At 38.0% G+C, this 105928-nt stretch overlaps 3 protein-coding genes across 3 annotated transcripts; 1 reads left to right on the top strand and 2 right to left on the bottom strand.

Moving 5' to 3' along the window:
- Positions 1 to 525: 525 nt before the first annotated feature.
- grin3ba (glutamate receptor, ionotropic, N-methyl-D-aspartate 3Ba) lies at positions 526 to 54370 on the bottom strand. The gene is made up of 10 exons (XM_082171989.1): positions 53663 to 54370; positions 32892 to 33529; positions 22070 to 23162; positions 21340 to 21485; positions 19284 to 19399; positions 15697 to 15848; positions 11782 to 11946; positions 10392 to 10462; positions 2204 to 9654; positions 526 to 799 (listed from the first exon to the last, which is right to left on the bottom strand). Exons 1-9 carry the CDS (start codon positions 54113 to 54115, stop codon positions 9123 to 9125), a joined length of 3366 nt encoding a protein of 1121 aa, XP_082028115.1. The 5' UTR covers positions 54116 to 54370; the 3' UTR covers positions 526 to 799; positions 2204 to 9122.
- A 22917-nt stretch (positions 54371 to 77287) lies between these two features.
- On the top strand, positions 77288 to 79597 carry cldn11a (claudin 11a). The gene is made up of 3 exons (XM_082172028.1): positions 77288 to 77773; positions 78323 to 78487; positions 78901 to 79597. Exons 1-3 carry the CDS (start codon positions 77548 to 77550, stop codon positions 79155 to 79157), a joined length of 648 nt encoding a protein of 215 aa, XP_082028154.1. The 5' UTR covers positions 77288 to 77547; the 3' UTR covers positions 79158 to 79597.
- Positions 79598 to 81081: 1484 nt separating this feature from the next.
- Positions 81082 to 102963, bottom strand: slc7a14a (solute carrier family 7 member 14a). The gene is made up of 8 exons (XM_082171992.1): positions 102595 to 102963; positions 94890 to 95395; positions 92958 to 93194; positions 90693 to 90910; positions 90422 to 90568; positions 88926 to 89134; positions 86918 to 87795; positions 81082 to 85297 (listed from the first exon to the last, which is right to left on the bottom strand). Exons 2-8 carry the CDS (start codon positions 95191 to 95193, stop codon positions 84921 to 84923), a joined length of 2370 nt encoding a protein of 789 aa, XP_082028118.1. The 5' UTR covers positions 95194 to 95395; positions 102595 to 102963; the 3' UTR covers positions 81082 to 84920.
- Between the last annotated feature and the right edge of the window lie 2965 nt (positions 102964 to 105928).

Below are 105928 nucleotides of genomic sequence, written 5' to 3'. Positions count from 1 at the left end.
TCATTCACAAGCTCCTATTTTGACTAAACCTAAACAGTTTTTGTCACATTACTGCAAAACAGCACTGAAGACCCCTTGTGGCAGAAGCTTGCCATCACAGCTAGTCTCACCCGGAATCCTTTTGTCACCTTAGATTTCTTCCTTTTGATAAATGTAGAAGTGATGCAATTATATTTAAATTGTTTTCTGGAGGCAACAATTCAGTCAATGTGATTGAGAAACCGAAACAAACATTCCATTATGTGTTCATACATTGCTTCTAACAGCAGAGGAGATAAGTTGTAAAGCGGAAAACAGTAAGGGCCATAATTATGTGACGCTAAATTGTATGCCATTGTGTGAATGTTACACGTTTGAATTAAGAATGCTACTGTAATTTATCTACAATTAACTTTTTATCACTTCACTTCAACGAATCAATCAATCAAAAGTCACAATATTTCATTTAATAGGTCTACATCAAAAGCTCTTTTCTCTTCTTTTATGGTCAGTGAAGCTGCACTGAGAAGTGAAGACAATGTGAAATAGTAGTTTATTTTAATTTATTATTATTGTAAGACTAAATGCAGCTGTTAGTCACATGCAAAAGCATTCACAGCATTCTTTTGTGTGACCTTTATGTCTCTTTTTTGTGACGTTGAATCACTGGGCTATAGCTGATAAGATGACAAGCGCTGTTTCCGCTAGGTTGAGTTGAAGTTGAAGTTGGTGTGTTTTCACTCAGACGTCTGCCAGGTACGCAGAGATCCGTGCACTGTGGGGTTGTCCAGCTAGAACGACACGAAGAGCTGGATGTCATCTGTGTAGCAATAGAAGAAAAATCCCTGTTTCTGGGTGACAGAAGAACCTAGTGCTGATGTGTACATTCAGACGCGTATTCGTAGACAATGTCCTGAGATACTTTAGCAGTTAGCTGATTACAGAGCTTGCAAAGAAGCACTGTTTTCCGACAAGGCCATAGCCTATTAAATGTTACCGAAATCTGTTAGGTCTATCTAACAATAGTATTCGAGAAATTGCAGAAATGTAATAAAGTAATCAAATGCAAAATAAAAACCTGCATAGTCCCCTCTGTATGAAATAGCTAATAAGTGAAGGATTTTCTCTTTGTTGTTTGATAAACATTAAGGACAGCAGCAGCAGGTTATTAGGTTTGCAACATGTGAATTTAATCTAACCCTAACCCTACCAGTCTACTAACACTCTACTAACACTCTAATAATGAGAGTTAGTAGGTAGGCTACAGCTTTACTTATAGTCAACAGTTTGTGTTAAAGGGACCATCAAAATAAAGTGAAAATGAATAGCCATAATACACTGTGACGGTTGCGTCTCGCCAGAAGAGGGCACCCTCAGCTGAATCATCCATCCAACTATTTTTCAAACAGCTTGTCGAATGTGGCTACAGCGTAATAGCATAGGCTACCGGTATAAATTCCTTTTTAATTGATTATTAAATTGTTTAATTAAGGTTTACACATAGTTTCCATGATAGCGTTTGCTTAGTTTGCTAAGTTTCAAGTGATTATTAAACCGTAAGCACAAACTATGCAAAAGCGGCCTAAGCTCTATGTTCTTTGGATATTGTTATGTAGGACTAAGTAGGCTACAAGCTGCACATATATAACAGGTATGGATATATTTTTATGATAAAAAAAAAATAATAAAAAAAAAAACGATTATATAGTCTAGTTAAAGGGCAATTTTAGTGTTGCTAACTGGAAGTTCAGGATGAAAGTGACCAGTGTAATTTAAATGCACAACCTGTGTTTTTAAATTATTTTTTGTTCTGTTTAGGTTTTTAGACATGTTGAATAATTTAAACTGATGTATAAGCTCAGTCCTATTATAGGGTTGTGACCAGATGTTCTCTTTTCACTGACCCACTACAGAGATTGGCAAGTGATAATAGCAGTAAAAATAGATACCACAGTAAAGATCATCAAAACCCAATGCTCATCTCTCTTCAGCTGGACCAAATTTTCATATACTGTATCCAAACTTATAGAAACACAGGGAATTCAACTTAAAGTATGGCAATAATGTGATCACTTTATAATGTAACTGAACATTGGTGTCACTCCAAATTAATTTAAACTCAGTTATGAGGTATACAACACAATTCATGACATTCCATACAGTATTTTCTTCTTTCTTTTTGAACTACCCAAACCTTAAACATTTTATACCTCAAAAGTCTCACCTCTAAAGTCTTGCGGCAGCCATGGATGGAGTGGCTTTACTAGGGCTGAAGATGATAGTAAGTGGACAGTGGTCTCTCAATAAGGTAAAATGGCATCCATAAAGGTAAATATGCAATTTCCTGACTCCAAAAATAATTCCTAGCGCTTCTCGTTCTAACTGTGCATAGTTTTGCTTAGACTTGCTTAAAGTTCGAGGTGCGAACGCTATCGGTCTCTCCTGACCGTCAGACATCACATGGGAAAGCACAGCTCCTACCCCGTAGGGTGAAGCATCTCAAGCTAAGCGAACTGGGAGTCTTTGATCATAGTGGGTGAGTGCACTTGGTGTCAGCAACTGAGCTTTGGCCTCCTGGAAAGATTCCTCGCACTCCAGAGACCAGTTCCATTTAATGTCCTTATGCAACATTGCATTTAATGGATGAAGAATTGTAGCCAGGTTTGGAACAAATCTTGCATAATAATTTACCAGTCCCAGGAACGATCCAAGCTGGCTAACATTAACTGGAGCTGGCGCCTCTGCAATAGCATGCAGCTTGTCTGGGGACTTGTGGAGCCCTGCTGCATCAATCACATGTCCCAGATATTCCAGTGAGCTCTTGAAAAACTCAATTTTTTCTGGTTTCACAAAGGCCAGACTTCTCCAGTCGACTCAGTACCGTCTCCAGATTTGTCAGGTGATGACCATCATCTTTTCCTGTGACCAGGATATCGTCCAGGAAACAATGGACGTATGGTAGCCCCCGAAGTACTTGCTCCATTACTCTTTGGAATATGGATGGTGCCGATGTGATTCCAAAAGGTAATCTATTATACGAAAACATGCCCTTATGATTAGTTATTGTGAGGCATTTGTGGGAGTTCTCATTAACTGGCACTTGCAGGTAAGCGTGTGAGAGAGTTCTAGCTTGCTAAACCGCCGCTCTCCGGCCAGTGAAGCAAATAAGTCCACAATCCATGGTAACAGATAATGTTCAACGCAAAGGGCTGGGTTTACGGTTATTTAGAAATCTCTGAAAATTCGAATGCTTTGTTTGTTCATCTTCACACGCACTTTGATGACACCCTCTAGAAAAATCACTTCGCCCGTGTATGTCTTAAGTACAATACTTGTGTGACGGAATAGAATATGGCTCAATTTAGCTCTGTACATTTCACTTGAAATGAGAGAGACCGCTGCTCCCGTATCCACTTCCACGTCTATCGGCAGGCCTTCAATTTTAGGTTTCACTTTTATCACTGATGATATTGACCTTGTTGATTTTTGCATTTTACTCACTCGTGAAGTATCATCAAGTACTGCTGTCACTTTATGCAGTGTAAACTCAGAATCAGTATCTGAGGTTGTGTCATGATCACTTCTTTCCGCATTAACATCCACCTTATGAATTCGTCTTTTCTTCATCTGCTGTTTTGGGTCCTTTGTCACCCATTTTCTTACTTCTACACATCCGTGAAATGTGACCTGTCCTGCCACAATTGTGACACTATTGTTCCTTTTAGCAACACTCACTTTCTATGTGGTTGGACTTCCCACACCGGTAACATTTCTCTCTGGATGATGCTGATGACAGGGACATTGCATTAACTTGCTGTGAGTTACTCAGGTGCTGTGACTCCCTAGACACAGCTTCCATTGACATCGCTATGTCCACAGCCTTTTGGTACGTGAGAGCCGTTTCTGTCAATAACTTCCTTTGTATCGACTCGCTACTCAAACCGCACACAAATCTGTCCCCAGCGCGTCACTCAAATTATCGCCAAACTCACAGTGCTCCACTAATCTCTTTAACACAGCCACATATTGAGCGATACTTTCACCCTCAGCTTGATATCGTTTGTGAAATCGGAATCTCTCTGCGATCACAATTGGCTTGGGGGTAAAACGTGTTTGCAGTGTGCTCACAATTTCGTCATACTTCATAGTCCCAGGCTTAACTGGCGCAATGAGACTGCGTAAGAGTCCGTACGTTGCTGCCCCCACCACACTGAGAAATACTGAGACTCTTTTCTCCTCACTGATGTCATTAGCCTCCACAAAATGCTCAAATTGTTCTACATACGTGGAGCTTTGTTCCCTCGCATGTCCGATGATTATAATAATAATAATAATTTGTTACATTTATATAGCGCTTTTCTGGGTACTCAAAGCGCTTTACATAGAAGGGGGGAATCTCCTCAACCACCACCAATGTGCAGCATCCACTTGGATGATGCGACGGCAGCCATATTGCGCCAGAACGCCCACTACACACCAGCTTACTGGTGGAGAGGAGACAGAGTGATGAAGCCAATCAGTACATATGGGGATGATTAGGAGGCCATGATGGACAGAGGCCAATGGACTAATTTGGCCAGGATGCTGGGGTTACACCCCTACTCTTTTTCCGAAGGACCTGGGATTTTTAATGACCACAGTGAGTCAGGACCTCGGTTTAACATCTCATCCGAAGGATGATTGCATCCATTCTGTGCACTTTATCTCCAGCTTGATAATGGCAGTGGGAACTTTCGCCAATTTATATTATGTCTGCATCAATATGCTAGTATAATACTGAATATATATATTTTCTTGTAGGAACTGACGCAACACTGTGAGTATAGGGAAAACAACTTGTTCTTCGTTTTATTACTTTTTAGCATCAGCCAAACAACATGCAACCTGGAGCGCTCTCCAGTGGCAACAGGCAAGAATGAATTAACCCCAAAACATCACAAAAACCACATATATTTTAAATTCTATATTTACATTCACAAGTTAAATTATTTAATAATCACACCCACTTGCATACTTAAAGCAACCGTTTTGAAGTGACCTGGCAATGTTTTTCTTATTATTATTAAGAGCGGTATATTGAGATTTGAGCTAGCAACTACAGTGTTTTACAGACAGATTTTTCTCCTGAAAGCATTGGTGTCAGGCTGTGTGAGGTTTGAATCATCGACATATGGCAGCTCTCTCTTTCAGGTCATGTTGTGTAAACTGTAGCACCAGGGTGGCACTACAGCTAAGGGCTAAAGCATGATGCTCATGAGAATGACAAGCAATGATTGCACAGCCAAAATGCTTCTGAATTAAATGTTGTCAAACTTTACTAATTTTGGGTCACTGAGAATGAAGATTATGCTTAAAATTGTTGATTTGCTCTAGTTTTCAAGATATGGTATTGGGTCAGTATATACTTGGGAATGGGAGTGAATAATAATGGGAAGGGTTCTCAATTTAAACCAGAAATAACTCAAATATATATCTGACTGGATCTATGAATAAATCTATGACTGGGTTTGGACAGAATCAGAGTCAGAAAGAGCTTTATTGCCAAGTATGTTTGGTAAGGAATTTGTTTTGGTGACAGAACAAGCTTCCAGTACACGGATAATCAAATTAAAATAAAGATATATGTGAACAGTATATATATTTATATACAAACAGATTATAATAGAATTAACAGGGAATGGAACAAGAAGAGGTAGGGCATTGTCATATAAATATAAGTGATATTGATCTTTGCACAGTGGGGAGAACATTTAACTGTTCATGAGGTAGATTGCCTGGGGGAAGAAACTTTTCTTGTGCCTGGCTGTTCTGGTGCTCGCTGCTCTGTAGCGCCGGTGCCAAAAGATCAATGAAAAGGTGGCTCGGATGTGAGGGATCCAGGGTGATTTTCTGAGCCCTTTTTCTCACTCTGGATGTATACAGTTATTGGAGAGTGGGCAGAGGAGCACCAACAATCCTCTTAGCAGTCTGAACCGTCCTCTGTAGTCTTCTGATGTCTGATTTTGTAGCTGAGCCAAACCAGACAGTTATTGAAGTGCAGAGGACAGACTGAATGATGGCTGTGTAGAACTGCATCAACAGCGCCTGTGGCAAGTTGATCTTCCTCAGCTGGTGAAGGAAGTACAACCTCTGCTGGGCCTTTTTCACAATGGAGTCAATGTGATTGTCCCACTTCAGGTCCTTATAAAGCACAGGGGGCAGGCAGGTGGAACACCGTCTGGGCCTGGTGCTTTCCTTGTCTTCTGTATTCCCCTCTGCTTCGTTGGTCCATCTTTTTATAGTCTTTATTACAGGCTTGGCAGATTAAAATGTCTGCCTGTAAGTCAGGAGAAGATGAACCAGACAGTTATCAGACAGTACTTGCTTTTTAGGCAAAACAATGAATGATGCAATCCTCGTCACATTATATGAATTGCATCATGTGATTCCTAGAAGTCATGGATGATGCAATCATAACAAAGATTACATCACTCTGCTGAACAAATTGCCCTATATCAGATTTAGAACTCATACATCAAGGGTACAAAACTCAATTCCTAGAGGGCTACAGCCCTACCGAGTTTAGTTCCAACTTCCAACCATACCTGTAGTTTTAAATAAGCCTGATGGACTTGATGAGCTGGATCAGGTATTTAATTAGGTTTGAAGCCAGCGGTGGACAAAGCAACTTCCTTACTTGAGTGAAAGTACAGATACTACTGGTCAAATATTACTCTGTTACAAGTAAAAGTTGTAAAGACCAATTTTTACTTATGTACTTTTACTTAAGTACCCGTTTTTAAAAGTACTTAGGCAATGTCAATGTAAATATATAAATATGTAATGTAAATATAATTAATTGAGTACTCAAAAAGTCTCAAAAGAATTGTTTTTAGTAAAGTACAGATTCCACACAATAATTAAACATGTTAGTAATTAACTACTGATTCTGAAGTGTTTTGATTGGTAAAGATGGCTATTCCTCGTTTTGCCTTCTAATATCAGAGTTATTTTTCATTGATTAAAACAAAGAATTTAACCTCAAACAAACTGAGCTCCAATACTGGTAAAGACAGTTACATGTTAACACTATTTTATCAAACACTTAATGCTCAGCCAAGCATGCTCTCTCTCTGTGAAATAAAAACAACTCAATATAACGACGCCATTTCAGTCTCCCAGTGGAAACAGGCTGATCGTCTGACAGTCTTCCTTAGACAGTCCCCTGACAGTCTCCCTCAGACAGTTTGCTCTAAAAACTTACTTTGAAGTTCGCTCTGAAAATGAATGTGAGAACACTATCATCTCGTAATAGTGGAATAATTTGACTGCTACTACCAGGGCTGCGTTTACCGAAAGCGTCATGAGCCTAAGCTGATCGTGGAACAATTGCCACTAATTGTCTCTATGATAAATTTAGGCTTAAGAAGATGCTTTTGGGAAACGCAGCCCAGGCTGTTAATCTAGTTTAACATTGTTTAGTAATCATTGATTTTAAGCAATTGCTATTGAATCAACCAAAGCGACATTCACATATCTCTGGCAGAAATAATAACCACCCAAAATAGTTAGCGCAGACTTTACCACAACGTTGAGGGACTTTCAACAAAACAACTGCTAAAAGTGAAACTTTCACTCATAAATGATTACTTGAAAATGTGTTTATTAATAATAGTAAATGCAATAACTCTTTCAGACTTTATAACATTTAGATTATATATCGGAGGCCAGTAACATTTGATGGTCAAACATCTCAAACAGAATCATACTTTATCACCATTAAAACACACAAGCAAACAATATATTTATTCAAACATTATAAGTGGAAAAAATACACCACAGCAAGACAAGTAGTGGCTTAATCAAAATTGGAAGTTTGGTCCATGGCAGATTATTTTGGCCAAGAACCGCCCACTCAGACAGGAAGTGGCTGCCTGATTGACATGTAAACTGACCAACCACGTTTGTTTTATATGTGCCCTTTAGGGCTTGGATTATCTGAAATGGATAATATCATAATAATATAATAAAAGACAAAAAAATTTATGGGGCTCTGCTCATGGCATGCAGAGGGGAAAAGACCCCAAGACATTATGGCCATGAGTTATTAATTAGTTTGCTTGTTTTAGTTAAATCATAGCTACGTTTTACTAATTCATTTGCCTGTTTTCATGAAATGAGAGAACACATTTTTACAACATGGCCACAATTTAACTAAAAAGAGGGAACTTATTAGTACAAGTGTAGCAACGAATGAACGAAAACTAAATAAAACATCATAATTTGTGGGAACGAATTGTTAATTCATGGCCATACTTCCGTATGTCATATGTGGTGCTCCATAAAATGAAATCGAATAGGTCCACTAATTCTGACCATCGATGTTTTCATCAATGGTGGCATAAAATGTAATTGTAATCTGAATTTCTGTCTGAAGTTCTATCATGGACATAATTCAGAAAACAAAGCTGAATGTAGTTCTGCTCATGGATATATAGTTAACTTGCTACTAATTTGCTCAAGCCAAACCCTGATGTTATTAACCTTGCAAAATTTGTCAAATCCAGGGATTAGTTCTTCCTCATTGTATCAACTCTTAACATTAACAGGTCGGACTGTAAAAAATTAAAATAAAATCTATGTGCCTTTATCAGAACTAGAGATGTTATTGTTGTGTGCAATAAGCATCAGCCGGTCACTGAGCAGACTGTGGGTGGTCCATGGGCCTGCCGTCCGAGGCTGAGACTAGATCCATTGGTGCTTATCCCACTAAATAATCCCATTGAATTATTTACAAAAAGAATCTATTTTCATGCTGGACGTCTGTGGGTGCAAATATTCACCATGGCCAGCAAATATTTAATGTTGCATTAAATGTCTGTTCTCTGTCCAGTTGTCTGGCTTTAAACACACACACACACACGCACGCACGCACGCACGCACACACACACGCAAATGCTTTCTCTCTGAAGCTGGAAGTCAGCCAAACTACAGGATTACAAGCTGAATCTCCATCACAGTGTGCTTCATCCATCACTACAGCACTCCAGCAGTCATTGAGAAAGGAGAAGGGAGAACATTGCACAGCACGACTTCTCAGATGAGAGGATGTCCCTTATCCCCTCATATCCACTGCCTTTGTGAGTGTCCGGACACAGCGTACATCACCTCCCCCTGTTGACGTCTTTGGTCAGGGTGTTGGTGGTGGGATTAGATGCCGAGCTTGTTTGGGATTGATCGAGCCGTTGTCTGACCAGGGTCCGCTGGAGCTCGGCTCGCCTGGCAAGGGCGGCCCTGAGTTGGCCGCGAAACTCCTCGATCCTCCCTTGCAGCTCCCGCAGCTCCTCTTCCCACGGCGTTGACTGTCCCGAGCAGGCCTGGGGTGAGAGCACCAGGCTAAGACTGAGATTAGGTCCGCCATTGGAACACAACTGGGTAGGCGGGCTTCCCACCAACCCCCTCCGGCCCCTTTCTGGCCCAGGGGGTGGAGCTTGGAGCTGGTAGCTGTTGAGAGTCTCCAAGTTAAAGTGGACATGCTTGTTATGTTCTTTGGCCTCTCGACCAGCCTTGACACTCTGATTGTTCCACTTGGTTGTAGAAGTGGAAGGGGAAGTGGAGGAGGTGGAGGGCGGAGGAGAAGAAGTGGAAGGAGGCAGGCGGTGGATATTACAGTTCTCTGACAAGCACAAGGTGGGACTGAGAGGAAAACACAGCGGCAAACAGTTTTACAAGATGCAGGGACACAGCTCATCACAAACAGACCCCACAATCAATCAAAACACGGAGCCTCTTCAATATCCCGTTAATGAAACAGTATCCACTCGCTTTTACTGGAGAGGCCAGTATAGATTTTTGTCCTTTGTTTTCTAATTTCTTTTTTATGGGTATTTTTTTAAACATAAATAACACTAATTGCACACATTAGTTCAAAGCTCAAAGGCAATACTATTTTCTTAAACACAATATGCAAATGATAATGTACAGTCAACTGGTCATTACTGCAAAATAAAATGTGATTAGGTAACCTATTATGACTGCCTAACTGTACATTATTCAACTTATTAAATGGCTACTTACCAAATAAATAAATATATAAATGGTCATGAAACATTGATTTGAATACAATTATTTTATAATGTAATTAGAAAAAGTCCATTGAATGATCTGAGAGACATAAAACTAGCAAAGCTACATATGCTGGAAATTGGTTGCCTGGAGCAATGAACAATTATACAGTTAAGTGGTCATTATACAAAAATATTTGACCTCTAACTAGCCAATTAGAATTAGCCCATTCCAGAATTCCAACGAGCCATATAATAAATTGCTGTAATTTCACAAGTTCTGGTGTAAATTTCAATGAGGAGAATTACTACATTTAATTGCGCTTTTAAGAAAGTGTGGTAATTTGTTACGCAATAATCATAACTTACCATCTGTCACTGCTCTCAACCTCTGATTTCCTCTCATCATCACAACCCATATTTAATGCACGATGGATTTTCTGTATAAATAACAAAAAGGCCACTGAACAATACTCAATTAAGTATACAGACCCTTTCCCAAAAATTTGAATATCATGAAAAGTTTATTTATTTCCATAATTCCATTCAAAACGTTAAACTTCCATAGATTATAGATTCAGGGCCCACAACTTAAACAATTTCAAGTATTTAGTTGTTTATTTGTACATAATTTGGGCTTCCTGCTCATAAAACCCATGAAAACAGGATTTCAAAAAATTTGAATATTACATGAAATCACACAGTAATTACACAGTGATACCATGGTCATTGAACCAGGTTTTGGTTCTTTTGGCAGTGTGGGCAGGTGCAAATCCTGCTGGAAAATGAAGTCAGCATCTCCATAAAGTTTGTCTGCTGAAGGAAGCATGAAGTGCTCTGAAAATGTCCTGGTAGACGGCTGCGTTGAGTGGACAGCACAGTGGACCAACACCAGCCGATGACATGGCTCCCCAAACCAACACAGACTGTGGAAACTTCACACTGGACTTCAAGCATCTTGGATTGTGTGCCTCTCCATTCTTCCTCCAGACTCTGGGACCTTGGTTTCCAAATGAGATGCAAAATTTGCTCTCATCAGAAAAGAGGACTTTGGTCCACTGTGTTTTATTAAATCCAGAGTCAACGCAGCCGTCTACCAGGACATTTTCAGAGCACTTCATGCTTCCTTCATTTTCCAGCAGGATTTGCACCTGCCCACACTGCCAAAAGAACCAAAACCTGGTTCAATGACCATGGTATTACTGTGTAATTACTGTGTGATTTCATGTAATATTCAAATTTTTTGAAATTCCGTTTTCGTGGGTTTTATGAGCTGGAAGCCCAAATTATGTACAAATAAACAACTAAATACTTGAAATCGTTGAAGTTGTGGGCCCTGAATCTATAATCTATGGAAGTTTAACGTTTTGAATGGAATTATGGAAATAAATCAACTTTTCCATGATATTCTAATTTTATTTGGAAAGGGTCTGTACAGTATACTGTATATAATCAAATACAATATGCCTACTACATAGGCTACAGACTTGTGCTTTCAGCTTCCTAACACTAGAGGGAGCAGATGCCCTGTTTTTATTAAAGGAACATGCCTTGTAACTTGGATAAGAGCATTTATATATATATATATATATATATATATACACAGTATCAAAGTTATTTTTTAGTAATTCATAAATTATGTGTAAGTAAAGGCACTACTTTTGGTGCATTCAAGTCCTCCTGGGAAGTTCGTATTCAGCAAGGTTTTTAAACTCTACATGTAGAAAATGAGTTGTAGCATATGGTGGCACACACTCACCTGACTGGTGTGGAGCCAGTATTTGAATCTCTGCTGGCGACGGAGGTGAGGCAGAATGAATCTGAAGAAAGTGTGTTCCCCCAGCAGAGTGAGTAAAGCACCTGCAACCCCCACACACAACAGCACAAAGAGCCCCGAGAAATGCTGGATACCCATCTGCAGAGTCTGCGCACACATACACAACAAGAAATAAAAACACACAAGCACAGAAGAAAGGATCACAGTATATTGCAGTTCTGGTAATGACTGCACATTTCCCCCAGAGCTTTTATTATTTTTTGAAAATAAAATCCACAAGTAACATCAGCAAAAAGAATAGCAGAAAGTCCACCTGCAATCAAGGGATTCTGTAAAACTAGTGATTTTATATGTATATGTAGTTTCTGCTGAAATTCATTTTCTTTTTTTTTGCGAGTAAAAAATTCATATGTAATTCATACGGTATGAATCACCAATATTTAATTAACTTACCATAATTTACCAGTGCTCTTTTTTTAATTAAATGTGAATCCTATCGGTTTGCTCTCTACGGGTATATTATATACCTCCCTGTTCCTGTCCCATCATTATTTTCCCCCTCGGGTGTTGGAAGCCCCAACATACACAAAGGAATCCATCATTCCCCTGCAATGGCTTTGATCAGGATGGAGGAGTCCTGCTGACTAGAGAACTAATCACAATTTTATAAAATATTGTCGTTATAATTGAAATTAAAGTCATGCGGATTTGGTGTAGATTAAAAGGGGAAAATATTCCACTTCCTGTCCCTCATATGTGTGGAGCATGCATGCAAAATGAGACACTCATTGGTCATCTAACATTGCACACACAGAGAGACTGCAGTCCCATGTTTAGTTCATCACAGTCCTGCCACCTCTGTTGTGAGTGTGTTCATTCTCTGCACATAACAAGATTGGCTCCAGCCCTTTATCATGATGTCAGTTCCCAAGAGAGTGTTACAGAATGGGATAGTGGCTAAATGCACAGCATACATGCATACGTGCCAGTGCCACTGACCAGATGAAGTGCTCACTGCACTTCATGTTGGCTGCTCTGATTTCATTAAAATAATGCGGTAACGGTATACAACAAGATTCTATTTTATCTTTTAAGATGTTGCCATCCTCTGCTGTGCATCTTCTCTAAGACTGTTGTGGCTAGTGCTCTCTTCTTTGGTGTGGTGTGCTGGGGGGTGGGCGCACACACATCTGATAGGAACAGACTAAAATAAACTGATTAAAAAGGCAAGCTCCATCATTGGCATCACACAGGGCTGGGTTGAGCAAGTGGAGGAGGTGAGGATGTTGAGAAAAATAAACAATATCATGAACAATGATATGCACCCACTACATGCCTTAGAGGTGTTTCGGCAGAGCACATTCAGTGGCAGGGTGATTCCACCAAAATGTTAAACTGAAGTCATTCCTGCCTGCTGCTATTAGGCTCTTTAATGTGCAATAACTAATAACTGATTCTGATGTCTGATTTATATTTATTTATTTATTTTTATATTTTATTTACCTATGTCCAAAGTATTGTGTATTTATTATGTATTTGTTTGTGTATTTGTTTTTAGTATTATCATTAGGATATAGTATGTTTTAGTTAATATGTTATAGGGTATAGTATGTTTTAGTGAAAGTTTTGTTTTATGAATGTTGTTAAGTAGATAGATTGATGATGTCTGTGTGTGAGGACTGAATGTGGGTGCTACTATTGTAACAAATCTAATTTCTATTTATCTATCTATCTATCTATCTATCTATCTATCTATCTATCTATCTATCTATCTATCTATCTATCTGTCTATCTGTCTGTCTCTATCTTTTAAGATTAGTTATGGATTTAAATGTTAATACTCAAAAGAGTTCTAATAACAGAAATAATACATTTTAAAAGAATATATTTACGTGTGAACAATGTAAAACGAAAATGTATAATTGTCTAAATTTATATTAAATGCTATTAGATCAACTTTAGAGTATTTTTTACCCACTTAAGTAGGACTCGAGTACATCTTTATATGTAATTTCATTATTACTTCTATTGTCTGGTTAAAGTGTACTGCTGAACATAGCGACAAGCATTTATGGTAAACTAAAATATACTTTAACTTAATTTCTATTGAAACGTCATGTATGTAAATATATTTGTAATTACAAACTGTAATGATGAATCTGTAATTTAGTACATTTAAAATATATTAGCCTTAAATGTAATATTGGATAGCACGCTACAAATAAAATTATAATCAAGTAGCCTCTATTCTACTCTACTGCTATAGTACAGTATTAGTCAACACATCAAAATATTGTACTTTAAAACATGACAAAAGATTATTACAACATAATGATTTAAAATATACTTTAAAGTAAAATGAATTTGACATTATTAGGAAGTGCACTTCTTAAAGATGAGACTACAACACTTTCATGACTATGTTTCTTAAGCAAACTTAAATGGTCTTTTATTTATTAATATATTATTATAGTAATATTATTACTAATATATTAGTATATCTATTTTTTAAAGATATACACTTCAATTGCACATTCAATACAATTAAGTGCACTTATTTTTCACAAGGGGATAACTAATCCATTAACTCTTTCCCTGCCATTGATGGAATTTTCCATAATTTATGAAACAATTCTTCCCCACCATGGTGTATAATGAGATTTTCTCAGTTTTTTGTTCAAAGTGTTGCTTTTTATTTTATTTTATTTTTTTTACCCACATTCAAGTGTTGATAAATAAAGAATGCATGAATAAAATTTTTTCTTTTTTTTCTTTTTAAAGCAGAGGCTCTTTTCTTTCTATTGATATATTACATCTTCAGATATTTATACAACAAAATATTCTGGGGGCCATGTAAATTTAATGAAAATTATCAAAAATGCTGGCGGTGGCTGGCAAATTATTTTTTTATGCTTTAATGCTTTAAAAAAAAAGAATTATACCGATAATCCTGCTAATATTAAAAAGTAACAATACTCCCACATAAAGCTTTGAAGTTACTCTTTTAGACAAAAATATTTATTTGTGTTTGGCTTTATACACTGTTGGCCCAAATACAGAAGTAGTGTTTCAAATATGAACAACAAATATTATTTAGGTACAAATACTGGCATTTTTTTAATTCATAATTTAATTATTCATTTATTTTGAGAACATGCCAGATGCAGCACTTAATGTTGGATTGTTGCTTTAAATTCCCCATCGCTTTCATCCCCGCATCTTCGTATCTGGCATTACGTTGAGGAAATAAAATGCTGCTTTTTGCATTTGAAACTGCTTCTATAAAACGCTCTAGAATAAACATTCAAAGAGGACGACTGATTGCGAGGACCCCACAGTCGATCCTTTACGCTTGTTTGCAGAATTTATTGCACAGCAAAGTAGTGGTTTTACAACATTGTGTCTGTGGCGACAGGACAGCTTGGCTCCAGTGCAAGAGAGAGGGAGAGCGTGAGATGAGTTCCAGCTGGCACAGGGGCCGAAAACAAATGTCATTGCTTGTGCTCATGAAGTTCCCCATTCATAACCACAGCTAGGTAATGAAGCCAGACTGTACAAGACAATGTCTTACAGGAGTGCTACAACTCCTGGGAGGTTATTGACTGAGACTCCATTGATGGAGTGCGCTGGCTTCTGCTACTCAGAGCCTCAGGTGTGTGGGGCGGTACGGCTGACGTGGAGCCCTTGGGAATGAAAATGGATTGTGGTGGCCCGGCGTCGCTCTGACAGAACGGCTATAAAACTGCAGGAGACAGTAATTCCAAACAAAAGGATTTTTCAAGAGCCTGTCGAATTCATAGAGGAACTTGGTCAAGGGCAGAAGGGCTTGAAACAAGAACAGACACGCACACATATACTGTACCGCACACTCTCAGCCTTTCTTTTTTGATGGCTCACCTCTGTCACAGCAAAAACCCTCTTCCCACAGGGAACCACTTTATACCACTTGTCGTGCAGCATGTCCATGTAACCGTCAGACTTGTAGCGGCTGACGTATTCAGACACGTTTCGGGTGAGAGGGGAGTTCTGGGGTAGCCCAATCCCGTAACCTGAGAGGACAAAGAATATCAAAACAACAATTTACACATACAGCTCAGCTCAGCTTAGCAGGATTTTGTTAAAGAGAACACATTCACATTCTAGAGTGAACTGATACCTCTATTACTCATTGTCAGAGAGGCTTGAGAAGGAACAATCATGATATTTTAGTCATCACATAAAAATAAGTGTACTTCTTTAAAGCATGACATGAAAGTATACTATAAGTAAGCTTACTGTAAGTGGCCTTTTATTTCATTAATATGTTTTTTAAGTATACATTTAAGTTTTTTAAGTACATGGAGCAGCTAAATCTTGAACTTTCGGGGAAACACCTGTTTTTTTTTTTAAGCCAAACAGAGGAGAGTCTGCTGGCAAAAAGAGAATGCGACAGAGCTCGTAATAAAACGAGAATCAATATTGGCTTGACTTTTCGGAGAAGGCGAGAACTGAGGGATTTGAAATGTTGTAAAGTGATGCAGAGATGGCGTTTATTACTCAAAGGTGAGTAAGGTATTTTGCCATATGCAGCTCTCTAACAGAGTTCATTGTAAAACATTTTATATTGTGTCTTTCATTATGGTTGTTGTAGCGCTGTGCTGGAATTTATTTTCAAGGAAGTACTGTATCTATTAATGGGTATAGCTACAGTAACGTCTTCAGGTAGTCAGCTTAAGATCCTTTCTATCTAAACTGGTTATATCTCTCAAGCCTAGTAGTGAATGTTTTCTGAGCAGTAGGATAACCATATTCATCCGCACAGTCATGTAAAGCCAAAGCACAGCCAAAACAATGTTCTTCCGCAAAATGCATGCAGTTTTGTTTTTAGAGGACCAAAAGTTACATTGTGTACCTTTAAGTGCACAAATTGTTTACAAGGCGATGCGTAATGCATTAAATAACATTAACAAAGTGAACCTTATTGTAAAACATTAATTTCTTGATCCTATTAATATTAAAAAAGTGACAAGGTACTCTTGAAGGTACTCTTTAGACAAACATGTTTTGATAATCTAGACAAATAAATAACTTTATACATACAGCACAGCCAGTCCAATGATCATTGTGGGGTTTTGTTAAAGAGACCATCCACATTCTAGTGTGAATTGATAATTCTATTATTGATATGTCAGAAAACCTTGAGAAGGAACAATCATGAATCTTTGGCAACCCGTGCCAATGTACCATCTGTCATTGCGGCGTCTCTGCAGCCAGGCAGCCGGAGAGATACGAGCGCAACTCTGACATCCACAAATTTCATCAAAGCCCTCACCTCACCGGCAACCCACACATCACTCCTGGCAACTTGCAAGCAATCCCCCCCCAATCTCCTTTCAGCACGTGGCACTACATCCCTTGAATTCTGATAAACGTCTGTCCTCTCCTACTGTGTTTCACTGCTGTATTTTGTTACTCAGCCCTCTACAACCAATAAATGTGTGCTGTTGAACTCTTTGAAGAGGGGGCACCGGCGGGCTGCTGGAATATTCTTAATGGAGTGGATCCAGGCAGTCATAAAGTGTGCAGTGCACAAACTAATACAATAAGGGATTTTCCACTAGTGTTAAAAGGACATGGTCCACTCTGAAGAGACGGTTCTACTGAAGGGTGTTCATTCAATTTGAGCAAAGCCTGTGTATTGAACTGATGCCTGTAGGGGACCTCAAAAGTACCATCATTCAGTACCAAATAATGACAAGAATTGGAAACCAAATGAAATAAAACTATATGAAGAAAAAAAAAATCTATAAATATAATTATATACAGACAGAGAGACATACAGATAATTAAATGTTAGATTTTACAGATGTTAAAATAAATATTTTAAAATACAGAAATTCAATTTAAACTAATTACAAATTATATATAATTGTATCTGTCTATATCCATATATACAATTTATATTAATATTAAAGACAGACAGACAGATAGACATAGATAGACAGACATAGACAAACAGATAGATAGATAGATAGATGGACAGACAGAGAGACAAACAGACAGACAGACAGACAGACAGACATATAGATAGATAGATAGATAGATAGACAGACAGACAGATGATAGACAGAGAGACAGACAGACATAGATAGATAGATAGATAGACAGACAGACAGATGATAGACAGAGAGACAGACAGACATAGATAGATAGATAGATAGATAGATAGACAGACAGACAGACATAGGATATATAGAGAGACAGACAGACAGACAGACAGAGATAGATAGATAGATAGATAGATAGATAGATAGATAGATAGATAGATAGATAGATAGATAGATAGATAGATAAATAGATAGATAGAGAGATAGATAGATGGACAGACAGACAGACAGACAGACAGACAGAGATAGATAGATAGATAGATAGATAGATAGATAGATAGATAGATAGATAGATAGACAGACAGACAGACAGACAAACAGACAGACAGACAGAGATAGACAGACAGACAGACAGTAGATAGATAGATAGATAGATAGATAGATAGATAGATAGATAGATAGATAGATAGATAGATAGATAGATAGATAGATAGATAGATAGACAGACAAACAGACAGACAGACAGAGATAGATAGATAGATAGATAGATAGATAGATAGATAGACAGACAGACAGACAGACAGACAGACAGACAGACAGAGATACAGAGATAGATAGATAGATAGATAGATAGATAGATAGATAGATAGATAGATAGATAGATAGATAGACAGACAGACAGACAGACAGACAGACAGACAGACAGAGATACAGAGATAGATAGATAGATAGATAGATAGATAGACAGACAGACAGACAGACAGACAGACAGTGGAATTTCACAATTCACAAAGATGCAGCAAAAACTAATTTGCAATTGAACACTCTTCTTTATTGTGACAACCTTGGATACCTGACTCCAGTCTTTCACCTACATGGTTTGATTATGCACCACACTGTTTACAGGGTTTACAGACCCTGACGGAGCTGTCCATTTCGGGCCAGAAGACGTGATAGTGATGGTTTAGTCTTGATCATCCATCTAATAAAAAGCTGACTTTGAGGCGTGAGGAAAGCTTTTGGCAGATAGCAGCGAAAATTCCTATGCATGCAGCAGGAGATAACTTCCGGATGAGAGGTGCGGACATGCCTGGGTGACTGCCATGAAACCCATCTACACCCTGTAATAGCTTTCGCTTATGAAATGACATGTGTCAAACTTGACTTGCTTCAATTTGGAGGGTAATTACAACAGCCTTGAGGTGAATTCATGGATGGGTCTTAATGTGGGATGGAATTCTAATGTATCTGTAAAAAGTGTTAGAAACACCTTGTGCCTTTTTAAAGAAGAACTTCACAGGCTTTTGTATTGCAAGCTAATATAATTCAATGTGACATGGCCAAAGGTGCTAGCCTTCTCAATGACAGCAATTTGCTCAGTGGCACAATAGTCCTTACCTTCAATAGCAAATGGTTTTCCTACAGTCAGGAGTTTGCAGTCTGCATCTATTGACACCTCATAGTCCAGCAAAGCCTTATCCATGATGAAGGCATCTAGCTGAGGGGGATCTGTCCTTCAACATACAGAGGAGGATAGTCAGAGCCAAACAAAACACACCGCCAGCCAAACTTATGCAAATTAATTACTGTTGACTTTAAATGACTTTAAAAGTTGATTACAACAAGCCCGGACCAAACCCTGTAGCTATAAACTGCTTAAATCTTCAGGATTTAGTTAGATTTACTGAGTAGAAAGTGCTATTTTGCATACTGTGTGTGTATATTTTTTCAAACAATTTTTGAGTAGTACATTGCAAAAGATTTTCTCCACAAAGAGGTTTATAGTGGAACTTATCAATATGGGTGGCGAAATAAATACAAGCTGCTTTCACTAATAACACTGCCTAATAAAGCCAACTGCTTAACAAAGCCAATTACAAAAACCCAGCATGGATTACATTACATCACCCTAAAATGAAAGAATATATGAAGACCTCTGATGCAAAAGCCTCTAAAAGCCACCGCTGTCAAAAATGAGATAATAATATTGAGTGAATGCTCTCCGCCCATAGTATACGTTCATCAAATACTTTCACTTCAAACTCACTAAATCCCAGCCTCAGCCCATTCAGAAATGCCGGTACTTGGGTAGAAACCTATACATAGGAGCCTCAGCCTGATAAAAATGTTCATATTAAACAAATCTTTAGACGGACTTAGAGGCTTTTGCATCCAAAGTCTTCATATATATATTATAATAACTCCACAATCTGTCTCATGTAGCTATAGTCAAAGACATTTTTTGCATTTTAGATACGTCAGGGAATTCAAGTATGGTGAACTCTGACCTGAGGATGTGGATATTTCCATTTTTTTAATGCAGTATTTGTTATTTATTATTTATTAAAAACAAAAGCCCTGAAAAGTGTGATGTAATTTATGGTTTGCTGTTTATGTCTTAAGAAATGCTGAATTGTCAATGAATAGTGTGAGGCAATGCTTGCATATCAGCTGACCTCCATTTTACCTCAAGTGCGACAGAAAATAAAGTGCAGGAAAATTTTGCAGGATCAAACTAAGACTCTTACACAACGTCTTTTAAAGAAAAGAAAAAATCTATCCGGATGCTTGTCCTAAAAAAGGATGGCTCCCAACTATGGCAGCGATCTCAACTCTAAAATGCTGACCATGTAAGGTGTCTCCTGTGAATCGAACAGAAGGATTTCTGACATGGAAGAAAACTGGCATCAATCATAAAGACAGAAAGTACAAAGTAAATGCTGCACTATGTGGGAGCCTGAATCTGAGGATGAATCGCTGTGTGCGTGTGTTTGTGCACGCCTGTAAGCATACGCTCGTCTCTGAAGAGAACCTTTAGCCTCATTCAGCAAGTTTGGATTTGACTTGAGAGTGACTGCCTCTCTTCTCTCCTTGGAGTCTGTTCTTTCAAGGATGAATGGAAAGCGAGAAAACAGACAGAAAGCCTGGAGAGCTGACACTTGTTGCTATCAACTCCGTCGGTTTAAATCAAGTGAGCTGGATGGTGTGCATAATTCCTCATGAAAAAGAAATGATTTTAACTCTGCGTCATACAAAGCAGACCCACAGGAGTGTCAAGAGCTTTTGAGGTTGTAAGTACTGACATGTTGCCCTCTTATTGCAGTGTCTCCATCAGCACTGTGCCATTTCTGAGCTCAACTCCCTTCAGGCTTTTTCCAAGATGCCCATCTCCTTTGAAAGCCTTATTTGTTTTGCTCAACACCACTTGATTGTATTGCCTTAACAGAATATAAATGTGTCTATGTGAGTGCGAGTCTTTATCATGATAGCTTTCTAAATACACTTTATTGCAAGTGTTTTTCATTCAAGGCTGCACAGAAATTCAGCTTGATTATTTCACAACCACTCTCTTGTTTTCTCTTACTGTTACCTTTTCATTGGACTTTCCACCACTGGTATGCCCAAGTTATGTTATGCTATGTTTTGTCTCTTCTCTCCTGGTTCAAACACTTACTTGAGTGTAGATACTCCATCCGGAGTGGTGGGCTTGTTGAAGCGCCTCATGTACTCGTACATCTCAGGAAAGCTCTTTTTCACATAGTCCTCAGCACTGCTTTCTCGAACTGTGCCGAAGCGAAACCCCAGAGACGGGTGATGGAGCTTGAAAAAAGCAATGTGAACTGACTGAGTGAAAAAGGGTTGAAAACATAATCCCATCATTTCCAAAAATAGTACTAAAATGCACCGTGGTATTACTATAGTTTTTTCGACATGTGCATGTACAATTGTAAAAAAAACTGTTTTTCAATTGACATTCACCATATTATGTTAAAAGTATCAAGATCTCTAATTTTAAGGGATACACATTAAGACATACTACAGCACAGTTTTAGTCAATCAACAAAAGATATGTGTGTACTGTTCAAATGTTCTGTTAATCAAAACATCTTCATGGTTTCATCAACAACGTTAAGCAGAACAACTGTTTTCAACATCGATAATAATAAGAAATGCTTCTTGCACATAAAATCTGCATATTATAATGATTTCTGAAGGATCATGTGACTATGAAGACTGGAGTAATGATGTTGAAAATTCAGCTTTGCCATCAAAGGAATAAATTATTTTGTTAAATATTTTAAAATAGAAAACAATGATTAAAAATTATAGTAATATTTCACAATATTACATCAAATATGTTTGTATATTTCTTTAGTAATTCAAGATGAAATGCAGTGTTTTACCTTGACATCATGAATCCCTGACACCTCCTCAAAGGTCTTCTCCCCCACCATGACAGCTGCTAGGTTGGCCGTGTAACTGGACAGAACCAGCAGGCAAAATATGGCCCAAAGATTCATGAGGAAGCGGCCCGTCCAGCACTTTGGAGTTTTACTGGCAACGGTCCGGCCGAACAGAATGGCGTAGCAGAGGTTCAGGGCAGACGAGTAAGAGAAGACCCTAATGCGGTTGCGTCCATGCGGGGTCATGCCAAACGGACTGTTCCACTCATATAGGGTGATGAAAAGAGCTGTGATGTGCAGTGCCACAAAGATACCCACCCACATGGACCAGTGAAGCGGCCACATGAAAGCACCGATGGGTGCAGCTGTGTCCTTGCTGCGCACCAGGATCCCTAGACTGGTGGAGAAGAAGGGGCTGGTGAAGTCTATCACTCGGCTTCGAGCTGAGTTGATGCTAAAGCTGGCGAAGGCCATGTCAGCCACGCCACTGAGCAGGTCGCCCACCAGACCAGTCCATCTACCCCCTTTCCACGCCCCGTACTTCCCATCGCCTACGATGTAGAGGTCAAACTCGAAGTGCATGTCCTCGGCTAACTTCTCTAGCAGATCAATGCAGTATCCATAGCAGCATTTCCGCATGTCAGTTGGCAGTGAACTGCTGTTGGTTTGCTCCAGCTCTCTGAACAGCTGGTTGAGGACTTCAGAGCTGTTGGTTTGAGGGTCAAGGCACAGCTGACCTGCTGGACATTGGCCCTCCTCGTCCACCTCCCGTGTGAACACAAACGGGTGCTCGACCAAGGTCACGACCCGCAATCTGCTCCCTGCCACTGGGAGTCCTGCCTGCCAGCGTCCGCCGAGCCTAATCCCTGGGCCGCCCTCCCGGTGGTGCTGGCTCATGCCTGGCCACAAGCTCTGTTCCTCTAATTCCAGACGGCCCGACTGCCAGCTTGCCACGGTCACCCAACTTGGCTGGCCCAGAGGGTCCCGCTGTAGGCTCCATATGTGAAAGCGCTGGGAGGTAAGGACCCTGGAGAGTGAGCGCTGTACTCGCACCGGGCCTGTCAGCCCCATGAACGAAGTGTTCGACAAGAACCTGAGCACAGCAGGGACACGAGAATTGTGAGGGGAATATATATGCATCCAGCAAAAGCAAAGACAGTGATGAGATGGCAGAGCAATTTTTTTTGCTGAATCTCTAGCTAACCGAATCCTACACAAGAGCCAAAGGAGCTAACTAGTGAAAACTGGTAAAATGAATAAATATACAGTACAGAAGTGATACTACATAAGAAATAAAGAAGATTTTTTTATAGTTATTTTATGTCTTTTTATATAATGGCATTGATTGATATTAATTGATTTAAGTACCAGCTTTGTTGACTGCATTACAGTTTTATGTTACATTTTAAGAGATTTTAACCTTTGATAATTAACCCTATAAAGCCTACTGTATCGTATTTAAAGAGCAAAAATACCTCTAAATTATGAACAATCAAAACTTTGATGAAAAACCCATTGTACACAATCTACTACATGCCTTCTGTCATCTGATTGTTTACTTGTGTACTTTTTTAATAAGTAAAACACATTTTAGTATGTAAAAAAAAAAAAAAGGCAGCTTCAGGTTGTGGATGATGTGTCTTTTTGCAGTGAAATCTTTACTGATTTTTATAAAGTAGATATAAGAATAATTATTGTTAGTAATATTTCAAGATTAATACTTACTGTACTGAAGCAACTTAAGTTTACTTGAATATTCATACATCTTTTTACATTTACATTTATTCATTTAGCTGACGCTTTTTATCCAAAGCGACTTACAATTGCTATATATGTCAGAGGTCGCACGCCTCTGGAGCAACTAGGGGTTAAGTGTCTTGCTCAGGGACACATTGGTGTCTCACAGTGGATTCGAACCCGGGTCTCTCACACCAAAGGCATGTGTCTTATCCACTGCGCCACTACCACCCCAATCTTTTTTTATTTAGAAAAATTGTGTTAAAATGTATCAAATAATACATCAGGATTTTGAACAACATATATTTGTACATATCTCAATCATCATTACATTGCATTGCATTATATGTTTTTGCCCCCACAATAAAAACTACAGAGCTTTGATCATAAAACTGCATTTAAATATCATCTTACTAAGACATATTATTGTGAGATATACTGTAGAGTGACAAATGATGTTTATATGTATTTTATGTAAGTAGCCTGATATATTTTAATAAATATCTCATTGATTTATACAATCTATCAAAATTTTATCTTACTTTTTGGCCATATAAATATCAGCAAATGCACCAAATTGGATTATTTTTTTCCTCCTCAAGCATGAGCTCCATATTCTCCTATGTGCAATAAAACATGATAGCCAACAAAAAGCACATTTGCAAACTTTTTTTACATTTTTTGTAGTATTCAATAAACTGATCCATTTAAATAAAAAAAAGATTTTTCTAACTATTATTTCATACTGTATGTCCATATTTACAGGGTTTAGGTCCACTATAAGTAAAATATTATCAGTGTTCCAAACTCATCGCCTTTTACAAAATTCTCCATTTTGAAAACACAAGACCACCTAAGTGTTTAAATGTCAGCCTTGTGTGAAAATGCCATTTGCTCAGTCGATCGCGTGTTTGAAACAGCAGTGTGAGCTGCACAGGAACTCAGCGCACGCTCACCGCCCAGGGAATCTCACTATCGCTGCATGTTTTGCTGAATGACCACACAGAACAGCCTCCAATAATAAAAAAAACGCTTACAAAAGACATAAGGTGATGCCGTTTTTGTGCACAAAGTCCATTCATCACTTTATATAAGCGACAGAATCCATAGAATCCATGAAGCAACTGTGTGAGCATCAATAAATAATGATCTTGCTTAAAAAAAAAGAATAATAATTATAAATAAATAAATAAATAAATATATATATATATATATATATATATATATATATATATATATATATATATATATATATATATATATATATATAATTTGACATATGGTAATTTTTACAGTGAAAACGCAATTTTGGAATAATATTTAAATGATTATATATATTATCAGCCTATTTTACGTTAAGGGTAAGATGACTTTATTCCCTATAAAACACAAAAGGAGATCAAAATGTCCATACAATGATGAAAACATTCTGTCATTATGTTTGTGTGTGTCTGTGTGTGTGTGTGTCCCAGTTAACCCTACATTATGGGAACAAAATGTCCCCACAAAGATGGCAATATCTGAAATCCTTGTGGGACATTCTATGGTCCCCATGAGGAAAACAGCTTATAAATCATACTAAGTGATGTGTTTTGAAAATGCAGAAAGTTTTCAGTGATGGGTAGGGTTAGGCATAGGGTTAGTGTAAGGGGATAAAATATACAGCTTGTACAGTATAAAAATCCTTATGTCTATGGAAAGTTCCCATGAAACATAAAACGTGTGCGTGTGTCTGTATTAAATAAGGATTTTAACCCAGGTCCCCTTGAATACTAAACGAAAATTACACCTCTAGATGATCATGTCTAACTGTCATAAAAAGAAGTGCCACAGCTGTCACATAGTGCGCTGAAAAAATTTGCCGCATGGTGCGTCTGCCAAGATTTAAATAATTATTCCTTATTCAAGGGCTACTGATTGGCACAATGATTATCCTTTTAAAATTACATACCAAAATGTTTAATCTTTAATTCTCAAACAATATGTTTCACAGCATGCAGAAGAAAAGAATAAGAACAGACGGAAATATAGATCACTCTTGAAGCCTACTGAAGTTCAAGGCTTTCTTCAAAGACAAAAGGACAGGATTATGACCTGAGAAACCTGAATAAATCACACTAAATCTTTTGAACCAATATATGACCTTTTACAGACAATGCATTTACTACTACAATGTAGTAAACACACAAATATGTAAATAGAGCATGGTTTATAGGTGAATAACCCACCATGCAGCTCTGGATATTCTACTATTGTGATGTTCTGCATATATCACATAATTGTGATTTCTTACACAGCCGAGCCACGCTGCTTTTATGGCAGAATATACGCCATGAATTAGTTCAATGATCGATTTTCATCAATAAATCAGCTGGGGATGTAGAGTAGTCAAAGGTTTGCTGGGCAATGTCTGAGTCACAGAGGGAAGATGAAAAACCCAGAGTGAAAAAGGCTTGTGATGTGTGGCTAAATGAGGCCATAAATGATATGCACTCTGTGTGACCATAACTGCACACTTCCATTAAAACAGGGGAGAACAGAGAAAATAAAAGGGGAAAAAAATTATTGCCTGCATCATTAATTTCACCTGATAGCCCTAGTTTGACCCGCGGAGAACACTTGATCTGGTGTGAAAGCAGAAGTTAAAAGACAGGGTATAATAGGTTAGCCACTGCAAAAGCTTATTTCCTAACTGAGATTTCTATCCGTGTGACTATTATTAAACTTTCAGAAAGCATTAGCACCTCGGAGAACAAATAATCCCTGTGTGTTGTGTTGTTTTCAGATTCTGTGCTTCTGTGCTATACACTCATTTCTCAGAGCAAATACATTTCATTACATGGGGAGGGGGGGGATTCTCACTCTGTGAGGTGAATATTAAAGATTACATCACTGCGTTCAATCGAGTTCTAAATCTCAAGGGTCCTCTGTCTTTTTTCCCCTTAATTTAAAAAAAAAGTTTTTCAACTGAGCAAGAATCATATAACAGCGGCACTTTAATCTTACATCTGAGGGTGCTTTTGCTCTTTTTTTTGTACCACAAAAAAAAAAAAAAAAAAAAAATTGTAGAAGTGAGCAGATAGATAAGGCTTCTTCCAGCCTTCAGTGATAAGAGTTCTCAAGCAGTGTAAATAGGGACTATATCACAATACAAACAAAACTCTACAGTTTGTTATATATAGCCTACCAGATTGTTTTTTCTACTTTGGTTCTATATTCACAAGTAAATGGATTAATGGTCCTGATTTCCAAACATTAAATTGTATTTTTAAACATATATACATTTTCCAAATGTATAAATACAAAACCATTTAACATGCTGTAAGGGTGGATTTCCTGCAGGAGTTCAGGCTGCAAGACTGCCGAATGACAAAAGAAACGTTGTCAGCAAGATGGTAGAAAACTGTAAATTTCTTGTCTATTACCACCCACTGCTACTTATACCAACGACAGAAATAAGCGCAGTTACAATAGCTAAACATGTGGGAGAGCGTTGCAATAGAGAGTGACAATATTGTATTGCAATAGTTAGCACTTCAAAGTTAATAGCAAATCGAAACTAGTTAGCACATAAAATGTTACCAGAGAGAGAGAGAGAGAGAAGAGGGGAGAGAAACACCCAAAGCCAAGAAGGGCCAGAGAATCAAAAAAGCCAGAGTAAAAAGAGACAGAGGAACAGTTACAATCTTCTTTTATACTTTCCCTGACCATGTGACTAAAACCCAAATGTGAGACATTCAAGCTGACCAATCAGATTGTACTAAAGGTGCAATCTGGTGCAAGGTGCAATCCCCCATTTTACTAAAGGTGTGACAATTCATCGACCCCCAAAGTACACATATTGGCCTACAGGCCTTGATCACTATCAGCCCCTCTGTGCCTTTAGGAACTCGAAAATGGTCCTTGTGGTAGAAAGAGGGGGTGGAAACAGTAAAGCAAATGTCTTTGTTCATTTCAAATATCTTGGATTATTTTCAATCCTACAATGCCTAATAATAAGTGTTTAATCAAGGCATAATTAATACAATTAACATAATCCTTTGAATATGTGTTCTCATTTAAATACATAAATTTTGACTATCATTTCATTCAACTGATCTTATCAGTTTAATATTTGCATTGCCTACAGATTTTTAATCTTAAAAAAAAAAGAATAATAATAATAATATATATATATATATATATATATATATATATATATATATATATATATACATATATAGCTACAAGTATGGAGATATACTTATACATATCTAACGTACAGAAATGCCAAATGCCAACTTTAAAAAAAAAAAATTATAAAATATTTTTAATAATAGTAAACACAGTGTGAATGATTCCATTTAGATTCTTTTATTACTTTTTTACATTAAGAAATTTCACCATTTATTTGTGAGAAATAGTACCGATGCAATATATAATAATATAGAAAATAATAATAAAAAAAAACACTGCAATTCCTCCCAGATTATTATCTTGAGCGAGGAACTGTAAATATTTTCATCCCTCTAGATCTACAATCTCTGTGTTCTGTGTTAGCCTCCCACAGCCTCCTCCACTAACACAATGATAACGCATCAAGCTGAGATGCAGTGGAGGACTGCTCTGTGACCTCTTAACATTGAACTGGACACTGGCATTGAAGATGAAGAAAGAGCCTGGCAATCTAAATGCAGAAAGGATTGTTTCCTTCTTATTGAGGAAAGTGAGTGAAGAGGATATGGAATTGTCACAGAAGGCTTCCACATTGCTGAGAATGTATAATTCTGTAACTGCTAACTTGACGGTGTATGTAAATGCACACAGGGATATGGTTTTGATTAAGGAGGTATAAATGTATTGAAAATGCCCCTGAGTTCGTTAATTGCATTTTAAAGTCTCCGGTGGTTCAATCAGAAAAATAACTTACGACCATACTGCAGTCGAGACAGAATATTCCTGTAACTTTATACTAGTGGCTGGAATACTAATACAGCCTTTTTCCTTGGAGAGAATTTACTACCTTATAATTCCCCTAATGTAAAATATGCTTAATATGTCTGCACACTAATCACTAAAGGTGAAGTTAAAGCTTAATTGAAATGACTGCACTGCGTGATCAGATAACAAATGAATTCCTGATTACGTATCTGCCAGGATAGACACTTGTGTTGGTGAAGTTACTTTAAAACTCTAGCTGGATGAGCTACAGGCTGCTCATAATCTACACCAGTTAAACTACAAATAAGCAATACTTTTGACAGAATAGTTAGCTAGACTACAATATACTGATAAAAATTAAATAATGTACTGTGTTAAAAAAATAATTAGGTTAAAATTATAGTCTTTAAAGATGATACGAGATTAAAAAGCTTTATACTTGGTATCACATGACAATTATGGTAAACACAATTTCTAGATCCCCTATAGGAAATTGAGGTCAAAGGCTAGGGGTCCAAAAGCCGCACGTCACATGCAGATTCCACATTAATCATAAATGTGAAACATGGTAAATACGGTTTACTTGTGTAAAAAAAACGTGTTAGGGCTGCACATGACACTATGACACTTAATTGAATCTTTAAGGCACATACATTTCCACAATCTCCAGTTTTATTGTAAATAACTGGGCTTGAAGACCATGGGTTCATATAAGCCACACACGAGTCACATAGAAATGGCAGACTAATCAGAAATTTGAAACATGGTAAATGGGGGGTAGCTGTGGAAAATGTAGCCTATTAGTTATAATGTGACAAACAACAGAAATGTAGCATTGCTAAACGTTAATGTTTATGTCATATTATAACTAATAGGCAACATTTTCCACAGGTACCCCCCATTAATCATGTTTTTTGTCCTACATTTAAATTTACTTGTTGGAACAATAGCTTGTTACTGGAAATGCTACTGTTTATGAACAGTTTTGCTACTTAATATTCAACAATATTATTGATCTGACTGTACTGCCGCGGTTGTATGAGAACTGAACTGGACGATGGTCTTTTTTTTTTTGCAGAACTGCTTTATAGATGAAATTAACTAATTTAATAATTAATGATTTTCTACCACGGAACTGAATTAACACTGAACTGACTTCAGCTGAACAACAGCCGAAATGCATCATTTTCCTGTTATCACTGTAAACGTGCTTCTGTATTCTGTATCTGTATTGTATAAAGCGCTATATAAATAAAGGTGACAAGACTAGACTGTTACACTTATGAAAATGAAAATGTAGTTAAATACAGTTTTTTACGGCTCTTAAAAACAAGGCTCATTTTGTCAAAACATTACACACAATTCACCCATCCACAAACACAATTTTGGGCACATATATGGTTCATACAATTTGATTCTGTTTAAAACACTTACACTGCTGTGCTCAATCTTAAACACTTGTTATATTTCTATTCTTCTAATGATATAGTTTGGATTTGATTTTTAGAGACATTGTTATAGTAAAGGATATGATATATTGACCAAACACACCACACAAGACCAGTACTGCACATTGATGAAAATATTTATTTCTCTCCATATTGTAAAATCAGTCAAAACACCCATGCATTTCCAAAGGTTGCATTTTGCAAAGAAAATCAGAACATATTCTCAATAGAATATAGTAGTACATAAACATAAATCTCTTTGTCTAGGTGCACATCACAGGCTATGTGCTCTCTCACAAGACAGCGAGGGAAGAATCTTCTTAAAGGGTTAGTTCACCCAAAATGTTTAATTCTGTCAGTAATTACTCACCCTCATGTTGTACCAACCCCATAAGACTTTCGTTCATCTTCAGAACACAAATTAAGATATTTTTGATTAAATCTGAGAGCTTTCGCTGAGAGCGATGAGAATACTTTTCGTGCGCAAAAAAAAACAAAAATAACGACTTTATTCAACTATTAATTTTCTTCTGTGTGGGCCTCAGAGTGAGTTCACGTAGTGTAACAGCGCAGTGCTTCTGTGTTGTACATCAAACGCATCACACACACATGACCAGCGTCGGCCAATAGTGAGCCTACGTGCTGACGTACAACTCAGAAGCGCTGCGCTGTTACACTACGTGAACTCACTCTGAGGCCCAGACAGAAGAAAATGAATAGTTTAATACATTTTATTATTATTTATTATTATTACCCATTATTTTTGTTTGTTTTTTGCGCACAAAAAGTATTCTCGTCGCTTGATAAACTTATGGTTGAGCCACTGTAGTCACTTGGACTATTTTAAACATTGTCTTTACTAACCCTTTTCTGGGCCGGAAAGTTTCGATCCCATAGAAGCCTATGGAGGGAGGAGTGATCCAGCTCTCAGATTTAATAAAAAATATCTTAATTTGTGTTCCAAAGATGAACGAAAGTCTTACGGGGTTGGAACAACATGAGGGTGAGTAAATACTGGCAGAATTTTCATTTTTGGGTGAACTAACCCTTTAAATGGTGAATCCATCCTTGCACAGACCCTGCATCCATTAGGTCACAGGCCTCCTTCATGGCTTGAATGAGGGATATCCTGACATAGGGCTGGAGATCGTAAACCTTCCTCAATGGGGTTAAACGATATAAATACTGTTCGTTTTCTCACACAAACCGCTCGTTTCGTGTCTTAGGCCATCAATGTGTACTTACGATGGGGAATTGTTTAATTTGGACGATGGGGAATTGTTTTAATTTGGACTCAGTGCATGCTCTTTGAGACAGTGACCATCGACCTGCATTATATGACTGACAGACAAGAACGGTTTGACCTAAAAATATCAAAATTGAAACTACTGCGGAAAAAAAGACACCTACATCTTGGATGCCCTTGAGGTAAGCTAAAACATACCAAAATTTAATTTCAAAGTGAACTATCCCTTTAAGGAAGGGAGAGTATGGTGCGAGGTATTGGAGTTAAATTTGTGGATGCTCATGAAACCAGTTTTGGACCAGAGCAGATCGGTGAAAAGATATATTGTCCCAGATGACAATGCATCTCCTCTGCTCTGCATCTATTTGGTCTTCTGCTGTGACAATGTTGTGTAGTCTGTCTAAAAATGTGAGTATGTGGGCCGTGTTCTAAGGACCTAAGTTGGCAGGTTGGTGGAAGACCCCATTCTGCCTGATTGCAGAAAACATTGGGGGACATTTAAAATATCTCTGTGGGCAATGATGTTTCTCTCTCTTCTTACTTTTGTCAGGTTAAACTCAGCCTCATCTGTGAAGATAAGTTCACATGGGATTGGATCAGCATCAATTACCAAATCTCTCTGGAAAAAAAGACAATATTTTGTAGTTCAGTATGGGCCTCCTATAAATTTACATGTTAAAAGGTTCTGTGAATACTGAAGTGTACATTACTCACCTGCACATATTCACGCCGCAGATCTTTTACTCTTTCAGAATTTCTTTCAAATGGCACTCAGTAGAGTTGTTTCATCTGTATGTGATGTTTTTGAGGATTCACCACAGTGTTGATAGAGAGACCGGATTGTTATTATTGAAAACTGTGTGGTCATCGAGGATGTTTTATTTGAATTTCTCTGAGACCTATCGCATTATTGCTCTCTCAATGTCAACCTATGGTTTACAACGTGGTCAACCAAGGTTGTTCGAATCGCATCTGATTAGTGTGGTCCTCGTCTTCTTTGTTCACGTCATCCACCAGGTATACCTCTTCCTCTCCCTACCCCTCTTCCTTCACGGGCTCCACCTCCCATCCTCACTCTCCATCTTCCTCTTACTGCAATGTTGCTTTCCATTTTTGTTGAAGACTGGTAAACTCACCCATTGCCTTTCTATAGAGCTTTCACCTAATTGCTGAGTTTACAATTAAGCACCTACGTATTTGATCAATTGGTTCATAGGTGTGGTATTTAGGAAAGCAGTGCCTTGAAATGGCAAAGAAGTGACATGTTAGATTTCTGTGTCTAATGTAGAGAGTGTGTTCAGTGTTTTCCAAAAAAGTGTGAGGCTGAGAATAGTTTTGGTTGTGCAGATCTGGGCTGAGGTTTTGCTCCTTGAGTGTCAGGTTTCTCTAACTGTGTGTTATTTTTTATTTGAGTGTGTAAACAATAATAAGAATCTATTTGCTACTTAGCTGGAAAAAGTTACACGTTTACCTGGCAAGGTACTGTCCAGAAGAGGGTAGCTCATGTTTATTGGGCTTGTCAAAGCAGTTGACCATGTTCTGGATGAGTGCCAGGTCCGGTCTCACCATGGTCGCCGCATACACAGCCCTGCCAATGAGCTGCAGGGTATCCCTAATGTAGAAGTTCAGGGGCTTGCGATTCACCTCCCCATAAGCCAGAAGACCCAGGGGGGAGCCAATGGAGTGTAGAGAATCAAGACTAAGCGGATATCCCATGATCCAGTGCATGGGGGGCAATGCAACGCTCAACTGGTTGGCACTGCGCAGCACTGTGGCCGTACATTCAGGGTCGGAGCTGAAAAGCACCACGGAAGACGCCGGAGCAGAAGGAGTCCTGCTGAGGAGCTGTGAGAGGAGCTCCATCACCTTGTCTTCGCTTGTATTTTCCTCGAGTCTGGACAGGTTGAGGGTCTCCCAGAGATGCCAGTGGGCTCCATCCAAGCCTAGGTGACCCCACTGTTCAAGCTCTTCCAGCATTACTGTGTTCCCACCTCCCGGACAAAGAACTGCCGCTCCACCCTGCCAGCCTCCCTTCAGCAACACCGCTAACAGCAGCTCCGACAATGCAGAAGGCGGAGTACGTGTCATCATCTGCAAATGGAAGCGGTTCTGAAACCAGAGAACATACACAGTTACTGTAGTTCTACGGCTGCATGATTCATCGAAAATAAAACCGTGACATGCGATTATCAAACCACAAAGGCTGTGATATAATGAAATAACTGTTTGTTTTTATGGTTTCACATGCTGCCACATACATATTACTTTTTCCACTCAATTGTGTCGTAATAACGAGATGTTTTATAGTTTGAACAATATATTTTCTCATAATAACGAGATATGTTGTTAAAACAATATATTTTCTCGTAATAAGATTCTATGTCGTTAAAAACAAGATATTTTTCTCCTTAAAACGACATATTTTCTCGTAATGACAAGATGCATGTCATTAAAACTTTGGTTTTTTTCCATAATACGAGATAAAATGATGTTAAAATGATATCACTGGAATACACTCTATTATTGTTTAATTTGTACAGTCTTTACTCATAATTGATGTTTTATGAAATGCATAACCTTGTCTAATTCTAATGCTGTGCAGTGTGATATGTTGTTTGTATTCCATTCTTGCATGTATTTAATAAACAAAGATGGTCAGACTCTGAAGGAGGGCTTTAAATAATGAAATATGTGTCGCAATAACATGACAACATTTGTATTTGTTTCATCATACCCATTACCCGACTAATTATTATAAACTGTGGTTGATGTGAGGTGTCTGTGATGAACTGTACATCAATAAATCACAACAATCATGCGCTATGGGCTACAGCTGAAGTTTGTACGTTTCTATACCATTTAAAGCTTCCAACTTTTTGAACGTGGACTGTGATAAAGGCCTATTTCTCAAGTTGTCACATCACGTACAAAATATGTGGTTTTAACAATTTAATATCTCGTTATAATGGGTAAAACATTATCGTTTTTATGATATATGTTTTTATCATATGTTATTATGAGGAAATGTATAGTTTTAATGACACATTATCTCGTTATTACGGAAAAACATAATTTTAATGTCAACATCTCGTGATTAAAAGAAAATTAATACCCATTTATTATTAATAATCATTATTATTTTTATTCATATGATATATAAATCACAAAATGTTTGGCCAAATTGTACATTCCTAAAAACAAACACAGCAAACCTGAAGCATAAAAAAAAAATAAAAAAAACCATTTTAAAATCACAAATTCACAATTGCAACTTTTATTATGGAAAAGAAAAAAAATCCCCCCCCCAAAAAGTTGTGTACCCCTAGTTCACACACAGTCTTCACACTGACTCATCAAAACAAAAAGCAAACCCCACCATAAAATACATATATCTTCAGGCTGCAAATGTGTATTGTATTCCCTAATGACTATACGTTTGAATAAGAGGGAAGTCTGGAGAGAGTGTTAGATCTCCTGTGACTTCCAACTCCTAAAGCTGCCTTATAGGCAAATAGAGGAATATATTACTTACTCTGAACTTATGATGACCTCATACTCAAGAACCCTGAAAACAACACTCATTTAGATGCAATCTTGGACGCAAACATTTGAATCACTCGAATGAAAAATAGACACTAAAACAGTGAGGAAGAGCCGTCAGCTCTCATCCGAAATAGCTCCTGGCCATCTCTAGACAGCCTCTCTGCTGTTTTTGATGTGGACTGACAGGGAAGCGTGCATGAATGTGCTGTGAGAGTGAAAGATGGGATGGTTGGGTGTTCTGAGAGGATGAGGGACTGTTTGAACCTGGTGGGGGGCTGCGAGCGAGCAGCACGGGGCCGCGGCGCTGAAGAGGAGTCCCCACGCAAAGTTAAAACCTGTGTGACTGGAATAACATTACCGCCCGCGGATCTGACACGCGTTCCTGTGACTTTCACTGCTACTTAGGGCACACATAAATTAGTACGCACACTGACGACTCCATGCGGTGATGCCAAACAGAATGAATTTGAAGACAAAATATAAAAAACACACCGTTCATTTGGTGTCGAAGTTCTGCTCTGCTGAAAGAAAAGAATAGGACTTCAAAAAATAGAAACGGACCAAGGGGGTCCCGGGATTGTGCTGCGTACATATGGGAGCTTAGATAAGAAGAGAGAACGGGGCTGGCTTATCTTTTATTTACCAGTATATCCAGGTGATGCCAGGTGAATAGCAAACAAACAAACACCTACTATGTGAAGGCAAACCTTCAGCCTTGAAGCCTCTCATTGCTCAATCGATCTGAAAACAGCCGCTCCTCCAAACAATACCTGTGCTCGGTAGGACATTAGCCTTCTCACTTCTAAATGGATCCACAAGCTGACAGCCTCTGAACAGCATGAGCAGTTTGATTTGTTCTCTCGGTCTCGGAAGTTTAGCGAGAAAACGTCTATTTCCATTTCCACTTTTCCCACACCTTGCGAGCAATTTTCACAATCTGTCTTAACATCAGGGAGAAATAAATGGGTGCTATTTTTTAACTGACAGCTCATAAATGGCCCAAATGTTGTAGAGTAACATTTCAGTAATATCCAATATGGCAGCATACAGGTTTTGCAGACTAATACAAACAGTAGTTTGGCCATCAAATTATCGTTCAGGTGTAGAGAAGGACGTGCTGAATCTATCTCACTCTCACACAGCAATGGCACCTGATCCATAAACAAACCATAATTGAGCTGAGAAATTGGAATTACTGTCTATCTTCCTGAAACAGACGCTAAACTCTTGTAAAACCCAATGATTTCTGCTCCGATAGCTGATAAGCTTGTGCGGTACCTAATTTTGAAATTATGTTTCATAGCTTCTGCATTCAATTATGAAAAAAAGAGATACGATTCAGCAATACCACTGCATACAATGATTTGCAAAACCACATATTTTTCATAAATGACTAGTCAGTAGGTTGTCTGAATCACTAGCTGATTATAACTGATTATATTAAATTAATAGATACTCAAAAATAATACAAAAATGTCACAATTTACTCATCCTCATGTCGATCTAAACATGTATGACTTTTTTGTTCTGCTGCTAAACATTACAAATATATATTTTGAAGAATGTTGGTAACCAAACAGTTTTGGTGATTATTGACTTCCATTGTATAGACAAAAAACAACAACAAAAAACCCCTCAAAATATCTCCGTTTATGTTCCACAGTATATGATGACAGAATTATATTTTTTTGGGTGATACATCTCTTTAAGAAAGGGCGTATCCTATTTTGGGTCATTTCCACCACATGGGTTAATAGAGCAACTGACACATGGTAATAATCCTGAGCTGCCTGTGACATGAAAAGGCAGAAGAAAAACCCATAGAAAAAAAGTCCATTTCACACTATTGGTGCCCTGGTAAAATATCTAGCATACAGAATAAAAGGCACATTTTGAATGGTATTAACAGTGAAAGAAGTTTTAAAAAACCAGATGGTCTTTGCCAACTAACAGCAGGGGCTAACGGTTCCATGCTAACCAGCCCAATCTCCATACCCTTGGGTCTTGCCTACAGAAACAGCTAAGGGAGCACAACAGAATGAGACAGATCAGGTGTCAAGACGCATTTCCAAACCAAAACTATTTTTAACTTGACATGCCACATCAAAAACACAACATTCACGGTGCAAAATGTGATGCAACAGCCTAAGATTTCTGTCTGCAACTCTGCATGTGTACACAGAACAACATTTCAAAATAGTGGAGACTGCACATCACGGTAAATGGTACTCAAAATTCCAGATATTCAAGAGACAATTAGGTTAAATATAATAGGTTAATATATAATATATAATAAATGTCAAAAACATGAGTCAACACAAAAATGGCGAGTTGGAATTCTGCAAAACAGTAGAACATTGGTCACATAAGGCGATCTGAAGCCTCCATAGTAATTGTCTTGACATTTAAAAGTGGACTTGTTACAAGAAGCAGTGTTTTGATACCATGCTTTAAAGTGAATGAATTCAAAGACCAACTTTCCGAGGCATGATGTTTGAAATGCTAACGTCATGCAAAAAAAAAAACCTCTAGATCTTTTTAACCTCACTAATTCAGAAATTGGTTTGTGGGCGACTAGTCAACCATCCTGACTCATCCCTACTCTGTAATCAACTTTAGTTCCACAGCGCTGTGCCAAAGTGCTTTAAAGTCGTAAAGAAAACTGCTTATCTAGATGTCAAATTCTGCCACACAATGTTTTGATGAGAGAAATATTATGGCAGAGAGAAATGCGAGGAAAGGTACATCAATACTGCTTGTTCTCTATAAGAGTGACAGAATCTTAATAAAAAAAATTATTAAAAAAAACACTGTTGGAACAGGTAAAGATTTACTAACGTGTGAATAATTTAAAAACACTTACAGTCTTGAAAGAAAAAGAAAAAAAAAAGAAAAAAAGCTTAATTTCCCGAATGGGGGTTAGCCCTATGTTTCCACAGCCCTATGTTCCCACATTTCTAAGAATTTTTTTTTTTACTGAAAATTTTGAAAATTAGGCCCTATGTTCCCACAGCCCTATGTTCCCACAACCATATGTTCCCACAACCATATGTTCCCACAGCCCTATGTTCCCACAGTCCTATGTTCTCTCATTTAACTATGTCCCCTATGAAGGGTAGGTTTTAGTGCTTGTGCTGGTACAGGGATAGCCCAATTACATCCCAGACAAGTCTCCCTCCTGTGAGGGGTAGATTGAGGTATGTTAACTAATTAAGCCCTAGTCCCCTATGAAGGGTAAGTTTTAGTGCTAGGGCTGTGGGGAACATAAGGCTGTGGGGAACATAAGGTTGTGGGAACATAGGGCTGTGGGAACATAGACATGCTCCCACCGAATGAAGACGAGGCTCTCTTTATGGTTCTGACTGACATCTGAAGTGGATCATGTGGGGATAAAGAAGTGATTTATGCTATGTATCATTATACATACAAATTGTTTGGGCTATTATGACCCGAGGAGTGATTCATGCTCATGTATCTAGACTATTTATGCAAATCAGTCTAAAAAAAGGATTTAGCATAATTAAAAAAGGAGAGCAACTTATATGTGATGAAGAGAGTAGCTATCATGCTTCATAAAGAGTTCGTGTGGCTTGAAAGTGATGCTTAAATAGGCACAGTTTGCCATACTGAGTGGCGTCCCCTCTGTGTTTAGTTAGCCACATCATTAGGCATAAGCGGTGTCTTGGCAAATGTGTGACATCCCAAGGCTCAAACTGTACCCGAGGCTCACTTCAGCAGTAGATAAGCGGAGAGATGGCAGCTCTTCATAATCTCTGCATTATCATCAAAGTGCTTCATGTCTTGTTTTACATTTTTGATCTGTTATGATAATTAAAAACATGAAGGAAAATAATAACTTCTGATGCACAGTGTCCACTACTAAAACTAATCTTTAACCCATCAGGGTGTGATGTAATATCCAAGCCAACATGGACCTTTGACCCTTACCCATAATTCTGCCCTCGCTATACGTTTTCGGCTGCATCCGAATACGCATACTTCCCTACTATATAGTTGGTGAAAAAACAGTATGTGAAGAGTATGTCCGAATTCACAGTATTCATAAAGCAGTAAGGAAAAAAGCACTTGGATGACCTACTATTTCCAGCGAGATTCTGAAGTGTCCATCCAATGGAAACCTTATTATTCCATGAGGCCACGGGAGAGGATTTGTAGATGCAGTGAAGCGATGCAACTGACGCTGGTAGGCCACATGTCAATGATAATGACAATGACAAATGTAGTATTTCCAGATTACATTCATACTAAACACATTCATATATCTACTTATTTAACGGTCAGGAAGTACTTATTAAAAAGAAGTACTCAGAGTGTAAGCAATTTCGGACACAGACTTTGTGTTTTTTATTTATGACATGATACATTCAACATGGCTGATGGTGGTGAAGCACAAAGTACCACTACAATATCTACTATTGTTCATCGGAAATTTATATGAGAATATCCTTTCAGCTCTACTGTGACAATTTCTATGGTGACTATTTAAAATGAAATAGATCTAAGAAAGATCTAATGAAAAAGAAAAAAATATTAGAAATGATTTATTTATGCTATATAAAGCATAGAAAAATAAATATTTTATATAATTTAATAATACATTAATAATTTATGCATCATAAGGTTAATCTATTGCTTTAGGGATTAGGCATGATTAGGGGTAATCAACTGAATGGTATAAGTATTATGTGTCAAAGGCTGTGACTAAAATGGCACTTTAATTTTCTTATCTTAACTCTGCATATGTGGCACAGGAATCAAAACTTTGTATAGTGTAATGATGAAAGGGAAACATAAGCCAAGAAACCCAAAGCTCAGCTCTTTTAGCAGCTGCCAGTGTGAGCATTTTGCCACAAACTGATTGTTTTTTCTCTCCAAGAGAGGAAAGTGTTTTTTGTTTGTTTGTTACTGCTGCTTGTTAAATTTTTTTGTTGTTGTTGCGTATATCACTACATCACTGTCTGTGTGCACCGTTGCGCACAGTTTGCATCTGAAGTATAATGGCATTTCTGTGTTATTAAATGTTAGCTGCCTAGACTCTGACCTGTTATTAGTCTTGATAACATTTCAAAATCTTGTTTGCTCCACAGTGACCCTAATATGACACTGCAAAAATGTCCCATTCCGTGAGTGAAAGGAAAGCCCATAAATTTATAACTCCATAGGATAGAAAACAACAATGTAATGAGGCTTTGAAATCAAAATATTTTTTTTACACTTTATAATAGGAGCGATCACTCACATTAGGCCTGGTGAATAGTGCAAGGCGCACTCCTACTGGGCGATAAAGTAATATTTGAAAATGAAAGCCATTTGGGGAAATGCGAGTTTATGAATGAGGTGATTTACCAAATGATCCTGTCCAAATTCACCAGAACAGAATCTTAAACATCCAGCAGCACATGGCAAAGCAATGAATCCTCGGCGAATGTACGAAAGCTGTCAGACAGAAAAACACGAAGTTTAACCAATACTTTGGACATTAGTTTTATGTACTGGCTACAAAGTCTGGCAAAATATGCGTGGTTCCTGCTTGGGAATTAGAAATATCATTTTAGATATTCCAACAGTGAACTTTAAAATGTTTTAGGGATAAACTTTAGCAGCGGCTTTTGTGCGAAGAAAGTTACAGTTAATTGCGGAGACAGTCCTCGAGCCGAGGAGCTGTGATTTAGTGCTGTGCTTAAGGCCATAATGTTGACAAAGCAGGATTGCACTCTCAGTAACACTCAAAAGTCTGGGTCATCCTCACAAGGTTTGGTCACAGTTGCATTTAAGGAAGTATGTTGTGCTGCATCACTGCACCAAACTATGTGAAATAATCATTATATTAATAATATTTATTCTACCATTGTTTGGACAAACAGTTTGTTTATAATTTAAAGCCATGCCAGCTACCACGGCTATATTATATTTATATAACTAAATCTGGTCTCACTTTATTATAAATCTTTTCATAAGAATCAGCTGAAAATAAAGGCTTAGACTAAGCCAGGATTAGGCCTTAATTTAAGACATTTAAGTAGATTTTTTAAACGTGCCTTAATAAAAACATTACTGGTGTGCATCTTGAAAGAACAAAGAAAAGAAAAGAAAAGAAAAACAACGCCATATTTTAAGATATGTCAGTGCAAGTTGCTTTCAGTTAAAACAGCTCAAACATGCATTTTAGTCTGGGACTAGGCTTAAGCCTCGTCTGTGAAACTGGGAAAATACATCACATTAAATCAAAATATGCTTCAGCGATAAAGGACTCTGGCAAGAGGGGCATAAAGGAGGATCTTCAACCATTAACTCAATGGGTTAGTCTGCCTATTCGACAGCGATATTTGGACAAACAGAAACTGACATGTTAGACTGCACAGACTACAATGTTTACACTTTTTAGGCCTACTTAATTGTGTCTGCACAATTAACAATAGTTTTAAAAAAAAAATTTTTTTAATACACATATACTGTAGGCCTAAATTGTGCACTGTTACACCCCTAACACTGATTACATCGTATAAACAATCAGACCAGACTGGAAAATCATATTTATGGGTCCTTGGCATGAAAAAGGTTGAAAAGTTCACTGAACTTTAAAAGCGACTCATGGAATGAATGTGCATTACTTCAGTACAGAAGACACAGTCAGGCTTTGAAATCAACACCCGCCAAATGCGGGTAAAAATCAACTGTGGCGTGTAACGCTGTCAAATCACTAGCCAATTTGGTGGGTTACTTATTATGTCTACTCACTTTGCTGGGGAAGTTCGTGTAAGCCAAATCTGTGCAGATTTAGCGCAAATACTCAACTCGTGAGTCATCATGATATATTAAATACAGCGTATTGCGCGGAATCTGCGCATATCTGGCTTACTTGAACATGCACGCCACTATGCAACAAATAACGGCATGCTTGTTCATTTGCATTGAAGCAATAGCAAGATTTAAAAGAATTTGGTTAACAGAAAAGACATTGTTATTTTCCAACATTTTTTATGTTCTTTTTTCTGTATTGATCTGTCAACCTAAAATACATTTTTGGTGATGAGGATAAAAGAGGGAGGAGATGGTTGGATGACAAGATTTTGTTTGAATAAAAAAAAAGAAAGAAATGTATGAAATCCAAATGTTATAATATATATATATATATGTGTGTGTGTGTGTGTGTGTGTGTGTGTGTGTGTGTGTGTGTGTGTGTGTGTGTGTTGTGACGTAGTTATTCTGGTTTATTTCTTTGATCTTTTGGCTAGTATAATTTCTGAATGGCCGGTAACAAACATTAAATGTTTGTTACCGGCCATTCAGAAGTTATTAGCCAAATAAGCCGGTGACTGAAAAAGCTAATTTCAAACCCTGGACACAGTACACAGTGCAAAGATAACTCTAGCTCTACCGCTACCTGCCTTTAGTCCCAAATGATAAACCTTCTCTGGAATTCATTGCCTTCGGCCTCAGAGTAATATATCCATCAAACCACCTATATCCTAGAAAAACACTATCTTTATGCTGAATTTTAGATCATCTCCATATTCAGACATCCTGCTCCAGAGTTTTATACACTTCCCAAAGCCATCAACTAGAGGCCTTCATCTCGCCTCAGCCTGATAAATTTCTACCCACCAATAGTCTCTGTTTTTTGGCATCCCGACCTCCTGGGAGGATTCAGGCATGCCGTGTTCAGACATTGATTGAAAAATGTTTTTCTTTCTGAGCAGAGACCATGTAAATGTCAACCAAAACTTGAAAAAGGATGACTGATCCAAGCATGAAATCATCATTATCTGCAAAGCACAGACCGATAGTCTTTGGATTAGGGAAATTCAGTGATGACAACAGAGAGGTTCTGCTGCTCTTTCCAAAACTGAGGCGTTGTAACATGAGCTTAAAAGCAGCCAATGTAAAGCTATGGTTTTAATATTGAAAGGCACTCATAGAAGAAACAATATTTTGTTAAATCTTCTCAGTTTATCACAGGCCATTATTATAATGGGATTTTCATCCATTAGTATAAAGTCAGTTTATATCTTTTATATCAGTTTCTAGGTGACACCATCAACTTACATGAAGCAACATTTCATAGGTCAGGCTTAAAAGGGTTACTTAAAGCATTAATTTACCCTTGAGTTAATTAAAATGTTATCAAATATTAATGGATAATTAATCATAAATGGATTAATGTCATTAATTCTGGGACATATTACACGTCATGCATCATATATCAGGATCTTTTCTGAAGACCACAGTGGAGCACGCTTACAGCCAGCCTGGCTTTGAATCAGATAGCGTGTTTGAGTGAAGATATTTTTGCATTAAGCCTGAAAAGATTATTCTTTACTTGTGATGTCCTTTGCACGTTTCAAACGCTATCAGTCAACATTCTGAGAGCAGCTTTGCATACGAAGCGTCTAGATGAGACCGGGCAGAGCGGGATGCATATGCCAGGCTGTATAGAGAGAGGATTTCAGTGCATTTCAGGCTGACTGTGGATGGCAGCTCTCGCTGCCTACTGCTTCCCTTGCTAATTGAGCAAATCGCAGCGTACGCCTCACGGAACTAATGCTAATGAACTTCTTAGCGATCCGAAAGTTTAAAACGGCTCTGTACATTTATGTACATCACAGTTAAAAGGATTTTTGAACAGAGAAGAATTCAGGATTCAGAGCAAAATATTGGTTTATACAAATCGCTTCCATGCATACTTTTAGTGGAGATTTACTGTAACTGAGGAGCTCGTTTGTTATTGCCTTTTAGCTCTCTTATTTTGGTAGAGGTGTCAGAGGCCGTTTGGCATCTAATCTGTGTCCGTTTCGATCTGGGGATGAGGTCTCCTCTGGCCATCAGTGCACTAATAGCATTCAAATTCTTGTTACAATTAAACAGAAAACTTAATGTTAACCTTTTCTTATCAGGCTGACTTAACAAAAGTCAATTAAGTAGGAACTTTTTGGATGAGCAGTCGGGACATATAATTAGATTTTCATTATACTTTTATTTTGACTTTAGATAATTATTTAGATAATTTGCTCTAAGGTATCTAATTATGATATTCATATATTAAATTTATAATTTTATCAGTGCTCTCTAAATTTAAACTTTTAGTGTCACTATATAATTAAGATAAGAACTAAAAAAGGTGAAATATTTTGTGTATTGGGTAGCTTATTACCAGTATTAGGGGTGTAACGGTACATAAACATGACGGTTCGGTACGTACCTCGGTTTTGAAGACACGGTTCAGTACGGGTTCGGTTACAGCAGGGGGAACATAAAATTGTTTTTGTTTTGTAAATTGTTTTACTGGGTTATTTTTTTTTTATTAAACAAATGTGTCTCTGTTTCTAATTAAATTAAAATATAATTAAAATTTTCTTAAGGATAAAAAAAATCTATCTCTAACAGCTAATGCTGGGAGCCCTTACTTACACATTTAAAAATGTTCAATTAACAACAGAGCCCAAACATATTTTTAGATATAATAATCAACACTCAAATAAAATAAAATCATGTAAATTGCACACAAGGCAGGTAAATATAATGAATAGGCTAATATAGTGCATATACGAAATGTTACTCTCTAGAGTTCATTTCTCTAGCGAACTAACATGCTGTCGACAGTAAATACCTGAGGTAAAATGTAATGCTACGTGAGATATTATTCTTAAGCTGTTTTATTGATATATTTTTGCAGGTGAAACACTAGTTGAGAGATTACATGTAAACATATCAATCGATCATCTGTCTCTTTCTCTTCTTTATACTGGTAGTAAACAGCGTTGCATTACTGCATGTGCCCCCTACTGGTGTGGATCGCCTGTGAAGCCAATGAGCATTTTATATCACAGGAACTTTGTCACAAATTTCCATCGATTTGGATTACATTGCACAAATAAAATTGATTATTTTTAGGATCATTTTATGTTGCGTTTTTTTTTTTTTTTTTGTCACAGCATATTGATAAAATGCCTTTTTTGTCCCACGACAAACAAAATAAATGTTCTTGTTTAATATTATGTAATTCTTTGAAATTAGTTTGCACCAGAAGTCTCACTGAAACTAATGAAATGTCATAATTTAAATGAGGTAAACGAGTCAACTGCATAAAATAAATTAGACTTACATATAATATATAATTTATCATAAATGCAACCGAATCAGCTGATTAATTCCATGCATTCAGTATTAAATTAGAGTTCATAAACATTTGCAGATCTGTAAAGTTGCTGTTTTGTAAATAATTTATGTTTTAGATTATGTCAATACATCAACATGGTACATGTCTATGCAAACGTAAATGTATGTCTGGTAGAACCACACTTGAATACTTGTGAGATCATGTTGGATTATCCCATTATATGTAGATATACCGTATTAGGGCTGCACAACAACGGTTAAACTAATAATAACAATTTGCTCAAATTATAATCACGATTATTCTCATTGAATAATCACATATTCAGTGGTGGCATATATACTTAATTTAACCTAACCCTAACGACAGCTCATTACACTGTCAATCCATATGGTTTTGGTGAGCGCTTTGTAATGTGTTGTATGACATTTTCATTTGAGCAGAATATCGCAATGGTATGGAGCCCCTAAAGGGATATGGTGATGGTAAAAATTTGGGATGGGAGAAAAAATATTTTTCAAATCTTTTGCGTTCCCAGACAGCAAGATCCGGCCCACATCTGGTACGTGTGGATTCTATGTGGACCAGATGTGGACCGGATCTGGGCCGACACTATGTTGCGGTTTGGGTTCCCTCTCAAAGGTATTACAATATTTGCGTTCCCTTGCAAAATTGTTGTGAGCTCGGACAAACACTTGTTTAATGTACCGCTTTACCAACTTTACTGAACTCCTAAGCACTCACTTGACCGCATTTCTTTGTATTTGAGTCCAAGTTCAAACACTATGAAACGATCCATTGTTAACGTACGGCGCTGTGCGATATATATAAGTGATATACAGTATATAAGTGAAAAGAAAAATAAGACATATTATATGCAAGTTACTTTTCCTTACTATCTACGAGCTATTCAAAAATAGCTTGATGGATTTTCAGTGGAATAAAATATGATGTCTAGTGAATGAAGAGTTAAAGACTGTGATACATGTTTGGCATAAAACTAAATCTATTTCTAACTGTAAAAGGACTTTTCTTCAGCAATATTTTAACCTGTCAATGCTTTGCTTTATCCACATACAGGGCATCTAAACCCTCATAAAATCATGATCAGTGAATGATTCATTATTAATAGCAACCGATGTTCCAGTGTTTCATTATGCCTATGGATTCAAAGGTGAAGCTGTAAATAAACACGGGCAGTTGACACCTGCTCCCTTTAGTCCTTTGTGTCATCTATATGAGGGGAAAATAATCTTATAGGAGATGTCAAGGCAATGCAGGTCATGTTTTCCGATTCCCTTGAAATGAAAAAAAAAAAAAGATGAAAGTTAACAAGAATTCTGATAGCCAAGCAATGTGCATTTAGGGGGCTGGACAACCTTGCAAGAAGGTGCAGGGAGGCACAAAAGGTAATTCAGCACAATGTCTGCAATCATCAGCAACACACAGCCAACAGTAAGTGAGTCTGACAGAGCTGAATAAACACTTCCACACGGCTGTCTCTGTGTATCCCCGGTTAACACTGAGAGTATCTTTAGAGACAAGCTCCATATTGCACTGCAACTGCAAAAACATTCAAAGCTAGAGGACGACCCAGCTTCAGGCACTTTACAAGACTGGGGAACAAGTTATCCAACTGAGGGTGGAAATTAATGAATCTGTAGGTTAAAGATTCAAAGCAAAACTGTGGCTGTTATTGTTTTTCTTTCACTGGTTCTCAACTGGCATTAAAAACAATAAAAGCTTGAACAAATGTTATGAATCTTAAAATTGCTCATAAAATAAGTTGAACTAAAAGTGCTGTTGTTGTTTTAAAGAATAGTCTGGGTTCAATACAAATTAACCTCAATCATCAGCACTAGTGCTATAATGTGGATTAACAATTAATTGCCTTAAAAAATTGACTTTTTGCTTCTTTAAAAAAATAGAAAATATGGGTTACAGTGAGAAACTTGATTGAGACCAACCCATACAGCCATAATATGTAAACATTATGCGCGTAAACATGATTTTAGTGTGACACAAATTTTCACTAAACTAACCAAAAAATATTTTTTTTCTTCCAGATTTGTTTATTGGTTTTAAGTTAAGTCTTAACAGCAGAGATTATCATTACTACCCATTTCTGTTCTGATATAACTTATGTTCAAGTTATATCAAATTTTTTCTTTGTTGCCATGAAAATGTAATGCCTATATTCTTAAAACCATATAAAAAGAACAACTTTACCGCTCAAATAATACAAATTTGACAGGAAAAAAACAATGTTATTTTATAAATTGATAAGCTTTATTTATAAATTCTTCAGAAATAAGCCCTGTTCACTTCCATAGAAATGAACAGGGCCAATCTCCACTTTTTTAAAGGGACAAGTCAAAATAATTTTTAGTGGTAGACATCATGGCACAAATGCTAATGATTGAGCTTAACTTGTTCTACACCCGGAATTCCTTTAAAGCCCGGGACACACCAAGCCAACGTCAAAGAACTGTGTTGTCGCCCCTCGTCGGCTGCGTTTCACCCAAATCCTGCGCTTGAACACACCAAAAGGATTAAAGGAGACTGTCAACTAGCATGTGCGTTCTGCACCTGTGTGTAAGTCAATATCTGTCTTTATCAGCAGGTCAGTCAATTTTCATCATTCAAAAAGGGAAACCGAAACTAGGACTGCAGATATACAAACTGTAAATAAAGCAGCGCTTGCTTACCATTTTGAATATCAATCACACTGATCTCTTTCTTCATTCCATGTTATTATGAAAATATTTGTGCACTCGAAATGCTCAGGTAAGATGACAAAATTATAACAGCCTTCTGTCTGTACGGTCTTGACTTCTTTGCTTGCTTTCATCACTTTTGCTTTTATTCTCGTGCACTGACTCGTTCACTAAGCTGAACAGGCAATCAGAGTTCTTTCTCTCCCCTATGGCCTAACGCTGATTCGGCCCCAAAAAAACCCAGACGCCGTCCGACAAGAGCCAATGGTGAGGAACACACCGAAACTAAGCCAATCAATGTTCAAAAACTAACCAACGGCAGACCTTTGGCTTGGTGTGTCCCAGCCTAAAGTGCAGGGCTGTGTTTTATAAACTGATGCAAGTAAAAAAAAAAAAAAAAGGCCAAATCTCTTCCACAGAAAGTGAAAATCCTCACTTACAGCTTAACTGAAGCGGAGGCATTTTTGTGCAGATGGGCAGGAGACTTTGCTCTGATCAGAAGTGCATGCATAGTTATTAATAAGCATAATAGTAGAGCTGCGTTTTGCGTGCCTCATGATGGGAATGGTTGTCACATCTTCTGCCTTGTTATCCAGCCCAAGTCTTTTTTCTATCCCTTCAAAAAAGGGGAAGATAATTGAAACATAATCATGAGAGAGTTGGGTGAAAGAGATAAGACAAAACTAATGGAAATAAAAAGAAGGAGGAGACGAGATGGAAAATGACTTACAGAGAGACTTTGACACACAGAAAGGGAACTTTGCATCAAAAGTACCCATAGTGCTAAACTGTAATACCCGCTTATGCAAATCTCTCCCCTATTCAGAATAGATGCCGTTTGCAGGTTCCCATGCCAAAACGAACAGACGCTGCTGTTTTTCTCTGTGTGTTTTCTTAACCGGCTCTGTCATCAAAGCAATCATCAGAGAGGCTATGAGATTGCAGATTGAGATATAGACCCTAACCAGAGCCAAGCTACAGAGTGAATCCTTCAAAGGAAAATTGATTTAAAATGTCTGTTAACTGATAAAAAGATCAACAGACTGTTCATTGTTTTTCTATGAGCAGTAGAGTACGCTATGAAATAGGACAATGAAAACAGCAACAATATTCATTCCATGACAAAACAAGAATTAGCCACTCTGGAGAGGAATCTTTGGCATTCGATGCAGCCTGGTCAGCACTGTGCCCACCGTAATGCTGCCAACAGCCAAAGTAAAGACAATGAATCATTTCTGCCATGAGATCTGAACGCCAGTGAGATTTGTTCAGTGAGACACAGTATTCAGAAGTGGGGTGAAAACTCAATCACGCTATATTGAGAGATCAGGCACCACTTCAAAGCTCACCTCGGGCAGAAAGAGGGTTGAATTTTCAAAGACACATTTTAGAGTGGAAATAAGTTATAAGGTCGGGGTAGTGTCATATGTACCTCGGGGTGCAATCGTGCCACTTATTGGAAACAGACCTTCAGATTCAATTAAACTCTCATATTCTTTGCAGGCACATCAAAATGGATAAAAAACCCAGAGCATCCAAAAAAACATCCCTCAGCTTACTTGCTCAATTAGTTTTGATGGGTCAGAGCATTCTCGGCTTACAGTATATGGGCATTAACCCAAATCCAGGCGGTATTAAACCACATACGCGGCTTGTTAAATCGTATGAATGTGCTTGGGTGCTGTAACATTAAGTGCCTGGCAACACTGAGCCATCTCGGCCCCGTGAGCGCAGCTTGCAGAATTCTTCCTCACCTGGCTGATGCACCACGGTCTTCCCGCATCCTTACTGTCACAGACCTCAGCGGCCCATCTGTGCTTATCTCAACCCTGCACATGTGGGAGATTACAGACCATCTCCTTCAGGTATTTCACACTTTATTTACACCCTCTGCCTCCATAATGGAGCGATCCAGGCTGCAGACAATCACAGCAGCAATGCACCGATGATCAGCATTGTACCGGCTGGGAATAGGTGGTGACTTGCGTGCATGTGTGCATGGCATTGTATCAACAGAGGGAGTGTAGACCACCTCTATGACTAATAAGTGCTTGCTCTCCAGGTGCTTTTGGAAATATGTATTTTGTGCAGTGCACAAAAATGGGTAATGTTGTAAGGTTTACTTCAGCTATGCATTTTACACACTACACTGCGCATGCAAATAACAGACAAGAAGGTTTTGTGCTCATTTTCCTTAAAATTCCATTTTAACACAATATGATGGCACTCCATTTTACAATGCGAGTTCTGATAATGCATCTACTGTTGCATCTATTTCTTTGACTAAGGGACCAGTTCACACAGTGTTTTTGCATTCCACTGTGAAGTTTTTCCATTGTTTTTCTTTGTAAACGTGCTAGACAGGTGTGTTTGACCATTGTGCTCCTGTCTCTTGCAGCGTCTTGCACATGGCACTGCGTTCTAAAAATGTGGTGCTCAAGATAAAAAAGGTCAACTTTTACACTGCTCTTCATCTCGCTTGTCAAAAAACACTGATCAAAACATTGATTTATACAGTAACAAAACAAGTGACTCTCTTAATGGGCGAGTAATTGAATTATTCGCTCAACTGATTAATTCAGGAATGAAACAAGTGACTGGCTACATCCGAAATCACATACTCCCTACTATATACAGTAGTAAGCAAAAAACAGTATGTGACAAAAGTAGTATGTAAAAATTCACAGTGTAAAATAATAGGCAAAAAGTACCCGGATGACTTCCTTCTTCCGGCGAGACTCTGAAGTGTGCATTCGATGGACACTTTACTATCCCATGAGGCCACAGAAGAGGATTTATGGATGGCGGTGAAGAGACGCAACTGACGCTGGTAGGTTACATGATAATTTGTTTATTTATTTGATAAACAGATTATCATGTGACCTACCAGCGTCAGTTGCGTCTCTTCACCGCCATCCATAAATCCTCTTCTGTGGCTTCATGTTGTATGAATGAGGTAGAATGTAGTACGTCCAGATTACATTTATACTACACACATTCATACTATATAGAACATTCTTTCTAAGCGGTCATGAAGTAATTACTTATTCAAAATAAGTACCAACTGTACTCAAGAAAGTATGCGATTTCGGACACAGCTAATGTATTTTTGAGCAAGTCATTGAATTGTTCACTCAAGCTATTTGTTTACAACACTGATTCATTCGGTAGAGCCACTACTGTCTGGTGCTCTGAGACACACAACAACAGATTCTGCTGGTGCTTCTTTTCACACTATTTTCACTAGCGGAGCAAAAATACACAGCTGACAATGTTGTGTCTAACATGCATTTGTAAGTCACTTAACAACATGATCTTTTTTTATTGAACTGTTGTAAAAATATAGTGCTGTCTGAATATCTGAATATTCTGTAATCTGATGACCGTTATCATGGTCCTCTAACTTAGTGGTTCTCAACCCTGGTTTGAGAGGAAGACATTCAAAATGTGCACTGGTGAGAATCACTGCTGTGGTTTCAATTTTCCAAAGGTTACTATTTTCAGTGATTACTGCAAGACTGCAATGGCAAAAGGTCATGCTATAAAGTAATGAGGAGGGAATCTTCAAGATAACTGTAGCTTTTTCACAAATTAATGTCTTAATTTAGGTGTACATGAATAAGGTCATTCTGAGTCCACTGTGAATGTTACGACCTGGATTTTAGCTCAAAATTAACATTTGGACAGTCTCAACGGCTCTCTTGAATTAAGGATTCATTAAGCCTAATAACCTTCCAGTGGTTGTCCACTGGTAAGCTAACAAAGAGGCATAATTGAGAAAGGCCTTTGGATTAGAATGTGATTTCATTCAAAGGGACAAAATTAGTTTTGCATGTGCTAATTCCTTTTGTGCTCAGGAATATTTGCAATAGAAGGGAGACAAGTTAATGAGCACTCAAGCATAGATGAGCAGAAGAATTTTCCAGAACGAAACAGGCCCGGAATATTTGGTCAGCAAACAAAATAATTTAAGACACGCTAAGAATATGGTAATCTACTCTGCGTTTGATTTGCTGTGGGGCGAATATAGTCATGGAAATGAAAGAAACTATTTCATTTGAATCAATCAAATTGCAAATTCAGGCTAGTGCTCGGTAAAAGACACCAGTGGATGGCTATTTCGTTCTAGAGAGCCAAAAGGGGAAGATATTCAGCAAGGATAGTGAAAATTACTTTTGAAAAGCGTTCAGACAGCATAATATCCTAGGGGTGGTGTCCTAAAATATATGAACATCCTTGTCCCCATACTGGCCAGGGAAATTTATAGGATTAGATCTATATTTTAATTTGTTAAAGTAATTTGGAAAGTTAACGACTCCACAGTGATGGCATGAGCCAAGCCTAGCTCTGTAAAGAAAAAGATGGGCACTAATGATTTCACACTTCCTGAGGGCTGTGTCAAAATGGAGCAATCACAAACATTTTGCTAATAATTTTCATTAATCACAGAAATGGCCTTGTTTATGATTTCGCTCTCTGGCTAAGAATAACACAATATATGAAGCAGCTTTTACGAGCAGCCAGGTTGTAAATGTACAAAGCACAAAAGCCTTTTGACTGACACTTTATAAGATGTAGGATAAATCATGATGTTATGAATGAGCATCTTAAAAGATGAGTCTCACTGTTGACCCGCTGTTCACGCCTCTTTATGCAAAATCAGGGGTGCCTTTGTTCCTTTGTGTCCATATGCTGGCAGAGTTTGACGGGAGGAAAATCTTTTGAGGTTTCCCTGCCAGGAGAAACCGCTGCAACTGGCTGCACTGCTGGAGACAGAAACAACTGGTGCGACTGGCATCCGCTCTGGTTGCTGCTTAGAATACTAACGAGAGCCAGCACGCCTCAACCCTGAGCCCTAAACAGTGTTAGGATTGTTCCACTGGAATATATCAGGATCTCTGTGTCCAGCCCCTGGACAAAAGCACCTAAAATATATGCCACAGCTCTAACTCTTAAATGTTTTTTTCAGAATGTAAAATCTGTTTGAGAATAGAGTTTTCTTCCCACCACCCTCCTTAGGTGACAGTATAAGTTGTACGACTGTGTGTAACAATATAGAGGGATTAGGACAACAACAACAAAAACTGGCAAATAATATAATTTGTGGTCAAATTAAGGAATGTCACATAACAGAACTGGTATCATCTGGTATCTGTCAGTAGGATTTCCTCCATCTTCATCTACTTTCCAAAAGCATTGCACAAAATGTGCCAAATGTAGGTCTGTACTGTCCCAACTGTGAGAGTGACAAACACACAAATAGTACATATGCTTTTATGTATTTCTATATTTGTTTCCAATTCTATTTGCTCTTTATATGTTAACCATTTTTAATCGAAATGTTTAAAAGGAAATGGGGTGGGAGGTGGGAGGAATTTGAAGCAATAAATTCGATTCTTAAATGCACAAAATTGTTTTCAATTGGTGTTACAACCTACCCCGGTGACTACAGCACATGTATTTGACATTAATTCATACAGTTTAAGGACACATTGTAGATCTGTACCTATGTAACAGACTAATTTTGGAACATTATATCAAAGTTTGACAGTGCAAAAAAAAAAAAAAAAAAATGTAAAAAAATAGTTACAGACGCGGAAACAAAACACTTCGCGGTTCTCACGCGCTTTTGGATTATGCAGGTTTCGTTCAATAACAACGAGTGACAGTTGTAACAGGAAGAATAAATGATGAAACAATCGAAAAAATGCACATTCGAGACCGAAAACAAGTCCGACTTACACAAGTCAGACAGACGCCAAAACATCGGAACAGTTTGGCCACATCTTCCTCAAAATCTAAGCAGCGCTTTGGATAAAAGTAAAGAAAAATGAGTTTGCTGCTCACCTGTGTCTTAAGAGGTTCACCCTGTTCAATGATGCTGATGAAAGGTATTTCCAAAAACGAGGACATGAACTCCACTTGTATGAGCTCCTCGTGGCTCTGAGGGAACGCAAGCACAGCCGAGACTCCCTGAACAACGATATCCTGACACACGCACCTGAACATTGACTCCGGGTCTCCATTTAGCGGTTCTCGGGACAGTACTTCCAAGCTCAAATTGTACGGCAAGAAGTTGTTCCCACTTTGCCGGAGGTGGACCAGGGCGCGGTTGAGGGCGCCCTGTATCCTGGACTGCTGGCGGGTCGGCAGGAGCGCACCCAAGCGCACTGTGTGCCCAATGCGTGCCAGGATGTGACAGGGCTGGGGATGCAGATGACAAGGGTAAATAAACATCTGGAGAGCGACCTGGAGCCCGACATGAAGGTATGCCAAGAATCTGGAGAGCACTAAATTCATCCTGCTCCTTTCGCAACTGGATTGAGGTTTCGTCACAAGATGGCATCGCTCTATTCTTGTCCAATTATTCTTGTCCTTAATGGTTTTACGAGTACGCGGATGCAGCCTCGGTTAAAATGCAAGTAGTGCAACCATTCCGTCTACTCCAAGTGTTGAATGCGAGGAGGTGGTGTGCGCGCCGTTGAGGGAGGAGGTGCTGTGCCACTGGAGATCTTCAGCATCACCGAGCTCGGAGGGAGATCAGTTGTGGCCACGCCAGGTTTGGTAGAAGATCAAATTATGACGAATTAAGCTTCCTCAAAGGTCACTTATGCAACATTATTAAAATGTCTTCAAATCTTAACTTCATGGAAAAGTAAAGGGGAACTCAGTAATGTTTGCTTATTAAAAAAGTTAATCACATAATTAAATGATCATTTTTTTTTGAAATGTCATTAAAATTACATTTAAGAGCACTTTTTCCAGAATTTTTGATTTTATTGTACATGGAGAGGGTCGCCCCCTTTTGGTCGCCGCCATGTTGACATCACATGACCAGTTGTGTCATGTAATTAAGCAAGTTACTGCTATTAAAAATGACAGGAATAATAATACATTTGCTGTACTTTATATTGTGCTTTCAGTCAGTGCTTTTTACAGTGAATGAAGCATGAACACAATGGTCACAGTCACCACAGCAAAATGCCATCAGCACACCAGCACTAACTATCAACACTGTTCAAAACTGTTCAGATTAAATTCAGGAATGTCCATTATATTGATAATAAGAGAACAGATTATATTTAGTAAAGAACCTGCATGCATCCAAACTGACAGAAATCAGTTTAAAGTCCAAAACCACTGGTTATTGGGAGGATTAAGAGCCCGCTAAATGTAAAGCTAAAGCAAAAACTGAGAGAGTGCACCTTTAAATTGAGATTGCAGGTGCAAAACTCTACCCTCCAGAAGCTGACAAGCAAATTTTTCACAGTTAATGATTTCAGTAAAGTCTTAAAAAAGAGATGAAGAAGAGGCAGTAATTGCATAGTGAATTCAGACAGTTTGGCATAGTTCAAGGACAATACCCCATTCATGAATTATTTAATTAAATAATAATTGCATGGCAACACAGATGCTCTGTTCGGTATAATTAATTTACAGTGGCCTTTGTTTGCTATTGAACAGTAATCCAAATATATTAACTTGTCACTCTGAGCACAAAACTGAAATGCAGTGTAATAGATTTTTTTTTTTTTTTTCATATTTACAGAGCATTTTAATTTAGTACTATAGTACCGTAGACATTTTCCCACAATAGGTGGTTAATATGTTCATTAAAATATTATTTTCTCCATTAGTTAATTAATTAACCAGAAAATATAGGCCTATATCTGCCATAAGCTACTCATTACACAATGCTTCCTTAACAGTATTGTCTAAATAAATGTATGCACATATGCAGTCAACCGAGGAAGGAATGAACATGTACCCCTTTCACCTCTGTAAATATACACAAGAAATATGAACAATGGAAGTTTATGTTAGAAGAAAATAGTTATTTTCAATAGCATTGTCATTTTATCACTATGATCCGATCCTACATAATTTCAGTGCATTTTTCTTTCATGCATCTATAGTTCATTTCCTGTCTGACAAGAAACATATTAGTACTGCAATGCATGAAACTGTTTTTAAGCAATTACTTTAGCATTTTGGAAAGCTTTGCACCCTCAAATCCATTTGCTGGTAATAATAGCTTGGATGTTAAAGACTAATTGAGGATTAGAGACCACTGACTGAGTAAAAAGCATATGAACCATGTCAAAATTCGGCAGCATGTCCTTGTGTAGCAAAACTTCTGGCATTTTATGTGTGCTACAGACATCGCATAAAATTATGGTTTACTCTATATGGCCCATATTACAGTATATGTAATCTCTTTCAGAAACAAACAATATATATTATTTGATCTCTTTTCCTATTCTAAACCACATCTCAATGAACAATGTCTGAACAATGTCACCGCACAATATATATAATTGAATCTCTTTTCCTGTTCTAAGCCACATCTCAATGAACAATGTCTGAACAATGCCACCAAAAACCATTTGCCTTTCTGCTTAATAGGCGTATACTATGATGTCCGTCTGATGTCTGACACTAACATGTAACCAGTGATGCTTGCTTGATTGTTTTTTCAGCTCCAGTGCATACAGATCAACATTTCAGGATATTTCAGAGATGCAGGTGATTTTTAGGGTAAATCAAAATCATTTTACAAGACACCTACACCGTACGCAACTGTCCTGTCCTGACCCATGGATGGCTCCACTTGATTTTCAGCAGAGGTATGCGGTTGTCTTTTACTCACCTTAAAGCAGACTCGCGCGGTGTGGATAAATATTCATATACTGTATGTCCTTCTGATTTTCTTAGAGACGGCTTGTACAGTCTTAGAAGAAAAGGTTTTATATAGAGCCTTAAAGGGTTCTATCAGGTGCTTCATATATAGAGCTTTTTAGGGGTTCCCATGGGATCCAATAATTTGTTTTAAATCTTTTTTTTCCCCATTAAATTGTATGAATTAAACAGCTCGTAAACATACTTTATCTCTAGAATTTTTTTTTATAATCCTTTAAACATAAAAGTATTATGCAAATACTATAAGACAGTTCAAATCATTTAAGACAGTTCTCCCTTACGGAACCTTTTGGCAAAAAGGTTCTTTAAAGAAGAGTCTCTGGAGCCTTCCAATAGTCAATTGTCTTCAACTTGGTTTAATATATAAATTAATGGATTACACTTTAATCAGGAAACCAATTAAAACACATGTTTATCTCAGAGGGATTACACCCACCTTATGTGAGCGCCAATATAGATAATCCTCCTCAGTCTCTCCCTATGACTTCACTCTGTTATTGTGACATACGCATACATTAGGCATTCCTGAATTTGCACTGTTTGAGATGCAACAGTTGAGTCAATGAGTTCTGAAATTGAATTTTGAGAGGTACCTCAGAAAAAGCCTCTGAGCAGAAGCTCTGCAATTACTGCATGGATAAATGTAGCATCAGTGCTGTTTCTGTCGAACTGCATGTCGCAGCACTCCATAATCTGCCATAATGTTCTACAGAACAACTCGTACAGGAGAGCAGAGCTTTTAAATATCACTGTGCGGCGCCGGCATCTACATTCTAAGCACATCCTACTTGACTAATTTCAGCTCCATATTTTGTGTCCACTAGACAGTTCAGCAGCATGCCGGATGCGGTGAAATATCGGAACACTCTGCGCGAGAGGGAAGGAGCTAAAATGGATAATTATATTAAAATCTGAAGTGCTATATACTCATATGTTACAAGAGAATTTGCTGGAGGCAAAGCAGTTGACTTTCCTTACTGTGCTAAATTGAAGATCATTCTTGCTTTTGGAAAGCTTGGCACATCTTTCAAATCAAACGAATGTCTGTGTGAAAACGAGAACACTGTAAACCTTATCACTCCACTGACTTGTGTTGGAGATGAAGAGTAATTTAGACTTCAAATTAGGGTCGTGATGCATAAATAGTGAGTGCAAGCTGGATCACATCAGGAGGGTATCTATATAAAAACTCATTTAATTTGGTCAAAGACTCCATAACCCCTCTCTGTTTTATCAGACTGAGCAAACATGGTTCTGATAAAAACTAATGAGTTTCATGCAGTTAATTAACTTAACAACACATTATTAAGGTGGTAAAGTATTGTAATTACACATTTGCTAGTCTCTAAGAAGTTGAATGAGTTTGTGAAAACTCAACAAGAAGTGCAAATTTTAAATATAATTTGATCAGAAAGCATTGCAGATCTAACTTTGGTTTAATAGGGAAAATATCTAGTTTCTGGCTGTTCTTTTTTCTGAAACACAAGTTGTGTCATTGCATTAAAGTTTAATGAGGGATAAGGTTCTCTATTGCAAGTTATATTTCCCTACATGCACTATGTAAATCTGTACAGCTCACCCTGCCGCTGGGTAGGTTAGTATTGCTGAGCTGGATTTATTTTTACCATGGTTCAGACATACTTATCATATCCACAGAGACAAGCCCTCACTGCTTGTGTGTAGGCTATGTGCATGTCATAGTTTATAGCCACCATCAATTGAAATAACTTACTCGCTTCCCCTCTTTTTCCCTGCAAGAGTGTGGGGAGCTGGATGAAAGGCTTTATTGATTTAAGTAGTGTTAGGGCAAGGACAACGTTAGCGCAGAAAACCTGGTTTACCCCATCAAAGATTAGTGAATTATCACAGGGATACTATTTAGTCATGTGTACAGGCGCTGTGTAGCTAAGGGCTGTCTTCATTTGCTGATTGTGTTCTCAATCTGGGTTTGGCAGGTCATTGCTGTTTGTGTTCTAAGGTTACAATTATACCGTTTTTTTATTTTTTTATTACGAGGAAGTAACCCAGCTAATGGAGTCGTTAACTCGGTTCCAAAACCCATTGAGTTGTTCCTTTTTAAACAGAAGCCTTCATTGTAAAGAACCTCCATTAGTGACTGATTTGAAAAGCCCTGCTTCGAATGCCACGCAACTATCCCACTGTACCAGAAACACAACTCAAAACTGATTTCAATAGAGTTTGACAGTAACATTATAGGAACATTAATACATTTTAATTACACTGAACTATTATTTTTTACATAAAAGCACCATTAAAGCTGCCGTCGGCAACATTTTTTTGATCATATTCAGTGTAATCGACACTATAATCCGACAGAACAACATAAATAAGGTGGTTTTAGAAAAAAACCTGAGCTTCTAACTCCACCTGGAGCGTGTTATTTGTTTTGCAAAAATCCAGCGCTCCCGCTTCATCAGGTCCAATCAGCGCAGGGGGGTGTGAGATCTGACTGTCAATCACAGGTCGTGCACACGCCACAGATCCCCCCTCACTCGCGCACGTTAATATCACATGCACACGCCACGCCTGAAGTTCGCCTGGAGATTGCATGAAGCGTGATGGCGGAGAGAAAATCTACTAACAAGCTTCCAATTCCTCGGTTATTGCTATCTATGGATAGATTAGCCAGGGCAGCCTACCTCCGAGTCCATGGTGTTGATAGATGCTGAAGAGACGGACGCGTTCACAGAAAATCAGGTACACACGCACAGTGACGCACTGACGAGCACGACCTCGATGGGAGGGTGCTCGCTGGTAGTGGGGAGGGGCATGAGAGTTGTAAACATTCAAAATTTTGGCTAATCGACCCAATCTGCCAGACTTGCCGATGGCAGCTTTAAGTGGCCCACATGACTTACACTACCATTCAAAAGTTTGAGGTCAGTGAGATTTTTTTCTTCTTCTTAAAGGAATTAATACTTTTAATCAGCAAACATGCATTCAATTGATAAAAGTTACTGAAAAGTCATTTATAATGTTACAAAAGATTTCTATTTTAAATAAATGTTGTTCTTTAAAAACTTTCTATTTGAAGATATGAGTTGGCGGTTGATAGTACAATCACATTTATGTAAATTGCCAGTTAAGTTGAAAACCCGCCACAGGGTGTCTGGTAAGAGACCGGTCAGTAGATGTCCGATATTTGGGAATAACCCGTTTATTTGTCACCACATCAACTCAGATAATAAAGCAGTTGTCCTTAATTAGGGTGTGGTTTTTCTATAAAAACAGAAAATGTAGGCAAGTATAAACATACATGATAATAACATTAAGTGTTTTAAAACAGATACATGATGAATATGAACAAAATACAGAAATGAGATTAATAATGAAATAAAAACAAACTTGCTGTCATGTAATACATTAAATTAAACTGTAAACAGTTTTATCTGTGTCACATAGTTTGTCAGCGGTGCTCTGTCTGGGCTTGTTACACGCACACCTATTAAAGGGTTAGTTCACCCAAAAATGAAAATTCTGTCAGTAATTACTCACCCTCATGTTGTTCCAACCCCGTAAGACCTTCGTTCATCTTCGGAACACAAATTAAGATATTTTTGATTAAATCTGAGAGCTGGCTCACCTCTCCATAGGCTTCTAAGACACTATAACTTGCTGGCCCAGAAAATGCATTAAAGAGATCGATAATATAGTCCAAGTGACTACAGTGGCTCAATCTTAAGTTTATAAAGCGACGAGAATACTTTTTGTGCGCAAAAAACAAACAAAAATAACGACTTTATTCCACTATTCATTTCCTTCTCTCTGGGCCTCGAGTTTTTTCACGTAGTGTAACTGCGTAGCGCTTCTGTGTTGCATGTCACACGCATCACACACATGACCAGCGTCGGCCAATAGTGAGCCTACGTGTGACGTACAACACAGACGTGTTGCGCTAAAACACTACGTGAACTAACTCGAGGCCCAGAGAGAAGGAAATGAATAGTGGAATAAAGTCGTTATTATTTTATTTATTTTCGCACAAAAAGTATTCTCATCGCTTTATAAACTTAAGATTGAGCCACTGTAGTCACTTGGACTATATTAACGATCTCTTTAATGCATTTTCTGGGCCAGCAAGATATAGTGTCTTAGAAGCCTATGGAGGAGTGAGCCAGCTCTCAGATTTAATAAAAAATATCTTAATTTGTGTTCCGAAGATGAACGAAGGTCTTACGGGGTTGGAACAACATGAGGGTGAGTAATTATTGACAGAATTTTCATTTTTGGGTGAACTAACCCTTTAAGTTGTTTACAACTTCAGAATACCTCATCCGAAGACTTTTACAACTGAAATGCACCAAACACAGATGAAATATACATAAATGACATCAATCTAAACAACTAAGCATAAAGATAATATCCTACATACAGCGCAACATCATTCCAAAGACGTGACAACTCCTATAATTACCCTTAACGAGCTAATGCACAAATTCCCTCTGCACACAATAGGATAGCGCTACAACCAACCAGAGTGTTTTCCCACCAGCGGAGCTAGTTGACTCCAAGTCCTCCAGACTCGCGGCCAAAGCCGATTCGAAAGACCGCTGTTCGCCAGCAGCAGCAGCCATTCTTTGTTTTCAAGTAGCAGGGAACCGTCACAACTCAGTCGTCATTATGTTAAGCCCGCCCACCGACTCTATACACGATTTGTTTGGCCTGACTAGAGTTTGGTTTTTCCAGCTCGAAAGTCAACGGAGAGTTGCTAGACTACCCTGGCTGCAAAATCAATTTTGCTATTGCTAGGGTGCGTCTAGATTTCTAGGCTACGCTCAGACAGAATCAACTCTCAACTTCACACTGAGCGCTGTGGGCGGGGTGTTCGCATGCACGTAAATCAGCGAACACTGATTGGCTGCTGTGCTGGATGCTGTGCATCGATCAATCTCGGCAAAAGAAAAAGATTTAAGTCAGAAGGCATATTATTCTAACAAGTAATGACCTTTTTAACAGCCGCCCCCAGATTCTGGGGAGAGAATCTGTGCAATTATGAAAAGGCCTCTAAGTAACAGATTGGTGTACAGTTTTACATTATTCAGGAATGCTAGGCAATTGTATAATACATGCTATTGGGCGTGTGTATGTCTTTGCACCCACCTTAATATTAGCCGTCCTCACTCTGCCATCAGCCCCAGGGAAGACTTCTGACATTCGTCCCACCGGCCAAAGGGCTCGAGGCAACTGTGGGTCGACTGTCATCACTGTGGTGCCAACTTGAACGTTGGATGTGTCACCTCGCCACTTCTGATGGCTTTGAAGGCCAGGAAGGTAAAACCTCAGAAAGTGTCTCCAGAAGTGGTCTACAAGAACTTGACTCTGGTGCCATCGCCGCCTGCTTACAAGCTCTGACTCTGGGTATACCACTGGAGGTAGGGAGGAATCTGGCCGTCCCATAAAGAGAGAGTTTGGAGTGATGGGGTCTGGATCAGCAATGTCAGAGGAAGTATAACCCAAGGGTTTAGAGTTCAGAATTCCCTCAATCTCCACCAACGTTGTTTCTAGCACTTCGAAGGTAACTGACTGGGCTCCAATAGTGACTGTCAGTGCTTGCTTGAGAGAAAGGATTTCTCTTTTCCAGCAACCTCCGAAGTAAGGAGGATCTGGAATTCGATCTGGTGTCTGGCAAGCTGTCCCTGAAGTTCAGGGGCAAGAGCTGCAAATGTTTATCTGAGTTCCCTTCCTCCTCCCTTGAAATTGTTGCCCTGATCTGATATGAGTTCAAATGGGGTTCCACGTCTGGCAGTAAAGCGTCTGAGGGCCATGAGGAAGGAATCAGCATCAAGGTTATGTAGTATATCAATGTACACTGCTCGAGTGGTTAGGCACTTAAAAATAGCTGCGTTTCCACTGTCGGGGCAGGGCTGGGCGTGCTAGTCTGTGTGGATGTGCAAACCGGCGAAAACTTGACCTGAGATCATGAGGTAATTTTCCTAATAATCTGGAGACATGAGAGCCACACTGCAATTCAAAGGTGCCCTTCCTTCTGAGTTGCCCCAGCATGCCAACGAACGAGTGACTGAACTTTAAGTGCAAATAGTCTGAAGGCTTTTATGTCCCCACTGCTGATATTAAACAAAAGACTGAATTTGAATGTAGCTCACTTTAACTAACTTTTCATGAGTGAAGTAGCAATGTCTGATTTCTGAATGGATAATTTGTTTGAGTTGAATATGTTTTTAATGATTCCTAATACTAGTCTGGGCTGCATTTCCCAAAATTGGTGGCAATTGTTCTACGATCAACTTAGGCTTACGATGTTTTTGGGAATCACAGCCCTGAATGATTTGTCCATGACTTAGACTGATTACTCAATTACTCATTTACTCAATGATCTCAATGATCTCAATGATCCTGTCACAGTTGTTAACAGCTCACCAGACATACAAATTGTCAGTATGTTCGGCACATATAGTTATTGTATCACTTCAGAAGAGCTTAACGTATAACATTCGAGTCACATAGATGAGCGGTTTTCAATAGGTTAGGCGCGCCTCCCCTGGGGGGTGCCAAAGAGCCACAGGGAAGGCGCGACACGCGAAGAAAAAATAACTCTGTATGCAGCTCTATTGATATCGGTAATTGTGCGTGTGTATATTAGCTTTAAAATGCATCGTTTCCTTGTCCCAAGTCAACAAAAAACAGCATTAAGGGAGGAGACAGGACCCAGCAAAAAACATAGAAAAATATGATCCTAAGTTCTTAAAGTTAGGTTTCACCAGGTCGGGGTCCAAGGTTGCACCTCTGCCGCAGTGTGTGGTCTGCAAGAAGGTGCTGGCAAATGATAGCATGAGACCATGCAAACTTCGGCGTCACATTGAAACTAAGCACACGAATTTAGTGAACAAGCCAGTTGAGTTTTTTGAGAGGAAGCGTGATTTGCAGTCACAAAAAAGCATAATACAGTCATTTGGCACTATTTACATGAAAGCGACAGAAGCATCTTATCGTGTCGCGCTACGTATGACGTAGGCAGGCAAACCCCATAACATCGGCGAAACATTGCTACTCCCTGCAGCTAGAGATATGTGTTCAGTGATGCTGGGAGAAGCAGCTGCTGCTAAACTTGACGTGATCCCTATCTCTGACAATACCATCCAGCAACGAATATCAGACATGGCTTGTGATGTAAAAGAGCAGGTCCTGGACTGTGTTCGTGAAAGCCCCTTTCACGCCATTCAGCTGGATGAGTCCACTGACGTCACACACTGTGCTCAATTGATGGTGTACATTCGGTTTATCAAAGAGCTCAGTGTGCAGGAAGATTTTTTGTTTTGCGTTCCTCTACCCGCCCGCTAAACAGCTGACGAACTTTTCAAGGCCTTGAATAACTTTCACCAGGCTAATTGCCTTGACGTTGTGGGATATGCACTGATGGGGCAAGAGCAATGACTGGCCATCACAGCAGTCTCGTAAAACATATGCTGGCAGTTGCCCCGGCGGCTGTCTGGAAGCACTGCACTATCCATCGCCAGGCTTTAGCAACAAAAAGGATGCCCCAAGAATTGCGTGCCATTCTTGATGAGGCTGTCAAAATTGTGAACCTAATTAAATCACGTGTCTTAAACGCCCGTCTGTTCTCAATCCTCTGCAATGAGATGGCCGCTCTCTTCCAGCAGCTGCTCCTGCACTCCGAGGTCAGGTGGCTCTCTCGGGGCAAAGTCCTCACCAGGCTGTGCGATTTGCGCAAAGAAGTCCTCCTCTTCCTCACCGGGATTAACTCCTCACTGGCAAAACATCTGGCTGATATGAACTGACTTGCTATGTTGGCCTACCTCTCCGACATCTTCGATAGGATCAACTCCCTCAACATCTCTCTCCAGGGCAAAGAGTGCCACGTCTTTTCGGCACACGACCAAGTGTCTGGGTTCCGGAAAAAGCTGGACTTGCGGTGTGCTCGTGTTGAATGAGGTTCGGTGGAAATGTTCCCAACCCTGGAGGATGTTGCGGAGAAGACAGGGCTGCCTCTTAACTCTGTCAAACCGGTCATCACTGCGCATTTGAATGGGTTACGTGACCAGTTTTGCGAGTATTTTGGAGAGGATGCAATGGGAAATCAGTGGGTGAGAAATCCGTTCTCTATCCCCGCCACACCCCATGATGGACTGAGCCTGCAGGAGGAGGATATTCACGTAGTGTAACAGCGCAGCGCGTCTTGGTTGTACGTCACCACGTTGGCTCACTATTGGCCAACGCTGGTCATGTGATGCGTGTGACGTACAACCAAGACGCGCTGCGCTGTTACACTACGTGAATTCATTCAGGCCCACACAGACGAAAATGAATAGTTGAATAAAAGTCATTATTTTGGTTGTTTTTTGCGCACAAAAAGTATTCTCGTCGCTTGATAAACTTGTGGTTGAGCCACTGTAGTCACTCTGACTATTTTAACAATGTCTTTAATAACTTTTCTGGGCCAGCAAGTTTTGATCCCTTAGAAGCCAATGGAGAAGTGATCCAGCTCTCAGATTTCATCAAAAAATATCTTAATTTGTGTCCCGAAGATGAACGAAAGCCTTACGGGGTTGGAACAACATGAGGGTGAGTAATTACTGACAGAATTTTCATTTTTGGGTGAACTATCCCTTTAAGGCCCAGACACACTGCGCTGATTTCAGCTGTCGGGTGTCGTCGGCGGTAGCTTTGGCGCCGATTACACATGTTAAGCATGTTTTGTTGACTTGTGGTTAGGCCTACTGATGTTCAGTGATTTTAAAAGTAGCCTCAATTAGGTCTGCATGAAGTTGGAAATGATTTGCTGTTGCAAAGAATCGTTTATGAATGCACTTTTTAAAAAGTTGTCTTCAGTGTCTTCAAATACAATATTAAAAATATTTACATTTTATCAGTTGTTATTGAAACTCATCTTTGCCTGGAACACACAAAAGATGGCATTTACTGCAGAGGCGTGTGTGGGTTAGGGCAGGCGGACGGGATTTTGGGGAAGGGGGGGCTCGGCTGTCCTTACCTACTCTAAGGTGAGGCTCACTTTCACCCAATTTGAAAACCCCTGACATAAACTAAATTATGCTTTTGCCCATTCTTCATTACAGTTTTATGGTACGTTCGCATATTCTTTGTAATTGCATGGAAAAGAACAACCAATACATTATTCAAAGTGTATCAAATATTGCATTAAGCAGGAAAGTCATATGGGTTTTGGGGCTACATGAGGGTGAATAAATGATGACAGAATTTTCATTTTTGTGGCGAACTATCCCTTTCAAATCCTGCTTTTCATTGACGCATATCTGAGAGCCTGCCCTTTAGATTCAGAGGTAATTGAGGTCGGTGGTAGTGCGCATGAAAACAGAAGCTCTGCGGCACATGAATCTTGGAATTTTGCAGAACATTCTCAGTCGTATCATCTTCTTTCCATCTAATAGGGCATTCCTCAGTGATCTCATCAAATTGAGAAGCAGAGCATATGTGGCTTTTGAGATGATTAGCCCGCCAAGCATTTCATTAACCCGACCTAAGTGATTAAAAGGGGCAGATGCATTGATCCCCTTTGTGGTTCATGTATTATTACTTGGAAACCATCTTCATGCAAGAACTCTCTCTCCTTCATGTGAGGATTTGCAGTCACTGACCTTTGCAGATCTGGAGGTGTTGAGAACGGCCAGAGCGTTCATGCAGAACACTGGCACGAGACGAGAGACACGGTCTAGTCATGCCTGCTGCTCTGTTTCCCCAACCTTTCATACCCCCATATCTCACGTCCTTGGTTCTTGTGAGATCACAGAGAGGTGAGGTGCTTCGTTTTAATAAATCGCATAGAGAAAAAAAGGAATCTGCTCTGTGCCACATTATGGAGCCTTATGCAAGCATAAACCAAAAGCAGAACAATAATTTGCTTTGACAGAACATGACATACAGTCTGTAAGCCTTTTTCATATGTTACTGAGAAGCTAATGAGTGGTATAAGAGGACTGAAAAGAGCACATAATAATAGATGCTGTCTGCTTTAATGCTTTTCAGGTGTGTTCAGCATCTAGCTTTCACAGAGAGGCTGGAGTCTACTGTAGCTGTCAATATAAAGATAGCCGGAGAGCTATAGATTTTATGACAAGCATCAGTCTCCTAGTCTTGAATAATAGTGGGACCGGAAAGCTTAAATTCTTTGGAAATATTTTCAAATGTTACATTATCTGATTCTAAGAACATGCTGAATCCCAGAGGAGAGTGCCGACTGTTTCTTTCCATACATGACTGCTTCATAAACATATAGGCTGTGAAAAAAAAGTATAATATAACTACCAATACTCTATCAATATATGTATAAATACATTTACATTTTATTACTCCCATTTGAAATTATGTGCCTGTGTTTAAAATTATTTCACTATTATGATTATTATTATTATTATTATTATTATTATTATTACATATCATTTATATTGCTCGCATTGTATTCAAATGTACCTATGTGTTTAAAATACCAACAACAACAATAATAATAATACATGTAAATTTTACTTATCATATTCAAATTGATTACAAATTGATACATGACCATATAATGTAAACTATCCTACTATAAACGGTAATGGACAACTCCACAAAATATGAATCAAGCAATGCTATCTCATGCTTTTAGGTCAGCAAATTTAATAAAGTTGGACTGCTACAGCTGATTACATTTCTTATTAATGATGATTAAGCTTCAGATACATCACAAGGCTGGTATATCTGCCTCCGTATTGCTCCATCTTGATTTTCTTCTCCCACTAATGCTTTCTGAAATCAAATTAGGAACAACCTGATTAATCTCGCCCATTATTTCTGTTTCATAAATTCATGCACTTGATAAAATCTGGAGTTGTCCCAAGAACCCATGCTGCTTCATTAATGAAAGTACAAAAATATAAAAATAGTTTTGGTAAAGTATTTCAGGAGCCTGAAGAATTAAATGAGTACAATGTGGTCACAGGGCCAAATTGAATGAATGAATACTTTATTTCAACCTGAACCTGCCAAAATGTTACAAATGAACAGATTCACCAATTTACCAAAGTAATTTCAATAATGGATTCTGCTCTAAAAAAGGAATCAATCATGTATTTTGCAACCTCCACTTTTTATGATGGCGCTGGACTGGAAGTGGGGCTCATAAAGATTTTGTTGGATCTCATCGAGTCATTTTTAAACACATAAACATCTTGAGAGCCCATCACCTCTCTTTCTCTATGCCCTGAGACCAGAGCAAGAACTCTGCAGAAAGCACTGGGCTGTTTTTCTATCACCACTCTTCTCCCCAAAGCCCAAGTTCAAGTAGTACATTAAACAAGTCCTTCAAATTTTCACGAGTCAAATGTTTCCGTGTATTTTACTGCCCCAAGATGATCCATTTGTCTATTACATCCTTAAATATCATCAGTCTCTGCTGCACTATCACTAAATCATCTGAACTGCTTATTCAAAGGGAAATTCAAATGACTTGAATCAGGCTGGTGAATAACTTCCTCACCCAAATCTGGCATCATAGCCAAGTTTAACTGATGGCATGGAATCAGACACATAATGAACCCCGACCTTCATCCCGACCTTTCAGAAGCAAGATCAACAGACCTGAAATGTTTTAGAAAGACGGACTCTACTTTAACACCTTGTATTAAAGGAAAAGCTCAAAGATAAATCATTTTGTAATCATTTTCTTCTCAAGAATGTCAAATCTTGACATTATTTCTAAGGAATAAACAATTACAGTAAATGGGTGGGCCTTTTAAGCTTCAAAAAGGATGCAAAAACACAATTGCATGAAAAAAGCAACTAAGCCATTCTTCAAAATAGGGCCTACTTTTATGTTGCACTGAAGAAAGTATATTTATATTTAAAATGTTTTTGAAAGTCTACTATGCTCACCATGGCTGAATTTATTTGATCAAAAATACAGTAAAACAGTAATATTGTGAAATATTATTATTATTTAAAACAACTATTGGTTACACTTTATATTAGGTGTCCTTAACTACTATGTACCTACATAATAAAAATAAAAAAAAAGTACAATGTAGTTGTATTGCAAAACACTCTTGCTGCTATTGAGGTGGAATACGGGTAAGGTCTGGTGGTATGGGTAGGTTTAAAGGGATACTTCACAGTTTTTTCATATTAAACTATGTTATTCCCTTAACTAAGACGAGTTGATACATACCTCTCTCGTCTCAGTGCGTGCACTCAATCGCTCTGGCGTGCGGCGACACTTTGATAGCACAGCTTAGCCCAGTTCATTCATTAGGACCCAAACAGAGATGAAGTTAGAAGCGACCAAACACCTCCACGTTTTCCCTATTTAAATACAGTTACACGAGTAGTTACACGACCAAGTATGGTGACACAAAATAAAACGTGGCGCTTTTCTAAGCGGCTAAAAAGGATAACTATAATGTATGGCGGAATAGCACTTGGGAGCACTTCGACTCGGCACAGTAAAAAGTCACTCTTGAAAAATCCTCTCCCCCTCTCCCTCTCACTTCTGTCATTAGAACCAATGTGACTTTTTACTGTGCCGAGTCGAAGTGCTCCCAAGTGCTATTCCGCCATACATTATAGTTATCCTTTTTACCCGCTTAGAAAAGCGCCACGTTTTATTTTGTGTCACCATACTTGGTCATGTAACTACTCGTGTAACTGTATTTAAATAGTATTCAAATTCTATTTGAAATATTAATTAATTATACAGTATATTGAATACAAATATTAATTTAAAAAATAATAATCTTACTGATCCCAAACTTTTGCACATAAAGTGTATTTTTTTTTTTTTTTTTTTTTTCACATAAAGTGTATTTTAAAAACACATTTACCAAAAGTAAATTTGTAGAAATAAAAAAATCTAAAAGTTCAATTGGAAAATATATTTCATAAAGCTGTTTACAAAATATATTTAATATAACTTTTTGCAGTATGATGGCAGAATGTTCATTTTTAAGTGAAATACTCCTGTAATGAAGGACAAAAGAGGGAAGTCAAGAAGAAAGACAGTGGAAAGGATTTTTGACGTGCCTTACACATGCTTGCTAAACAAGTGCACAGGTTACAAGCATGCACAGACTTCCTAAAATAAGCACCTTAAAGTATGAATACATTTCGATGTTCCCTTTGATGTCACTGCATCTTTGGGGTAAACATTGTTTGCATATACCTCAGCAGGGTTGTTTCAGTAGGAATCCTTTTTTTTCCAAGCAGAGTGTTTGTTATGCTTGGCATTGCCCACACCACGCCACAGTCTCCCAATCCTTTGGTGATTAGGCTGTTGATACGGGCTGCTTAATGACTTCCTGCGTTTGTGTGAGACCTGAGAGGTGTAGATTTAAGCTCCTGACAGTGGTGAGGGATGGATGAAGAGATCGAGAGGAGCAATTCCTCAGCAGAGTGCTGCGTCAGGGGATTGCACTGCCAAGGACGGTCAAATGCTCAATAATAATACCAAGTCGTTGATGTATAATGTCAAACTTACAATGTAAATCCAAAGGTTTGGTAACCTTTTTAATGGGTTTGGCTCATTTATGTCTTTACGAAAAAGATTAATTTTTATAGAAGATGGATCTCAGGAGATAAATAGAAATACTTCATATAAATTCAATGAAACTTTTTTAGCAAGACAAACATATATATTTTAGCAAGACTAATATATATATATATATACAAATGCACATATAAAATAACTGTTATAATTTAATATATTTGAACATGTATTTCTGTGATGAGAAAGATGAATTTTCAACAGCCTTTACTTCAGTCTTTAGTGATTCTTTTGCTGCTCAAGAAACATTTCTTATTATTATTAATGTTGAATAAAATTTTGATTTTTTATATTTGAAGTCAATGTATATATATGTAAATACAATGTACAATGTAACAATGTAAATACTCATAGGGTTCCTGTCACATTTTGGATGGGCTCAAACTGTCACAGAAAACAAATATTATTTTATATGTTCAGAAAGTGTGTATTTACCCCAGTTGGAATATTGTTTTGTTTTTTTACTATGTATTGTTATCTCAATACATTCTTAATGAACTCTCATGGACAGCTCTGGCAGCGTGGCACAATGTATGCAGCAGAATGACAGAATGTACCATTACAATGAGCGTTCTGAATTGTTTTTAATTTCAAGAAGAAAAACATCCTTTTGTGTACTTATAACAATATACACTTGCATTACAAGTGAAACAATTGTTATCAGTAGAGAGAAAAATACACATGTTGGCAGCGTTTTCAGGCAAGACAAGTTAATTAATAATACAGAGCAGCAGCGGAAGGAGGCAGGCGGTGTAATTTGGGTTTAATCTCTAATGTGAGGAAATGACATTCAAAGTTATTCTTACCTCAGTGTTTCCGTCCGCCTTCAACAGGAAGCTCAGGACTTACTGATATTAAGTCTTTCTTTTCTAAATGACTTAGAGCCTTGTGTTATTATTATCAAATATTGATGGACCATATTAAAACAAGAATGTTGCTTAAAATAATAAAATCTCTTAACAACCCTTCGGTTACAGGAAGCAGGAAGAGGAACTCCATAAGAGCAACATAGACGTCAGAGCAGCATGAAAGATTTTCCAGACGTATTGATATGCTTGAGGAAAGATGTAACTTTCTTTTTTCTTTGATCCGAGAATAACTTCAGTGTTGACAAGCGGGTAATGGTTTTAGGTTTGACTATGACAAAATGAACTCACGTCTTGCTTTCATATCGTGCCATAGGCTTTGGCTTCGTATGAGTTCCCATAGCAAGGATTACTGTCTCAGTGGTTGACAGTAAAATATTTCAACCAGACTTACTGTATTGTCGACTACGGATACAAACCTGATACTAGGGAGCTATCGCAGAGAACCTGATGCAATTGTTTTGCGCCTGTCAAAGTGAACAGAAAACCAAACCTTCACGGTAAAAGCCTGGTAGGATCTTCTCTGATTACAATGCCTCTGTAGAAGACGTGAGAACAATGAATTGCAAACAAAACGTTTTCCTACAAATAAAAAATTATGACAATTTCCTTATCCACTCCCTGCTGGCAGAGATGTATAATATACATGCGAATGTTAAGCAGAAGAGGATATAGACCCTGGAATAACTGTTTAGTTATCCATGGCAGATTCACAGCGGTTTGTTGTCTCGTGTGCTGAGCGAAACAAATCGCTTCATAATATGCAGTGGAGGATGACAGCGGTAAATCTTAGGCTTTGAGAGAATGATGAACACACATATGAATGCTCACAGACTCCACGGTGGAAGCTGCAAAGTGCATCCTGAGGGTCTGCCTCTAAACGCCCACTGTGCCCTCCATTAGCAATGAATCGTAGTTAGTGTTCATTAGGGCTCAGATGCCTCTTCACGGGTTGGTGGGAGCCACTAGTGTTGCTCATCGATCATGATGTGTTTGGGAGCTGGCTGCTACTGAGTCCTACCCTCTGCCCACTGTGAGTTGTAAATGTGAATCTGGGAAAATCAATATGCCAAATTATTTCTTTACTAATCCTGGGTGCCAAGTAAAGAGAAACAAAAAGGTGACATGTTGTTATAAGGACAGATCTAAACAAAACATTTTGTTTTAGACCAGACAGGAGTGAAGGAGAAATCTTTGCAAAGGGTTGTCAATAGAGAAAGATTCAACCAGACGTGTAGTTACAACATCTAACAGCAGGGGCAGCCAAATTGTACCCCTTTCATTACAACCAACTACTATGCAAGTGATTTCCCAAACCTGTTCAGTGCAAATCCCGCTCTGCAGCCAGTTTCATTTAGAGTTAGGGTGTGGGTAGGGTTAGGGTTTAGTATTTGTATAGCATTTTGTAGGCATCATCACAATGATTGACATGACCAATGAAATCTTTAGAAACTGTGGGGTGGAGTTTGCACTTAACTGATTTAGGGGAAAACAATATCACACCCTCAGTCTCCAAGTAGGTATGGGTGCAGAAAGTGGGTCCAAAGTGGGGCGTGAACTCCAAAAGTGGGAAGGACCTCCAAAAGGGGGCGGGGTATCCACATGCAAAGACTTGTGCCACTGGTTCTGGCTTTTTCATAGACTTACATTTCAAAATATAAATTCGTAAATTACACCGTATCTTTTTTTTTTCAAATAAAAAGTTATTTTTACATGTGGGAAAGTTGTACTTTATTGATTTGTTCTAATCGACGGGGGCATCCCGGGGCTCGAGATTTACAGGGTATAAGATGGTAGTGACACTGGGTGCAACTAAAAGGGTCCCATTGTCTGGTGAGATTCGGTTGGGGAGTTACAGACGGGCCGGCTCAGCAATCTCATTCCATATGATCTTATTAACGGCTTATCTCCTGAACTGCCATTTTCTTTAGCAAATCCCACCCTGCAGTCAATTTCATTGGTTAATGTTATGGTGTAGGGTAGGTTTAGGGGTTAGCACTTGTTGTAGCATTGTGTAGGAAATGAGCACTGGGATTGAGATGACCAATGAAATCTTGAGAATCGGGCTGGGCTAAAGGAGTTTACTAGTTAGGAACAGTAGCTTCAGCGGCTTACCTAACGTGGACACATTGAGTGCATTTTTATACATGAAGCTTAAACAGTTCACCTTTTTGCAAGCAGATTTTGTTCACATATATAACTTAGTTGTGTAATATTGTTTTTATTTACAGTAAACAATAGTAAAGTAGATAACTTACTTTTCACGCCATCTGTAAAATCCTCTGCAAACTCTGAAGACCATATTCCTGGTTCTTTGCTCATTTTGAGTTAGACTTGACCAAATTTTGTAATTTGTTAAACCAACATTCGCACTGAAAGGATGTATCATTGAATTGTTGACATGGCTATTGGATCAGTCAAATTTGCTAATGCACCATTTAGAGCGATTTGAGAACCAATTCAACAGGTTCACTGAAAATCTAAAAGAATGACATCAGACATCGCTATCGTGTTTCTTCAGTTTTCTTCTTAATTTCTTCCTTAATAAATGAGGAACGGTTGTGTTTTTTAAGTAGTTGAGTAAAAGCAAGACATTATTATGCTTGTGTTTAGCCTAGTGAAGTTAAAGTTTCCCCAAATGAAAACTCTCATGAAACAAAGATCAGTGGGTTGGTGGTGACTCGACTGGATTAATCCAATTTGCGAATGAATCGTTCAGTGGTATTTGTGAACCGATTAACAGGTTCACCGCAAACAAATCTGCTCAGGAATCTGATCTGATCTTAAGAATGAATTGTTCACAAATCAAACGACACAAACATTTTGTTTTTAAATGAAATGAATGAAGTGAATTTAAGTATTATGCTTTGAAATGTAGAGAAATTTCCCAAAAGTTTAAATACTGTAGCTATTGTAACATTAAAAAATGGTTACACTTTGGTTTAAGGTGTTCATGTTACAGTGTAATTTAAGTACTGTGTAATAATAATTAACTACATGTACTTACTTTAGGGTTAAGATTGGGGTTTGGTTTAGGGTTAGCTGCATGTAATTATGCATAATTTACTTAATTATATGTAACGTGTAAGGACACTGTAAAATAAAGTGTTACCAAATTAATTAATAAATACACAAACCTATGGAATGTGTGTGCCAAAAGAGTCAGATAAAATTTATGAAAAAGATTCAGATAACCTTCAGGAGGGAAGAGGTCAGACACAATAAGCAAATGCTAGTGCACCATCACTCAAAAAAAGAGAATACATTTGAATATAATGAGAGGCAGAGCATGAAATTACACATTTATTTATAGGAGGACTCCTAGTGTCTAAATGCCATTTCATTTGAATAGAGGCTAAACTAATGTGTTCCACGACGTAATATAAGATGAATTACCAGTAGCATACAGTAGATCAACGTTATGAGCGATGATGATTGTTTAATAAATCTCCTCAATGACTGGTTATGCTGCTTTTGATATTGACACTTTATGGTTGACATTTTCTAGCGCACTTAAATGCTCTTGATGAAGATGGTGAACTTAAACACTGCATCAGAGGTAAAACCCATGTCATTGTCAAGTCAATAACAACAGTTTTGATGGCCCCTAAAATCAATCAAGACTGAAGTGAAGCCTATCCCTATATCTGGCAGAGGAATATTCACAAGCTGTTGATGTCTCTCAGCTGCTCACAACCCTGCTCTCCTTATAAAGGCATGATATGAGGGATGTAATTCAGTGATAGAGATAAAAGCCTTAATGATTTGATCACGTCTCCTCCTCGGGTGATATAAAGATGTCCGGGTCACCCTAAGTGCTTACACAGCACAACTCACTTATGCAATACATTTTGATCATCTTGCACTGTCAGACCGCAGTCTCAGGACCCATTTCATTAGCTTAATTTTCATATTCCAGTGCTGCCATGTTCCTGAAGCAAATGATGAATTGCCTGAGATCTTTGTGAGGTGATTCCTACAGCCCCTCGAGGATCGACTGAATGACAGATATAGCGGAACAAGAGTGTTTCTGACAGTTTATTACATCCGCAAGCAGGGGTCTAATAAGGTAAACAAAAGAAGTCCTACATATTCAGTGAACTGCCATGAATGCAGGAAATACCAGATGTTATCCACTTAATTCATTCCTGATTAGACAAAGAGTGGGAGGACTTCCTGAAATGAATGTAAAACTGCTATTGTTATTCAGGTTATGCAACGTCTCCACAACAATGAGGCTGATCTGGCAGGAATGAAGTGTAAACTAAAGATTAGATTAGAACACGCTCAGAATATTTGGAAGAGGTCAACATAAACAAGCAGAGGTCAAGGTCTGATTGTCATTTAAGCATTTATCAGACTTTTAAAAGACACTTTTATTTATATATACAAGGAAATTGTTTTCAATTTATCATGTTATTTTTCATATCTGTATGCTTGATCAGTGGATTTTGGTTAATTTGCTGTTGTAGGCTGGCTCTGGAACTTTGAAATAACTAATAGCTAATTTGACCTGGAACTACTTCATAGTTGTGCATTTACTGAAAAATTTTTAAAAAATACTTTTAATACTAGTTATTATTAATAATAACTGCCTGGAGGTGTTATAGGCCTCCTTGGCGTTTGACGTCAGACGAGTCCCCCTAGTGGATGAGTGAGAGACATACTAATTTCTCACCTTATGCAGACATACCAGTTGTCATGGTATAATCCGTTATTTGATGTTGGATGATTGTTAAGTGGACTTTTTTTAAGTATCAGCATGGCATATCACATTCTTTACAAAGAAGAAGCCCCAAGAGAATGTACTGCACATCACCAAATGTCACATATAAAAGATTCAAGAATTTTTCCAGCAGCGCTAGTGTGGAATTTTATTTATAAATTACAGATCAAGAACCAGGCACGTTTCAAATACCTGCATCATGTTTCTTTTCTTTAACAAAAGCCCTTAGGCTTCAGAAAAACTAATTAAATTAGGGTGGTTCTACAAAGGGGAAACTATATTCTCTCTTTGTAGCAACCAAGGCACCAAGGTCATACATAGCATCATAACTTCATTCTTTTGGATTTATCTGCAGCTTTCAACTGTCAACATCCAAGCGGGCAGTGATATCCGAGTCAGCTCTTTGATTTGTGCTCCACCTGGAAAACAGGTCCACAAGTCAACTGGATAACTCGCCCTCCACAGACTGCATCCTTCGTCACACGAATACTACTGTACTTCAAGGTTCAGTATTTGGACCCATATTTTTGACCATCTACACCAGAACACAGAACACTATCCGATATTATTCTGATATATCTATATCTATGTTTCTTCATCTGGAATCTCAGACAGAATATCTGCATGCCTCTCTGATGTACTGTATGAGTCTTTGGATGATTTACACAAGACTGAGCTCTGATTCCTTTATAGCCAGGATGTCCTTTACGTCAGAGGTCACACAGTCAATGCAGCTATTTCAAAGCTCACCTACATTGACCACATTACAACAGCTGCCAGGTCCTACCACTTTATGCTCCATGATATAAGGAAATGACGCCAACTGTAAACATTTCATGGCTACATTAACCAATAGCTATAGATCAATATTTCAAGTTGCTAACATAAAAATATATATATTCATCTTTTACATTTTAAATAGATCGATTTACATGTTAGATACACATATAGGCTAAATGTGTGTGGACATTTTTTATGTCAGTGTATCCCCCCTTTAAAGTAGCTATATTTTAGAGACACACAGAAAAACAGTCAAAACAGCGGATTGAAAAAGCATCTGTTTTTTATTCTTGTGAAAATGTTTTGTAAATGCATTTTTGATGAAATTCATATACCACAATTTAAAATATACATTTGTTATATATTTATTAGGCCTATCAATATATTTTCTTGATACATTTTTTGTATATTTGAAAATAAATGTAAAACTGTTTAGCCATATGGGGTTAGGTATTCTCAAGTATCTTGGCAATTAACGTGATTTCTGCATTTTATTATTGAGCCACAAGGTTGCTAAATTATAATTTTGTTCCTCTAATTACTAAATGATGCACATGAATTGAGAATCCAACCGCCAGAGGGCAGCATATAACAAAAATCCAGCGATGATTGACTCAATCATAGGTGCTGCACTGTTATCAAAGCCACTTGAGCAAATATTACTCTGAGTCTGAGATGTAGGTAGTTACCGTACTTGGCGAACTTATGAGTGATTTCGTCAATTTTACACATTATATAAGCCTAAGCATTATTTAACATTAGGCTACAGACTATAGACATGAAAGGAGAAAAGAGGAGAGTGAAAAACAAGTGATAAGGAGTAACCTTGGGATGTGTCTCATGTGATTGGCTGAAAGTTCTTTTGTGTCTTTAGTTCCACTATAAAAGCTCTGCTAACGGTACTCTCATTGTAGTTGCTTGGAATAGTCTACTTTGCTCCATAGGGATCTACAACTCATCATGATTTTTACGCAATGGATTAACAAATCTGGATTTTACCACATATAAATTCCGAGAAAGTATCCTGTCTGGCTTTAGAATTATCTGATTATCATCTATTTCAAGAGGACTTTTTCTTCTGTTGGACACATTTTTGCGCACACTGAACACTATGGCAAATACTTGCGTACAGTTCACGGGTTTTGTGATGAGTTTTCTTGGTTGGATTGGGCTTATCATCGCCACTGCCACTAACGAATGGGTAGTTACTTGTAACTATAACATGAACACCTGTAAGAAGATGGATGAACTGGAGGCCAAAGGTTTGTGGGCAGACTGTGTGATCTCAACTGCCCTGTATCACTGCATCACACTCACGCAGATTCTCGACTTACCAGGTGCGTCTGAAATAATTCATTAATAACAGTAATTACAACAGAAATTTTCTAGCTTCTTTTTGGATTATTTCTTTTTGGATTATTCTTTTTTTTTCTGGTCGGAGTAAAGACCATTTGAAAACCAAAACCAAAGAGAACCATTACAATTCAGTTTCCAATATTTAATACATAAGCAGCATACTATTTACGTTATTAAATTAAATTAAATATAGCTTATCAAATATGAAATTAATATGTAATAGGCCTACGTAGCCTAATGTAACCTATTAAAATGATCAAATAGCCTATTTTATTTTTTATTTTATTTTTAAATATAAAATTATATTTTCATATAGTAGCCAATGTAGCTATTAAAACTTTAGTATTTTTGCATTAGCCTATCTATAAATTATATAAATATTTTACATAGCCTATACAAAACAACTTTTTTTTCCTCCGCTATTTTTTTATAAATATATTTTATAATATAAATCATTAAATTACAATATGATTCATTGAATTTTGTTATCATGAATTCGAGAATTTAATTATTCTGTTCTTTTTTTTAAGCGTACATCCAGACGTCTCGAGCGCTAATGGTCACAGCATCGATTCTCGGATTGCCTGCTGTATTGCTCGTGCTCATGTCCATGTCCTGTATTAACCTCGGAAGTGAACCAGAAAGCGCCAAGAACAAACGATCAGTGTTCGGTGGAATCCTAATACTGCTGACTGGTAAGCCTGTATTTGTATTTCTTAAATTAAGGTCATATTAAAAAAAAAAAAGAAAAAAAGTACACGCAGATATAGGCCTACTGTTCCCAATGCATTATTTCTAGTAATTAGACTTAGAAATAGATTGCTCACTCTTCCTCCCAGAGGACCCATTTTATCACCAACTCTAATCATTGGATGAGTTCAATCTGTAATCAACTGTAAGAGTCAGTTGTTTAAGCCTTAGAGTGTATCTTATAGCTCTCACAGACATCAACATAGTGTTGCCCAGATCCGGCCCACATCTGGTACGCATGGAATCCACGTGTACCAGATGTGGCCCGGGATCTGTGCCATTATTGTCTTAATGCAAAATATAACCAGAATAATAAAATAATATTTATTTTGCTAACAGTGTGTCTTTTCTTCCTCAGCTTTTTGTGGCATCGTCTCCACTGTGTGGTTTCCCATCGGGGCCCATCACGAGAGAGGTTTGATGTCCTTTGGCTTCTCCCTGTATTCAGGCTGGGTGGGAACTGCACTTTGTTTGCTAGGAGGCTGTATGATCACCTGCTGTTCAGTGGACACCCCTTCCACATACACTGACAACAACAGATTCTACTACTCCAAACAGAGCCCCGCCCATCCTGGCCCCCCCTCCACTAACCACGCCAAAAGTGCTCACGTGTGAGCTCCGGGATTCCTACTCTCTTTCTTCCCTTTCTCCACTGTTTCTTGTTTCAACTATGTCTGTCTACAGTGGTGACTCTTTGGATAGTTATCGTACAGCTGAACTCTAACCCTTTGAGGGTTAGTCGACCAGAAGTAACTGCACTGAAGGATTTACTGTTCAAAGGGTCTTCAGTACAATGTGCCATTTTAAGTCCTATGTTTATAGTGGGATACTAACAGTATTACCAATGTTGTTTTTATTCTAAATCTTTCAGTTTATTTCAGTCTGTTTGTACAGCAATCTTTTCATTTTGATTTATTTCAGAATAGCCTAGCCAAATTGCACCAAAATTGGACCAAAGCAGTAACCATTTAGCAATATTATTTATTGTAATACTTGTATGCAGTTTTTATGTTTTTTGTTTTTTTTTGTAATAAACAATGTTTTCCATGTGAAAATGTCTGTGAAAGTGTTTTTTGATTATAGGTTATGTCAATTTTATAAATAAAACCCTGCTGGTAAAATGAACCAAATTGCTTTCCGCAGGACTGTATATTGTCAAACACATGGCGTCTGCTGTCAGATGCCCAGGCAGGTGCAGTGCATCATCCTTAAATCTCTCATTCATTCTCACTTAAAGCACTCGAGACACACATACAGTTCAGGAGCCCAAGACATGTACGTGTATCGATTTCTCTTTCTCCAACGAGAAGCTCGTCCCATTACGACTGATGAGCAACCATGACTGGCAGATTAAAGGTTAATGGTCGCAATCAGCCATAAAGGAAGATTTATACTCTGGTTGCGATGAGTCTCCGTTTTTGTTTTCTGGTTGGGGTCCTTGAACTGAATGTTTCCTGTTACACATGTAGGCATACAGTCGAAAATGGCTGAATACTGAGGATACAAGCAACATGTGAATGTTTTTGTACATTATGTGAAAAAAAATGAATCAAATTGAGCAAATTTTATCACTACAGTATGATTTATGAATGGTGCATTTTAGATGTCAAATATTGCTTCTTATTTGTAGGTTTTAACCGTTCAGTCTTTGGTAAGAGGTAGTTTGGGGTGGAGGAAATTCAATGGAAAATTGCATTGGTCTCTACAGTATTTTTCTCTTCCAAATATGGCTGCAAATGAAGACCTAAAAGCAGAGGGAGAGACAGAAAAAGCAGAAATTGACCTGAACTAGCAAGAAACAGGTAGTTGAAATGTCATGATGTTAATCCAGCCTTCATTCCTATGATTATAACTTGGAGAAAAAAAGGTTTAGCATTTCCTTTTTAAAGGGTTATGAAACAAATTTTTTTTATTAATGTTTCAAATTAAAATTATGCTGCACATGATAGAAATTATTTGAAAATGAAAGTACATAATTTAGGAATTTTTGGCCTATTTTAGTAATCCTGTGTCATGAATAAATGAGTCCCCCGGCATAAATGGGTCGGCCTAATGATTCCATTGGCTGAAAGGCCTTAGCTTGCCACATTGAGTGTGTTAGAAAACCTACACACTTGGCTCATGGAATGTTGTTTGTTTAACTATGTGAATATGACTGCAATTACCGAAGCTATAGACTGTGAAATTAAATGTCTCATTCTTTAAATGCTTAGCATTCTAGCTTAGCATACATCTAGCCTGTTAGCCTGCTAGCTTAATAAATCTATCTTATTTGATCATTTGTTAAGAACATGCAAATAATAAAATGTGAAGCTACACTTTTAATATATTTAATTTAAAATATATTTAATAAAATCAACTGTTGTACAATACAGCAGGCTACAGTAGTGCTAAAATCAGAGAACCGATAGCATACAAGATACAATTACAAAAAGTGCCAACCCATTTGTGAGAGGGGACCTGATTGTTCATGACACCGGATTTGTAATTTGAAGTCAGCATCAGCAGGATGTGACATTTTCATGAACTGCAGTGCTCATATATGTCAGTGGTGTCTTTCCATGGCCAATTTTGAGCAATTTAAAAAATTGCCGAGACCTGATAGTACTGAAACAGGGCGTTTCATGACCCTTTAATGTTCTTTGTATAATTCAGGAAAGTATCTCTATTTGAACAAACATGACAACTTCATTTACTAGTCAAAATTATTTCAAGTAATCATTTTCTAATGTGGAAATACAGCAACCCTGATGCACTAGTTATAGCTTGTCTGTTTTTTTCCTAGGAAAACTAATACTACTGAGCATAAAAATGACAAAATTGTATATTTGTTACCTGATACTCCAGTACAAATTGTTACTGATTATGAGACTGACCTTGAACTGACCAGAAAAATCAGCAGTTTCCAGAATGTTCTGAAAACACAGAATGGCGTCTTACAGGAAATGTCTGATTATTTGTGCAGTGAGTTGATATCACCTTTTGCATAAGGATTATCTTCAACGCAAGTAGTGTGAGTATTAAAGCAACTACTGGGTATTGCATAAGCTTAAAAGTGCATCATATTTTTAAAATATGTGTTTAAAATATAACCATTTACCACACAGCATCACATATTTACAGTCTTCCTCTCATCCAGGATTAGCACCAGGATATTTTGCATCAGGAAAAGGGGAGGCTTCCTCCCAAACAGATGATGACAAACAATATAAGGACATCACATTTAAATTTGATTCAGGCTGATGAGAGATGACACAAATGATGTCCTATGAGTGCCTCATAGGAATAACACTTATGAAGACACTCCCACAAAAGGAGTGTGCTTCTGGTTGTGTCGATGTCTGCACCATACAGACAGAAGGGTCTGAACTGTATGAATTGAACATAACAACATGTTTTGAGATCTCCAAACCATATTGTACCACATCGACCACCATTGCAGCAATGATAATGGAACAGTACGTCCTGATCTGTTCATCTCATTCCTCTGCATAGCCAGCGGCCCCCATCCCAGTATGACCATGTTTGTTTTGTGCTCAGGTACGACCCTCGGATCGCTGTTATTCTAGGCTCTCCGCTCCACCCCACAGGAAAGAGAGCGGGCCTGCAATGCAATGCTTACACAAGCCACCCATGTGAGGATTTTTATTACTTCTGATTTGGGGTTGTGTGAGACAGCCTTAAAGCGAAAGGAAAACCAAGAGTCACGCTTATCTGATCTGCAATAAATGACTTTCATTGTTGCATGGAAGCAATATTAACATCTCATTACACAGTGCAACGGGAGAGCAAAACCACAAGTAGAAGAAACAATAAATAGATTCTTTAAAAAAATCATTGAAACCAGAATACATCCACTTCATACCAAAATATACAGAAGAAACAAAGATCAGATTTGCAAGGGAAGCCAATCTCCACATTTCCTGAACAAATACCAAACAAACTATGATAGCAGGAAAGATAGATCACAAAGTACAAACACTGTACCTTTTCTCAGAGACGAATAACAAATAGTAGCTATCTTTAAAAGCAACAGTGGAAACATTTTTGATTTTTTTTTTCCAGATAGATTTTTAATAAAATATTTCTATATGTAGATTCTACTCTTACTCAAAGGGGTAGTTCATCCGCAAATGAAAATTCTGTCATCATTTACTCATCCTCATGTCGCTCCAAACATGTATGAATTCTGCTTAACACAAAATAAGATATTTTTATGATTTTTTTTCAATGGGGTCCAAAACAATATTTCAAAAAAATATCTTACAGGCTAGGAGGTAAATAAATGATGACAAAATTTTCATTTTTAATTAACTATTTCTTTAAAACCTTGCCCTTCTTAAGCCTATTCTTATGTTATAACATTAAATTAAATATATTAAATCAAAACCCAAACGTCTCCAGTTATGTTTTTTAGTCTAGAAAGAGGCAATTAAAAATATATGCTTTCGCCACTTTTCTTCAGAAGTTCGTCTGAACCGTAAGAGAACCCACAAAACACCACCGGCGGTGGCTACACTACCCTGACAGAGAACCTGAAGGTATGAAATGCCTGTAAAAAAATACTTATCTTCGATATCTCACATCTCCACACTGTTATATGGTGTTCTACTCTACAGAAGTAAAATTGTGTCTTTTGTCTGATACAGTAAACGAAGGATGCAGACTTTGGCTTGCTTTGTAAACAGAGGCCACTCAGGACGAGGAGGGTTCGAGGGGTGTACGGTGGGCAGGCTGCTACCTTCGTCTCTCAGAATGCTACATTTGAGAGTTACATCAAGTCTTTCGACGGTCACCACACATGCAAATACTCACAAACATAGTTTTACTCTGGGCCCGTACATCTGAACATGCTATACATTCAGCAAAATGCCACGGCGACAAGAATCACATCATAAACCAAATGCAAGGAACAAAACCAACCCAGGCCCCAAAATGAAGCTCTATACGCTGTGAGAGCTAATGGGACTGCAAATCATTTATGGCAACTCAATCCATAGTTGTTTTTTTTAACGTTTCTAAATATTTGTCACAAACACAAGAGGGGAGACACATTTAAAGCAATATGGCATGATGTGCTCAATGTGTCTTCCACATGTATGGATTTGAGGCCTGGCTTGGTTGTTTTTTTGTTTTCGGCTGGCAGAGCTGTAGCACAGATAGAGTTGGTCTGGACAGATTGGTTAAATGCCACATGAATTATGAGAGGAGGGAACAGCAGAAGAGCACATCCAGATAAAAAATTCACAATGCTCTCCACCACATGCAAATTCCCCTTCCTTACCCTCTGTTTTCCTAAATCACGTCTCCTTTTTTTTTTTCAACGGACACACTGACCAGCCGAGAGACACAAATCGTACTGTGGTCACACCGTGGGTATTTACACAGAGCGGCCTGCTTGCAAGGATGAAGCGGAGTCACTGGCACATAGGATGAATGGATGGTCGGTTGTGACACGTGACAGCTGAGAGGCACCTTCAGCGGGAAAACAAACCCATGGATATGTCGACATCAACAGAAATGACAAACAAACAAGCATGGACATCTTGATGGCCATATTTAAAGCACACACTGACAGATGAAGGCACTATTGCAAGCAAAGTCCAATTACTATTCGTGAAAACCTACGGTCCAAACCTCACTTGGGCTAGATGTTTGAGCTGAAGAGAATGAGGCCTTTGATTCTGTGGGGCCTAACTATTTATCATATCATTCCTCATCGTATCATCTATCTTTGCTTCTCAAACTAACCTTTTTGAATGCGATAATAAAATTGATTAAGAAAAACAGCTGCTTACTGAATAGCTAAAGTGTGCAAATTGCTTTAAGTGTTTTAAGGGCTTCGCATGGGAATTCTTCAGCTGGTTTTATATCGACCCCATATAAAGACAGTGTCGAGGCTAATAGAGTGGAAGTGATCTGTGAACGGACATCGTCCTGACAGCTGAAAGGTGCTTGTATTGGGAAAAACGGTGGGACTGTGATAACAGGGCAGTAATAAACTACATGCCAGATAATAAATTTCATGCTAGTTACTGTAATTTGGTCGGAGGGACTGTTGCTTTCAAGAGAAACATTAGATTATACATATTTAAGTGCTGAAGAGTTCAGTAAAATGATTATAATGAGAATTAATTTAAAACTGTAAAATAATTTAAAAACAAAAAAGAAAGAAATGTTAGGTGCTATATGGTTAAAAAAAGAAAGATCAAAAGCCTTCTAAATGTTAAATCCCATCCTAAATCCATTCATTATCCAATCAGTGGTAAAAAAGCAAATGAAGGAATAGAAGTCAAATAAAAACTCATTGCAAAGACATAACAATCTAGCCCAAGGGTTCTGCAGTTGTTGGCAGACGAGTACATTCAGATTACATTCTCATTCCAAAGGATCGTCCAAATCGTCGTCGACCACCAGCGCCTCAAAGCCCGGACTAGGTTTGCCAGCTTTGCTTTTGGCCCTGCTGTGTGAGGAGGAAGAGGAGGTCCTGTGGTTGTCCACCCTGTCCAGGCCGTCAGGCTGAGGCTCGCTCTGCTCCTGGTGTTGCTGTTTCTGGTGCCCACCTCTGCCCTCATGGGAGCCCAAGCTTTGGTATGGCCCTCCATCTCCAGAAGGGTATAGATCATCATCCACGGCAAAGTTGTCGTCCACGCCCACGTCATAGCGCTGGTATGTGCTAGCATGGGCTTCCTCCTCTCGCGCCGTGATCTCTAGGGTGCTGTTCCACATGCCATAGCCAAAGTAGATCAAAACACCTGCAGAGACGAACACACAGAGACAACACAAACAGTGCACACGCGTACATAAGCTAATGCACAAATGTAATTGATCAGTGTTTTCCCTCACTTCATTGACAAAAGAAACATAAAAAAACACAGCAAATGATTGAAAGTGGAGACATTAGAGCATGTGGGTCAATCCTGTCATGCAATAGTTTAGAACTGTACATTTTATTGTAAAATCAATATGATTGTCATTTAAGGAAGAATTTCTTTTTAAAAAAGGGTTTACTATACTTTCAGAAATATGCTTGAAATTAAACTTTTTAAACAAATTTACAATTTAATTTTAAATAAAAATAAAATATATTTAGAACACAAAAACAATACACTGATCACCATTAAAACCATATTTAAAGGAACCGTATGTAAGATTGTGGCCAAAACTGGTACTGCAATCACTTTCAAATTACAGTAGAGCGGTGTATCCCCTCCCCCTCCCCCTCCCCCTGACTCGAGGTTGCCAGTTAGGCTGCAGGATCCAGCAGGAACGTAGGCTGCTACAAGGAGCTTCCAATGGCAAGTGACGAGTCCTACACAGTGAGTTTTTTTTTCGGACTTTGTCACGACGTATTTCGGATTCATAACGATGTCTTTTAGGTTTCGTAACGTTAGACATTTTTTATCCGACACATTTGTAGCCGCAGCTGTGGTAACTAGAGCAGAGCTGGCAACCCGGATGCCGAAACACTACTGACTTTGTGATTGGTAGATAGGTGGAGGGTGGAGCTTCAGGCCAAAACACAACATGACAACATCAACATCAGTTGAGGGCTGCAACTTCACTTTTAAATGACAATATCCTGGCTGGACTACTGTTGTCAGTGATATAAGTATTTGAAATGAACATGATTTCTTAACGTCTAGTGACATATCAGGGCCATTTTATGATTAATTGAAATACATTTCTTACATACGAACCGTGTAAATCTTTAAATCTTTAAATAAAAAAAAATTTAAATAAATTAGGTAGGCTAAAGGAAAAAAAATATAAGAATCACTTGCAATATTTTTCATTAATTTGCCAATTTATTATATTATTTAGAAATCTATCAAATTCAGTCCATGGTCTTTCAAACTACACTACTGTTCAAAAGTATGGGATTTAAAAAAAAGATTTTTTTGAAAGAAGTTATTATGCTCACCAAAAGGCTGCATTTATTTGTTTAAAAAACACAGTAAAAACTGTAATGTGAAATATTATTACAATTTAAAATAAATGTTTTGTATTTTAATATATCTTAAAATGTAATTTGTTCCTGTGATCTTTCAGAAATTATTTGAATGCTAATTTAGTGCTTAAAAATCATTTCCTATTATTATCAATGTTGAAAATAGTTGTGCAGATTACCGGTAATATTTATGTGGAAACCAAGATAATTTTTTTCAGGATTCTGAAATTATTTGAAAAATAAATCTTCTGAAACATTATAAATGTCTTTACAGTCACTTTTGATGAAGCTGAATAAAGCTTCGGTTACTGACCCCAAACCTTTGAATGGTATATATGAAACCGCCCTGCATATCAGGAATGACCCATGTAAATAAGATGCTGCCTGTATCAACATGCCCATTTAAAATAATATTGAAACTCACCCACGAAGCACCATACGCCAAAACGGATCCATGTGATGGTGGAGAGCTTGAGCATGAGGTAAACGTTTACAAGCATGGCAGAGGCCGGGACGAAGGGAACGCAGGGAGCCATGTAGGGCAGGCGCTTGGGGTTCTCCGGCTGCTGAATGATGATGAAGATCAAGAGCGTGATGACCAGCAGCAGCAGCACCAGCAGCAGCACGGCCCACCACTGGCCATCAGCGATCTGACCTGACCCGAAGATGATGAGGGAGCAGAAGCAGAAGATGAGGATGAAGAGCAGAATGACGCAGCGAGTGACGACCCGGCCGGTGGCCACAGTGGGCCGGTCCATCTTGCCCGGCAGGCCGAGCCGAATGCGCATGGTGTAATAGCGAGGCCCCAGCAGCTTCTTCAGCTTCAGAAGGTACACGCTGTCCGTCTCATCTGACTCAATGCCTGAGGACATGTCCACGGTGCCGTAGTTGGGGTGACTGGCAGTGTAGGTGGACTTGTCAGGCTTACCAATCAGCATCTCGTTGTCTCCCAGAGACGGCAGGTTCTTGGCTCCGCAGGTGTTTTGGGCAGCTCCTCCATAATCATCACCCTCACTGACCGGCGAGCAGGCTTCCTTCTCGCACTCGGCCAGCACTCCCTCCTTACGTTTGGAGTTCTGCTCGGAGAGGAAGTTGACGAATCCGTGGATGTCTCCTTCAGGCTGGTAACGCAGCAGAAGCACACACACCGACACTAGCGTGTAGGCTAGCAGAGTGCCGATGGACATCATCTCGATCAGGTCCCTCAGACTGACGAGCAAAGCCAAGAGAGCAGAGAGGAACCCCGACACCACACAGGCCACTGCGGGAGTCTCTGTGTACGTGCTCACATTAGCCAGGAACCTGAAACATACAGATTGTGCACATGACAGCTTCAGTCCTCCAATCACAAAAGGGCAGAGCTATATACAGGAGCAAATGGGGTCCTGACACCTAAAAAGACGAGATGCACTAAAACGAAAGTTTTATATCTTGGTAGATATGTGTGGCTAGAAAATTACTGTCTGATTAAACATTCTGGAAAAGTGCATTTATAGAGTGCCGTTCGTATAAGAAACAAATAATTGTATTCAGCAAGGATGCACTAAATGGATTTAAAAAGAGAGTAAATACATTTATTATGTTACAAAACAATTCTATTTCAAATAAATGTTGTTCTTTTGAACTTTCTATTCATCAATGAATCCTGAAAAAGCAGAACTGTTTTCAACATTGAAAATAATTTGAAATATTTCTTGAGCACCAAATCAGACTGGAGTAATGGCTGCTAAAAATGTAGCTTTGCCATTACAGTAGTAAATTAAATTTGACTGTTTTTACTGAATTTATGATCAAATGATTGCAGCCATGGCGGGCATAACAGACTTATTTCAAAATCATTAAAAAAATCTTTTCAACCCAAAACTTTCGAATTGTAGTGGCAGCATTATGTGATGCACAGTTGAAATTCATTTACAGGTATTCCACTAAAAAAGGTTTTCTGCTCAAAAGATCACATCTGCAGTGAGATTAAAACGTGGATGTATTTGTAGTCTTTTAGAATTTTTAAATACTTTTTCATGCTTTTTAAAGGGGACCCTCCCTTTGAAATCGGATCATGAGTGTTGACATGAGATGCATTTGAGACGCTTTGAGAGATCTTACTTCCAAGTGTAAATGCCAGTGACTCTTGTCTGACAACTTTTGAACACCTGTGACGGGTGTACTGACGTTAATACCATGTGTAAACAGGGTGAAACATCCAAACATTCATTTTTATCAAAGTCTTACCACATATCCATTATACTGGCTTTGATTTTAAATGTCAGGGCATTTCTTTTGAAACTGCATGACAGGAGCCTATTTCTCCAGCAGAGAGTGATATTTAAAGGCCATTTTAATCATTTGCAATAATGGAGACATACTCATTAAAGATCATCGTGAATCATTACTTGACCCAGCAGTTAGTCTTTTGTTATTTAGTTTTATAGTACCTGAAGAGCAAACCATCTCCTGCCATGGCATAGATGACTCTCGGCAGAGGGAAAAGAGAGCCCAACAAACTGACTGTCAGTCCTGCAATGGAGCCGATGGCCACTATGTATTTGGCAGTTTGGAAGCCATGTAGAGAAAACATTTCCATCAGAGGAGCGTCCGTGTCAATTTCAGTGTAAGGGACCATCAGGGTGAGGATCACACTCACCTGTGAGAGAGGAAGAAACAAGAGTGTGATTCATTGACCTTACAATTAAACAGTTTTTTTTTTTTTTGCTGCTGTGCTTTAAGAAATGCACCCATCATAAATGTGTCATTCAAACTGTTAGGATCAGACTGAAATGATCAGGAACACTGTTAAAAATTCTTCCAATTTTTGGAACCTTTGGAAGGATATGCAAAGGAGCGACAGCCAGACACAGTACAGGTTTGACAGACTTATCTGAATAAAAAGTTTTATAGAACTAGGATTAATAGAATTTATCCTAAACTTTCTGAACACCTAATGGCATCATTGGAGTGTTTATGTTTTCAAATTTTTTTGCACATTTTGCAAATGTACAGAACAAGTTGTTTTTGCCATTTACTTTTAATAAATGTCTATTTTTCCTGGGTAGAAAGCACTGGGTTCTTAAAGTTACAATCTGTTTTCATAGTACAATGGACTCTTTTGTATCAAAAGATCAAGGATTGTTCGATTAATCATGATACATTATGATACATTTAATGCATTTCAGAAAAAGCAACAGAAACACACATACATATGCACACAAACACAGACACAGACAGAGAACCAAAGGGCCTGGGGCTAAAATTAGCCTCTGCGACAACTAAATGAGATCTGGAGGGGTGAACGCTGCTAATTAACAAGTTTGCTTCTCATCAGACAGTCCTGTAGGTGTGAAAATGAAGAGCCATTTTAGTAAAGGCAATTTTGTTTCAGCTAAAACCAAAACAGACGTTAGAAAAATAGAAATAAAATTGATAGAATATTGTTCTGAGATACAGCAAAAAGGTCTGTCGGTGTGTTAACACCCATTGCGTTTCTATGACAACCTCCTACAGACAGACAGCATAGCAGGGTGATAAAGCTGGAGAGCTTTTAATATATTCAGACATGCTGCATGAAGAGAATAATCAATGACTGTCTGTGAACACAAAGAAAGGAACAAAGTTATGCTACAGTAGATGATCTTTCGACATGCATCATTTATATTCTTAAATTGAGAAGTTTAAGTATAAATAAATAGACTGTGAATGATATACCAAACTTAATAAAACCTTTATCACCTGACTCAAGTCAGCATCACACTCAAGTATTAACGATGAAAATGAACAAACTTGAGTGTTAACTGGACAATCAAAGCAGCCAAAGGATAGAAACGTGTACAATTTTCAGGTTTAAATTATATTTTCAACGTGGTCTCAGATATTGTGTGTTACGTGTGAACCCAAAATGAGTGTGCAAATGGTTAATGCTACATTATATACTCACAGAGACATAGGCAGTGAGGCAGGTGACCAGAGAGGCAGTGATGGCATAGGGGATGGATGTGTTGGGACTCTTGGCTTCTTCTCCCGTGGTGGCTATGATGTCAAACCCAATAAAGGCATAGAAGCAAGTGGCTGCACCCTGCATGACCTGTTGGACAGAATGGTTGATTATAGCTACAAGACAATGCAATTTTCTCTTTATTGTTTATGCTGAGAGTCACTAACTGCACAAACGGATTGAACTTCAATAATTGATTTGAAATGTACTTTACCCCTGACCAGCCGTAAGGCAGGAATCGTCCCTCGTCCCAGTTGCTTACACTGACGAAGAACAGGCCTGCGATCATTATGAACACCCACACCACCAGATTGATGACATTCAGCACGTTGTTGAACCCGACGGAATTCTTCACACCCAGAGCAACTATTACTGTGACCAGGATAGCTATGACCAGGGCCAAGAAGTCTGGATACGACTGCTCCCCTTTACCTGAGAGGTCATAAAGGAGGAATTCACATCACATGGATTTTGAAACATAACAAAAAAGGAATGTGTTGAGCCAATTTTTATGCTGGCATTACAAAATATTGTACAAAAGGTTCAACAAGCTTAAAAAGCATTGAAGTTTTATGGTTATTCAGGCAAGTAGTTTGAATACTAGATACTAGAATGAATAGATAGATAGATAGATAGATAGATAGATAGATAGATAGATAGATAGATAGATAGATAGATAGATAGATAGATAGATAGATAGATAGATAGATAGATAGATAGATAGATGTCTCTCAGATGACAGTATTGAGTTGACAAGCATCGACAGACAGTCCTCTGTTGACCCCTCAATGCAGTCATGAATAAATCATGCATTTCTAAAAATATTCAACATACTAACAAGGCCTTAAGCGGAAATGACTATGAACCATAATGTGTGCAGAGAGACACAGATGGAGGGATATTAGACTCTTAGAGAAAGGGGTTGGTTAAAGAAAAAGAAGAGATTTTACTGCTGTTGGCCGAGTAAGATTATGTATTTTGGCACAAATAGCATGTTTTGTCTGGGTCACACACAATAGTCTATATGTAATGTCTGTCTGCAAACCAAACACGCTGAGCAGAAAGCAAATATCATCCTTTCTAGATTTCCCAAATACCCATATTTCATTCCTCCATCTGTAGTCTGAGGATTGATGGTAGATGGTGTGTCTTTTTGAGAACTCAACAAAGTTGTTGTAGGTTAGGGGTTTTGATGCCAAGGACCCCAAAATGTCCCCTTGTGAGGGACCCCCTTCCGAAAATATTAAGGCAGCTTTCAATTTTGATGTATAAAGAAAGACCCATTATACAATGTGAGGAAAAAGTATTTGATATAAAAATAACAATAAATAATTCGTTTTTATTACTGTACTGAAACCAACTATTAAAAATATATTGCAATATTATGTGTAAAACAATAATCAGGTGTAGCGTTAGTTCTGGCAGGTCACGTCAGTCAAGCTCGCATCAGCTGACTCTCAGCTGATCCACGTCTAGGACGTCATAAACCTATATGAATACGATCCCTATCACAGCATCTCTATAAGATCCATTCAGAATTATCAGCAGCTTTATCGTGTTAATCAGGAGCTGATTACCCTCCATCCTTCTCCTCTCATCCAGTCAGGACTTGGCCTTCTGATATTACTCTTCGAATCAGACTCATTTTTCTTGAATCATGTTGAACACAACACTAATATCTGCAAATACATTTATGTTGGTTCTGTTTGTTTTACCATAAGGGGGGTTATTGCTGCTCTCCAAGAGTTCTTGCCCAAAACAGAACCATACCGCCAATCCAAACTGTATGCTGCTAATTGAAAATCATATTTGACGATAGTAGTCCTGACAGAATAAACATTTTCTAAAAGGTACTATTCATTAAAGTGCATAATCAAGTTATTGCATAATCAGCAATCAAGATACATAGAAAAAGTATTTTTCACATGAATATTTAGTTAAACGAGAAAACGTCAAGATCTCGAATTTGCTTCAAATCATATCTGCTTTGAAAAAAAATGTATATCCTAATTTTAATAGCAAATGCCCAACCTATAAAAGTGCTTATTTTTCCTCTTCAGAAGTGTAATTGGAGCAGTTGTTTCACAGTGCAACACAGAAGCTGAGAGAGAGAGGTTGCTCTGTTTTTTTTTACAAGCTTTCTTAACATTGTCATTGTCACCAGACTATTGACTGCCAATGTGCCTTTTCTTTTCTGCAGCACCATTAACTCCAATCTACTGATAAATTGAGCCTACTGTAACTTCTTTTGTAATTACTGTGGGAGTGTGTCAAGGCTATTAGTGTGTCAGTTCAGTTCAGTTCAAACTGCAACATTCAGTGACATAAAATCAACCGGATTTAATAATAGTAGGCTCTCATGTTTTTTATGTGAAATAAAGGTTTCCTTGTTGCAGTATTGAGATTAATGCGGGTCCCAGACATTGATGAATATTTTCTAAACATAAACATAACAGTGTCTAAAGTTCATGTCACTCACCCAGGCCGTTGAGTGTTCCTATATGTTTGATCATGAAGCCACTGATGCTGTGATTGGCCAGCGAGTCAAACATGCTGCTGAGGGCACTGGCTCCTGCTGCTGTACCAATCAGATACTCCAAAATCAGATTCCAGCCAATGAAAAAAGCCACAAATTCGCCCACCGTCACATAGCTATAAGTATAGGCCGATCCTGTGGTTTTAGGCACACGCACACCAAATTCAGCATAGCACACCCCTGTGGAGAGATAACAATGATTACTGTAACACCTGTACTCCCGAAGGTTATCAATAAAAGCATGAAAGTCTCTAACTGGTTGCTGAGATGGAATCATTGATTTTTTGAGCTGGAGTGTCAGATCAATTCTCAAATGTCAAACACATAGAATCCCAGAGGGAAAGATAACAGGAGTAAAATCACTCTTTACAGGCTGGATCCCTGTAAACCCCACTATAGTGGAAAAAAGATAAGGATTATCTGTTTTTCCATTCAGAACCAATATGTACTTTCTAATATCAGTGCTATAGAGAAGTACATAACCCGTGAAGCTGACATAATGTAATGTATTTCTGTAAACCTGATCAAATATAGGACGGCACTTGAATTTATTTACTGAGAAATCATTGGATGGAGAAAAGTGACTGTTTCATACCAGAATGGAGCCAGTGTTGTTGTTGTTTTTCTTTGTAACAGATGAATCAATCACAATAAAACCAGAAACATGCATTAGCAAAGTAAATAGGGTTCATTTCAATTTCATATTGACTTAATGTGACTTAATGACAGGCTAAAGATTTTATTGTGATTCTAATAGGATTTGTGTTCATTTGTCCCCCCAAATACATAAAGTGAAGGAATACACTGCCGTTCACAAGTTTGGGGTCTGTAAGATTTTTTTTTGAGAAATGAATACATTTATTCAGCAAAGATGCATTAAATTGATCAACAGTGAATATTTTATAATGTTACAAAATATTTATATTTCAAATAAAAGAGCAGTTTCCACAAAATATTAAACAGCACAACTGTGTTCAATATTGATAATAATTTGAAATGTTTCTTGAGCAGCAAATCATCATATTAGAATGATTTCTGAAGGATCATGTGACACTGAATGTCTGACTGGAGTAATGATGCTGAAAATTCAGCTTTACCATCACAGGATACGTTTTAAAATATATTAAAATAGAAAACAGTTATTTTAAATTGTAATAATATTTCACAATATTACTGTTTTTACTTTATTTTTGATCAAATAAATGCAGCCTTGGTGAAATTATGATACTTATTTCAAAATATAAAAAAAATCTTAGAGACCCCAAACCTTTAAACAGGAGTGCATATCATCTGTGGCACATATGGAAGTTAAGAATTTACTTTAAATAAATTTGACTTTAAATTTAGGTTAGATTTTTGTAAACGTTTTGAATGAAAGACAAAGACGATAAAAAGCAAAGATTTTGTCATGGCCTGTTTAGCTAACATTTACCAAGGGTGTCAATATAAGTGGTTTCAATATTAAACTCTGTTTCTGTTTCCATGGGTAGAAGGGTCAGCTGCATACAGGAAAAAAATATTCCTTTCATTTTCCACTTCCCTTTCATTTTTGGGTTCTTTATGTTGGTCTCCACAGGGAAAATTAAATGGATTTTCCCCCCAACTCTATTTTGGTTGCTGCATGCAGTGCACAGCTCCAACCTGTAAACCTAATGAGCCAATTCACCATGAGTCATCACCACACGTCAGGAGGCATAAAGTTATACATGTGTTCACTCAGCTTAAGCCTGACTCAGGATCAGTGAATAAAAAAATGATGTTACCCATAGTACAATAACACTACCTAGACCACGTATGAATATGACAGACCTTTTTTTCAGTGTTTTTCTCTTTTGTGTCAGATTGACTGGAACAGGAAGTCGGGGCGGCACTCACCTGACAGGATGGAGGCCACGGCAGCGATGATGAAAGACACAATGACCCCAGGACCCGCCATTTCCTTAGCCACCAGTCCAGAAACCACGTACATGCCCGTGCCTACACAGCTTCCCACTCCCAGAGACACAAGGTCCACGGTGGAGAGAACGCGGGCGAGTTTGGTGCCGTGAGCCCCCGTGCCACCTGAGCTCTCCAGCATGGACTCCACCGGCTTCGTGCGCAGAACGCGGGACTGGAAGGCAAACCAGGTGGCCCCCCACTGAATCCGCCGTGGGTCCAGTTTGGCAAAGAGCCCACTCATCCTGGAGCCTGGTTATGGATCAAACGGCTTCAAGATATGGGGCTGACGCTCTGAGGAGGATGGAGGGTCTAAAGAAGCTTTGGGAGATGGCCTTGCAGTATAGGGGGTCACACAGAAACCAGCTGAGATGTTCACTGTCTTTCAGAGGAGCATCATTACTAGATGTTTCCACATGACCAGTGAGGGTGAAGGTGAAGCAACGCTGTGAACAAAATGAGATGACAATAGTGTGATCAATCATTATTCTTGACAGTCATGCTTACCTATGCTTTCCTTATACTGTAATAAAAGTTTTTTTTCAAACTTTCTGTTCATCAAAGATATCTGGAAAAAACATATATCCCAGTTACAACAAAAGTATTGAGCAGCACAACTGTTTTTAACATTGATAATAATCAGAAATCTTTCTTGAGCAGCAAATCAGGATATCTGAAGGATTTCTGAAGGATCATGTGACACTGACGACTGGAGTAATGATGCTGAAAATTCAGCTTTACCATCACAGGAATAAATATACAATTTAAAATATATTAAATTAGAAAACACTTTAAATTGTATAAATATTTCACAATTTAAAAATGTTTTACTATATTTTTGATCAAATAAATGCAGCCTGGGTGAGAATAAGGTACTACTTTCAGAAATATATAAAAATCGTAAAAATCCCACATTTTTTAATGGTTAAGTAGCTATATATTAAATACAAAATATTAATATTTAATAATAAAACATATAGATATTTTATCATATCTGTACATGCATTATTAAATAATAACATTCATATAATTTTAAAATAAATATTAATACAGATAAATATTCATATAATATATATTTTTCACTAGCTGTGAAATATTGTGCTATGTTATACATTTCTTATATGAAAAACGTATATTACAACTACCTACAAAATTATGCATTTTGCACCTGCCTGATTTTTTATTTCTAACACAAAACCATTGGGTATCATCTTGTGAATTCTCCCAAAGAGATGCATTTGCTGTTGTTCAAGTGTGTTTCATTCGCATTTTGAAGCAAATCTAAGGCTGTTGACTGATAAAACATTTGTCGTGGTAAAGGCCTCTTCATGCTAGCCTAAAGGAAATGTGCTGCCATATTCACAAGAGTTACATTTATACCGCCTGATTAAATACTAATGCAAGAGGCAAGAGCCCCTTCTTCCCATCAGCTATTCACTGATGTTTGTTAAAGAAAGGCCTGTTAGCTTAGTTTAACAGATGAATGAATGCTTTCTACAACGTAAAACATGTAGTACAATATTTCGCTGCCATTGTGGGTCACAAAAAAAGCAGATAAGAACTCAGTAACGGGTATATCTGTCTGGCTAAATGACACTTTCTCAGCGAAATCATCAACCAAATCATTTATATGCTAACAATATGTCTCAGTCGAATCAAGGCAGTTCTTAGATTTGAAAATTAGCATATTATTATCAGATTTTCACAACTGTTTATGGCATCTGTGTCCATCATTCAAACAAGAGACCTTCTTTATAAATGCACTTTCATGAGTGCCTGCTAGCTGTAGTGATATTTCATGAGTCATTCATTTTCAGTCCATCCTGATAAAGCAGTTCAAAAAGATTAAATAAATATGGAAAATAAGTGTTTGTGGGTGGCACTAAATGTAATGGCGTTTTGTTAGAGTTTGTTGATTTGACATCTTGAGGGCCTCTTGATAGGAAGAAGCTGGAGATAGCATCAAGACCCATGTTGAACACCAATAAAATGTGCTGATGAGCCCTGGTGTGCAGCCAAATAGGAACAAACAAAGAACAAAACCCAGCCTGTTCATTCCTGCTTTCATCGGTTTCATTTCCTATCTGACATTCTTTCTCCTCTGATCTTTTCTCTTTCAACCCTTTTTCGTTTTACCAACACATTTTTAACACCTCATTTTATAGTCTTTTCCTCCTCTCTTTCACCACTAGCCCAGTTCCTTCCAATTTAACTCATCAATCCTGTCACTTTGAAGGATTTTGATGGTTTCTCTCAGCTGTAATGATACTCTCTCTCCTTCATCGCATGTCTAACTGTGTGCAGGAAGACAGTGAGAGATCGCAGTGAAGTCTGTCCATCACAGTGACTCAAGCACATCACTCCTGACCAGGATAATGATTCGCCACAGGTTTACAAACCGCACAACAGGCCACAAAGACTGGGTCTGTCTGCTCTACCGATCTTAGCTTATAAATTACTTAAATGTATGATGGATGGATTGAGGTTTCAAGTTAAAACTAAGGAGATGTCCTGCAAAATGTAAAAGTAACGGCTATTTAAGGTTCACATGTCAGTCCACATTGTGCAGTTAAACAGTAACATTACACTGATGCTGTTTGTCCCTTTAGGGAGCTAGAAGAGTATTCAAACCTTGCCAATGACCTTATGACACACACATGTATAAACAGTGGCCTGCAATCCAACACAGAGCATTGATATTATTCAAAGAGACAAGATAATGCCATAAAGATCCTACTGTACACAGCTCTCCTTCCACATGTATTTTATGCATTAACGGTAACATAAAAAATGCATGCGAGCAGAAAAGCATAGCACAAGGCACAATACTTTTGCCAAAATACATATGGTTTGTATTTATATGTATAATATACTGGCATATAAATTCATATATTTATCATATATTCATATATATATGACTGGCATTTAAATAAAATGTAAATTCTTAAGAACTAAGAATGAGTTTCTAACATTCCCCCATTCTAAGATGATACTTACAATGTATGTGCTTAATTTGGGCTTATGTCCACCTAAAATGAGTAATAAAAAAAATTGTTTTGGACAAATCATTGTTAAATGATAACTCACAAGTTTTGTGAGTCACGACTACATGCATGTTCCATGTGTGTAGTGCATTGGCCTTACAAAGTATTACATACTCTGATGAACAGAAAGTAAAAAAAAAAATCTTTTGTAACAACAAATGTCTTTTACTGTCACTTTTGATCAATTTACTGTATCCTTGCTGAATAAAAGTATTAATTTATTTTCAAAAATATTTTTTTTAATTGTAGTGTATATGACAAGAAAAGCATATTCAAAGTTGGCTGTGACAATCATGCTACACAGTATAAGCAATTATATGAAAAGAGCCAGAAAACACAAACCAAACAGGTGGAGCCCCAGGTGGAGGTCAAGTTCCCCTAAATCAGTCATGGCTGTCATTTAGGAATCAGGATAATTGGGTAATTGTGCGGTGTGATTGGTAAGGGTTAGGGTTAGGGGAAGTGATGGAAAGTGTTTGGCCATCTGCAGGCAATGGAAGAAGAATTGATTTCCATTGTGAGATCATTGTGTGGGAAAAGAGAGTGGGCGTTTTCTACAGCTTTTGTCGAGGAGGTCTGATTGATTGAACCGTTGCCAATGTGCATCTGAACAGCACTATCTGATACAAACCTGCCCACTTGTTCTTATTCATATCTGAGGAATAAAAAAAGCAGCATAGAAATGCTTCTAATCACTGCTCTAACTGTACAACCTTATATGTAATAAAATCTTTACTTTTTTGTTCAGTTTCCAATTGATGTTAAATCATCTGATAGTACTTGCAGTTACATTTCATTTGAAAACACATACGCCATCACTAAACCCTCAATAAAACTTTGGGACCTGGTCTATCCACATCCTGATAAAAAATTCAGGACATTTTTATTTAGCTCCAATACACCGTCACCGTCTAGTCATAAGAAATACAACATGCGCTCTGTTATTGGGTGAAACGTATTTTATATAGAGCTGTTTTCAGTGCTAATGTCAAAATATAGCTTTCATGCTATAGAGATTTTGATGTAGCCAATTCAGACAACATAAAGCCAATAACCTTCAAACTTTAAATCTTACAATTTCAGGCAATCTTGGCAAGCTTTCCTTTCTCGAGTTTTAAATCAGGGATATTATAACAATGACAGATAGAGACTGCTATTGAACCCACAATTCCAGATGAGAACCTGACACCCCAACTACTCACCTGCTTTCACGCTACATAATTCTCTTGTTAATAACAGGGTGAATTTACAAGTCTCACCTTGTTTGACACGGCTGTTGCCTGTATTCAGAATGAGAGATGGAAATCTTCCATCCCACTTTTCTGCTGCGTTATACTTTAACCTTAGAGTACAATATACAGCAAAACACAGCAGAGCTACGGCTGCAGCAGATGGTGTGTAGAAATGGTAGGCAGAACTGCATTGCTCAAATTACATAGAGGGATTCAGACTACATGTATTTCTTAATTGCACAGCCCTGCCAATATAAACCCTGGCACAGTGAAAGACAGAGAGATTGTTCAACAGGCTGTCCTCAAAAGAGTTGATTTACTGTTTTAAAATTCCAGGATTAGGATACCAGTCCTTGTTGGTGAGATTACAGACACTAAATGTAACTGAATTATGCATATCGTGCATATTCAGGTGGAAGCATGCATAATATATAATGTTTTCAATTCATATTATCAGTCAAACATTTCGAAAAGCTTAACTGAAAATAATTTACTGCAGCACTGTTTAGAGTCTAAAACGGGGATCAGCATCAAATGAAAGATAATAAATAGATAAATAGATAAATAATAAATAAATAATTATATACTGGCATTCAAAAGTTTTTGGATCAGTAAAAACAGTAATATTGTGAAATATTACAATTTAAAATAACTGTTTTCTATTTTAACTTATTCCTGTGAATTTTCAGCATCATTACTCCAGTATTCAGTGTCACATGATCCTTCAGCAATCATTCTAACATGATGATTTGCTGCTCAAGAAACTTTTCTGTTTGAAAAAGAATGTTAAAAACAGTTTAATATGTTTGTGTAAACCATGTCTTAACTGTCACTTTTGTTCAATTTAATGCATCCTTACTGAATAAAAAATATAAATTAAACAAAATCTTACTGACCTTAAACTGAGCACCCAAAAATCTAAATACTCTCATTCACCTTCACCCAAAAAACAAATACGCACAAACAAGACTAAATGTAGAAACTCCAAACTTTGATAACACCTGTCTTCACCCACACACAGTCAGAGCTTTCCTCAGGGCAGTATAGTGCAGCTCCTCCCTTCTTCTTGCTTTCCCTTCTCTCCTCTCCTCCCCCTCCTCCTCTAGGGCACTGCACTGTTACATAAACTGGCTGCTGAGCGGAGTGAATCTGCCTGGCACGAACACTAACACCATTTCAGGCCATCAGATTTATTGCCATCTCTCCCTCAGTAAAACACACATCTCTAAGTATCAGCGCACAGTCAGAACCAAATTAAACCAAATATTTAAATACAGCACTCCATACAAAACTACTGTTTTTGCTGCATGATGTCGCTAACTGTTTGACATAGCAACAATATGGTATTAATCAGTCAGAAGGTGTAAATGAATGACAAACACTCCTATAAGACACTGGGTGATGCGTACAATAACAAAATCTAAAACATACAAACATTACCACTTTACTTTTGTACAGAACAAAATGGTTCCTAAATTGTTGCCAGGCAGTTTACTCTACAAATACTGCACTTTAAAGAATGCATTTGGGTTTTTATAAAGAAATGAGTATTTATTTATGTGTAGTCTCCCGCAGCTGTCCAGACTGCATTATGTCTTATGCCAAATGCAGTTCTGCGGGTGGTTCTAATTGACGGAAAACCTGTAATTGTATTACAGCATGTGCGCAAACAGTACGAGTGACATCACAATAGTGGCATGAGCTTAATGGGAGCAAGCACGGCCCATTGAGAAAAAAGCAAGTCATACCCATAAACCCACGTGTCACAGTTCAAAAAGCATTACAGGGGGCTTTTCAGGAGCCAAAACACATAAAATGCATTCATACATGATACATAACTTTTGAAGAATCTTTAATGTCCATTAAAGTGTACATTTGTCAAAGCTACACTGTAAAAAAAAATAAAAGTAAAAATTTCTAGTGTTAAAAAGTTTTAAACTGTAAGTTATTTACCATAATACTGTATAATGAAAATATTAATTGAATTAAACAGGACAATACATGTAATTTTGCAGTAAAATACAGTAAAAATTATTGTAAAATATAAGTAAAAACATATGAATTACCTTATTATATAATTGTACTTTTACAATAATTAAGAAACATTTCCCAGAATTCCCTGCATTATGATTATCTTTTATTGAAATAAGAAATTATTATTATTATTTCTGGTATCAATTATCCACAATGTGTTAACTGTTCCATTTCATGTTGTTTAAAGTGTATTAATACTTACACTTATCTTCTGCCTTGTGACATGACATTTGAGCGTAAAATTAATATGATTTAGTATAATACAGTAGCCTACATAAAAATATGTTGGGGTGCAGTGTAATAAAACATGACTCAATAAATCAGAATAAATAAGCTCAATAAAAAACAGAATCAATAACACCAACAAATACATAAAGATTGATTATTCAATAACAGCAGCAGAGACCTAATAACCTAATATAATGGAACAACCGGAGTGGCAATCATTTCCGTTTGTATAACTGTTTAAAAATAGTTCACAAGCAACCGACCACTTCTGGAGGTGGCAAACATGAATCTCTATACAACTAATTGCAACAAAGGAAGATAGAGATTACATGTCTTTCGATTAGGCAGGTTAAAGTATCCTCACCAACTATTTTTTAAGTAGTCGTCTAATATTATACTAAAAGAAACTTAATGATGTATAAATCAGGACGTGTATATTTCAGCACCATGGTCAGCGTCGTTGTATTTTACACGCCCGATTATAAACAAAGAGCATCCATGAGTAACTCCCATCATGTCATTGGAGATTAACCTCGTTTCACTGCCTAGAGCTCCGCTATAGACACATTCACAGGCGGTGTAATCAAAAGAGGTCATTGCTTATCTAAAAAAAAAAAAACAGTCATTAATAATAAATACAAGCCTTTTCCCTTTCTGTTGCATAAAAAGCATGTTATTGAAATGGAGACATTCACTTGATAGTGATCTCACACCGCCCCTCCCGTGAAACACAACCAGCTGATGCCAAAACAAAATGTTTCTTTTCTTCTCGTTTTTTTTTAAACATCAACGTGGGTGTTTTAATTCAATCATTGATGAGTCAACATCGGTTAAAAAGTTAATTGCGATAACATATCGCAGTTATCGCAAGAGAGAGGCTTAAAAATAACATTAATTTAATCCCTGTCTGCTTTTAAACCAGAAAAATAAACTGAATATTAAAGAATCGTTTCTGGGGGGTTTTTTGTTTTGTTTTTTTGTTTTGTTTTCACACAGATTGTGTTTTTGCGCCTGCAAACTGTAATTTGCTCATATATGATTCTGATTTGGGCTGAACGGGGTCTAGTGTACATCCTGACCCAGTGTCCTGGTTTGGTCAACACTTACCTTCCAGGCTGCTGCCGCTGTCCAGCTGTGCCGATGCTGATGTGCGGTGCTGCGGCTCACAGCGGCGCGATACGGTGGCGTAGTCCAAAGGCAGGTGGATCCCAAGCAGGGTGCATTTCCGTTTGCGTATCATATAATGCTCATTATACATTAACAATGATTTATCATTACCTCAAAGCAGCACTGAAGGCGAAAAAATCATCATTGTAAGGATTAAGGTCGTCGTAGGGAGGGATACTTCACTGATGCTGCAAAAAGGGACGTACGCTCGTGTAGTAACGCAGGGGTTAAATTATTCAGACGCTGCCTCCACGTGATAAGCGAGCAAATTTATTATTTATTATCGCTGTCTACGTCAATGACGTTATGATATCATTGCGTGAGAGCATCGAGCCCTTTTTGCGACAGGCAAAACTAATGATCCGTCATCATTCCTCTATCAAAAGCATGATGGGAAGGAAACAGGAAGGACGCTCGCTGCATCCATTGAAAAGATGCAAAATCCGGGAGATGAAAAGTGACGTAGATGATGAACATGCGTGATAGTTTGTGTATATCAGATTTACCAAAGAACTAGGCCTAATGTTGTAACATTTTGTTTTAACGTCTCTAAGTATTTTTGAGGTAGGCTTATGTATTTCAAAATTTGATTTAATATTTTCATATTTTTCAGCTAAAAATTAAAGTTGTTCTGAAATCTACTGCTTCATAAACCAAAAGCGTTGTTTGTAACAACCTACCCTCTACAGGAAGCATTGTAAAACTAATAGATAAAAAAAAAGTGAATTTAAAACTATATTTAAAAAAAAAAAACGTTTTAAATTTCGTATAAATAAATGTTTGTCATCCGCAAAACCTGCATTTAGCTTTAAACATTTTATTTCAAAATGTTATAAGAAACAATAACATAATAAAACAAATAGTAAACAAATACATAAATAAAAACATATCCTAATAATCCCACAACTGTACCAAAAAAAGCAAACCAGAATCCATCCTGCTTTAAAGTATTTAAAGTAGCAGACGACAAAACTGCAGAAACAGGCAAAGGGTCAAACACACGGCAAACATGCAACAGGGCAGAAAACACAGGCAAAAAGGGTAATCCAGAATATGGGCAGAGAATAAAAAAATCAAGACACAGGAAACCAGGATAATGCTCAGAAATGCAGTGTAACAACATACATACATGACTTGGCCTACAAACACATGGCCTCTGAACGAATGTGATGGGTCACAGTTTCAGATCTTACTTTTGCTCTAGCTCATTTTTTTCCTGGTGAAAATGTCAAATCCCCCTCAGTTCTCAAGCCATGTGTATGTGATGAGTCTTTCTCGGCACGGAGTATTTGGGGTGGGGGAGTCACTGGTGCTCTTCCCATGGCAGTCAAAAATAACCTTTTTTTTTATTTCAATGAAATGAATTTATTATTTTTTAGTTCAATAATGTTTTTTATTTAATATTTTGTATTTTTAGGGGATTGTTTGGAACTTAAAAAAGTTACAGAATTGTATGTTTATTGTTATGAAAAATTTGATCAAAATCAAAGCTATAAATCTAAACAAGTTGTGTTAAAAATTTGAGCCTGATATCTCAAAAAATTTGCTTTCAGTAAAATTTTGTTTGGCCGCAGTACCAAAAGTTTCCACTAGATGAAATTCGTCTCCCATTCATTTCCAATGAGGTCATTTTTGACCACAAGGAGCACAAGTGGGACTATTTTTTTCAGGACAATTTAACCTGTTCGAATCATGTCCATAGCAACTGCCAAAACCTTTACCAAGTTTCGTACCATTCCGAATCGATAAAGTAAAAAAAAAAAAAGGGTACATGTTTAGGTACAAAATTCACCGAAGAGCAGCAGAGGGTTAAATCCATGCTATCAGCCTCTGGCCCATTTCTCTGTCCTGATTGTCGAATGTTATAAGGGCTGAGGGCATCTCACAATTTTTGGGGCGAAGCATTTCTTATTATAAAACACATATGTCAGTTTGCTACAGCTCTAGATGCGTTGTATACTGTATGCTTGTGCCAATCAATATGGAATCAACTTTTCTAATGTGTACAAAGATTGTTGTACAACAAGATTATGAAAATGTCAATCAGATCAACAGATGCATTGACAGAAAATATCTTCCACCTTCCTCTTTTTGCTTGTAACAGCCTCCTCTCTCACATGAGTGTCAATTTCACAAAATCAATAACATCCAAATGAACTGTCATTTTCTGTGCTGCCAAACCATATTCAGCCATAAAGTCATGACCGTTTCCAAGCTCAGAGTTTCATATGGAGGAAGCTGAACCGAGCATTACGGACTGGCTGCTAATTGGCAGCGTTCAGATGTCACCCGTGGTCCTGCTTCTCTTTGAGGTGCAGACTCGCCTCATGAGCGAGACCCTGTATCCCGCTCATTATCATTAGTGGGTAGCCCTGATTGCTCAGATGGAGCCAGGCACGCCTGCACCAAAGGATTTTAATGCCAAGCCTCCCGTGATGAAGAACAAGAAGAACCCTGACTATGCATGCAAGCGGGGGATAGACCAATCAGGATAAATGACCGACCTTTCAAAAGGGTGATAAAGCCATGAGGAGAGTGCAGATCCTTTCCTAGCCAAAAGTAGGATGGGCATTATTGAGAGAAACCACAATGGAAACTTTGCATGCATGTCTAAAGAAGTTTTGTTACTATTGACTTGATTTCTACAGATTGTCTTTGGTGAGTTTAAAGTTTGGATTGATTATTTGGGGGGGATGCACCAATATTAAACATTCTGTCAGCTATAACAAAATGATAAATTACAGTATGAAAAATGGATATTCAAATATAATATACAATCAAATATTCAATATTTGTTATATTTGTTAGTGCTAAATATCAGATAAAATAAACAATATTGCACCATATATTGCACATCTTTATTTATTTTCTTTGCACAGGGCAGACTATAAAGGAGGACAGTTATAAAGAGCTCTTTTGCATTGATTGCACTACACTGCCTGCAGCACATTACTGTTGAAACAATTAGTGGCTGTCCATAATACGAATGGAATATTATGTTCTTGGTAATTATGATTTATTCTACAAGTATAATTGCTCTCTATTATAATTGTCTTATCAGTCTCTTATTGAGTGGCTGGGGAGAGTGCAGTTCCCCAGTCACAGTAAATAAGATCTCATCTACAGATGGACTTGCATTTGTAAGGCTGTTTTCAGTAACATGGAATGGGACTTGCTTAGTATACACCACTGACTCCACAATCCACTTACTAGCCTAGCCTGTCTCTATGAAATCCATTACAGTGTAATAAAATGTTCCTGATGATTTCATGCT

The sequence above is a fragment of the Leuciscus leuciscus genome (assembly GCF_965113295.1).
Source record: "Leuciscus leuciscus genome assembly, chromosome: 6".
Classification (NCBI taxonomy): domain Eukaryota; kingdom Metazoa; phylum Chordata; class Actinopteri; order Cypriniformes; family Leuciscidae; genus Leuciscus; species Leuciscus leuciscus.
The sequence above is the reverse complement of the archived record's forward strand: the minus strand, read 5'-3'. Positions and strand labels throughout refer to the sequence as shown.

Coding starts and splice junctions, on each gene's coding strand:
- cldn11a (XM_082172028.1), top strand. CDS start 77,548: ATGGCAAATACTTGCGTACAGTTCACGGGTTTTGTGATGAGTTTTCTT. Junction 77,774..78,322: donor GCAGATTCTCGACTTACCAG/GTGCGTCTGAAA, acceptor CTTTTTTTTAAG/CGTACATCCAGACGTCTCGA. Junction 78,488..78,900: donor AATCCTAATACTGCTGACTG/GTAAGCCTGTAT, acceptor TTTCTTCCTCAG/CTTTTTGTGGCATCGTCTCC.
- grin3ba (XM_082171989.1), bottom strand. CDS start 54,115: ATGAATTTAGTGCTCTCCAGATTCTTGGCATACCTTCATGTCGGGCTC. Junction 21,486..22,069: donor CAGGGATTCATGATGTCAAG/GTAAAACACTGC, acceptor GCTTTTTTCAAG/CTCCATCACCCGTCTCTGGG. Junction 10,463..11,781: donor ACTGGCTCCACACCAGTCAG/GTGAGTGTGTGC, acceptor TTATTTATACAG/AAAATCCATCGTGCATTAAA.
- slc7a14a (XM_082171992.1), bottom strand. CDS start 95,193: ATGAGTGGGCTCTTTGCCAAACTGGACCCACGGCGGATTCAGTGGGGG. Junction 93,195..94,889: donor CGTGGCCTCCATCCTGTCAG/GTGAGTGCCGCC, acceptor ATCTCTCCACAG/GGGTGTGCTATGCTGAATTT. Junction 90,911..92,957: donor AGGAACACTCAACGGCCTGG/GTGAGTGACATG, acceptor ATGACCTCTCAG/GTAAAGGGGAGCAGTCGTAT.